This window comes from Cygnus olor, chromosome 4, assembly GCF_009769625.2.
Source record: "Cygnus olor isolate bCygOlo1 chromosome 4, bCygOlo1.pri.v2, whole genome shotgun sequence".
Lineage (NCBI taxonomy): Eukaryota > Metazoa > Chordata > Aves > Anseriformes > Anatidae > Cygnus > Cygnus olor.
In genome coordinates, this window is record NC_049172.1 from 63,896,528 (window position 1) to 64,040,706 (window position 144,179).

General features: G+C 37.8%; 1 protein-coding gene and 1 long non-coding RNA gene across 2 annotated transcripts in view; both read left to right on the forward strand.

Annotated features, from left to right (window-relative positions):
• Window positions 1-100, forward strand: part of LOC121069542 — a 16,550-nt gene extending 16,450 nt beyond the window's left edge. Inside the window, exon 4 of the long non-coding RNA XR_005819482.1 lies at window positions 1-100. This exon is cut by the window's left edge and continues 247 nt beyond it. This is a non-coding gene — a long non-coding RNA (uncharacterized LOC121069542).
• A 10,317-nt stretch (window positions 101-10,417) lies between these two features.
• Window positions 10,418-111,633, forward strand: SLC2A9 (solute carrier family 2 member 9). Its single transcript, XM_040556448.1, has 12 exons — window positions 10,418-10,556; window positions 13,847-13,945; window positions 22,200-22,360; window positions 29,266-29,390; window positions 30,672-30,817; window positions 46,907-47,039; window positions 55,202-55,389; window positions 61,106-61,216; window positions 71,336-71,437; window positions 73,664-73,739; window positions 93,771-93,898; window positions 110,528-111,633. The coding sequence occupies exons 1-12, from the start codon at window positions 10,476-10,478 to the stop codon at window positions 110,783-110,785; spliced, it is 1,608 nt and encodes a 535-aa protein (XP_040412382.1). The 5' UTR covers window positions 10,418-10,475; the 3' UTR covers window positions 110,786-111,633.
• The last annotated feature ends 32,546 nt before the right edge of the window (window positions 111,634-144,179 follow it).

The window sequence follows — 144,179 nt, forward strand, 5'->3', positions numbered from 1 at the left end:
TCGTCTGGAAGGGCCTTGTATTTGAGCATGATACGGTATCAGTTTGAGCAATCTTTCAAAACAGATCAGTGGTTCTCCTCTGAAGGCTTTGAGAGGAGTAGGAAACAATTCCTAAATGTAACCAGAATTGTTACATTAATTGTTGGAAAAACTGTTTCTCTAGAAATCATCTACTTGTTCTTGGTGCCTATAATGAGACCGTAATCAAAGATGTATAAAGACTTCATCTGTCTGGGCATACCTGCCTGTTGGAAGCAGCTGCTACTGCTATGGAGGGAGAGGAGGGAGGCTTATGCCTGTAGTAGTGTGGTGAGCAGAAGTTTCCTTGCTTACAGCATCAATAAAGACAATATAAACTGCTCAAGCATTTCAGTCTTGGGAATTCTGAAATTATTTTCTGAACATCAGAAAATAAATTCTTCAATCCTGAGCTCCAAATTTCCACCCTAGAAAGGCATTATTTTGGGGCAAAATCCTGCTTTCTAACAAAAGTTACTTTGAGGGTATTTCCTTTCCACCTGGAAAGAATGTACACCCAGGAGTAGCTCTGATCTTAACTCAGGGCATGACCTTACAATGTAAAAGCTTCCACTTGTCAATATTTAATTCAACATTTACTAAATGGCAGGTGGATGCCAGGCTGACCTCACTGGAAATAACCTGGCAAAGATTAAGCTAGCTTTAATTTACATGGAAGGTAATACTGGAAGTAACCCTAATGTAACAATAACATTAAACTCATGGTTCATAAGATTTTTCCTAAATGATGACATACCAAACTTGCATATGTAAATGAAAGAAAATGGTTAAAACAACACTAATGACCAACACAGTGAAAGGTGATTATTAACCACTTTTTCCTACAAAGAAGTGGAAAATATTCTGCTGTAGCTGACCCAAGGCAGTATTATCCAATAATTAGTAAAAACCTCTTTTAAAATATTTAATATTCCTATTCTGTTTTTCCCCTTGATCTGTTAGATCTTTTATAATGAATGCAGGAACATACTTGTATGTTATAAATGACTGAAAAAGCAAGCTCTTGCTTGTACTGAAGCCTATATACTGGGGACTTTGACACTTTTAAGCTGAAAAAGCTATTAAATAAAAATGATCAGTGTACTGGCTATTTTTTCAGACTTGTGGTTTTAGCAGCACAGGAAGAATTTGTTTCTATGAAGGACATGCAGCTATGAAAGATATGAAATCACAGTTTTGGGGTTTTGACTCAGTGAGAAGTGAGATGTTCTCTTTCACTAGTGAAGTATGTACATGCCTAATTGTCCTATGGAACTGGGTTTAAAACTAACCTATGTTCTACTGCTTTGTCAGAGTAGGAAGTTTTTGCAGAACTGAAATCTGAGCATAAGTTTGGTTTGCCAATTTGAGACTGAATTTGTGAACAGGGCTTGCTTGCATAGAAACCAACCACATCTTTAAGTGTGAACAAGCATTCACATATAGCTACAAACACTGTATGGTTATCTCATTTATTTATGGTTATTACAACTCTGGTTATCACATTTATTCTGGCATTTCTGTTTCTTACTTCGTAACAATGAAAAAATTCTTCTTGAACATGAAATTAAAATTTCACTGACTTTTCTCTGAATATTCACTTGGTGAGCTTTCAACTTAGGCTTGCTTGTAAATATTGTCTCTTTTTCTCTTCAGCTTATAACTTCAATTAAAAAAAATCTTTGATTCTTTCTTGTGTGGTATCTAACAAAGTAATTCTTGATTTGTTTGTCCTATTTCTTGGTCATGACTATGTAAATTGCCCTTGAGATTGTTTCTTTGTATTCTTGCTCAAGCTGATACAAACTTCATAAACGTCAATCTAAAACTACGGAAAGTTTGGATCAAAGAAGTTGTTTTGTTTAGTCTGAAAGGATTAGTTCTAGCACAGAGTGGGCTGCTCTTAATTATAAGATATTGGGTGCCAAGTTTAAGGATACTTTTAGATAAACATGCTAGAGAATGTTATACAGAACTTCTTTCCTGTCCCTCAAAAGCGATGTTTTCATAATAGTCTCCTTGTAACTGGAGAAGGATGCCCATGTTAAGCTGAAGCAAATTTGACGGTAATATCTTTTGAGGGCTCAATCCCTTTGTTTCCTTCATTGACATTTACGCAACAGTGTTAAAAATGATCCGTAGGAGCTGCCAGGTCATAACCTGAAAGACAAACCAAGCACGACATGCTCAATAATACCAATTTGAACAAAGTTACTTCAAATCTCATCTAGAATTTGGAATTTCAGCCAACTAACATCTGTACAGCTGCCTCTCTACCTAGTGCATCTTGGATAGCTTAGTACTTGCAAGAATATAGATAATCCAATTAAATTAGCTATCAATGTCCTTGAAGAAATGCTGATGAGCCTAACTTAACATGCAATGGATTTTCAGAGTAAGCAATATGCATACTAGCACGGAAAGGCAACATGGAGCACACCTTCTCATACCTAAGATTGTTCTTATCTGCACTTAGCTTTGTGATATGTGGAACTGACAGCACAAGTAATCAGAACTGTTACAGCCTTGTCCCGACCCACATTTTGTTTAGTAGTTAAACCAACATTGATATGAAGTTCCTCTCTATGACACAAAGCCATAACAAGAGACAGGTTAAATCTTTTATGAGCTACCGTGCTGTTACTGTACAGTATGTCTTGTCTCAATGTTTCAAAGCCTTGTAAAGGAGTGACTCCTAACCAGTACTATGCACTCTTACACGCATAAGTACTGGCCCAACACATCACTGTTAAAGGTCATTTATGCACATGGAATGCTGTGGGTGTTCCTGAATCAGGTCGTTTGTAAACAAGTAAGAGTACATGAATGCGGGTCCTAGCCTTAGGCGTTTGCATTTCAAATGTCTGTTGGTTCAAATGTGGGAAGTAAACCTTTTTCACACCATGCGGCAGTGGAAACAAAGTTCTCTTGTATAGTATTGCAGCCATACAAGGCAGTTCATTTTCTATTGGATAGAAAAGATTTATTGCATGAATTCCAGCCAAAGTGTCTTACTATCTTTTTGTTGTTGTTATTACTGTTAATTATTTATTAGTTCTGAAAAGGTATAAAAAAGTTAAAGCTGGCATTAAGCTTAGTTCAATAATTCAACTGTTCCTATTCCAGAGAAGAGAGCTGCTCTAGCAATCCAAAAATTGGTTCTGAACTGACTGAACTTCAGAAAGCACTGAGAGTGAAGAATACTTTGGAGAAGTGGTAAGTAATGCCTAGACATTGGAGTTGATATTTTGGAGCAAATTCTCAAATTTAGCAACATTCTGAAGGGTTTGACTCAGGGAGGGAGGGATAGTTTAAACCTGATACAAAACAATTTTTTGAAATTTGTCAACAAATAATTTCCTGTGTTTGTCAAATCCTCAGCTTTAAATTAAATTTTTCGTTTCTCAGTAGAGGAGATCAGATTGTAAATTCTGTGAAATACTGAAATCCAGATACAGAAATGCATCACCTTGTAAACACTCTAGCACTGACACTACAGATATTGAAAAAAAAAAAAAAAAAAAAACCAAATTATAATTTTGTAACACTATCAATTCATTACTTAAGAGAACAGGTATTTCTGGAAGCTGAGGTGTCTACAGTATCTGTGCTGGAGGTGAGCTCTAACTAAATAGTTCAGTACCATAGGAATGCTCTGTGATGTACTGAAGTCATACCACACCTGACTCCAGCAATGGCACGTTAATATTGGAACTATTTGACATTTTACACAAATAGTATGAGAAGCATTGACTTGCATGGTCTCATTTACACAGGAATAGATCTATTTTAACAATACTACTTGCAGGGTAAATAATCCCTTCTGTTATTAATGAAATTCCTTAACACCCATTTTAATCAGATAGTTGTCACTTGTAAAAATCTAATACATAAATTGTTCCTGATTTGGATAACAAAAAAATAATCTTTACATTTGATCTTCACATTGGATGTTGTAATTAATCAATCTTTTCAATAATCAGTGGTGGTTTTATTTTGTATTAGTATGTATGCACAATTTGTAGTATCAGAGGAACACACTTCATTGAAGTACATGCCATAGACTAGTGATGGAAGCACACAACTGGAAGAACAGGGAATTCCTCAGCTTAAGTCCATTACCTTGCAAGGATGACTCCTTTTTCTGAAAGGTGCAAGTGTTCAGCTGTAGAGAATTTTGGCTGTAAGTTGCGTGGAAAAATGTAGCAGCAGTAACTCTAAAGCACACAAGCTAGGGAAAGGAGTGAGATTCAAACTTTTCTCCTCAATCTTCTTTTACTAGAGTTTTAGGGTTGAATTAAAATAGTCTTCTGAATCACCCACCTATTTCCAATAAAATAGATAGGGAACCAAAGTACTCAAGGTGGACAGTTGAGCAATGATGAAGAAAATTAACTCTAACCCAGCTGAAACCGGAACAACAATTTTGCCTTCCCAAATAAGAGATGAGGAAAGGAGGAAAAAGGACACTCACTAAAAACAGATGTTTGCAAAGTGAGATCTAATAATTAGACATCAGTCTACCATGATACGATAGGACTTACTGAATCTATTTGGGTTATTTTTACACCAACGTGCTTTCCAAAGCTTTGCAATTCACACTGTATTTCAGTGCTGTCTCTCCAAGTGCTTCTTTTTCCCATTTGCAAAAGAAAATAAACTATTCTGTGCTACACCTGAAAGAGACCTACTCTGAGTGCAAATTTGTCCCTTTTGGTCCCTGAGAGGCTGTGATGGTTTATAATTACAGTAATTTTTTTCATCTCTAAGCTGCTCTTCTGATTTCCACATTTTCTCTGTGCATGTTACTGCAGTGTTGACACAGACATAATCTTTTAATAGAGGTAATATATTTTGTGCTTGGGAGACAGATGTGGAGGTGATGTATGCCCATCAAGAGGAATCTGTGTCACCAGGACCTTCTAAATTTCGGATGAACTGTTTGAAGCTTTGAAGCTTTCTTGTGTTGTGCCTGGTGCACTTGGATGGGGTGCTTGGTGTCTTGCTGTTAGTCCAGAGCCATCTGAACAAGATGGCAAACGGGCCCCAACTGGCCACCAGCCCAAACATACTCAGAAACTCTCAGAACTGAACAACAGTTGCTCTATTCATGGTCCTTTACTCTTCTTAGTTGGGAGGCAGGAGGGGATGTCTTAATATTTTTGGCTTAAACTCAGCTTTTCTGAGGTCGTCATCTCCTTAGCAATTTTGTCATGTAACGCATTAAACACAGCCCCTTCAACCAGAGTTTATCTGAGCTGCTTCCTTTACATATTTGCTCTTTGTGAACAGGACATCTTTCTGATAGCTTTTGTTTTTCCTGACTTGTAGTTAGTCAACAGAAGCTGAATGTTCAATTCAAACTCAAAATGAAACCTAGATTAGAGGGAGTTTATTCAGTTTATTCACACCTCTCAGAGTTCAGTTTGCTGTGCCAGTCATAATTGCTCCCTTTTTGTGAGCTGTTGAGCCATCCTTGCCAAGGCTAACAAATTATAGGAGTTGGTTGGATTAAATATCCTGCTAATGAACTCAATCTATACTTTGCTAAATAAACTGCTGGATACTTAGGTAAGCAAACTGTAGTTCTGTAATGCTGAAACGGAAGGTGTTTCAAGGCCTGACATAAATGAACTTTTCCTGATTTTTCAGTCACCTCCTGACTAACTGTATAAGTTGGGGGGCAGACAGATCTAATCTTCTATGACAGAGAATAAAAAATGAGTGAATATTTCTGGATCTACATGTTAAGTAACTTCTCTGGCACAAGCAATATGAACTGCAGGGAGACAGAATACACTTTTCACCCCATCTGTTAAAACGTTTCAGTGAATGGTCACTGACAACAGCAGGGCAAACCCCAGAGTTTTTATTTTCTCAAGCAAAATGTTGCTTAATTTCTTGCTTAATTTTCAATAGATTTTGTAAGACACTGAAGTCAGATCTTGTTTCTACTTGCTCTGATCCTGTGTCTCTTCCCTGCACCCAAGTCAATGAGATTGCAGAAGCAATATTGACAAATCCATGAAGGATTTCCATGATTTATACTCTCTCTCCAGTCTAGATTTCTTATTTTCTGTGTCACATTGAATGTCTGTCACAGATATGGTAACATTCCTTTTCTACAGTCAATTGGATCTGTTTAAAAAGTAGTGAAACTAGAGTTACCCAAAATACAGGAGGGACTGTTTGATCTGAACACTTACACAGATGGTGTACCATTGGCACTGTTGGCTTTCCAGACAAGCCAGAAGTATTATTAAAGTGTTTCAGAGACTGCCCAAAGAACAAGAAGATTCAGCCATCTAAAAAAATTTGGTGGTGAAAAGGAGACATAAGTTATCTGTCCTTGCTAGTGGCATAGCTGTGAGGTTGAGTTATTTCTCTTTAGATGCTTACCTGATAGTTTGTGACTGAGTTTGTGCTGTTTCTGTTTCAGGGCTATGCCCCATATACTCTTCATCCTGTAAGCTCTTAAATTCCAGTTTGACGATGCTCTGTTGGTGCTGTCAGAAGTGCATAACTTATATTTCATTAATTTAATTATCTTCTTTAAGTATGAAAAAAATGCATGGTGTATGGGTGCCGTAGTGAGGAATTCTGACAGATTATTTTTGGTATGCTTGTTAAATGTGGCATGGGACAGGTGAAATGTCTGATGGTGAGACTAAGTGTATCTCTTATAAAGTGAAAAGCATTTGCCTTGAAAGCTCTTTTTTGAAGGGTAATTTAGCAGGGGTTGATGAAGACCTTTTGCAGCGAAAGGAGTAAAGTTGTAAGAAGTTTTTCAGTGCTGACTGCTCTAGGAGGTGGAGAGGGAAGATTGTAATTTTCGTGGGTTTAATGATTATAAGATGCCATCACTTTTCTAGGTCCTCTTTGTTTAAGGCTCAGCCTGATTTCTTGGAACCATGTGAAATAATGGCCTCAGTACTGTCAATGGTATTTCTTCTATCAGACATGATCTCTTCTTAGAAAATATCTTGTATGTGTGAGGACCTGAGCACAATTTCCGCTCCATCCTGCTGTTTCACTAAATTGACTGTTAGTCCCTGTGTATCATAGCTCACTTTAGACAGGAGTCTAAAAGACACCTTGCATTCAAGACTAGATCTATCATTACCATTTATATTGTCATTTTACCTTAAGCAAAGCAAGGAAATATCTTGAAATGTGCTGTCCTCAAGATGTTGACACAGAAGAACCCAGTAATCCATATACCAGATGAAATGAACAGCTTGAAAAACTGCCCAAGATCATACAGTGAAGCACAGTATAAATGTTAATCCACCCTCCCTGAAACCCCAGAAACCAGTTTAGTTTCTGAAGAAGTGATAATTAAAATGTCTTTTAACACTATTAAAGTACACATCTTGACAATCAGGCAGGAATTTTCTTGGCAGAGCAGTAAATAAGTGGACCGTTCCTTTGCAAATGTGTTCATGCAATGGCCCAGCTAATGTAAGGGGGTGACATAACCATTAAAATCACAACAATTAATCCAAATGTCCTGGCTGCAACCCAGCCATAGTAATGTAGTTCCAGTTGCCTATCTAAATTCTAAATTGCAGTTGCAGTGGGTCTGTTGCTCACATGCTAACAGAGAGACGACATTCACTGAAGGGACTGATACTGTAGCTTTTTCCCCTTTACACTTTAGTTGCGTATGGAACTACTATGCCTGCTCCAAAGTGCATGTAGCCCTCTGAGTAAATGACTTAGGTATAGTTAACACGCAATTTTTGTTGTTTTTTTACTGCATTCAATTTGGTGCTGCTGTGCCTTCCTGAACAAGGGTTAGATTTTTGAATGGAGTAGCTAGACTTACAGGCTTTTTATAGTCCTTCATGGGTTAGATTAATGATGTTATTAAAAATAAATAAATAAATACATAAAAAATGATGTCAGCTGAATGCTGCCACAACTTTCTCTCTTTTGCTCCTCAGCTATTAACTAACAAGGTGACAGAATGGAGAACAAGCAACAAAGCAATGGTGAGATGAAAGAAAAAGTTCTGAAGAAAAAATTGGTAAGTGAATTCCTCAAATCTTCTGCCAATGTATGTGTTTGTCACTTGGGGACTGCAGACAGAAAATAACTATGTGGAACTTATGTGAATACTTGCAGGCACAGGCTCAGTTTCATATGCACAGGAATGTTGCTCTTTCCCTTCTCCCCTTGGTACCAGGACTGCTGATAGTCTCACTGAGCATCTGCACCGCAGGCCTCCATTTTTTTCCCATGCTTCTAATATGAATGTCTAGTTTTGAACTAGCCAATAAACTGTTCAGGCAAACCATTCTGGGATTAAGTGACTTTCGGATAGGTTGAAGCCTTCCTTTTCTGGGAGGGACTTGGTCATTGAGGCCAATTGTAACACTCCGGAACAGTTTGTGTGCCTTCACATGGAAATTCTGGGAGGATGTATTCTGTGGAAAAGAGCTTTGGTTTTGTCTCTGACACAAGAACCCTTTGTGGTGGTTTTACTCGAGTGGGCAGCTGAGCTCCACCACAACTGCTTTCTCACCCCCCCCCTCCTCAAAGAGGAAGGGGGAGAAAATACAACACAAAGAGCTCGAGGTTTGAGATGAGAATGATTTAATTAAAGGGAAAGGGAATGGAGAAAAAAAAAAAAAAAAAAAAAAGGCCGTGCAGAAGCACAGAGAGAAAAGAAAAAAAAGTTATTCTCTACTTCCCATCAACGAGCGATGTTCGGCCACGTCCTGGGAAGCAGGGCCTCAAAACGCCTAACGGTTTTTCAGGAGGACAGCTCCCTCCCCCACGAGAGCCCCCCTTTTTATTGCTAAGTGTGACATAAGGTGTTATGGAATATCCCTTTGGTTGGTTTAGGTCAGCTGCCCTGGCCATGTCCCCTCCCCATCATTTGCCCACCCCCAGCCTACTGGCTCTTGGGGGCTTGGAGGGAGTCCTGATGCTGTGCCAGCACTATGCAGCAATAGACACAACACTGGAGTGATACCAGTGCTGTTCCAGCTACGAGTGCAGAGCACAGCACTGTGTGGGCTGCTGCAGGGAAAGGTGACTCCATCTCAGACAGACCCAACACACCCTTGCATCTGTGTGTTCTTCCCCCTTTTCCCTCTCTGCTCTGACTTGTAAGAGGTGAGCAAACTGACACTTGTCTCCATGGGAATGTGGAGATTTGAAGAAAAGCTGCCAGGATTAAAATTTAAAGGGTGTAGAGAGTAGCACCTTTAGTTTCTGTAACTCTTATTAATGGTGATTGTAAAATGTCAAAAATCGTAAGCATGTTAAAGTGAGAAACTAAGTCTGTATTAAGCACATGCAGCCATATTATTTGTATTTGAGCATCAACTGCTGTGAACCACTTGCACTGTATTATTTTAAATGAAATTAAATAAAACACAGGTGTCTGATTCATCTCAAATGCACTCCGCATATTTTAGAGGCTTGATTCTCCTAACCTGACTCTTTAACTGCTTGTGACCATTCAAAAAGATTATAAACGATGTCTGGATCATCTATCTATGCTGACGTTTCTCAATCTGAACAGTAATTTTACATGTTAACGAGTAGCATCTGGCTTTCCATTCAGAGGCTGCTTAGCTTGATGTGTGCCAAGGACACTTCAAAGTTTCTGAATCATGAACCGCTTTCAAACCTGCAGTGCTTTATGGCATTACTTATGTGTCTTTGAGGACTCTAAGGTAGTGGTGAAGTATGCAGCATGTCAGAAGTGGAAGCAGCACAGATTTACACCAATATGAACTGCAGACATCTGGGAATAGTTCCCAGATGCACTTAGTACTCATCTGAGACACATCCATTGCCAACTGGAAGGTGCAGTTTAACTCTTAGCAGTTCAAAATCCTCAGGCTTTACAAATAGGCACCTTCAAAACTAATAGCTGGAAGCTTTTATGTTCCTCGGGCAACATGTCTAATCACCACCTGCTGCACCGCAGCAGTGCCGTGTGTCAGATCTGAACCTCCCAAGGCCGTGGGAACGTCCCTGTGCCGTGTGGTTAACGTCTTAATTAGTTACAAGGCTTGCGGTAGCTTCACTTTCCAGCTTCGGTGACGAAGAGAAGCTCTTCTCCTTCCTCCAGCGCCGTGTATACAGCAGGGCAGCCCAGATGGCACCGGGCAGGAACCCCCGGTGCTGCCATTCCCTCGTCCCGCTTTCACCGCTGGCTAAATCCCTGCCGAGCGGGCAGGCCAGCCTGCGAACCCCACGCCGGGCTTAATTTGCTTAAGTTACGGACGAGCCCGCTTATAAACGGGCTCGGGCAGCTCCAGCCCGTCAGCCGCGCACTCCGGGCAGAGCAGCTCTGACCCTCGGCGGTCCCCGGAGCTCGAGGCTCGGCCCCCCCGGGTCCCCCCCCCCAGGGTCCCTCCTCCGGCTCTGCGCGGCTGCGGCCGCGCCCCCGCTGCGCGCTGCCCGGCGGAGATGCGCGGCCGCTGCGCGCCTGCGGCATGGACCCAGCGGCGGCGCCCGAGGAGGACACGCTGGTGGCCCCGGCAGCGGGGAGGGGTCCCCGCCGGGCAGGGAAGGGCGTAAGTAGCGCGGAGGGTGCGCGCTTGTCCCGCAGCTTTGCAGGTGGAGCGGAGGAGAAAGCGGAGCCGGTGCGCGGCCGCTGGGAATCCGGCGTCACTCCGCGTTGCTTCCCCGAGAAGGGGGGAAGGGCTCAGGTTGCAGAGCCCGAGCCTTTTTTCCCGCTCGGAAAGTTGCGGCTGGTGCAGAGCAGAGGCCGGCGGGGTTGGGCTGAGCTAAAAATATATTGCGGCTGCCCCGGCCGGGACGCGGAGGACGGGAGGAGGGCAGCGGCTGGGGCCGCAGGGGGCACCCCACGGGCAAGGGGGACCCCACGGGTGGGCGAGTGGCAGGCGCTGGGGGCTGCTTTCCCACCAGCAAGGCGAGGACACGGGCTAAGCCCCCCTAGAATCAGCAAGTCCTAAGGGCAAGGAGAAAGGCGAGGAGGGAAGCCCGGGGGATTCCCCTTCCTCCCCGGCGGCGCAGGAGGGTATCGCAAGCCGAGGAGCGCGGTGCGGTGCCAGCACGCACCTGCCGGCAGCCACCCGGCTGGGCACGGCCACCCTCAGCCTCCAGGATCGCTCCGGTGCTCGGTGCTTCCCTAAAACTGCCTCTCGGGAAGCCTACGCGAAAGGTGTGCAGAAGTCCGGGTCCTAAATTCAGCAGACAGTCGGAGCAGTACCTGTTGAAGAATCCTAAAACTTTCTTCCGGACGTTTGTAGTTTCCAGCTTACAACCATGATTAGTCTATAGCCAACTAACCAAAATGCAATAGCCCAAATTGTGCTTTGAAAACTGAAATGCAAACCAGCATGCATTTAAAACAAAGGCAACATAAGGTGCACAGCACGCAAGTATTACACTGCATGCTGGACAAAAGAGGTGTGTTGGTAAAAGCATTTTGAAACCTCTCAGAGCACCGTGCCCTGGGTAAGAGCAACAAAAGGTGGACTTTCACAAGAAAGCAGCTCACAAGAGGCTGGAGGTCTTTGCTGGGATCTGACAGACAGCTTTCCTCACTGCACGTTTATTGCTCTGGTGACAGCAGCAACAGATGAGTGCACTCACAGTGTTAAAGGACCACCTCTGAGGAGGTGTGGTCGCAGTCTTGTTTCACAGTCTTTGTAAAACAGGTTGCTGAGTTTGTTGCTTTTTTTTTTTTTTTTAATGTTTCCACAGGGTTAATATTTTTCTGAGCAACCTTTTATTTTTTTTTCCTCCCCTTCTTGCTTCATTACGCTTTCGTCTCTTATCTGGCATTGCTGAAACTTGAGCAAATATTTAAAATAGCGTGTGAGGAGACAGGTCATGGAGAAGTTGAAGTGCATGTTCCAAGAATGGTAAAACTTTGGGGTAAATCTGAGGCTTTGTGTGATTTCTGCAGCAGACTACATACTTGAAAAATTCTTGGTACTGAAGTAGGCTCTAAACCCTGCTATTCACAACACTTGAAAATAAAGTGGATGTGGGGTGTTCTAATTTGGCAACACTTTTGTGATTTGTACTGTATTATTTTCCACTTAACTCTATGTACATATAATTTGCCTGCGCTGTAAGTTTCAAACATTCACTGGACTTTTTAATAAACACTAGGCTATATGATCCAAATCATCTTGTCTGCAGGGTTTTTCCCAGGGTTTTAATGTTGTTGAAGCTGATGCCCTTAGCAATATTGCATCAAGATTACCACACAGCACATGTGAACCTGCACTTATCATTTGTGACCCCTTTGGGAGCAATCTGGTAGACCTCCAGGAATATTCTCTTCAGTGCCATTAGTCCAGGGCAGTAGTGATTCCTATAAGCATAGGAATGGTTGTTCATAGTAGAGAAATAACAGGCACCTAATATGAGGTGTTATGAACACCTGAATAGAGCTTTATGTCAACATTTCTACTTTTTTCTTATCAAAGTAATGGTGCAAAGCTTTGTGTGTGTGTGGCAGGTTCATTTTAAGAAGCTGGCTAATAATAAGAAATTGTATTTGGCTTATTTAACAATCTCAATGGGATATATTCCTTACACGAGGCTTTCTTCCCCCCGTACACTTTCTCCTGACCTGACTGAAAATAGGGCAGTCAATGAACTGTGTAATCTCTTAAAAAGTTACCACATCATGTGGAAGAAGTTAAAAATGCTAAGCTGTCCCACAGGGCATGTTTTAAGCCCTTGGGGAGTGCAGCTGCGGAGCATGGCAGACTCCACGCACGCCAAGCTGCCAAGCTGGACGCGCAGTCTCTGCTCCTGACGTGTGGATATCTCATCACTTCTCCATGAACCAATGTGAGTTTGCAGTGACACGGTGGCAATGCAAGCTCCGTCACGTGCCAACTGCCAAGCTGCATTCACTTTCCCTACCATGCTTGTCCTGGGGCTGGTGGAACTCGTTCCTCTGCATCATCACCACTGTTATGCCATGTACTGCCTACACAAAGGTAGCTCATGCTTCAGATCTTCATTTTCCAAAGCAAACACGAGTCTTTGTGCAGCTGACAAAATGTATTGATTCATTAAGCTGTTGTGTCCGCTTGAAGGGATGTAGCGGAAGCCAAGTTTATTAAGCCTGCTTAATCAGGTGTTTCTCCTTTTGAAAAGATTCAGACTTCAGCAAGCAATCGGACTGGACATAAAACAATAGTCAATGGTACCTGAAATTATGGATTCTTAGTGGAGTTCTTAAAAAAAAAAAAAAAAAAAAAAAAAAAAGTTGGGATGGCATGGGTGGAAGGAGGAAAGTCCTAAAGGGAGAGGTTCTGGAGGAAGACAGCAGATGGCATCTCTGACAGCATTTTTGAGTAGCAGCAAATTACTGCTGGAAACTTACGTTTGGGTAACAAAATCTAGTTTGTAGGCATCATTTCAATTTTTTGGTCAAAGTTTCGCTAATCCTTATGCTCATAGGAGAAGGTGGACACTGTTCCTAAGTTGGGTCTACCCAAAGCCCTGTTGCATCAAATGTATGTTACTACATGCTTCATTGTTTTAATTGTATGTTGCCAAAGAGTTTCCGATGCTGAAAGTACGCTTCTGTAACATTTAGCTTTTTTGGTGTTGGGGGCTGATGGGATGCTTGAAGCAAAATCCGTGGGGAAGAAGTTTAAATGTTCACTTATGCCTTGGTAAATGTTAACTGAGATGCTGTCACTTCAAATTTACTGCTTCTAGGATTGCAGAAATGGAAAGTGTTTCAGGCCATTATTCTGTAGCAAGGAGATCTGCCTGCAGGAGCTGTGCAAGATAGCATGAGGAGTGTTTAAAACCTGAGCTATTTCATGTATACTAACAATGGCTACATTTTTTCATTGTTTTTCAGAATTGGTCTGGAAGTCTGATTGTAGCCTCTTTAATTGGTGCTTTTGGATCATCTTTTCTTTACGGTTACAATCTCTCCGTCGTGAATGCTCCTGCAGTGGTAAGTGACTGACAAAACTGGAATTTAGTTATCAGTAGAGGGCAGCCTTGTCCATCTAGTGTGTGCATTTCAACATCTTGCTTTTGTAATCCTGCCAGTGAGTTAGAAGAGGTAAAACTTTTCTTTGCTTGAAAAGTTTTCTGCTGTCTGTGGGGTTTCCAAGTAGGTTCAGTAGCTGTCAGGAAACTAAGTGCTCCTGTTGAGGTGAGTGGGTGCACAACGTTTCTTTTTCATTCTCCCAAAGCCAGAATAATGCTAAATCTTTTTTCACACTTTTGTGTTATAAGGTATTTTTAATAGCCTGTCTTTCTGACTAGTGACTATTTGGTAGTTATAGGTGCACATTCAACAAATTCTGTTCACATTATTCAGTTCTGGAGGTTGACATGGCATTTCATTCCACAGTACAGATAATATAAATAATGTCTCTGTCTGCCTCTTAAATAATGGGCCTCTTCTGCATTTTGTGGTGATGCCTTGTTTGTTTCTGATTTTGGATCTGCTGTGTTGACCATCTGTTGGCTGCAACATGTGGAATATGTCTGGTGAAAAGAGCATTGTAAAATCAGTGTACAGTATCTGAGGGATTTCATTAAAATATCAGCTATCACAAATGGAAATCTGAACGTTTTGGTTTTATATTGGTGGTCTACAGAGCCTTTTAATTCAATCAGACACAGAAATAACCAATTCAGTTGAAGTTGTGAGCAACACACACACACAAAAAATACGTAGTAAAAGTTTTCAGCTAGCTGTCAAAACTTTTTTTTTTTTTTTTTAGTTTGCAGTTTGTATTTGCATTGTCTTTGGTCTTTGATAAACTGATGACCCAAAGGATTAGAAACAGACTCACCTTGTCTTAATTGTCCCCTTGGTAGCTTCTGGAAATTTTCTAGAAGTTCCTGGTACCTTCTGTACTGATAACACAGGTTTAGACAGATTGGATGTTTATTCTAGCATGGCATGTCTGTGCATCACTTCAGCTTGCAATCTTCAGGAAATAAACATGACTTAACTGAATCAGTGGGGAGCTGAAATGCTGTGAACAATGGTATTGATTGTACTGACGATAGACATCTCTCCTGCACTGAGTCAGTACTGTCAAAGGAGCAGTGTGAATTATCTGACTTCAGAGCTTTTAAGTGCCCTTTACAAAATGGACCATCTTGGTAATCGGAGCTCTTCTATCACTTTCTGCAGGAGTAAAAGAAAGAAAAGGCGATCATAAATGCTGTCTGGCAACACTCAGATGGTTAGATTAGAACCATGTAATAGATTGTAGTGGTGACCAGACAAAAGTAGAGGTGGGAAGGTTGAAGTTGCAACCATACCATGAAGAATGCTAAATTCCAGGCATCATGACTAGTAGCACTGTCAGGTTTGTCTATTTTTGCTTGAAATCTTTACTGTGGCCTTTGGACAGAAAGACGGCACCATGTTGATGGCTCTTGTTGACAGGTATGATGTAGTGTTGACAGGTATGTATGAAGTCTGCCCTTTTCCAGTGTGGTATTGCTGTGTTCGGTTGAGAACATAGTGTCCTCCTTACTCATGCTAACCCATATATTATGTAGGTCTAAAGAGTAGTCCTAGTTATACACCCTACTGAAAAGAAATACATGGCTGTGTGGTTCAAGAGCAAAATACCAGTGTGGCAAAATACGAGAGGACCAGATGGTCCTCTCTCTAGCCCCAGGATCAAGCTCTGTCATCTATTTTCCTAGGGCAGGACACCTCCCTGTCTTTGTCACGCACTGTCCAGGTTGAAGTGGAGAGTCTGTGCTCTGTTTGTAGCCATGGTGAGGAGGAATGAGCTGTACCAATGCTGTGTTTCCTGCAGCACAAGAAAAGGAACCTTTGCCCTATCTGTTTTCCCCCTGTGTGGCCATGCATCACCAAATCAGTCTGCTACGGGGTGATACTTTAGGAACACTGATGTAAGCTAATTGAGGAAAATATAAGGGAAACAGCTTTTACCTGTAGATAAGCAGCACTCTTACAAGAGGCTATATTGGGGTGCAGTATCTCCTAAAAGTTGTAAGCTGAGTTTGATTTATAAACTTGATAGGTCAAATAACTTGTTCTGGTCATATGCAGCTTACAGCTTGCATTGTAGTGAGCATCGCTGTGTAGGATGTTGGATATCTTTTGCCTCTTTTTGCTTCAGTACAATTCCTTTCAATGACTAAAGTCCCTCAGCCTTAGAGAAGGCACTGTATGACGCTTCCAGAGGTTTTTAGAAAGTGCTTGATCATGACTGTTGACTAAAATATGGGATGTTTCCAGGAGACCGGATCTGAACACATCAGCATGATTGCTGAACTGTGTAGGGGAAGTTCATTTAAGGCTGAAGCTATGAACTGTATTTGTAAATCCTTGTGTACATTACCTTTCTGTGCTGAAGTTGTGCCAGCTCATCAAACCACAGGGGAATACCCCTGCAGTTCTCAGCTGGGAACTTTACCACAAGTCATCTTGTAAGGTATGCTTGGTCCAACTTCCTTTTTGTTGCAAGGGGGAGATGTAATGCACCAGATCTGCTCAGAGCAGAGTTGTCTGTACTGACTAGTGCAGAGATGGGAAAAGATCAGTTCCCACTCAGTCCCCCACCTTTCTATGGGAAAGTGCAATGGCCAGTCACAGGTGCGCTTTCCCCTGCACGTGGTGCTTGACCATGTGAGAAACCCAGCATTAGAAGTCTGCACTGACTTCAGTGAACACCTATCAGAATTTATTAAAACATGTGAAAACATTAAGCAGTAGGAAGACTAAGATTTTAATTGTCTAAATGTTGAAGCTGCCTTTTTCCAAGTGGCATTTTTAAAATGCATTCCATGGACCACTTGTGAGCAAGGTCTTCAGAACAATGATGTGCTTTGTGCTGTGAGCAGGACGTGAAATCTCTTGTGCTGGCAGCAATGCCTTTCTTGCCTTCTTCCTGCTGGAAGCTGTGTTTCTGCATTCCTTTTAGAGCTGATACTGAGAAAGTGAGACTATTGCAAAAATATATAGCTGACTGTGACAGCCAGTGGATAACTGTCACCAAGTGTGAGTGGCCTTTGTAACATAAAATCATTTTTAATCATTTAAAATCAGCAAAATCATTTTTAATTCTCTAAAGACTGTTTCTTCTCTTCCCTTGCTCTAAGCTAATTACAGTTAGAGAGACAAGAAAAATCACCATATATATACTGCCTCTCTCTCTCTTTCTCTCCCCTTGGCACCAGTGATGCCTCACCTTGAATACTGTGTGAAATTTTGGGCTGGTGAAGACTCTAGAGGGGAAAATGTATGAGGATTGGCTGAGGTCCTGTGGCTTGTTCAGCCCAGAGCAGAGCAGGCTGAGGGGAGGCCTCATGGCGGCCTGCAGTTCCCTCACAAGGGGAGTGGAGGGGCAGGCGCTGAGCTCTTAGAAACATAGAATATCCTGAGTTGGAAGGGACCCACAAGGATCACCGAGCCTAACTCATGGCCCCACACAGGATCACCCAAAATCAGACCATGTGTCTGAGAGAGTTGTCCAAACACTTCTTGAACTATGGCAGGCTTGGTGCCACAACCTCTTCCCATTTCTTCTCTCTGGTGACCAGCAACAGGACCCAAGGGAATGGCATGGAGCTGTGACAGGGGAGGGTCAGGCTGAGTGTTAGGAAAAGGGTCTTCACCCACTGAGAGGGCAGCTGGGCACTGGAACAGGCTCCCCAGGGCAGTGGTCATGGCATTGATTCTGCCGGAGTAGCTGATGTCAATCAGCTACCATTCCTTGCAGGCTTTGTTTAGGACCTAGAAAATTTATATACAGTTATGCTGTTAGCATTATTCAGACAACTGATTGAAATCCCAAAGGAGCCTTTCCACAGAACTCAGATTTGTTGGATCTAATTTGTTTTGTGCTTTAGGTTTTCATTTCCATGCGCAAAACCTCAAACTTGTATGTGTTAATAGCTTCCCATTTGTTGGCAGTGGAAATCTAGACAAAGGTGATGTACGTGTCAACACATTTGTCTGTTATACTTGAATGTTGTAGCTTGTGCTTTCTTTTCATGAATATTTGCAGTTATTTCATGTGTCGATATAAATAACAAAGCTGTGCTGAGAAAATTAGTTATAACACAAGGGGAAAATAATTTGCATACTATTTTTAGTCATTAGCATTAGCAAGAAATGCTAATAGTGTTCTAAAAATGTTTTATCTTAGTCTTCATTACTATCAAATACAAATTCCAAATAAACAAGAAGATATCTGAATCTAAATATAATCTGAGTACTGGTATTAGAGAGAGGATTTATTACTTGATTTAGGGACAGATTTATCTGGAATTTCACTGTGAAATTCTGTTCACTGTGAAATGGACCAAGAACCAGTTTGACTTTTTTTTTTTTATGTTTGTTTATGTCTGTTTGTATAGAGGCATATAAAATAAGATGGGAAATATAAAATATCCCTGTCCTCCTTTTAAAAGTCAGGACACAATAGTCCTACCAGAAACTTGATAGAAGGAATACATTAGGTGGTATAATATATGTCCACCTCTCTTGCATACTTAGCATGTGCAGAGGTAGTATTTCAAACTAAATGAAGCCCTCTAATTAAATAGCCCATGCATGCAAGGGTGGAATGCCTAAGACTTGAAGTGCCTTGCTTAAACAGGGAGAGCGTGGTGGTAGGCTCATCCTGTTGAGTGCTGCCCCAGGATAATTTAGTAACTATGACATGCCTGAGGAAATCTGAGAGGAAACTGGGCTAAGATGCCAAGATGAGACTTTGTGGTACTGTAGAGCTTGTTGGGGAGCAGTGATGCAGAATGGCTGAGAGTATTGCACAAGCATGCAGGGCCATTCTGTCTGAGTGACCACGGGGTACCACATCCTCACTGAAGTGCCAAACCCCCAGTGGTACTGGTCTTTGCTTGTTTTCTAAACGGGAGTGACATAAAAATGAAGAAGTTTGCCTAAAAAGAAACTAAATAGCCGACATCTTTGCAGACATTACAGAGACTATGTAAAAATGGGAATCTGAAGGCTACATTTTAGACAGATGAAGAAACTTAGGCATGATTGAACGCTAGGGTAAGGGAAGTTGTTAAAGCCATCTTTCAGAAAACTATAATTGTGCTCAAATGAGTAAAGCACTCATATATAATTATAAATAAAGTTTAATAACAATAAAACTTCTGGCATATTGATTACTAAAACTGTGAGCTGGTCTTGAGGTCTGGGTATTTTCAGAAGGGAAAAAAAGCTTCCAGAAAGAGGGCTTGAGAATGTAATGCTGACAGATCAAAACAAGAAAGGGTGTTTCAGAATATACAAGGACAGCAAAAGAAATCTGAATTAGTGTTTTGGATTGGAAAAGTCCGTGGAGGTCCCAGGTCAGAACCCTTCTTTACAAGGGATGTATTGAAGAAATTTAAATGTCAGTAAAGATATAGAATAAAATTAGTGATAATTTTCTATCCAATTGACAAAATATCTTAATATTTGTTTAAGACTGAAAAAACAAACAAACAAAAAAAAAGTGAAATACATGCTACATATCACAGTTTAGCTTCTTATAAGTAGAATCGTAGAATCATTAATGTTGGAAAAGACCTCCAAGATCACCTGGTCCAACCATCTCCCTACCACCAATATCACCCACTAAACCATGTTCCTAAGCACCACGTCCAACCTTTCCTCAGTAACAGAGAAATTGAATGGGATAATATGACTTGAAAGAGAAAAAAAAAAAAAAAAATAGTAGTTTTGAGGGGAAGATTTGGAAGAGACATCTAAGAATTAGATATTTGTACCTGACAAACTAGCAGAAACAATAATAGAAAGGAGAGAATTTGAGGAGGAGGAGCTGGCATGGCTTTTGTGAAGCAGCACTGTGCCTCTGGCATCTGTTGGAGCTCTCCAAAGATTCAAGAGATGCTTGGACTTTCAAAAACTATTCTGGAAGGACTCGTATTGAAGGCTTTTAAGAAAATTAAGTTGCCATGGGAGAAAACTGTCTGTCTTCTCTATTCCTACTTAGCTGAAGATAGGAGAGGCCAGATCTCAGGTTTTCATTTTTTTATGAGAACCCACTTGTCTGGCAGATAGATTTATATCTGGATCATAGGTGTCTAATTTCATGTTTGATACATCTTTCATTACTGAAAAGAAATTGCTTACCTTGTTCAGCAGCCTGTACTTCATTCAAAAAGCAGTTTATGTAAATGTGAAGGGGAGAAGCTACAACTTATTTATAGAAGTGATTTGTGATTCTTAACAGTGTCAAACAAAGCTAGTTTTTGATACTATGGGCTTTTTTTTTCCCCCATTAGTATCAAACCAACAGCTGTCAGCTCTTGCCTCCCTCTTCTAACAGTTATTTGTCTTGGCTGTGAATTCTTTGGGAGAAAAATGTTATTTTTTATTGCTTGACTTAATAGTTCCCTGATTTTGTATGGCTTCCAGGTGCTGCACTATCATAAGTAAGACATAAAAGTGGACACAGCCTCCCTTCTTATCTCAATCCATAAAACCCCATTTTTTTCAGTTCACTCTATTTTTTTTTTCCTAAACTTATGCAAAAGAATTTGCTATAGCATCACTCATTTTTACAATACTGCCCCTTGGAAAAAACAGACAAGTAAAATGCACTTCATTTTGAGCAGATCTGAATTCTGTCTTTTAGGACTGAACTACAAAATAGAGATGATAAATGTTGTTTCATGGTGAGCACAGTGCAGACTTTCACCAAAAGGATTCCTACTTATATAGCTTCTAAAGTATCGTTAAAAAATTTCCAGGGAGTTTCATAAGCTAAATATGAATCAGAACAGACCACCAAAGTAGTACAAATTCCAGGAGATAAATTGCTTCATAACTGGTCTCCATTCCTGGTTTTATTTTATAACTTAATTTTAATGTGACTTTCATGCAATATAACAGACAAATATCTTTTTGGTGTGAAGACAGAGAGCAGATTTCATGTGTTATACTCAGTGGGGATTTAGAATTTGTTGCGTAAGTCAGAAGGTTTGTTTTCCCAGCTGCTTATAAATACTGTATAGCTACCTACTCAGCTGAGCCAAATGTCTGTCTTATTATCTATATTTCTCTCCCTGTCACTGTAGTTCTGGGTTTGGAGTATGGCCTGGGACAAGGTCCTAATGCCAGAGGTGGAGATCTGCTGACTTTTGGCCATTTGGCAGCCCCAGGAGGATGGCTTTTGGGCAGACCATTCATCATGGGTAGTGAGCCTGAGGTGGGCACACTGGACCCACTGCTTCACTACCCAAAACTGTCTGATACCCTTAGAGATGTTACCTGTGAATGACTTAATCTTCTGTATGTTTGAACAAGCATACAACAGATTTTGAAATCCTCCATGAAAGACCGTGATTCTCTGTGGTAGCTTAACACCTAGAGTATTTTCCACGTATGTGTGCTTGCACAGATTTCTGAAAGAAGCACAATGGCAGCAAGGCAAAAAAAAAGGCTCAGTAAATGGGAAAACTACCTTCATTGTGGTACATGTGTAGAAATGCGTGGATAGTCTTAATTTAATTCGTCCTACTCCACATGCAAATCTGTCAAGATGTGGCTCTTTTCCTTCCTTCCTTCCTTCCTTCCTTCCTTCCTTGATTTCCCCCCTCCCCAATTACATGGATTACAGATCCATGAAAAAGCAGTACAATTACTTGTTGATTCACCAGCAGTAGTTAGCATTTAAGTAGTTAGCATTTAAGCATTTTTTTTTAAGTCATGATGTGTGCTAGAGTGCAGTTTTGTTTATCTTGTCCAAAAAATGTTATGCTAGGATGTGATGTGATACCTTGTTTGCCTGAGGTTAAGGGTATGTACATGAGCAGCCAGCAGAGCTCAGCTGATGTGCAACATCATGCTATGTGTGGGTAGTGTGATTATGCGCCCGAGCCCTTATCCCAGTAAGGCTAACACAAACTGTTGTTCATGTTGTACTGGCAACCTAAACTGTAACATCCTTTCTTTGAAGAAGTTTCTCTTTTATGAAGTTTCTTCTTTAATGTTCATGTCTACTGGTGTTTCCACCTTGTTTTAACTGGCTTGTCCTTGTATGCTTTGACTGGTTCAGTTAGTCTGTAGTACAGTTACATCTAGAGTCGAGTACCCTTTTTTTAGAGGAGGGAGGTAGAAATGCAAAGGTGGTCCTTGCAAACAAGCTACTGTTTATTCAATTTCTGTAAATAGGGTTCTTAAAGAGTAATTTTTACATGTATTATTGTTATGTATTTTCTTTCAGTACATCAAGAAGTTTTACAATGAAACTTGGGAAAGAAGATATGGCTTCTCAGTGGACAAAAGCACCCTGACTCTCCTCTGGTCTATAACTGTATCTATTTTTGCCATTGGTGGCCTTGTAGGTGCCATTATTGTTACCCCAATTGTGAAGTTCTTCGGAAGGTAAGTACATTGGAAACCTGGTTTCTAAAGAAGTTGCCAACCTAACTTCTATAGAAAACTTTACTTGTATTTTATTTTTTTATAACTCTTTTCGCCTTTACCAGAATGCAAATTAAAACATCTTCAAATTATGAAAGCTTATACCTGAGAATTGTGAATTTCAAAGAGTAAAATTAATACCCTTTCTCTGGCCTTACTGTGCATTATTTGAATCATAGAAACCATCTGCTCTGAACTGACCGGGGGTTCAGATGTCAAGGAAGTTGAATAGACAAGAGTGCAAAAGGAAAATACCATATAAAAGGAAGGATTTCGGAAAGGGTTGGCAGCTTCTTGTTCCGCAAGTTTGCTGGGTATCTTACCCTACACAAATAAAACTATCAATTTGCCTCATTTGCTTCTCAACCAGATTTGTTATCTTGCAGTAATAAAAATCTAGTCTTTTTTTTTTTTATCCTTATTGTCAACTTAAAATATGGTTTGAAGAAATAGACTAGGGTGAAGTTCATGTTTATTTTTCCACATGCTTGTTGTCACCTTCCCTGTTCTATGCAATGCAGTATTTGACCAAATCTTGACTATAACAAATACCAGTATTTTAGAAATGTTTTTACTGGTTTGTCCGCATTTTCACAGTAGGTAGCAACTAGATACTTCTGTCAAATTTCAGTTTCATACCTTCTTCCAAAGAGTTTTAAAAGTGATTTTTAATTTCCCTGTATTTGGAAGGGGCTGGATAAAAAGACACTATAAGATGCATATTAACTCTTCATTTGGCTTTTCCTTAATTATAAATTTTATATCATTTGATAATCTCTGCTTGATTAAATCACCAAAGAAGGTCATCATAGAGTCTCAAACATAAGCAGCCCTCTCCATTGTTTTCACTTTTTTGTATTCTACATTTGACTATTTCAATCATGTACTTTACATTGCGCTCTCCCAAGCCTGTTAGTCATCTCTCTCAACTCCTCTGCTTAGATTTTTTTTCTTAATTGTCACTATATTTTATCCCAACTCTTCCACATCCCATTTTACACCTCAAAAAATAGTTTCACATTCTTCCATTTTGCACTTACTGCAAGTCACTGCTCTCTACCTTGTAAATCTATTATCCAATTTTTATTAATTTATTCTATTCCATCAATTCACCATTTGATTTTTAATTCATAATGTTTTTCATAGTCAATTTTTTTTTTTTTAGGTTTGCAATTTCTTTTTTCTATTCATCAATTTGGCTTTTACATACTTATTGAATATATGAAACTCTCCCTGAGTCAGACTGTTTAATTCCTGGAATTGTCACTAAGTCTTCTCTTTTTTATTAAAAATGTAGTAAAAGAACAAGTTCATAGAAGACTGATTTTTGGTGGAGAGTAGAATGGTTTTGTGTGAAAGTTAAAGTGGTGGATGATGTCAGTTGTAAGAATACCACTTTGATGGGAACAGATTGTATTTCCAGGGCAGAGCTTTAAAGCTTGGAGGCTCTGTCCCTGTTTATTACGTTTATCCCTGTCAAACCATGAAAACAGCTTTCTCATAGATATGGTATAAGAGTACTTGATTAGAAATTGGAAGGAATTACATCTCTCAGAGACACTGGATAAAAGCTGCTCATAATATGTTGTTCTTGGTTTTGCTGTTCATGTTGCAGTGTGTTTGTCTGGTCTGGGAAACCAGACTGACATATCGCTACAGTAACTGAAGAGGACATTATGAAATGTTGACAGAACAATGAAATATGCTGTTAAATTTAACTGTAAGTTAGACAGCTGTGCATATGATGAAGCTGTGCTCCATTTATACTGACACAGAATAGTGTACTAATGGGGATCAAAAACATTAGTTGGAAATAATGTGTGACTTTAAAAAGAGCACTCTTGATTCATATTGCTGTAAGATTAATAACATAATTTTCAGATTACCAGATTGCTAGGCACTACTTATTTCAAGAGAGGTTCAGGGCAAAATTATCAAAGAGGTCCTTCATCCACGTAAGTAGAAGTCCCATGTTCAGATGTGGTTTTGACACTTTATAATTTAAATTCTTGTCTTCTAATGAAGAGTAGCTGCTGTTGCACATCCTAAACATCCTGAGAGATATACTCAGTGAATTGCTTAAGCCACTGCTGGGGAGGAATTTGCAAAAGATGTGTAAGGCCTTACCTCTAGCCCAGTGAATTGTTTTGAGTCTGAAGCAATTAAAGGAATTTATCTGGATTATCTTAGTAATGCTACCATTTCTTTTATTCTCAGGTTATCTGCTGTAGTTAAAATAGTGATCAGTATTTGTTCTGTTACTGGACTTGACAGTTCATTATTTAAACACCTAGCTTCCTTACTATACTTTTTGTATAAGGTATCATATTTGCTTCCTAAGGTGAGCTTCTAGAGTCTTTATTGTACTGAGTCTTTATTATATTTTGAGGCAATGATAATTTTTTGAGGAAACTTAAAAATTCTATCATTCTCCTAGTTGAGAGTTTTATACAAACAGATTATTAATTCAAATCCCTAATTAAAACTGAAATTATTGCAGCTGCGGAGGTCATGTAGTCGGTAGGATTCTGTTCTGGCCTTTGTGGAACTATCCATTATCATGAGAGCAAACGACAACTTTGAAATCGCAAGATAGATGTGATTTTGCAAAAAAAAATATAAATAAATAAAAATAGAACAGTTCCAAGGAGGAGATACTCAAGTGTTTTCAATACCAAAAATATCTGTAAAAAAAAAAAAGAAGAAAAAAAGAAAAAAATATTTATTTTTTAAAAAAATATCAATAAAAAGGGGAAAATTATTTAAAGCTTAGCTCTGTCTGTGTCAAGTTGATGCGTAAATTGTCCAGCTCAACTGGGATGCTTATAGAAACTGTGATTTCTACTGAGCAAATTGCTCATCTCTTACAACTATTTCCAACTGAGCATAGAAGTAGAAATTACAGTCCTGCATCAGAACAAATAGCCAACTTTAAGAGACAACCAATTTTTGGTAATAAGTTGCCGTGCTTATTGTTTGTCTTAGGATATAGCTGCTTGTGAAAAAATGCTCTGTGCTCAAACAATCAAAAGTTTTTTGATTGCATCTTCCTTTTGGAATGCATAAATGCTTTATTTCTCTGGGCTAGAGAAAATTCTGAATTTGAGCAGAAGAAGGAAAAAAGATCTTCTCATTTAAATGAACTCTAGTCTAGGATTTTTAGTTTAATAGCTGCAGCAGAGGCAGTTTGCCATGAACTATATGATTAATAGAAATATAATTAAGCCCCCCACCCCCAATCATATTTCCTTTTGCTCTCAACTGAGACAACACAGGGCTCTTAACACAAAACTGTGACTGTCTGCATGCCTGTAAGTGCAGTATGTGGGGGTGTGGACTCACACTTGAGTCCAGGTTCCCTTTCCTAGCTCTGACACTGTTTTGCAAGTTAGCATTAGGTTGAGTTGACTTCACTCTCGATTTGCCTGTTTACCTATTTACAAAAATAGGGTTACTGCTGTGCTCTATAACCTTCAGCAAGATTGAAATGAAATGTGCTATGTGAGAGCTAGGTAGGATATTTATGTTTCAGTGGGTTTCTTGTGCCATTTGACAATTGCTTGGTCAATCAATTTGTGAAAAATGATTAGACTGACCAATGCACCAGTATGTGACTTTTCTTCTGGTGGGTTAGTTTTGAAGTTTGTATGCTTACACTCTGTAAGTGTGGTAAGCAGTTATATGACGATATTGGTTGGAGTTTCCCAAGGGAAATTGTCTGCTACAATACCCTGTGAAGTGTGTTATCATTATATCGTTTGTATTGGAGTTATACAAGCAGTATATACAAGTTTTTTTTCTTTTCATTTTTCTTTTTCCTATGCCCTGTGTCTAGGGTAATACAGTTCTGGCCTATGTGACCAGGAAAGCATTGCTAATTTATGATTGTAGCAATTCTGAATACAACATGACCTGATTGGAAGTAAAGCAAGGCAGCATATGGAGTCTGGAGGGTTTTGCTGTGTTTTTTTGTTTTGTTTGTTTGTTTTGTTGTGTTTTTTTTTTTTTTTTTTTTTTCTTGAGAAGTGGTTATTTATGAGAAGTGGTTATTTCTGTTCATAGATGTGCTGGACTGGTCCCAGTTGACAGCTGAGCACCCCACCCAGCTGCTCATTACTCCCCATCCCACAAGCAGGACAGGGTGTCAGAGAGAAACAGGAGGAACAGGAGCGAGAAAACTCATGGGTCAAAAAAATAAGAAAGAGAAATCGCTTACAAATTACTGTCACAGTTGAAACAGACTCAACTTGGGGAATTTAACTTAAATTATTGCCAGTTAGCATAAACATTTAATTACTGATCAGGTATTAGGAAAGAAAGAAGGTGAATATTGAAACACTTTTCCTCCTACTCCAGACTCCTCTACTTACCCTTGCTCACCACAGGTTACACTGAGTCTCTTTGGTGAGGGGCCAGGTGGTGCAAGGGGTCAGAGTCAGTGCATAGCAGCTTCCCTCTGCCCATCCTTGCTTTTTTCCTATGCTCCAGCATGCTTCATAGAATAAGTGGTTTTTGGCCAACCTTTTCTAAAAGGAGGTTACATTTTTCAGGTTTCCTCTCCTCTCCTCTCCTCTCCTCTCCTCTCCTCTCCTCTCCTCTCCTCTCCTCTCCTCTCCTCTCCTCTCCTCTCCTCTCCTTTGTAACAACTCCAGATAAATGTATAACACTTGTTTGACATGACTTGTTTCCATTTTTTGGCATTATTTATTATCTTTAGCCCTCTTAAATTATATCCATTTGAAAAGCCTGTTTCAAATAGCAAAATCAGCACTCTTCTCTTGACAGCTATGTTATACAAACATGTACTTTAAATGTGCTGTATCTCTTTCCTTGTCTGGTCTCAAACAATCTCATTCAAACAGTGTTCAAGCAGTTTTTTAATTAAAAAAAAAAAAAAGGAAAGTTGGAAAAGTAATTAAAGCAAATATTTAATATACTTACTATTAAAAATATATTAATTTTTGTAACTAGTTGGATCATTTTTTCAATGGCTGGGATATTTCCATTTGGTGGCTATGTGTTGAACTCAAGAAGAATGTGGAACATGGACCACTGTGTTGGTTTGTTACTCATTTTGGAAAAAAAAAAAAAATGTAGACAGCCTTTCTGGTCATTCCTGTTATTTTACATGGAAGTGGCAACATAGAGAAGGTGAAAATCCATTGAAAATACTTAAAAATTTAATACCACTTCAGTTCTTTAATAAAATTTGTGTGTTGTCAGCCTACATAATTTACCGTCAAAGTTAATGGATTTCTCATAATTGACATCATCAGTGATGTTTTTCTCCAGGTACATTTTGTTATCAAATCAGTTGTTTCCTTCATGTGTTGTTTGAATGGAGCTTGACGCTTCAGTATTGAGTTGTAATTCAAAAGCAAAATCAAAACTGTTCTTAATTAAGTGACTGCAAAACCTGGTAAATACAAAGCTCTGTTGCTTTACCACATATAGCTGAGTGAGGTGACTCATAGATGGAAAATATAGGGTTAGATCATTTTCTTGCCACGTTATTGTGAAAACAATTGTGTTTTGTCCTCTGTTATATCACAAGCAACGCAAAGCAGCTATTTCATTGTGATGTAGTGTAGAGAGGCCAACACATCTTCATTAGTTATCGCAAGCCGTGGCTGTGATTCTGTCTGGGAATTACAAGAAGTTTTTCAGTCACTTGTAGGGCTGAACCTGAAGTTAATGGCTTCTCCAGCCGTTCACCTACAGGCTGTAATTTAGCAAAAAGCCACTTGTGGGGAGACAACAGGATGTGTATAAGGTAGCAGTGATTTTCTGAGCTTTGGGTGGGTTTTCTATTTAATCTTTCAATGGAAGACGCAGCAGAGCTATTGATCTTATATCTTTACACAGGCTACTCCCATCGGTTCAGAGAAAGAGAATGACTGTGCTTGAATCTGACTGGCAAAGGCCTGTGACATATTATTTCTTTTATAAAGTATTTCCTTCTGCAGAAGTTATGAGACTTATGAGTCACTGTTGAATTAATGAGTACTCAAATTTGAGCAGAAGTTTCTGTAAGATGAAAACTGTAAGATATACTGCTGTTGGCATAATGTGAATGAGAAATGGAGATGTTTTGAAATTTAAAAAATATATTTTCATGTCTTTTTTTTTTAACAAAGTAATCATTTTTCATAAAGAAGAGCTTTGAAAAAAATCAATTTGTTATACAAAGAAATAATTCAAAAATTGGAAAAAGTTGAAGATGTAAATCAATATTTTGGTTAATTTTAACACTTTTGGAAAGAGGTTGATTTTTATTGCTGTGTTCCCCCTTCCTCCTCCCCCAAGTGTGTTTTCTAAAAATTGCAAGCAGTAATTTTCTTCCATGTATGTATTTAATGTCATGGGCTTATGGATATTATGGATGGATTATAATGACATAAATAATGTCAGTGCTTGGAAGTTCTCAAAATGGCAAAAACAATATGTAGAATAAAAATGCCTATAGTTACGTCAGCTTATTGCTGTTTGAAGTACATTTGCTGGTTCCTACATACATTCATTTACTCAGAATATGTTTGTTTCTATTCATATAGAGTTTCAGGCACGGCTCTTGGGTTCTTAAGATGTGTAGGGTGGCTAATTGCCATGCCTTCAAAGTACAGCTCTTTTGTTGACTATGATATTTTTTATTTTAAAGCTGTGGTATAGATTTGGAACTGTATCCATTTAAGTGTAGCATTGTGTTATGCTTTGGAACTCTATACAACATGTACAAGGCACAATTTGTTAGTCACTTTTGGGGTTTATTTATGAATATTTAAGAGTAATAGCTTAGTGTGCTTGGAATATGACGAGATTTATCTGTTATGATGCTGGTACCTACATAAAGTATCTTCTCCTTTTAGGAAGTGTACACTGCTGCTCAATAATGTATTTGCAGTGACGGCTGCATTGCTGATGTCGCTCTCTTTGCTGGCGGGATCGTTTGAAATGCTCATACTGGGCCGCATTATAATGGGTGTCGATGCAGGTAAGCTATTATCACGCTGTATGTATCTGTAATGCATGCCTTACACATAACATTTCTCCTCTCCCCCAGCTGCTGGTGTCAATCCTAATTCTTTCCCCTTTGCTTTATCAGCTCCCATAGAATATGCAATGAAAATCATTTCATTGATTAGGAGGATGTAGTCTATTCATTAAAGCTTCTCGTTCCTGTGTGTTTGGAAGTTGTTGGATCCGATGTTAATAGTGGTAGGATTAAACAGGACGTTTGGAACATCATCATTCACTCCTAGCAATGTTGTCTTCCCAATTTAAAAGTAAATCATGGAAGGACCTGTGCACCAGAGTAGTCTTGCACCTGGCAGTGAAGTTCTCAGCAGCTTTACAGCTTTCTAAATGGTTAGAAGTACTAACCTGATATGGAGACAGACTTGATGAAATAAGATGGTATTATCCTCTCTGTGTAATTACATGAACTTAAGCAATGGAAAGTGTTTTGGCTTTTGCAACACTGAGCATTTCTGGCAAACTTTGGCTATCTTGTCTATAAGTACAAACTAAAAAACAAAACAAAACAAAACAAAAGTTCTTTGAAAGTAGATGTGTATTTCACTTGCAATATGCAGTTTATGGGGAATTTTGGTGCTAGCTGCCAATTTTTGTCTCAGACCACCAGCAGATGATCAAATGTTTGGAGCTTTGTCAGTATGGTCAGTCTGCTAACCAGGGTCATGCACTTGTTTTCTCCTGGTTTTGAGCAGCATTCTTGCCCTTATTTTATGTCTGCTGTCAAAAGTTCACTGCAGTTGTAAGCCTGTATTTGGAGGAACATCTGCTAATACTTTTTACAGTGAAAATGTTTCATTTGGCACTGTCTGATCTACGTGTCTGATATGTTGTTTTTTCTTCCTTACCTGAACCAGTGCAAACTTCATTTTGTTTCCTTTGGGGTGAACAAATTAAAAACAAAAAAAATCTATTCTCTTGGTGATTCTCATCTCTCAGTAACCTTTGCTGCTTCTCTTCAAATAGCAGCCAACACACATCACTGTAGATGTGTAACAGAGATAATCAATCCCATGGCTGCTAAATAGTGCAAAAATAATTAGGCATGCAGAAAAGATAATTCATATTATCCGTGAATGTAATTCTGTTATTTGCAAATTTTTATGCCTCTCTTATGAGCAGATTAGTACTCAGACTCCTTTCAATAGATGTTCATTTTGTACTTGGTGTACGGAAAAGGTGTTATGACTTAGTTTATGTTTTTGTTTGTTTGTTTGTTTTTTCCACCTTTCTTTTGTAGGCATTTCTCTGAGTGCCCTTCCCATGTATTTGAGTGAAATATCTCCTAAGGAAATCCGTGGTTCATTGGGTCAGGTCACAGCAATTTTCATCTGTGTTGGTGTTTTCACTGGGCAAGTTTTGGGGCTTCCAGAGATATTTGGGAAAGTAAGTATGCAACAGACATTTTCTGTGAAAGAACACAAGCATGTTTAAAGAGCTGTATTTTGGTATTTTGACAGAGTTCCTTATGAAAATGGGAAACAGAACCATTACCTTTTTGTTTTGAAACACTTAAAAATGGTTTCTTCCATATCATTTAAGTGTGTGTGAGTTTGGTAGATGTGGCAAGCAGTTTTGACAGCTTGAGCGGATTGTGTGTGCATATGCATGTTTTCCCGTCCCATCCCCTTTCTTTATATACATTTATTCATGCTGTTGTCCTGTTTCTTTGATTACCGTGGAAATGCTTAGGAGTTTTCATGTATTTTATTTATAATTTTTCAAAGTGAGATAGAACAGAAAAAGCCTTGTTTTGAATTTGAACAAGAAGCTGACTCTTGCCCAATAATTCTAGTGCTTCTTGTCATGCACTCATGAACTAGCAGGTGCAAGAGCAGAGTTAGTATATACCTTTATGTAAAGCCACTATCTGTTTTGATACAGGAGGCTATCTTGCTCCCATAGGCTGAGATTAACTTGGTGGCCACTGGATGTCGTCATTACTCTGAATAAATGAAGTCGAGGTTTATTCAGGCTAGCACTTGGAAGTACTTTTCAACCAGAGATGAGTCTTCAAGGCAGTGCAGAGGAAGTGTCTGCAGCAATCCTCTTGCAGTGAAACCTGAACTAGGAATCCCTTCTGACAGTCAGCAAAAGTAGTAAACAGCTGAAAAGTGAGGAGAGCTTGTCCTCCCATGTCCATCTAAATTCAACTCCATGTAAATACATGATAGCATCCTCCCTGACACTTTTATTTTTGTATGACCAGCTCTCCTATTCTATCTTTTTATCCTTGGGCTTACTTATCTAACATTCTATGATTCTATGATCTTGTTAAGCTCTGCTGAAGACAAATGGTTTGATTCAACTTACCCTTCGGTTGAAGAACAGATTACTTCCCTCCCTCCCCTTTAAAGGCAGCAGATCTTAGGTAAAAACTTAAAATGACTTTCAGTTCATTGCATGGCTTCTGCAATGTCCTTTCTCTTGCTTTGAAAGCTAGTGCACTACAAAAGAGTGTATTAAATGTCAAGGAGCTGATTCAACTGCTTAGAATATATGTCAGCTCTTAAGCAGTAGATTTTTTTTTTTTTTTTCTAAACATGCACATGCTTTTAAAGGTGAGGTGTCATGTGAAAATTCACATTTTCCTGCCAGGTCTCTGGGTTATTTTGAAAAGGATATACTTATTCCTTGGTTTCATATCACTCTTGCTCTTTTTGTTTCTGTTCTCCCCTTCCTGCTGTCTTAATTTTTGTCACTCCCAAATCATGCAGATTGCAATTCTGCTTCTACAAACTGCTTTAATATGTTGTTAGTTAGTTAATATTACACCATTAAAGTTAACCATTAGTTTATATAAGAAGAAATATACTTTATTTGTGGAATTATTCATTTTCAAGATGAGTAACATCAGTATGTAAAAGGAGCACAGTTTTGGCTGGTGTAAATTAGCATAGTTCCAATGAAATTATTGGAGTTGGCCTGATTTTTCCAGTTGGGTATGTGGGTGTATTTTCCTTCTAATGCATTAATAACATTTAGCACTGAGGGAAAAGCTCAGGCTGTTTGAAATGTTATTCCCTCGTGCAGTCTTAGCCCTTTTTGAAGGCTTTATCAAAATTTCTTTTGGTTTCGGTCAAGCCAGGATTTTTTTCCATAGCTTGGAAAGAACCAAACATGGTGTCCTCTTTCTGAGTTCTTTGGTTCTTGCAAGACTCTCCTCCTCCCCTTCCCAGCAAACATCTTGCTTAAATTTCTGTCACTGTGTTTGATCATGTTTGAAAGTACATTCAAGACATTTGCCAACTACCTTCTAGATGTCATCTTCTCACTGATTAATGTTGTGGCTTCTGTAATGATGTGAAAGCTTATCAAATTATTCCCGGAATACTTATTTTGTTCTCCTTTTTCTTCTGTTGGAGAAAGTTTTGATGCATTTGAAGTGAGGACGGTATTCCAGATCCACAGCCACCCTATTTCAGAGATAGCTTCACATTCACAGTATCTTCTCAATGATTTCACTTGTAACTGTAAAGCAAACACTTGCTTTCCTCAGAATTCTGGGGTGGTTTCCATTATAACTTAGGCCAAGGCTGTAATATGACATTCTGTGATATAATTCTACATTTGAATGGAAAACTCCAATCTGTGGGAGCTTGTCACCGGTGATCAGCATTCTGTGCCACTGCGTGCACTAGTATCTGTAAAAAACACCCTTGTTAAGTCTGTCTAGCAATGACCAAATTTTAATTATCATGGCTTAAAACCTCACAAGGAATATTTTTCATTGCTCTTTGGCTAGTTGCTTGTTTCTATCAGAGTTGGTTGTAGGTAATGGTAATGTGAATAATAGAAATGTTATAAATATTTGTCTTCTGTCATGGTTTCATAAAAAATTTCTCCTGAGGTCTGTCATGTATGTATGACTTGTAACTTAAACAAATTGAAAGGTTATTAATCATAGTATTTAAGCTGTGATGCTTTTGAAGAAAGGAGGAACAAAGACCTAGTTGGGTATCTTGCTGGAAGAGACTGTTTGGAACAGGAAGGGACATGGGGAGAGCTGCAAGCATGGCTTCTTATAAGAGGAGATGACAAGAACGTTGCTTGCTTGGCTGAGGAAATAGAGGGAAGGGAGAAGATTTGACTGCACCTTGTTAATGCAGAAGGAAGAATTAGAGAGGGAAGAGTTGCTTAATCTGAAGGACAGTATTGCTACAAGAAGAACTGTTTATAAATGCTCTGTGAATAATTGCATGCTGAAATTCAGCAGTGATGTTTGGAACAGACTTCTGGATGAAGTAGCTTGAGCATAAAATTTAACTTTTAAATTGGAGCTTGGTGCATTTATCTGGATTATATGAGGTTGTTGCCTTCAGTGGTTCTGTAGAAGTCTTTCTACAGAAAAGGAAAGCATTTACATAGACTTTGGGGCATAGCCTTACAAGCCTTTATTAACAACCTGTTTGGTAACTTCCTCAGTTATCGAATGCAACAGTGTTCCTTTAAATGTGGAAATGTGATAAAAATAGCTCTGAAGCTCTGAGTATTACTTGAGGCAATTCAGAACGTGCTTCTTTTTGTGTCAAATAGGTTAAGCAGCCCCAAAGTGATTTTTAGTAGTTTTTTATTTATAAAGCCTCACACAGGTGAAGCAGGAGGCATGATTTGGTGCTGGGGGGCAATGATCAGGTTTCAGTTCTTTGGCTATGTTACTGCACTGCATGAATGCAAACCTGACAGTTTCAGAGCTCATGCAGAAAATATGTGAAGCACTGAAGTGAGAGTAGGAGAGCAAGTGCTCCCCTGTATCACAGAGTCCAGTTCCATACTTCCTAGACTAATTATGTTATAATTTCTCCTTCAGAAAAATTGTCAATGTTTGTCTTAAAGGTGGTTGCTTATTTCCTATCACTACAGCCTTCCCAATCTTTCTACTGGAAATGTTGATGGTCGAGAATCTTATTTAATTCTTTTATCTTTTTATGGCCAATTCTGTCAATTTATTCTCATTGTTCTTTTTGTCTTTTGGTCACTCTTTTTCCCCACCTACTGAAGTGTGCTTACTTTATCCTCGTCACATTACTTGTGATTTTTGTGTTCATAGAATCATAGAATATCCTGAGTTGGAAGGGACCCACAAGGATCAACAAGTCCAGCTCCTGGCTCTGTGCAGGACCACCCCAAAATCAGACCATGTGTCTGACAGAGTTGTCCAAACACTTCTTGAGCTGCGGCAGGCTCAGTGCCATGACCACTGCCCTGGGGAGTCTGTCCCAGTACCCGACCACCCTCTGGGTGCAGAACCTTTCCTTAACACCCAGCCTGACCCTCCCCTGTCCCAGCTCCATGCTGTTCCCTCAGGTCCTGTCTCTGTCCCCAGAGAGCAGAGCTCAGCGCCTGCCCCTCCGCTCCCCTCGTGAGGGAGCTGCAGGCCGCCATGAGGCCTCTCCTCGGCCTGCTCTGGGCTGAACAAACCAAGGGACCTCAGCCACTCCTCATATGTCTTCCCCTCTGGACCCTTCACCGTCTTTGTAGCCCTCCTTTGCACACTCTCTAATAGTTTTATATCCTTAAGGTTTGTTTCAGGTTAGATCATATCTTCTAGTAAAACAGTCTCTGTAATCTCCTTCTTATCCTAGGTGCCTTCCTCTATACCAATTACCAATTCTGGTTTTAAATTTAAACCCAAGCAAACAGCTACAGAGATAACTCAGATGAGATGAAATTACACTTTTTTTTTTTTTTTTTTGAATCAAAATACTCCTTATTTCCTGATTCTTCTGGAAAAGTTTTGGTTGAAATATTCTAGAAATACATTTTTTTTCCACGTCATACCATATTGACAAGAACTTGCTAAACACTACTACATCCAATTTTTAAATTATAGTATAAAAGAACAGATGCAAGAAATATAATAATGATTCTAAACCTTGAATACAGGCATTCTTTTGGTTTCTGAATATATAGGCTTTTATTCTATTTGTCTCCAAAGGTACTAATTTTAGAGTACTGCGTCTGAAGAATGTGTTCCTTTAGTGTGCAATGTTTACTAAGAGTGATTATTCCAAAGGAGAAAAGCTGCAATCATGACACTGGTCCTCTGCTGCTGTGCTTTGATATTCTTTCCCCTATCTTAATTCCCTCTCATTCACCAAAATCCCAGCAACTCCTTTCATTAAAGGTTCTGATTCTGACACATTCTAACCTATGGGAATCCGTATCTACTATGTTTCTGTTGAGGCTCGGGAATTATGCTATGTTAAAGCTGGCTGGTGATCAGAATACAGAGCACAGCTACTTTATATGCTGGTGACCTGCTTCTTTTCACAATCCTGACTTCTGAGAATAGTATGTTTGTTTTCATTTGCTAGTATCTTGTTCTAGCCTTCTCTAGTCCACAGCCATTTATTCTTCAGGAAGCCCTGGCAACTGTAGATGACAACTTGGTTCTGTCCCTCAGGAACTGAATCATGTTATCTGCCATAAGGTGGGCACTGAATTACTGCTGCTCGCTACAAGATTATTTAATTTGGGGCATTTTAGGTTCTATAGCATGTGCAGCTTTCTGCATATTTGACTGAAGGAGAAAACAGATATTTATGATAAAGTATTTCAGACCTGTCACTTTTTAAAAACACTGCCCTTCGGGTGTTTCCACTTTCTCTTTCTTTATGTGATTCTGCGACTAAATAAGCCAGAGCATTTTTCTGATGGATTGTTCCCTACAGATCTTTTGCCAGTGCATTGTCAACTTCAGTTCTGAAAGTTCAAATTTACCGTTACGATCTCAGGGGAATATTCCATGGCCTTAATTCCGGTGTATTCTGGGTATTCTCAAATGGTATCTCTCTGTAACTCATCTGTTTCTTCCTGCATGTAAGCTTGTGTCCCACTCCAAAGGTTTTTCTTAGCGTGTTAACATATTTTAAATGTTGTAGACCACAAAGTTGATTTTTGTCTATTGCTTCAGCTTGTTTAATGAAGGTGGGCTTTAGTCTTTCCTTTAATGACAGAGGATATAGTTTATGAATATATTTGCTGTAGTTACTCAATTCATATTTTTTATGCATTGAACCTCAGTATCTTTTTTCAATTTTGTACAGATATGAGAAAGGGCAAAAATGTTTCAGTGTGTGTGTATTCAGGACAGGTCAAACTGGAACTGTTGCATGTTGCCATCTTTTCCTCAGACTTTGCCTTTCAGAGCCATATTTCCTGTAGTGTGTAATGTTTTCCTAAGGTATAGTTGTTTTTCCAGCAACTTCCCCTAGTGGCTGCCTGGCTGTGACTGCTGTTCAGACCAGAATATCTGTCTGCCATGGGTAGGCCAATGGAAAAATAGATTTTGTTTACTTCAGGAGTCCTATATTATATACTTCAAGTCTTTTTATGTCATACTAGTCTAGCTATATTGCACAGTTTCATGGTGAGTAGCATGTCATCCTGGAAGCCTTGCTGTGCTATCTCCAAAGGCCTATTAGGGCAACACTTCCTGAACAATACCTATCGCTCCTGTAGGTCTATCCAGGCAACAAAATAAAAATAAAGCAAATGGAAAAACTGCTGATAGTATGGTAAAATTCCTGATGTGTCCATCTCTTCAATGATACAGGTAGTTTTAGTCACCCCATTTTAACAAGAACAATACAAGGTACAGGTACAGGACAGAGCAGCAGTGATCAAAGGCAGGAAGGGTTTCCTGAAGAGAAAAGACTTGTTTACAATTTGATGGCTCTTATGGGTAACCCCACGTGGGGTAAACAGATTTAAAAGAATGAAAAAAAATACCTGAGAGAAGACCCAGAATTTCTCTTCTGAATACATCTTGAAGTGATACACTGCATTTTTCTAGATTTTCCTCTGCCCCTTCTAAATACATTCAGAATTTGCTATTGCTACAATTTACTAACTCTTTATTAGTTAGATGTTGTCTTTGTCATTGAACAACATGAATTACAGTTTATATTCCACTTTTTGAGGAATTTGAACAGCTTTAATGCATAGCTGTCTAGCAATTACCTGTTTATACAAAAGGAATTGGAAATAAGCCTGTAACATACAATGATACTAGGCAAAATCCTCCCACAGCTTGTTACTTTGTTCTAGCAGAAAAAAAAAATGTTGTTGATGTAAATATCAATTTGTATGGCAAAAAGAACTAAATTTGGTAAAGGACTAATGAACTTAATCTATACTGTAGTTGTACTTTATTCTAGTAAGGCTAGTAAGAAAAGATAACTGTGATGAGCCCCTTTCAAATTAGTTCTGGTATGATTCAAATGGTATCTGGTATCATTCAAATGGTATGGTGTTTTTTTTTTTTTTAATTAAACTCTAAGAACTTCTACAGATTCCTTGTCAAACTATAATTTTCTTTACAAAGACTCTTGAAAATGGCATATTTGAAGTGATAGATTTTTTTGTACTTAGGAAAGTTTATATAGTAATCTTTCGCAATGCTTTACTAAGTTCTTTCAAAAGTATTCCTTCACTTGCACTAAAATAGACAGTGATGAAATAGGCAGTTTTACAGACTGTTTAGTTGAAGTCTGTTCTGAAAACTAAGCTTTGACTTCACTTGTCAAAGCTTCATTTTTAGTGTTTTTTTTTTTTCTTGTTTTTCTTTTTCTTTTTAACTGATCCTTCATCTTAAAACTCTTGACTGACATTCAAGGACTCCTTAAAAACTGTCTGTATATTACAACTGAGAAAAAGCAACTCAGAATTGCTCTGGGGACCCAGAGCCTGTAGATGGACAACAATGACAAAATGGTCTGCCTGAGATGCTCTTCAAATTAATCTTACACACTAGCATTATAAGACAAAATAAAAATCAATCAGTCCTCCTCATATTTTTCTGTGACCTCTTTTGTTCCATACATTTATGGTTCAAGGGGAAAATGACAGTGACTATGGCTAAAGATATTTATCTTTTGCCCAGAAAAGCTGTGGATGCCCTATCCCTGTAGGTGTTCAAGGCCAGGTTGGATGGGGCTTTGAGCAACCTGGTCTAGTGGAAGGTGTCTGTGTCCATGGCCGGAGGGTTGGAACTAGACGATCTTTAAGGTCCCTTCGAACCCAAACCATTCTGTGATTCTAGAGGGAAAATAAACTAGGAACTAGGTTCATCAGTGCTGGTCCCCCAATTTTTTTGATTAGGAGTTGCCTAAGTTTGGAGTAAGCTTCATTAAATATTGAGGAGGAATTTTCAAGTTCCTCTGTAGATGCTATGCCATTGAGACAGACTTACAAAAGGTCAGTCCAGTCTACCCTGGTCCCTATCATTCCTCTGAACAGCCGAGCTTGCACAGAGTTTCTTAGAAGCAGAGAAGCAAAGCCTCTTCGTATTCTTCTAGCAAAATGCAAAACTCTGACCTAAAGGCTAGAGCATTCCCTAGAAGAGTATTTTAAAGTGTATCTTAAGGATACAGCAGACATATTGGTACTTGTAAATGGCTGCTCAATTCCATAAGAGTATGGTAGCTGCTAAGTGTAGCTCACGAAAGCAGCTGTACAAAGATACAAATTTCTAAATACAATCTTAAGGGAAGAAGAAAAAAAAAAAAGCCTTTCAGTGCTTATTTAGATAATCACAGATTTCAGCAGGTGCTTTTCTGAGCCTGGATTGATTTGTGTATCTTTAATGTAAATCTGTCTGCACTTCTGTAAACTGGTACCAGACAGGCCAATTAAGAGTTACTTGAGATAGTGATTTTTAAGATGACAATCCTTTTTAAAGTATTCTCTTGGTCTGTTCTTTTAAGAAATGGGAAATTTCTTTTATCTTTTCAGAGTAACACATAAGACACTGAGTTACCTATTGCTGAAGCACTTTCTATGTCATGTATCAAAATATTTGCACTTAACTGCAAGCTGTGAGTTGCTGAACAGGGGCTTGGAGGTCACCTTACCCAATAGTTGAAGGGAATTTGCTGTGCAGCCACCAGGCTAGAGATGCATGGCCTTGGTCACGCTGACAAGGATACAGAAATGCTGCCAGGGCCCTTTGGGCTATTGCATATTCACAGGACAATTTTCAATACAAGATCAATAATAACCATGGGATGAGAAGGTCTGTTCTGTTACACCAGCCCTGTTGGTACGATGTGGTGGGTATTGTTGGTATATTTATAATGGAGACATTAAGTGAGGTATTTTGCTTATATCTACTGTGGACCAGCTGAGATTATGTATTTACTAGGGATCATAAATCAACATTTTATTGGTTCCCCCAGACAGACACAAAGGTATTTATTTGTTCTTTTTCTGTACAGAACTCATTAAGTAATGCATGGGAAAACAGCTGTGAGTCCTTGTAAATGCAAATGAGTTTCATTCCATTAAAGTTGTGCTGTGAAGCTTAAATTCCTGCAGTTTTAGGAATAACACGTGGCTGATTGGCATTGTGTAATATCCAAAAGTTCCAATTTTGCATTGGAAAGGGGAACGTCCTGCAGGAGAGGATTTGTCTGAATGTGGGTCTAAGTGTGGTTATAGAAGAAAAAACTATAAATATATGTATTTATTTATTTTTAGACTTATTGCTGAACAGCAGACAATGCCAGCGCATCTAACATTTGGATGACAGTTTCTCATCTTTGAGGATTTTCTCATAGACAGTTGAAACAGTGCCCACCTAACACTTCAGATGATCAGGTTTATACGTAGATGTATTCTGTTTAACTAGATCAGATGAAAAAACAGTGGACAAGCCTTAATGGAAAGAAGGCCTTCAACAGGTCTGAAGTTAAGAAAGATTTCAAAATACAATGAAAGTTGAGAGCAGTTATTCATAGTTTGTCAGACAGCTTTCTCTTGATCCACAAAAACATAGTTAGCACGTTGAACTAAACACAGAGTAATTGTTTTCCACTTATATTTAAGGTTTGACTTTTTGCTTTTGTCAGACTTAGAACCAAAAAACAAACAAACAAACAACAAAAAAAAAACCAAAACACCAAACAAACAATAACCTTTTTCTACCTATTGTGGTTGACTTATTAAAAAGCAATATGTGTCCACGAACCTCATCTTATCTGGTATTAGTTGGACTCTACTTCATTAGTTTATGAGAAGGTGTAGACAAAGATTTAGATGATGTCTTCTTAGTGCCTGAATATCTGATAATATTTACAAATCTGTTATTAAGGAATAAATCTGAAATGATTTGACCTGTGGCTTCCTTCCCAGTGTGCTTCACGGTCTGGGAAGATAATGACCACTTAAACCTTTTTGAAGGTTCTGGATGATTAAAATTTCAGTTATAATTCCCATTGTCCTTTATAAAATCACCCATTACTGCAAATTCATGTCCTAATATGTAAATTTGTCCTTTACAAATTGGATATTAATACTGCGGTAAATTGGTCAAGCATCATAGGGTAGCATGCAGTCATTAGTGTTGTGTAGTATTTTGTAGACTTGCATTTCTTAGTTTGCTTTTGAAACCATTGACAACAAATAAAATCAGCAGATATATACTGGATCGGTATTGCACCTTTGAGTTGTTTTTTTTTTAATTTAAAGTAAATGTCAAATTAAAATGAGATTTTTTTTTTTAAATCTAAACCAGATTGTTGCCTTTAAAAATGTGTCAAGATGAAATGTTCAGCTGTTTCAATTGATCTTAAAACAGCAATTGCTGCTTGTTTGTTTGTTTGTTTTAAATTATTTAAATATTTTTCTTAACTTTGATATACCTTAGTCTAACATTTATAACTTTAGTTTGGCAAAATATGATCACACAAGCACACAAAGAATGACATATACTGTAATTTCTAGATGCCCTGAAGCATCTTGCCTCACCTCCTGCCACAGCCCCAGAATGATGTAGGTCTCTTGGTTTTGTGTGTCACATCTGCCAGTCCTATGCAGATATCTAAAGTATACTAGGGCATCAAAATAATACATACAGTATGTTCAAACAACTGAATGTTATCCTCTTCAATTACTTTAATTTACTATTTCATACTGTATTATTTATGAAAGTTAACCTGATCCCACATGCTTTTCTGCAATGAAGTCTGTCAGAAATTTTGTGTAGCTTCAACATATTTTTTATGTTTCTTTCTAAATATGCTCAAGTTATGCTCACTGCTGAAAATAATCCCATCTGAAAGCTTGCTATTTCCCATTGCTATTTTTCAGAAATGAATAAACAAAGTACGCAGCAATTATGCCATTTAAGTGTTAGGTAAAAAAAAATAGAAAAAAAGCTAGCTATTGTTGACTCCATTAAAAAGTTGGACCAATAAGCATTATGGTAACTCTTAACACTTTAATTCTCTGTCTCAATATGTATGTACAACATGGTCTAACAAGCAATTTAATGAACAGAAGGTCACAGAAATTGGACATCAACCACTTTCAAGGCTGATCCAAAGGTGATTCAATCTGTAACAAAGACCTCCCGCTGACTACTGTGAATTTTAGATTAGGATTGTACAGCCTTAAGTCTGGTAACTTTCTGTAGTGTATAATACCTGGGAAGATGCTGAGACTTGAGTAGTAGTATGGTCAGAGCTATATCTATAGTAGTGACATAAAAATAAACATCCACATGGGTGCAGAATTGAGGGGAAAGATATGTACTGTTTGGGCTACCTATGTTTTAAACAAGAAAGTAAGCAATTCATAACTCTGTCATTAAAACTTGTTATGACAGATGGGGGTTACGGGTTGTATCCAGCAGGGATGCAAGCGTTGATTGATGAGGTTAGCTACCTCTGCAGGCAGAGGAGGCTGTAGAGACAAGTTTGGAGCGGCACCAGGAAAGTAAGAGGAAGGCAGTTGTCTTGCAAATTACACAAGTAGCTGGTCTTAACTGCCTCATGTTCATCATACCCTTGACTTGCAGAAGAAAAGACAATTTTAATGCTAAGAAATTAGTTCCACCTTGATGCTTTTTCAGTCCTTGGCCCCAAGCCAGTAAGGTTGTCCTTTACCATCAGGAGTATTTTCTGTGGGACAATAATAGATGAACAAAGAAATGCAGGACTTGTGCAGGCTTTTCAGCTTTGCACATGCAAGTCTACTCAGCCTGTTCAGAGCAGGGATGTGATTTTTCTGTATGACAGAATATTTGTGGTATAATATGAAGTTTTCATACCAAGTCTCTATTAAAGAGGATAAGATTCAATTGCTTGAACATAAGCATACAGTATCATTTTGATGCCCTGCCATACTTTAGATGTCCACATGGGACTGGCAGATGTGACATACAAAACCCAAGAGACCTGCATCATTCTGAGGCTGCAGCAGGAGGTGAGGCAAGATGCTTCAGGGCATCTAGAAATTACAGTAGATGTAATTCTTTGTGTGTGTGATTATATTTTGCCAAAATAAAGTTATGAAAATGCTCCCACTTCTTTTAGGAACAAGAAAAAGCAGATGATTCCATCTTGTATTAGGTGCTGTTCCGCACATACAAAATGGGGAAAATGTGTCATTTTTCATAAGAAAAGTATTATGCAAAAAATCATTATTGTTGCTAGAGTGTTAACTGTTTTTGTAAACCCACCATAACCCATTTCCCACTCCCAAAGGAATTAATTCTTGAATAAATATTTAGAAGAGTTGCAGATAGTGACTGGTAAATGGACGTTGAATACCTGCTCATGGACCAATCATATTTATGCTGTGCATTGAGTGAGAAAAAGGGATAGTGTCTATTTATGCTTCTATTGTAAACATATTGCTTTAATTTAATCTGAAAGTTTCAAGCAGTAAGCTAAATGAGCCCCAAATATCTCTATGAGGTGGCATGGCTGTTATGCTTTTAAAGGTATGTTTTCAAAAAATTATATATATAAATATATATATATATATAAATATATGTATATATATATACACAAAGAGTAGAGCCTGTGGCAGTCATGTATTTCCTAACTCAGTCTTTTTGCTCTTATTGCACATCTTGTCTAGCAGACTTAATTGGCCTCATCATTTTTTTCCAAAAATGAGTATCCATGTGTACGGTACTTCTTCCCACCTCTGTTGTATGACTCTGACAACATCTTTTTTAATTTTTATATGTATATGTATATTCTTAGCCTTTCCTGTGTGGAAAATGTCTTCAAATTTTATCAATAAAATCTTTCTAATCAACAAAAATTTTAAATGTAACCAGAGCTTAAATAGGTCATTGAAGTCCATATAGTCCACTAGTCCACCTGTCAGCAGTAACCATCGATATTTTCCCCATGCCAGTTTCTTTTCCACTTTTAATTCTTACAATATGTTCAATTTTCTTCATTTTAATTAGTAATTTTCTGACAATAACATTTGCTTTACTGTATTCTGATATAAGTTAATCTTGTCTAATTGATAAACCTGTGTCATGTTTTATCTCTTTTTTTTCCCACCATGTGTTTCTACAGCTTTGCACTTTATTATATCAAACTTTGAATGAGTCTGTGGATGTCAAACTTGCTCTACTATTTAGCTGTCTTTTGTAAATAGATCAAAGCTGGGTTTTTCATGCTCCAGCAAATATTCACAATGTGACAGTTTAAAATTAAAATCTTACCATCTTGACAGGTTATTTGTACAAGTTCTAAGCAGGTGATGAGTCAAGACTCTGTAATTAAAATATTTGTTGCTTTTCTCAGTTTTTCCTGAGATAAAATGTGTTGTTTTCATTTCTCTCAGTAATGTCTGTGTTCTTCTCCTTACTGACAGCTGAGGCAAAGTGTTACAGTGTCTTCTAAGTGATGCCTAAAATGTCTTTTCTCTTCACCTTGTTACTGCTTCTGAGCATTGTCCCTGTTTGTATAGAACAGGTTCTATTAATCCTTAAAAAGGTTAGGGTACCCTACTTTTCCCTGCTTCCTGTAATTCTTTTTATACGGTCTAATTCTGCTTGATCTTCAGCAATGTGTATTTTATACTTTCAGACCAACAAATGTAGCTCTTTTATGGATCTTTTTAAACTCAGTTTAGTCCTGATATTTCTTTTCGGTATAGGGATGAAAAATCTGAATATGGATAATGTTAATTAAGAGAAAAGCAAGTAGAATCCATTCCAAATGGATGGAAACATTTCCACTAAACTCAGTGACTTACCAATGTTTGTTGTTGTTGTTTCTGTAATATGCACACTGTTAAAAATGAAATAAATTTCTTCTTTCCTATTGAAATGAAATGTTTGCCCCTTATCTAAAGAGCAAAACACCAGTTTTATCACAAATGTATGAATTTGATTCAATTACAAGTTCAGAAATGCTCAAATATCCTTGTAGAAAACATAGAAGTGTAGAAGTATATTTATGATTGATTTACCTTAATTTTTTTCAATAGCACAATAAAAAGTAAATATAAAATCTTTCATAGAGGAAATAAAGGAAGCTCAGTGTCTTATGTAGTGAAAATAAATGTCTTGTTATTATTCTGTCAGGGTCTTATTTATTGTGAAGGGTAAGTTCAGAAGTTTAGTCTCATTCATAGCTTTCTAAAAATAACACTTTCTGAAGAGTTAGTTGAGAGAAAACTGAACTGAGAAAACATGCACTATGGGAGACTTTAAAAAGGTTGAAAGATTAATCCAAGTTAAGTCCCAAAAAGATGACAGAATGTTAATCATAGCGATATACAGTAGAAGGTGTTTTTTTTTTTAACTTAAAGAATCCTTGGCATTGTGGAAAAAAAACTACTCTCAATCAGCACATTATATTTCCTGTTTTTTTTTTTTTTTTTTTCCAGAAGTACTGTAAAAGCCTTATAAACTTTATTAAGCCTTGTGAACTTTTTATATGATATGTAGAAAGAGTATTTATATTATAGGAAGTAATCATAAGAGATTACATAAAACAATGGATTTTCTTTTACAACTTTGTATAAAATAAGTGCTTCCAGGCAGATACAGAATACAACTGATCAGACTGCCTGTTTTCTTAAGTTTCTTTACAAACAGGTGCCTGTTTTGTATATGCAATTTATTAGTTATTTTTAAAGTCTTAACCTAAGTTTAAATTTCAATTTTTTAAAATAAGACTGGTGATTGTTCATTTATAAACAGACTATTAACCAGTCTTGATGCTCCTATATTAGGTAAATTTCTTCAATCACCTGTATTAAAAAAAAAAAAAAATCAGCGTGAAGGAAGAGGTTCTTTAAGTCCTCACGTCCTCATGGTAACAGGCTCTGAGGAACACTGATAACATTGAGATTTGAATTTTTTGAAAAATCCCCTTCTCAAGTTGTTTTGCTATCTCTGGAATTTTTCATTCTTTCCTTTTCTTCTTTTTTTGTACGTTTTGTTTTTCTTAAAAACAACAAAGAAACAAACAAAACAAAACAAAACACAAAAAACTCTCCTCTTATTCTGCCTGGGAGTTATTAAATTAACTCATGTTCCAGTTCAGGATCTGAGCATGGTTTACATCCTCTAGCGTGCAGTGCGTTCTGTTTTGAAGTGTGAGAACGTAAAATAAAAACTGTCAACAGTTTGGGGGCCTTTTGAACTTTGATATGACTGTGGAAAATTATGTTGAAATAAAATTTATCGAGTTCTGTATAGGGGAATGTGGGCTCTGGATGGATAGATTCATTCTGAGGGAGAAACTGGATCCAAACCTCCAGTGCCTTTCAGAGTTCAATCAGACAGGATGCAATGCAATCTGCTTTTGATCTAGCCAAGTTTTTGAAAATGTGCTAGACATTATGACTGAGCAGTGGGCCCACTGAAGTCTCACCAGGCTTTTCAATTAAGAACCAAGTCTCAATTTAGAAATAATTGAATTAAATAGATAAATGATGACCTTTAATGAGAAAACTACTAAAGAAAATGAGTCTTGGCATTAGACAATTGAAACAAAAGGTATCTTAAGAACATGGACAGATAAAGGGCCATATTGTTGAGAAAATAATACTACAGGTACCTTTCTTCTCCAGCTACTTGTTAGTATTTTCTTTTCAGAGTAAACCCAGAGAGCTAAATAAGCTCTCTTTATAGCCTTTCCCAGCCTTTTACTGAAATAGTTTTCCTCAGGTGGCCCTCTAAAGCTAGTTTTAAATAATGAGTACATTTGGGGTTGCTAACAACTTTGTTTTAGTTGATTTCAAAGCGAATAATGCCACTTCTTTTTTTTGAACAAACAGACTAGAGTAAGAGACAGCTATATGTAACTATATGAAGATACTGCTGTACTGTTTATTAAAGAAAATTTGAGATATTATTGTGAATGGGGATGACTTGTAGAATACATATTTGAGTATATATCAAGATTTTTGTCTGTATGGTTGTTGATGCTGAAGGAAAGGAAAAGTATGTTATGTTTTCCAGCTCCCCTTTCTCTTTTTCTCTTTCTATAAGTTGAGGATTTAAATTCTGACTTCCTCAGCCCTCGAGTAAGGGGATCTGAGGGAAAAGTGTTCAGACTGCTTACTGATCTCAGGAAGAAGACATTACTCTGCTCATTGGCACGCTATGTCAAAGGATGAAAAGTTACAACACTTCCATTGTAGCTATTTGTGTTCCTAGTGTCAATATAGGAGAGTATTAATGACTACCATCTTTGCCCCTGTTCACAGGAATCTCGGTGGCCTTACTTATTTGGAGTGATCATCGTTCCTTCATTGGTACAAGTTGTGATTCTGCCTTTTCTTCCTGAAAGTCCTCGTTACCTCCTACTTGAAAAACATAATACCACCAAGGCAGAAAAAGGTATGAACTATTACTTGGTTTCTTGTAAGAAAGCACTTTTATCATAGGGATGCAGGCTGGAAAGAAATTTTGATATCACAGCGAAAGCAGAATATTTTAACCAGAAATACTCTCTTGACGATTATTTTTCCCTTGCTTTCTCCATTTGTCTTTATATGTCTGTAAAAATAACTGTTGCTTTGATTTTTTTTTTTTTTTAAATGAATTTCTCCAGCAAGCTGACTTTGTATTATTATGCATGGTGATACAAACTTACCTAAGTCATCCCGCTGCTGTGCATCAGCCACTACATGCAGTGTTCACTAGGGAGTGTAGAGGTGATTTCAGTCTTCATGAGTGTCTATTTATATAGAGTCTTTGCTCTTTGGCTAACAAAAACACTGATTCTGTTTCTGGGTTTTGTTCCATAGTCACTGTGTTTACCATGTGTTCTGTAACTCCATAACCTTTGTAGATCTAATAAAGACCTCACACACCTATTTAACTGAAAATATGCAGTGCTCCCATATTGCTTGCTTCAGTTTCACAGAAACAGACCAGAATATTTTGCTCTTACTTATCCATGCATAAAACAAAATAAAAAATTACTTTTGTGATCAGAGCTGTTGTATACTCTGCCCCAGTAAAATTACTATGGTCAGTTATAGCTTCCAATGCATCATGATGCTATCGTTGAGAGAATGTTGTAAGTCTGTTTTTACTTTTTATAGCAATACTTTTAAAAGACGAGTGAACAAAGAAGAAAGGAAGCTGATTGTAATACCAAAATGTTTGCAGAACATTACTGTGTATTAAAAATTATTCCTGAAAACTTAAATATAACCTTTAGCATTTTCAGTCCCTAACTAGCTGTTTAGAAAATTACTTGCAAAGTGTGAAATAACCTCTGAAACTTTAATTTCATGCTACAAGATTATTACATTTATGTAACTCACTCTGTCCTGTTTCTTCTACTGTAAAATGAAAAAATGACCATTTTGTTTTGATCAGCACTCTGAAATGAAAATGACACACTAATGAAAGTCTCCCATGTTGTCTCAGTTTGGTGTTGAAGAATTTTGTAATGGAGCCTCAAACATTTAAAGATACCACTCCATGTTTTTTTGTTTTGTTTTGTTTGTTTAAAAAAAAAAAAAAAAGAAAAAAGAAAAAGCAACAGGGATTTGCAGGGACAGCAGAGTTTTGATGAGGCAGAAAACAGGTTTTCCAGGCGCTGTGAAGGAAAGAGTTTGCTTGCCAACCATGGTCAGACCATCCATCAGGGAAACCATGGCAGGGAGTTTGGGGCAAACTGTCTGGGCTTGGAAGAAATGCCTTTGGGTGCCAAATTTAAACTGGCTCGGTTCTACCTGATAAAATTGTAGATGTATTTCCAGAGCTATGTCTGGCAATAAGCCTGCATATGCAAAGATATTGCATAATGTCAGACTTGCTTTAGGGATCTATTCAGAGTACTGTCACAGTGCTTGGAAACCTCACCACTGAAAGTGAATCTGGACCTCTTGTAGGTAGAGCTTAAAAAGTGTAAAAAATTGTCATGAAAATAACTCCACCTGCTTGGAAATTCACACCACTAACTGTCGCTTGTAATGGGCCAACTGCAGTCTGCTGTGTTTTCAGCATACGTGTTCTGAGAATGATTTAAAAACTGCTCTAGAAGCATTGGAAATAGATTCTTGGAGTAGAAAACATCAGGACAGCTACGTTACCCATACCTTATTGCCAGTGATTTGGTAGTTGAAATGAAATGTTTTCCCCACCCCAGGACATGCAGAGAACTCCAGATTAGGCATAAACTGAGCCTGAGCTGAGTATCTGGAGTAATGCAGTAGAATAATGAAAGCAAGAGGGGGGGGCTCTGTGATGAATAACTGTGAATTGACAGTCAAGAAAAATCATTTGCATGTTACCATTATCTCTGGAAATGGGGGAGGAAAAGCCTGAGTATTAAGGAGACCAGAGGAGTTTGTGGATTATTAAAAAACCTACTGCTTGTAAGCCATTAATGACCATGCAGTGTTGTCCATTATAATGATGACAACAGTAATGCTCTTGAATTATTTGCCTCTTAGGTTAGATCTGCATATTAATATGAGAAATGTGCAAGTCTTTCTTCTAAATCCTTTTTATTTTCCGCAATGGATCAAGGCTACTCATGCAAATATCATACATTTCACTCTGGATTATATCTTGTTGGAGAAATATAAAACTATTATTTGTAAAAGGTCTACCGTATTTAAGGCTGATGACTACATTAGTCTTTTTATAAAATACTCTATCAAAAGTTAAAAAAAAAAAAAGCTTCTAAAATGGAGATGACAATATTAATCTTCCTAATTATTTTAGAGTAATAAAAATCCAATGGGATAATATAGGTCATTGAGTTTCCACTGAGTTCTGTGCCTGCTTTTGTCCCTTCCTTGTTTTCTGCCCTCAGGAGATAACCAGACTATAGCTACCAAAACACAAGTGACTTCATTATCTTTTTTGGCAGCAGTGTAAAAGAGCACAATGCCTTTAAGTGGCAAATAAGAGCCTGAAAGAGGGAGAAGGACCAAAGTGATGAAAAAGAGGAGATGGGGGTTAGAGCAGGCTGGTGCCATGTGTGAACATAGACCACACCAGCATGAGACAAGCTATTCCATGAGCTCAGGAGTAAGGAGGCTCCAGATGAGTGATACCTCCTGAGCAATATCAGCTAGGTACCCAGTTCCCTACTTTCTCCTTTCTAACCATGCAAACGCTCTGGGTAGCTGAACTGAAGTCTTGCCTGGCTGATTAGCCATATGGACACTGTGGCAGACTTGCAGTTGTTTGCTGCTGAAAGCAATGCTAACAGCCAAGCAATGCTTGTCTTCCTGGAGTCACCATCCTATGATGGCTTCCTGAGACCAACACAAGCTGAGCTATATCCCATATTTGTGATTGACTGCTGAATGTGGGAGAACTGATTTATCTATGTGAGACAGAATGACTGAATAGACCCACAGCACAATCTATACACCTGCTTTGCTCAATAAATTAAAAGTCTGGTAATGGAGAGTGGGAAGAGCCATTCCATCTACCCTCCCAGCTCCGCTCTCTTGGGAAGAAAAAAATAAAAAAATAAAAAAGGAGAAACATGCCTGACATTTAACTTGTGTGATCCTTCTTCATAATGCTCACCAGGCAGTGGAAGAGAAATGGATACTCAGATAAGGAGAAGGAATCTGGAAGGAAATTGTCATTAAATTGCTAGGGAGCAGCAGGAGTAAAGGGTAACAGGTCAGAAATAGGAAGAAAAAGAAATCTGTGGCTGCAATTACATCAGGCAGTTTACCATCCAAACTCTAGGAGAGTGAGACAGGAATTTGATATTAGTTGATTATTTGTTGCCCGCCAAATGGATACCTGGTCTGTGTCTGTGGCTACTGGGTATGATGCAATACAAATAAAACCACTAGTAGTATTGCAATAAAATGGAACAGCTTTCTGACTAACAGCATTATTTATAGGCAGCTTCATTTGGACACCTGATGTATTTCTTTTGAAGAGTACTACTGCAAAAAGGAAGTCTGTATTTTCAATACAGCTACAGTAACGTGTCATGTAAACCAATAATGGAAATCAGTTGGCATCCTAGCTTGCCAGAGCACCATAACAATGTTATGTCTTAAGGATCAAATAACTTAGACATAATGTCACAGTAACATCTGTTGATGACGTACAAAATCTGTTAATTTGGTATGTTCAGTCACACATTTAAACTCCCATAGTTATGAAAGAAACATTGCACCAGGTATAACACAAAGTGTGGTTTTAAAATTCTTAGAGAGATGGATTAGAGTTGCTACCTTTTGATGCAACAGAAGAACAAATCTGTTTCAGATTTATAAAAGCAATTAGTTAATTTTTTTACAAAGACCTTCACAGGGCCCACATGTATAGGAGCCATACAGAAACCAAAGTTACTACAGGAACAAATTGCTGTAAATGCAGTCTTTTAAGTGAAGTTGTTATTACTGACATAAAGTTCACGTATTTCATTTATTTCACATAAACATTTCTGTTTATGTGTGCTTTTTATATGTCTCTAAGCATTATAAGCTATGCTTATTGGAAGGGAAGAGACAACCATGACTTCTAAACTTGCTGGCTTATGGCAGAGGCTCCACCTCAAATGGTTGCTGACTGCCAAAAGCTGGAGTGATCACAATGTGTCTGCCTTGTTTGTAAGCTTTTCCTAAACCTCCTGTCTTTCAGAAAAGTTGCTTGGTTTACTGGACCTATGGTACAACTCAGTTTACCAATTCCTGTGTTATTTGTGGGTAGCATGTGGTTATTTGGTTTTATCTATACATCTTGGCTAGTTTCAAGTGGACCTGAATAGGCCTATGATAGTCCGTGAAACCAGGTGTACGAACAGGTAAAGATGTAACGCCAAACAGGATGCTAACACACAGAAGATCTCTGAGTTTTTTTACTTACAAGAATGAAGTGGCACATGGGAAAAGCCTAAAACCATTTGCTTGCAGTTATATTTACTTAATTGGAATAGCAAAATAGAGATTTATTCTTAAACTTGTCTATGTTACATGTTAGTAGTTAATTAATATTTTGCTACATTTAAATATCTGTTTAAATCTCTTCTAGCAAGGTACATCCAAATTATTCTTCTGGCTATACAGTACTGTAATAAAATCAGTGGTATGTGAAAACACTATTTTTTCATTTTGCCAAATATTTTTATGATGTAAAGTTACTACCAGCAAATTACTACTTATCTGATTCAGAAGTATTGAAGTTATCTTTCTGCGAATGCTGAGGCAGACAGTGAGGCTCCCTGTATGTACTCCACCACTCAGAGGAGAATTTTAAAGACACTGGGTTTATTGTACTTCATAATCAGTGAAGTGAACATGAATGGGAAACAGATGACAATAATATTCATACAGTATTTGTGTTTTTTTTTTTTTTAAAAAAAAAACACTTTTTTTTTAACAGCATGAATTATTACCCTAGCTACTACCTGTGACCACTCCTCTTTGCTTCTGCTTCATTATAGATGGGGTTGGCTCTATTCTGTAAACCACAAAATAGAATTTTGATTCTTTTAAATGTCTTCTTAAAGTTTGCATACTAATTCTAACAACTGCTTCCTTTGCACAGTCATGGAAGTACTACAGTGGGAAAAAAAATTAGTAATTCCATGTGTGGCAGAGTTCTTCAATACCCAGCTTCAGTTAATTTAAAGGCCTGGTTGGTTTTAAAGATGGTACAGATTGATTTTGTCCAGACCTTTGAACCACCTCCAAATGTTTCATCTTAGCTGAGATGAATAAAAACTAGGGATGTAAATGGAAAGGTTTCCTATCTCTTTTCCCCTTGACTGGAACCATCCACTTCTTCTTCTATTTATAAAGGCAGTGTACCAGCCTTTGACAGCTGAGTATCTAGGACCTTCTGGTCCGAGAGAATTAAAAAGAAATCTGGAAAAGTTTCTAAAATTGCTAGAACTATGACTCCTTAGATGGTTGTATGCATGAGGAGGATACAGACATGATAACAAGGCATCCTTAAAGAAGGAAGCAGACAATAATGGAGGGAAATGAGTTACTGCAGTGGGGATAGGAACAGCTGCTGTGATTCTCAGTGCCAATAATGCATTGGTTTAAAACGTGAAATAAATAGAATTGAACTTCACAAATTAAAAGACCTTCGAGTTTTCCCACCTCCCTGCTAGTGCAGAATTCATTTCCATATTAATTATGTATAAAAGTGTGATTCTTACTATACTGAAAAAGCGTTAATGAAAGAAACTTGAATGTAGTGCGTAGCTGGAAAACATGTTTCCAAGTTTTAGTGTTGTCTACTGAAAACTACGCATGAATAGCATAACATTTTCTTAGCATTTCTTGACTTGTTAATTTTAAGTATCTGTCAAAGTTTCCTATTGGCATTTACATTTCTGGTCCTAACACCAGGTGGGATGAAAAGAAAGCAGGTGTCTATATATTTCCTGCCTTTCACTCGGTAATTTTTGGTAATTGTTTTTGTTTGTTTGTTTGTTTTTAACTTCCTGGTCCCTCTAGAAATACAGCAGGCTCCCTTGTGCAGAAAAGACAGATTGCTTCCTTTTTACTTGACTGCACCTATATTTTTGACTTGTGTGCCCTACAGGAATGCAGAGGATTCTAAGGACAGGAAAAATAAAGAAAATTGTGCACTGACCTAATTTACACTGATAAAACAGATGCTTAAAAATCTATGAGAATAATTTCAAAGAAGAGTACTGTGGTGTATGCCTTGTTATTTTCATCTTTATCTGATTTTTTTATCAGTGCTCTAATAATACTGAAAAAAGTGTAATTTAAGCATAAAGCATTAGCTGTAACATACTAGAGGCATGCATTGTTCTAATTTTACATTTCCTGTCATAGCCTTTAAATACATAACACTCATTTTAACAAGTGCTTTGTATGTCATTTAATAAGTAGGCAGTGACACAAGGACAAAACTCAGAAGCTTAAATTCTTGGTTCAGAGGTCTGAATTTGTTACCTCATTTCTGATTATAAGGCCTAGGTGAAAAGGTGGCTCTCATGCTGTCTCAGGGGTTTTTAAAAATTCTGACCTCTCCTTTCCCAAGAGAGAAACGAATATCAGAATAAATGAATGTTATGAAATGACTCAGCACCCAGAGGTGGTGAATGTTCATCCCTTAAAAAAGGATGCCTCTTGTTAACCAGAGTCACATAGGGCCTATTAAAATGCAGTAGAAATGTTAACCACATATGAAACTCTAGGCCCAGAGTTTGAGTTCCCCTTACAGCCCAAGTGGAAGCCAGGCAGAGCGTGCAGTATGGTGCATTCACCAAAGGGATGGAGCAAGCTGCTCTGGGTTGACCATCAGCTCATTATGTGGCCTATCCCTCACAACATCAAAACAACACTACTTGGCCTTTTTGCCTGCTGGGTGAAAAACACAAAAAAACCTTCAAAGTCTGAATCCAGGTGTTTTAGTCTTGACTAATCAGTGTATTTGGCTTCCTTGGCTATCGATATCCTTTCTGTGATCCAAAAGAATGGAAACTTAATGAAAAATATGAAGATTATTTATTTATGTGAAATACTGTGCAAAGCAGTGGATAAGACAGAAATGGATTTGGCTCTTATGATAAATAAGTCAATTTATTCACTTAATGAAAATAACTCATTATTTCCTTTAGAAGAAACATCTTTAAATGACCTGCTGTGTAAAGGATTGTTTTTTGTTAGCGTCCTACTGGGTCACAAAGGCTTGTTGCAAGGGTTTGTTTAATGTAATTGTTTCTCTGCAGTCATTCCAAGATGATGAGCATTTTAAATATCACTTAAAAAGCCAACCCCTGAGGTATGTTCATAAAATTGTGATGAAAATATCGTTGATTTATACCTTATCAGTAAAACAGGATTGATGGAGAAACACCACCTCCATTAGGAGGTATTCAGGTGCAGCACCTTTTGGAGGAGGTGTGAGATGGAAAGACAGGGTTGTTTAGTTACGCTTACCAGGTAAATTCACTCCCATGTCTCCATTGTTGACAAATAGAAAGTCTTGAACTGCTTTGGATAATTCTTTCTAGTACTAAATATATTGAAGAAGTTAATTCTTGTCTATGTGCTATTGAAAATGAGATAATATGAAGACTTGTAGCTATTCCTTTCAAATGCTTTCCTTTTTTTTTGTTGTTTTTTTTTTGTTTGTTTGTTTTAACCGATTTGCCAGATTCTTACATGTTATTACTACTCTATCCTGTCTATCTTTAGCAATAAAATCTGGTATATTTTTTGGTTTGCAAAAGAAGCCATGTCAAATAATGTTAAGAATTGCTTTGCTATTAAACCTTTTTTTCCAGTTTACACAAGGCTTTGACTCTGCGCTGGACCCTACACTGCATCATATATAAGATAATATAAGGAGAGGTCTGATAGGGTGTCAAAAAATGTATATTATTGCAGCTTCAGAGACCAATTGCAGGGATGAACCAAATCATACCCAAAATGGAATCATATTTTTGGCAGAAGAATGATTAGGTTGGATCCCATGTATGTCTCCTGTTTGTCTCATGCGCTTCAACTTCTTTGAAACAATTCTGTTATAAGCACCAAGTGTCTGGCCTAAAGTACATTCTCTGTTTGTAGCATTTCAGACCTTTCTTGGGAAAGATGACGTGTCTCATGAAGTAGAAGAAGTTTTGGCAGAGAGTCGAGTCCAAAGAAACACCAAATTAGTGTCGGTACTACAGCTCCTGAAAACCCGCTCTGTGCGATGGCAGGTCATTACTGTGGTTGTCACCATGGGCTGCTACCAGCTCTGTGGGCTAAATGCAGTAAGTGTCCTTCTTCAGGCCACATGGCATCTTCTGGGGTGTTCCTTTTTTCTTTTTAATACAAGGATTATATTATACCATACAGCAACCTCTATATCTTTCCATTTTTAGTTGTTCCTTATTAGTAATGGTTTTGTTACAGCAGCATGTGGGAAGGCCTGCAGAATGATGTATCAGGTTTTTTTGTTTGTTTGTTTAATTAAGAAAGGCACTGTTGCATTAAAGTTGATGAAAAAGATAGCGTGGATTAGAAAAAAAGGGTATGCAGCTTCTGTTTCTGATATTTGGATCCTCTGTTTCTGGCCAGTAAATATCTGGTCTGGTATGCTTTGTGTTTGTTCATGTTAGGGAAACTTTGTCCTTTCAGTAGATATTTCTGCTAGGGATAATTCAGTTCTGAACTTACAGAAGTCAGAAAAAGTGCCTGTTAACAGTTTCAAGAAGTCGAGCTGGATGGTTGTTGTTGTTGTTGTTGAATAAGCTGCATTTCAATCCCTTTCTTAGAAAGGAGCAAAAGAGGAGAACAGAATAGTCAATAGAGATAAATCCAATTGACTGTTAATGTGGCTGAGGCTAATGGATATCAAGGTCTTATTTTCAGATTTTTGAGCCTATAGCATCAGCTAGGACAGAGCCATAGACTAATTTAGATTGAATGGGATCTTTGGAGCCCATCTGGTCCAACCCCCTACCCAAAGCAGGACTAACTTCAGATGTAGCTCAGGCTATCAAGGGCTTTGTACAGTTGAGGTTTTATGGATCTACAAAGGTAAAGAGTCCAAAACCTCCCTGGGCAACCTGCTCTAGGTGTTTTCACCATTTCCACTCCCACTGTGAAAAGTATTGAGGCAGAATTTGTCTTGGTGCAACATATGACATCTGAGTTAAATGCTTTACATTGTATGATGTGAATGTTCTCATAAAGTACCTTGAAGTGAAGAGGGTTTTCATCATAGTTGAAGGGTATTAATTGCTTATACATGGAAGGCAATCTTATCACTGCTGAAAGGAACTCTGCAAATGTAACTCCGCACTGTGGTTTTGTGCATTACAGCGTGCTTCAGCTAGCATATTTATTTATTTATTTATTTATTTATTTTTCCCACAGGGCTAATCAGTGATAATAAGTGTAAATGCCTCTGATCTCTAAGTTAACTAGTTCAGAATTATCTCAGGTATCTGTATAGCTTTAAAAATCTTAATACAAAATATTTTGTTCAAGACCGTTGGAAGGATTAGAATGATTAGAATGATTAGAAGTCCGGTATCAAAAAGATATTTTAAAAGGTACTAGGAAGAAGTAAGAAGATTTTCCACACTGTGGGGTGAACTGTAAAAACACGTATATAGATTTTTTTTTTTTAACCATGGATTTCAGTGCTAATGACAAGCTATTTTATTGCTCATTGTGGATACTTTCAGAGAAGAGAATTGTAATTATCTGTCATCCAGTCTTTCTAAGGTTTATCAGCGTATAAGTGAAATGAACTGACACTTATAGTAAGAAACAAACTGTTCAAACAATGAAGCACATTTCCTAAAAAAAAAAAAAAAAAAAAAAAAAAAAAAAAAGGCAACAGCCAAATCTTAAGGGGAAAGAGAAGAGTTTTGTGGCTTTGAGAATATTTAATAAATGACAGAAATTGTCCAGTATTCTTTGGTAGAGCAGAACCACACTCTCATAGCTAGAGTGTGTGTGTGTCAGGGGGTGAGACGTATAGACCAAAATGAATGCAGAAGTTGTTTTAAAGTATCATTAGGGGTTTGCTCTCTGAGATCATACCTCAGAAAAACTGCTTTTGTCAGGAAACCTGGGTGTCAAGTTGGTTATTTCAAGCCTTATCTTTTTATTGTTATTATTTTTACTTTGTTTCTCCAACTGTATGATGCCACTAAACATGAAAAAAAAATTCACACACAATTTACATTCTGAAATGGATTGTTTAACTTGTTCATCCAGAAAAAAAAAAGAAAAAAAAAAGGCAAATGATGAATGCGATCAAAGAGAAGTAGTTGCGCCACTCAGTTAAGAGCTCAGGTTTCAGTTCCTTGTCTCTTCTGCTTGGCTGTTGAGACTGACCTTGATAAGTCACCTGAGGCTCAGAAGTTAAAGGACAGGTACAGATGTGACAGTTAACTGCTGAACCCAGTTCTCAGTTTGTCTGGCTGTGTCTAAGTCTCCTGCTGGGTGTGAGTCACTGTCAGCAAGGATTAACTGGCTGCGGAAGCATCTAAGTCATAGCTCTCATCCTTCTCTTTGTCTATAGTACCCTGTTAGTCAGTCTGGTCTTTTCAACAACTGCCATCTGGGTAGGGCATATGGGAAAGTTGGACCTCTTTCAGGGGAGAGTCTCAGGTCACTCTCAGGGGAAATTACCAAATGGCAGACTTCTGTAATCATCCTGCTGGTATCTGAGAATACTTACTTCATTTTAAGGTTTTAGTTTATAATGAAAAAAATTGTTTTGTTTAAAAACAGTAAATTCATCAGTTTCTACATGGAACAGAAATAATGGTGAAGTCCTGATCATATTAATCTATTCAATTATAATGGAATACCAGACAGTCTGACCTAAATTGAAAAAAGTAAATGAATCCGTATCAGTCTATTTTCATCTGATAAAGTTTATTTGTGGTACGTAGCTACTTTAGCCAAGGTTCTGTGTTTCCAATGGCAAGAAATCATGCTGTGGATGGGGGTTCATGCAGAAATGTATGTTTTCGTATGAAAAAAAAAAACACAAAAACAAAAAAAAAAAATGTAGTGTGCTATTCAAGCTTGCTTTAGAGAAGACCTGGCATCAAGTTGTAGGAAGGGATCAGTATGCATACAGCATGCAACATCATATGCATGTGTTGTTGCCCATCTTTTTTTCAGTGATTTATTTTCCCTTTTTGAAGGGAAGAATTGAAGTCTTCAGGAAGGAATGTATGTAGGGAGCTGGATGAGAGAGAAAGACTGCAAAATGGAGTGAGTGCTAGAGAGGTCCCTGGTGTGAAGAAGTTTGGTAACACCACTGATGGTGGTATAACACATGACACTTTAAGCTAAGAGCTTATAGGAGTGAAAGCTTATGGTAAGCAAAGATAACTTAACTTTCATGCAGCTACTTGTATGCTACAGACAGGAATGCTGAAATGGCTCCAAACTCATAGAATTCAGACTGCAGAGATGTAGCTGTTTTCTTATGGCAAACATTTAGCTGGCTGCTATGGTGAAGTGTTGCTTCAGTCTGTGAAGAAACAGAAACCCACCATAAGAAGTCAGATGTTCCTGTATTGATTTGAACTAGACAGCAGTTGTTTCTGGGTTTTGGTACCTTCTGCCCCATTTTCCACATCTGTTTCATTGCAAAATGTTTAGCCCAAACCATTCATTAACAAAAGCCATGTTAAAAAATAACTTAAGTGAAAGTAAAGTAGTCATCATTAGTCTAGTAAATTTGTCTCAGTTATATCCTAGAATAATGTATTTCCTTGTTTAATGATACGCAGGCTGAAAAACATTCACTTTTTTTGTTTTTAAATGCGTACATCTTGTTAATTTTTACCCTGATTTGTTTTTTGTGCTGTTACAGATGCTAGTGAATGCAACTCAGAACATCATCCTGTCTTCACTGGGACAATTTTTTAATCTAGCTGTTTTACTACTACTCTTAGGATCAATGATCGGTCATTTTTCTCTGTAAAGCCATTTGTGAAACTTTCTGAGTTATAGTTGTTGTTTTTTGGCAAATGAATTCTGGAGTTTTCTGCTTAAGAGACTCTTTAGCATCTTTTTTTTTTCTTTGTTCTTTTTCAAGATCTGTATACCTGCAATATTGCCATCATTTTCTAGAAGTTCTACCTGCTATGCAAGACTGATAACGAGAACCAAATGTCTTACATAGTTTCTAATTTATTTTTTTTTTAACAAACTTGTTAACTTGTAGTATGTGGAAAAATGACATTTTTGTGCTCCATTGTTTTCCTTGTAATCACTGGATAGGCAGATGAGGAGAGGTGTGTAGGATGTCAGAGTAACAGATCCCAAAATTTTTGTTAGGGGTGACAAACTCTTCAGAGGGAATTGGAGCTGATACTTTGTTGTTTCAGTCTGCGCTTTGTTTCAGCAAGCCAAAGAAATGTGTAATTAACTCCAGCACACGTGACACGAAGGCAGACTACTTCATATAGCAAAACTTGCTGCTATCACTTACTGTCCCTGCATCTGTTTTGGTGCCAGCTGATGTAGCAGTAGTGGGCATAACATTCTTAAGTCAGCTTCCCCTTTTCTGTAAGGTGGTATAGGTGAGTTTTCAGTCCTTGGTATTTTATTTTGCTTTTGTTTTATGTAAGATAATATGGATTTTCTCCTTTGGTCCAGGACAAGCAGCTTTGCTGTAGGGTTAGTTGGGAATTTAGAATTACTGTTTTTTAACAAAGCTACCAAGTTAGCACTTTGATGAACAGATGTAGCGTGTGCATAATATGCTGGCAGACAGCAGTATTTTCCTCTTGTGATAAAAACACTTTCATTCATCAGAAAAGCCTTTTCTTTAGCAGTGCTTACCCTGTTAAGGCTTGTCACATGGACAGTATATGGAAAAAATATCACTGCTGTTTTTATGTTTAGTGTCATCACTATCTCTGCCACACGTTATCTCTGGCTTTCAATTTTGTTATCACAGGTAATCAGCTATGTGTTACAAATTCAAGGCTTTTTTCTGATAATCAATTGTTTCAATTGTTCTTCATCCCCTCCAGTGAATCTGTTATCTTTTCTCTCTCCAAGTCAGTCTCTCCTTGCTTGCATGGATTTGGCAGCCAAATTTTTTGGCTAGTTCTTCGTTGTAACCCCAAGCCCAGCATAAATATTATATGGTTTTCATACTTTGTGATGTGAATGGGTCTGTGATACTTACCAGACTTTTTATTTTGAAGTATTACCACTATATATTCTCTCTCTGGATATTGTCACTGGATATGGTTTTATTGACCAAACATGAATGTCCTCCTCTAAGTTGGCATGCTTGTGTTTCTGTCTGTTAATGGCAGGTCCTTCTAGCCTGTGGTTCATTTCATCCTAAAAACTGTTATTTACTGTTCACCAAATGACTGTCAGTCTAACGGTATCTTTCCTCTCTGTTGATAATAAAGAAAGATTACGGTGATTACTTAACTGCAGATGTCCATGTTGCAGTGAAGTGAAAGATAAATCTCACACCTTCTGTCCAGAAAGCAGCAGTTTACATGGTGCCTCTCACTCTCTCTCTCTCTCTCTCTCTCTCTCTCTCTCTCTCTCTCTCTCTCTTTTTTTTTTTCTTTTTTCTGTTCTGGCCTCTGTTGCTACATGCCAATAAAGAGTTCTGTAACGCCACCCAAATTTGGTTTTTAGGTGGTGTGGCTCAGCCACATGAAACCTTTTTGTATCCTATTGTTCAAAGTGAGTTAAAGTGAGTTTGATTTACTCCTGAAGTGAATTAAGGCAAATTGAGTTAAAGCTACTTGTAATTCTGTCTGAGTCTCCAAGCAGAAGTGTAACAGTGTTGTGACTAATCCACCTGAAATTTGCACTTTCCCTTCATTTGCCATCCTGGCCAGCCCTCAATCATTCAGTAGTGCTCTGTATTTTAACAAGTCTGATCTCCGGCAGAAGAGATGCTTGAACTGAATGCTAATAGCTTATAGTTCAAGCCACAATGATTAATATCTCTTTTTCTTCTCTCTGGTATAGATATGGTACTACACAAACAACATCTTCAGTGAAGCTGGGATCAATCCTGAAACAATTCCATATGTTACTCTAAGCACCGGTGCTGTTGAGACTTTGGCTGCTGTTTTTTCTGTAAGTGCAGTTATAGAAGTCCATTAATGTGCTTAATATTTAAATGACTGATTTTATCTCCTTATACAGGTTGAAAATAAACAAAGTGGTATTTTGAAGATTTAGTGTAGTAACTTAAAATATATATTATTTCTCGGTTTAACCCTAAACCCGGTTGTGCTTTGTATGAGTAAGGAAGAGGAAGGCTGTAAGAGCAAGGCCCAAAGAACCATAGGTAATAACTCATAAATTACCTGCTAGAGTGGCTATTGTAGCAGTTTATCTTAGAGTCTTCCCATGTACTTGCTGGAAAGGAGGCAGTGTTGCTGGTGAAGGTTTGGACATAGTACAGGAGGGGGCATTGAGTGTGGACTGCAAAAAAAGAAGTATGTCTGTTCAACATGTTCTGACACTTATTCTATAGCAACTTATGAACAGTGCAGGAAATTCTTCAGCCATTTAAAATATGGGAGTAAATGTTTGTCACCTGGCTCACTGGAAAAGCGAGCACACTACAACAAAATTGTCCCTTGTTGTGTTACATTCTGCTGTCTCACTCACTGAGGGCAAGCAGGCATCCTTTCGTAATCCATGAGCTCCTCAGTAGGTAATGTACCTTTACTATGTGCTGAACATAGAAGAGGATGTTACAAAGGGTACAAAAAGTTATCCATTCACATTCTTTTTTTTTTCTTTTTTTTTTCTTTCCCACTTCAAAATGGAGAAATTGATTAGGAAAAAGTATGGGTTAAACAAACAATTTAAAACTGCAAGTTTCAGTAGGTGACTACACCACTGATTGCTAAAGGAAATTCATTTCTGTTTGCACTGCAATATATAAGAAACAAAGAACAGGTCTTTGGAACAGAAAGTTTCAAACAAGCAAATACTCTTTTCATTCCTTGCTAGAACTTTTTTCGTATCTTCATATATTCTATACCAAGTGAATTTGCAAAATACAGGACACAGCAGACAAGCATTTTTAAATGTCAGAAGAATGGCTTCAGCAAAAATACTTTCCAGTGGCAGAGCAACTGCTTATGACCTATAAAATGTTAAACTAAGTCCAGCTATCAAATTTATTTTGTTATAGTCTAGGACATAAGGAATCTAAAAGGTCACAAATATATTTTTATTCTGATCTTTGTAAATTTCCACCAGTCTGTTTTTGGATAAACCATCTACTTTTCACTTTTTTTTTTTTCTTTTTAATTTGGGGAAATAGTTAAAAATGGAAATCCCTACCTCTTACAATTTCTTCTTTGCATACTCCAGAAACGCTTCTTTCTTACAGTAATTTAAGTGAAGAATACACCTCCTTTGTGGAAACAGATGAAAATTACATGGACATGATTCCATGATATTAAAGCCATTCTATAAATAGGGTCTGTCATCTTCAGTTGCTTCTGTGCTATCAGTTTGTGGAGCTTATTCAGAGCACTCTGTTCATATATAATGAGGTGGTTGTGTCTACCTTGGTTCCTGGTATGTGTGGTAACCTTTTTATGCATGAGAAGAGTATATTTAATATTTTTTCTGTTCAGTCTACTTTCTGTGCCTCTGGAAATGCTGATGTATTAATATCCCCACCCCCTTCAAATTTGCTCTTTCAGTTCAAGAGAAAAGCCTTAATTTTATTTCAGTAATCTTCATAGATGTTTCATTGCTGCTGTTTAAAGGAACAATATCATGAATTCATTTTTTCAATGGAAAGTTTTACAGCTTCATATTTCTATGAATAAGTTCCTCTAAACTTCCTTCATGCCTAGAACTAAGGATGGGAAATTGCCTTCCACTTCCAACTTCTCAGCTGCAATTTTTGCTGTTTAAAAAAAAATATATATATATATATGTATACATTTAACAGTGTTAAATATGGAGTCAGGTGTGTATGTCTTATCGACATTGCTCAGAGGGAAAAATGGGAGAAGCAGGAGAAAGTGAGGAGACAAATTAATATTCCTTGTATATTTTTATTGTGCTTGCCAGCAGAGACTAGACTCTTACTAAAAAATTCCAGGGTTTCAGTAAATACTCCTTCTATCAGTAATGGTAGAATCATAATCAGTAAAAAATATATATATATATATTCTTTTTTTGGTAAATAGAATAGCTTTTGGAGAGATCCACAATGGAATCATGTACTGTTTCTGATCATTATATGTATGTTAGATAGTCATGTGCAAAGACTCTGAACTGTAGTGGAATAATTGGGGTTCATCCATTGATGAGCCCTGAATAAAAGCTAAAGAAATAGATGGAATGAAATATTGAATAGACTTCCAACTGGGAGACATGTCACAGAGGGAAGACATCTAGCTTGACACCATGCTTTGAAGCAGGATACAATATAACTAAAACATTCCCTGGTAAATACTTGTTTATTAGAAGTCTGTTTTTCAAATTCCACAAACTTAGTTAAACTTTGGTAAGAGTGGTTACTGTGCCTTTTTTGTATTTGTCAGTAATTGAGGTTAGTTTAATTTTGTTGTCCTATTCTTAATGGACAGAAATAACAATTTGCCAGTCTTTCTTCAGTGTGGTAATAGGCTGATAGATAGAGACAGAAGGAAATTTGTGAGAAGATTCCCTAAACCACCATAAAATAAAAGGAATCTTACTCAGATTAAGCATCCTGTTTCCATTTTTGCCATCTGTGGCACCACATTTGGTCTTTATGTAATGCTTACGGAAGGAGACTAGCTATGACTACGTAGAGAAGATTATGCCTTAAGCATTTCCCATAAGGTGTTGCATAAGTTTTTACCAATGTGCCTTCCAAAGCCTCTGACAGAGACAAGCCGTGCAAAGTTTTTTTGCGCGTGCAAGCCGTGGAATGAGTTAAAATATAATTCAGTAGTAGAACACAGAAGAACATAGGAAATCCTTTGCCATATCACGGAGAAGTCAAGACAACTAGCTTTCTTAAGCATGAATTGAGGGAGATAATGTTATTCTACTCTGGGATGTCATGAGAAAGGGGCATTCAACTTTTTCTCTGTTTCCTTTAATGTTAATAGATTTTAACATACAAGAAGGAATTTCTTGCTCAGAAAATAACACATCTTAAGACAAGGGTATCCCAGACACATCAGTAAGCGTCCTCATCCCCAACCCATTTCCTCCATTGTATACAAAGGGTAATGCAATTTGTCTCCATTGAAACTCAGTGGCTACACTGGTGTCAGTACAGGAAGAAATACCTTCCAATAACAGCCAGTTTGTGGTAAGTGAAAAAAAATGGGTGGGGAATAGTTTCATCTTGAGGGTTCTTAGGAAGCCTTGTTGTAACATGATTTTTAGTGAGAATTGTAATGCAGTCCTGTGTGACATTGTTGTATTAGATCAGAATAAGCCTTCATCTACCCATAATCCCCAATAGTGTGTAAGTAGAGGACAATGCAAGAATGGGGCAAACTTGGCATTTCCCCCCTTTGCTCCCCTGGCTTCTCCTGACCCTGACAATCTCCTGCACAAGGAGTACAAGAATTAGAAGGTAATATCTCAGTCTTTAATAACCTTGATGGACTTTTTTCTTTGTATTTGTCTAGTTACTTTTCAACTTTTTAGAACCCACGGCATTCTAAGACAGTGAATTTCCCAGTGTAACAACATATTTTATGAAAAAGTCCCTCGTGTTGAGATTAGAGAATATCAGATACAGTAGGTGTGGGCTGTATGAAATCATAGCAGTGTGGATACTCAGTTAACTGCGAAACTATCCTTAGAGAGGTAGCTATCAACACTTCACTGTCATACAAAGAAATATCTAGTGAGATCTGTCCTAGGTCAGTTAGTCCTAAAACTCATTAGTAACATGGGTGAGGTAATAAACAGCCTTTTATAATCACCTGCTTCATCCAAGCTCACCAAGGTTGAAAAACTCAAAAATGTTTGCAATAACTATAGAAGATTTAAAAAAACAGGGCTTGTGGCCTGAAATTGGTGAGATGAAATTCAGCAATGAAAGGTACACAGTGCTGTATGTTGGGAAAGAAAAAAATAATATGCACAAAAACAAAATGTCATGTGGAACTGCGTCAAAAGGCTTGCTGAAGTCAAAATCTATCATGTTTTTCATTTTCTTTTCATCCACTCAGCTTTCTCCCTGACAGTGAAAGAAGTCACACTGATCTGCACTGAACAAATCTGTTTTGACTGTTCTGACCACCTTAGTATCTTCTAGCTGCTGTCAGATTATTTGATTGGTTAATAATTTATCCTAGTACTTGGGAGAAGGCAAGAGTCAGGCTCTGTCTTTCTTCTCCCCATGTAATAGAAGGTAGGTGCTCTGTCTGCCCAGATCCAGTGCTCTTAGACGCTGCCATTGACTCACAAGATTTCTGGGATTTTCACTAATCAAAGTTATGAAAGCCTCATTTTTACTAATAAATTTTGTGGTAGAAAAGGATGATTTGGTGGGAAAAGTGACCTGGCACTGAAGACTGTTAATTTCATCCAAGAGAAATATTTATGCAGCTCATCATCTATAATTTTACGAAACTGCAAATAGTTGCCTCCATGAACAAACAGTTGGCTTCCAAAATTGCCTATCACACTAATCTGTTTTGCCTATGTAATATTTAAATTTTGTGAAATTTTAGATGATTTACTTTACTCAGACCCACAAAAGCATTAGTGAGCATGTCTAAAAAGTAACATGAAAAAAACAAAAACTCAATGATTCATTTAGAATATAAAATACTGAATTATTTTATATGCAGGGAGTCACTAATTACTCCCTAGTTGCAAATTCATCCTCATTTCACAGCTTCAAATGTAAATGTGTGGAATCTTTATGGAGCAAATTTGTGAGTGGAAAAATGCTTGGATTTATGCCATTATATTGGAGAAAAGGAACCATAAAGAATTAGTAGAAAAGAGATACTGACCAAGAAACTTCCCAGACCATGGTATTTGCCGACAGCTGGAGTGTAGGCAGACGCATATTCACTGCAGGGTGAATCGCAGATTGTGATCCTGTTAATGCATACAAGCTTAATCCAGAAATGGTCAACACAATAATTTTTAGATGAAGAAATTAGTGTTCTTAATGATTTTATTACAGCTGTGTACTTCTGGATAGGCAAAATTACAGGTGAGGAAGGAATGGTGTAATGCCTTCCAGGAAAAAAAAAAAAAAAAGCCTCCTTGTGGAAGTCTACCTTACAATAACACTCCTAAATCCTGAGGGATGGTGGGTTAGAGACTGCATTTCTTTGGTACAAATCTTTCTGCAGGACATATTCAGAAATTGAAAATTCTAAAGACATCTGCTTTCAAGCACTGAAATGTTTTTTGATTTTTTTTTTCAGTCTGTTCAGACTGATCTACATCAGGGCATTCAAATACCATCATTAGAAAATAAAGCACCAGCTATGGTAATCTATCATGGACCTAGTCTATCTTTTAGAAATGTGTACTTCGCACAAGACAAAACCTGGCATTTTTAACAAATAAATCATAAACAGAAGGACCTTTGCTTCAAGAATACCTGCATTTTGTTGAAGGGACACAACAGGCATTAGTGTGTTTTTTTGTGTGCTGCCTAAGAGCTGTTCCCAGGCACTACTGAGGCAAAGGCAGCAGGCCAGAGCAAATGCCTACATGGGCTGTGTCTTGGTCGTGATGGTTCAACAGGAGTTGCATATGGAGACCCTGTGCTCTGTGAATGGAAAAATCCACTACCAGGTCAAGATGATTAAGGATACTTTACTGCAAAATAGAAAGTTATAAAGTTCTAAGAAAAACTTAGAAAATCCTTTGCTTAATAGTGATCCTTATAATGGTACCTACAGAAGGTGTGAGGTATCCCATTGTGGCATTAACATAGATACAGGTAGTGATATGAGAGGCAAGGAAGGCACAGACTGATTTAAGGTTTGCGGTGAAATGCAGTGCTAGGCCACCACAGTCCAATCTAGGGGCTTAAATAAAGCACCCTGTTTCTTTGTTTTGCAATTGTATGATTCATACAGCAAAAAGATATACAGAACAATAGGAATCAAACCCCATTTGTAACCCCCAGTCTTTTGTTACTCTCCTTCTCCTGGATGCAAGATACTATGCACCATGTCATAAATAGACATGACAGCAATGTAAATGTGATTATTCATTTCAGCACAGCTATTTAAAATGAAAATAACACAGAGTTGGCTTGTTGCATTGTCTGAATCTAGACATAGTCTTGCTTAGATCTATACCCAAAATACATGAGAAAGAAAGTATGGCTACTCTTTATGTTAACATATAGATCCGATTTCTGTATAGAGGTGAGAAATGAAGAAAATCTAATAGGGTTTTCTTAGTATGATTTGTGGCCAGGAAATATATAAGTAATAGATCTCCCTTTGGGCTGTAGAACTCGCTTACGTATTCATTTTTTCCCCAGCTTGTCTGATCTTTTCTAATGCACTCTGCTTTCATTATGTCAGCCCCAGTATCAGCAGCTGACTCAAGTGAAAAGATTGATGTTTGCTTTTTAAACTTTATTCACAAGTGGTTCCTGCCAGACAAAAGAAAGTTATGTTAACTGTTAACTTAGTTTGCATATTGGTTGCCTTATTATCAGCAAATGTTTGTGTTGAGAGATTTTGATTGCAATATTTTTTTACACATTTTCAATAATTTCAGCTGTGTTAATTACCATGACTCTGGGTATAGGTTTCTACAAATGCATGTTTATGATCACACTTACATAAGTATCAGCATACACAATTTGGCAAATAATTCAGTGCGCTATCACAGAAAACAGTTGTAAGATTCTTTTTATGGCTATACTTGAGCATATGCTGAATTTCTTGTTATTTCATTTACTCTACCACATAGTATATTTTGACTTGTTGCAGGTCTTCAATAGGTAAGTGATGCCAGTGCTTACCAGTGGAGCATTCAGAACTATAAATACTTGAAAACTGGTGAATCATTTTCTACTTCCTATGAGTCATAAGCATCTTAGTGGGTTTTGCAAGATAACAAGATTTGGATTTGTATAATTAAAACCAAAAATGAACTTGTCGTCTGTTTACAACCTTATGTACTTTTTTTTTTTTTAACCAGGGAATCTTCAGGGTTTATTTGAGCATTTGTTTCCATCAAGAAAATGGGAACAGAAATTTGAAATACTGATGCATTGTCATAGGTTTTCTTAAGAAATCCTCAAAAATAAATTAATTTGGGAACTAAATTTTAGTTAGAAATACTGTTAACCTAAACAACTTCATGGAATGGCTGCTGAAGCATCTGTGTACTTAAATCAAAAAATCCTTTTAGCCCTGATGAAAGATGGGGCCTTCTGAGAGGCTTTTCTGGTGTGGACTGGCTCCCGTTTGAACAGCTTTGACCTGTTCATGCTCCCTGGATGCTTCTGCTTTGCCTCCTGACTGCCTGCATCCCTGCTCAGGCCAGTAGCAAAGGCACAGAGCCATGGCTTTCCAAATGCTAGTGTAGCTTTTCACTGTAGCACAGCCTTGTAATTCATGGCCAGGCAGGGAGCAGGGGTTTGGTTGTTGCACTTGCCTTATCCTGAGCTTGACTCAGTGCAGAATCCCATTTCAGCAGAGACTCATTTGAATCTGTGCCATAGGCAGATGTCTGGGTGTTTTGTTTGGTTTGAATTGGTGATGCAAGAGGTGGGCCATGCATTTGAACAAATTAGAGGTTTCCTTAGCTTTAAACTGGAAATAGGTTGTTTCTCCCTATAACTGGGAAAGTTAATCATGTCTAATGGAGAAGCCTTCTTAGTCAGTATTCTGTAGATTTTGTAGAGTTGTTAGTGTGATTTATTTAGGATTAACTTTGAAAATGATTATACAATTTCCAGCAATTTCGGTACATCATAGTATCTGTGTGAATAAGTACAAAATTGCTGTTTACTTTCTCCAGTGAACAAAGTTGGTCCATTCTATAAATCACAAGAAATGCCACCAGGAATTATAGTTGCAAATTCTTTAGGGCAGAAACTGCAGGAAGAACCCATAAGTTGAAGCATTCAAGTTCCTCAGTGCTGCTGTATTAAATAAATAACAATGACTCTGTAGGACGATGAAAGATTGGGAAACCTGGCATTAGCTCACGGAAAAGAACTGTTTCATGTGGATTTGTTCTGTTGTCTTCCCCACTCATCTCTGGATAAGATAGAATTTATATATATTAGCAAGTATTATTCTCTTCTGTAAAAAGCATATGGAGCTTGCAGATCTGCTGTAACTGTGCCTGGGCTTTGCTGCTCTCAATTAAAACTGGGAGTTCCTCACCAACCCACCTAGATTTCCAGATATATCCAGACTACTTATTCTCAATGTATGTAGGCACAAGAGTTTGTATGTATTTCCTTGGAGTCCTCTCTTATTGGGGTTTGCTTTACCTTGAGGTTGAGAGCCAGAAACTGTTTAGCACTTTTTTCCACATTTTGCTCTGTATATGAACCATTTTTCCTCTGAGACAAACATTCATCCTTCATGCCTTTTTAATACAAAACCCACCAGCTGGTGTAACACTAAGATTGTTTAATTACAACCACCAGTCTGTAATTGAAAAAGTAAGGGAAAGTCACTGGTATGACAAATTACATGTGCAGCATCCATTGCTGAACACACTGCAGAAGTCTCCATCTTCTAATGGACCCATTGGATAAATTTACATCCTTCATAGTTATAAAAAATGTCTCTTGGTTAAGTTTATGTGTGGCCACATGTATTTGCGAGATGGATTCATTAATCAACATTCAAAATATTTGGCATCTTGTAGGGTTTTGACAGCACAGCAGCTGCAGTTTTAGAACATTTGGACTCCATGAGTACAATGTGAAACCTTAATAACATCAGAGCGGGTCTATTTTAAACACTGCTCTGAAATAAATTATGTTATGGAATCTGTGGTAACTGTCAAAATGAGTATATTTCCTCATTTAAAGAAATAAGGAATGCTAAAGCTAGCTGCAGAGCTGCTAGCTGTGTTCTGCCATGTCATGGTACTCTCTGGTGTGGAAGTCCACCTCTTCAGGGTAATGAGGATGGCATGTTTTGAAGCCTTTTCTAAAAACTACTGGTAAAACTGACATTGTGGGAGAAGTGCTTACACACGAGGCATTTCCTCCTTGAACAACTGTGTGCTTTCCTGTAACACATTTCTTCTAGATGCTCACAGTGGAAGTGTATGTTGTCTCCAAAAATTAAGGGTATTGCTCCAGATTTCATTTTATTTGCTCATTTAATCTTTTGCTCGAGGGATGTCTGAAAGAGGGATTTCAGTCTCTAGCAAATAACAGTGTGACAAACAGTCACAGGATTCTGACTTTAAGTTATTCAAAATGATACATTTTGGGCTTCATAAATTGTTTTATCCTTCTCATAACAATGCCAATTGTAACTGATAATTATGGTAGTTGTCAACAAGAATAGTGTATTAGGAAATATTATGATCTAAAATAGGTATTAGCCTATTTTAATGAGTCTGACTAGCAAAGAAAATTCAGTTTCATGTTGCAGCTTTTCAGGAATCTTTTCACTGTGTTCTTTTCTAACAGAAAAGTATTCAGATTTTCTGACTGTTAACAATGTTGTATTATCTTAAGGTGTTAAATATAAATCCAAATTGTGCATGAATGCACAGGTATCTGTTCTATAATCCCTTGTCCTAGTGAGGTTTTCTGATGGATGGATTTCATTTATATGGCTATTCAAGTGAAATCTAGATGATGACTAGATGTTTTTTTTTTTTTTTTTTTTTTTTTTCTGAATTCAGGTGAACCAGAAATTAAAAACAAATTTTAGATTAATAAAAATTACTTAATCTAAGCTAAAAAGTTTTTTTGCTTAAACCTTTCAAGTTTATGTTGAAAGAGATGTTGAATGAGCTGTTGAAATTAAGAAATAGTTGAAATGCAAAAGCAAGGAATTAATTTCTTTCAAAATATGACATTTAAAAATTGTATATTTTAAGAATATTATTATAGGAATTTGGTGCAAATTTGTAAGCAGTTAAATCAATGTAGAATTGTGTAAACATAATTGTGAGGAGAATTATGAACATAGCATAGCTGATATGTAGTACAAAATCAATTCAGTTAGTTTTAGTTTTGGTCTTCATACTTACCAAAAGAGCATATTACATTGTCTGATGCCAATTTTTGTTTTCCAGGGCTTAGTTATTGAGCGACTGGGACGCAGGCCTCTTCTCATCGGAGGTTTTGGGTTGATGATTGTCTTCTTTGCAATTCTTACCGTGTCTCTGACTTTACAGGTAACAGTACAGTCATTAGATATTTTCGTTCTCTCTTTTGTCTATTTTAAACACCAGGTACTTGATACTTGTTTGCCCCAGTGTTCCTCTATAAGCCAATCCTTTTAATTGGTTTGATGTAAGGATTCAAAGGTCTGTCTTTTGCTTGTTTATAAATCTGGTGTTTTCAAAGCACTGTAGTTAGCTGTAGCAGGTTTTGCATTAAGAAACCATAGGGGCTTTGGAACATTCATCTCTCATCAAATGAAAGACTCAGGCATATCATGAACTATCATGAAGACAGTTTTACCCATAGTTGGGAAATGTTATATTCTGTGTTTTTATCCTTGCTTGTAAAGCAGTCTTCTTTCATATTATTTCATCATTATACTTAGGCTTGGATAAGTATCCATGTTTACTCTTCTATCAAGTCACATATTTTTATTAAAAATATAAAGACTTGGCCTTTGCAGAACATCTGCTCTTAAGTTTTCAGATGTTATTAGCAGTTAGTTCTCCAGCTCTTTCAAATGGTCAAAGGATAACCATTAAAACAATCTAAATACTGAGCCTAAATCATTTTTCCTTGTTTAGCTTCCATTTTCATAGTCATGCAGTTTCCTTCAATTTTTGAGGGCCTTAAGATGTAAAACTGACAGTTTGGAACAACATGGTTTTGGGTGATCTTTCAGCAAGCTGTTTTTTCTGCTGTTGTTGATTTCCATGTTTTTCCATTAATATGACTTTCAAATCATACTTCTTGGCTGAAGAGAGTCTGTTTTGATGAGCAGGTGCATGCAAGACCATTGCAAAGTTTTATTTGACTTACCTGTGTGTGTAACACAATAAATCTTTACTTCACATACCTCTCATGACAGCTATAAGACAGCTCTTCAGAAGAGAGCTATTAATGCAAGTTTTGTAAGCTGAGTAAAAGGTGTTCTTCCAAAACTTGTAAAACATAGTTTTATACATGAGGACGTTCAGCTATTGGAAATCTCTGAAGTTTGAGTGCCTTTCTGTTTTACTTCTTTTCAGAAGTGTCTCAATATCTTCAATACTAGAGGGTACAAATAGACTTGATCTCAGGGCAGTTTGTATCTACTCTGTATTTGCACATTCCCTCTCTCAGTGCCTTTAGAGTCTTTGGATGTGAGTTCACTACAAGTCCCACTACAGATGGGAACTCCAGAATATGTAATTTCAGTAGGTTTACGAATCACTTGCTTTCTGTTAATGCCTAGGAGACCACTAGCATGTTTTCTGCATAATAGACAGACTATAAGAAAATGGGGGTCATTATTTAGTATTGAAATAAATAAATACTTATTTTACAGTGCCACTTAGGGTGATATTACAGTTATATGTACCTTGATCAAATTTGCAAAAATTGTAAAATTCTAATAAAAGCAGTATTTAAACTTTGCTGATGAAAAAAAAAAAAAAGAGAGAGAAAGAAAAGGGAATCCCTGAGTTTTTCCTTACTTAATAGTGTTCTTATTAAGCATTCATGTAGATAGTTAAGAAAGAGAGTCCTGAAAACTCAGTAGAAATCATGCAGAGTATTTCATGTTCCTATCATTTAGAGGTATGAATTGAGAGAAATCTACTTTGAAGTAAAATAAAAAGATTGCCTTGTGAGGAAAATAGGTGATTCCATTTACAAGTCCACTAAAGAACCATTTATATCTTGTTCGATTTTCCCAGTAGCTGTTACTTGCACACATGACCTTCCTTGTCTGCAAAATAAGGTTATGGCTAAAAATGCCTAGACTGTGGCTTTCATGTGCTATGTGAAGTTTCAGATACAGCTGTCCTACCCAAAGGCAGCCTTCCATATCTGGACTTCTGCCCAGCCTTTAACTGGAGAACTTAGAAGCTCTGTGGATCATCATAGCTGCTCTTTAAACATGCTTGAAATATCTGAGGAGGACAGAGATGCAGAATCTGTGCAACAGAAAGAAAAAACTCTTTTCCAGATCTGCTTGAACTTTAGCACAAGAAGTTGTAGACCTTTAGAGTTGCGACTTCTGTGGTGCAGGAGGTTAGCTAGTATTTCTCTTACAGAGAGCAAGACCTTCTATCCAAATAATCTAATAAAATTCTACAGAAATGTTGTGATTTTCTAAAGTAGTCCTAGACTAAATTCTGAAATAGAGAATGAATTGTGGAAAAAACTATTTCTGATTTTTTAATACTGGAGATAAGTACAATACACTTAACATTAATGTCTTTTTTTCTACCCAGAATAATGTGCATTGGCTTCCTTACCTCAGTATATTTTGCATTCTTGCAATCATTGCATCGTTCTGCATTGGACCAGGTATGTCTATTTTTCATGTTTCTTTGTACATCAAAGCCCAGCTATTCTTGCACTGGCAGTAATGTTTACAAATTGCTTGTTAGTAATATCACTTAATCCTTGTCTGAAGACCTCAGGGGGTGTAAGACAAGGAAAGGTAATAGCAGCACACAGTGATAGCCACATACATAATAAAAACCCAAGTACACACGCATTCCTAATTAGGTGTCAGAACTAGTGCCTAAACTGCAATCAGTACCAAATTATAATGTTGGCAATTATTGTAGGATTGCTTCTGTTTTTTTAAATATATATAGAGTCTAGTAGCTAGGTGTTCATTTATCAATGCTTATGTTAACAGGTTAATGCCAGTAGTACACTGGGAGACAAGTGGAGAGAGGAGTGGAGCAATTGAATCTTGCAATCCCCTTGTCCTTCTGTAGGTTCAGCTAAGTCTCTAGTATTACTGGTATATGTTTTTTATAGACTGAAGTAGTTTAGACTGAAATAGAGCTGCTCTTGCTATTTCAATACCTAATGAAAGTTAAATGTTGACTTGAAAGTTCTGAAGAACTTCCCTTCAATTGTTTTAAGTAGCTTAAATAATTTAAGTGCAGCTACTTATAGCATTTCTTTGTTTCTTCCATAAAAATCTTTTGAAGTGAGTTCTAATTTGTTGCATATTGCAAACACGTTCCACCAATTTTTAGAATCTGCAGATCAATATGTTCTTGTGTGTTGTATTTTCAGCATCTTAAAATTAATTCTCTACATTTCTCCTTTACCTCAATATTCATCATAATAGATTCCATTTTTCTTCACTTAGCTTCACATAGACCCTTGCTGAGACTATTCAGAATTTCCTGTTTTACTTTCCACTGCCTTTGGAGCAAAGTGTCTGTAGATATATGCAAGATCGACAGGTTTTTTTTTTAATATTACTTGTTTTCTCCAGAATTTTTTTAAAAACATATCTCCTTCTCTGTTTTTCACCATGCTTATTGTTTTCAAAGCCAAAGAACATTGTAATGTAAGAGCAGCTACCTAGTTGGCTTCTCCACCTCTTCTTTATACCCAACAGTAGTAGGAATATCTTGATAGTATTGAACATTGCTTTGCTTTTTATGAAAAAATTGGTAATTGACACTGCAGTGGCTGAGAAGAAATTACCAAGAATCATATCTTGGCTCCTCTGCAATTCAACAGCAGATTTTTAGTTGACTTTTAATGGGGCCAGATTTATCTTCAGTGAAACTTCTCTGAGAGGGGTTATCTCTGTTTTGTTTAGTGGGGCTTAGGAGCTCTGAACTACTTTCCTACCTCTCAGCTGGGAGCATTTCTCTTTCAGAATATGAAAGCAATTTCAATTATTGGCCATGTTTTAAGATGGATGAATGAGTCTCTTGATGCTGTTTAATCATACAAGAATCTATCAGTGCAGAAGAAAAGAAGGCCGAGTAGGGCAGCTGCACTTCTTTTTGTGCAAGCAATGATATTTAGGTTCCAAAACTGGAACCAAACTATTGTACTGGTCTGCCTAGGTAGGTTGGGCCAACCCCAAGTTCCAGAATTTCTGAAGCAGAGAGCACCTGAGAGAAACTGTGCCAATTTAGTAGTAGTGGCTACAAGAGGACTTGGACCTTAGGATATCTTCATGGAAGATTGAAGTTACTTGGCAAATCTCAGAATTTGCTGGGTTTCTTAGTGTGCAATATTACTTTGTATTGCTATTCTATGATCTAAAATTTAGTTGAATAACTAATCAAACTATTGTAAAACTTGCTAATTTAAAAAAAAAAAAAAAGACAAAAATGCTGCTGCAGATGTAAGATTGCAACTGTGTGTGAGGAATAAGAGATGAATTCTGTGGAATTACGTATCCTTATGTTTCCTTAAATAAATGAAATGCAATACACTGAACATTTCAAGATAGATCAGAATTATTCCCTAACTGAAAAAAATTTCAGTGTTTCCTTCAAGCAAGTCAAGTATGGCACTACAGTTAAAACAGTAATATTTTGAGTAAAATAAATACAAGAATGAAAAGATTATTCTGAGATTCCAACATAAGAAAATTTGGAGTCCAATGGATTTCCACATTTTTTTTGCAGTTTCAAGGATGTCACTCTGCAGCTGGTCCTGAAGCTGCATTATCATCATTATCATTATACCTTCTCCCGTTGTAGCCTACACAGGTAGTACTTACTGATCAGTGACCAGCTGCATGTATTTATTTCTGTCCCAGTGTGCAAGACATTGTAACATTTTTCGGTTATTAGTTAACTCACATACAGTTACATAACACATTTCATTTGTTCATTTTGCATAAAAGGAAGGGCATAATTAATAAAAGGGCATAATTAATTCACAGTAGAACTAAGAAAGTAATGAATTGCATGGGTTAAATCTTCTCTTTCTGAAAGACCTATGTTAGATGGGTAGAGGTGGGCTTATAGAAAGAAGAAGATCATTACCCACAATCCATATACTAATTAATTGATCTGGAAAGACAGAGGAATGAACCTCATCATGCTTTTGTGTAACAAAGATAAGATCCAGTTCAGCCAGGTTTCAGAAACTTGAGCATTAGGGACAATCTGTAATGCTGCTTTGAAACATTTTGACAGCATGCCTAATGAGTTCTCTGGAACTCTTCCTGTGATCTTAGTTTCAAACTTTGTAAAATTTAAGTAAGGGTTGAATCATGCATCTCTTATTTATGGAATAAAACTATTAGTGTTGGCTTCTGTGGAACAAATTCTGTCTGAACAAAAATGACTCATGAGTAACGATTCTGAGTCCTAAATTACTACAGAAAGATCAAAACTGAATAGTGTGTACTTCTGTTCTTTTATTCCAGAGCTCTGCAGTCCAATGGGAAATCTGTATTTCTGGATCTTCCTAGATAGGGCAAATAACGCTCACTAGCTATTTTCAGATGACTTAAAATCTTGACTTTGTTTTTTTCAAAAATATATTGTGACAGTTATTAAACTAAGGTACCCTATATATGGCAGAAATGATGTTCATATGATACACGTACTAAGGAAAAAAGTTATTTCTCAGGGAAGTGTGCAATACCATTGGAGTGTCATGGTAAACAAAAATATCATTTATTATAATGGGAAAGTCACTAATGAAAATTAACCTTAATTTTCATTTCCTTCTACTGTTGGGGTTTTAGTAAGAGCAAATAAGTAAACAAGAACCCATTTCTGAACAGATCTCCAATGCAGTGGCTGTTAGAGAATGTCTAAAGAAAAGTATGAACAAGGCAAGCACGTAAGACGCTTTTCCAGAAGGAGTGCAAAATTTTTCAGCTTAGTATGTTCCTGAGAATAGTTTCTAAGATTTTCATAGTCTTGCATGAATTTGTTCATTCTCTGTCTGAAACTGTGCAAAATTTTAACGTCTGCAGCATCATTTGGCAAAGAAATCTGCATGTCTACCACCTGCCATGTGTATAACTACATCCTTTGGCTTTGTGATGCCTTCTATGTCTTCCATTGGAAGAAATGGAATAGTTGATCCTCTTCCTCCCTCTTCAGGTTTCTTGTGATCCTGTAGACTTTTACCTTATCACCTTTTCTAGACCGAATGGCTATTTCTTATTGCTTCCTTCTCAAGAGATATTTTATGACACCCCTTTAGTAGGAAAGTTTCACACTTAAATATCTGATATTTTTTAACACTCTGGTAGTTTAATGAGACAAGACTGAGGCTTAGAAATAAATTTCCCATCTTTCTGGTCAGTAAAAAGTTTTTTCCACCAGAAAATTAATGTATTTTTTTATTATTATCAAGTTGCAACTTTTAAATATTTTTAGCCTTTCTGTAGAAGGCTGAGCATCATTTGTTTATATTGTTTAACCAAGTGCTATTGTCATGGTCAGTAAGCTCATGCTTACTGTCTTATGAAATTCTTCTGTAGAAGAACCTTGCTCTTTATGCTCTTATTTAGAGCATTTCAGCATTCTTTGGAGTAAATCCCACATGGTTTGTAATGATTCTGCAGATACAGATCTTCATCTAGGATGAATTCACTTTACCTTCATTGATCTATTGGTACTTGGAAGAATTATCCTATCTGAGAATAGTAAATAATGTGGACAATTGAGCTCATAAAATACTCCTAGAACTTTCTAGATAATAAATACAGTATTTGCTCTCTTGCTAGAACATCTGATACTTGCTTGATAGCTTATATATTGTGTGGCCTCCCACTTTCAGAATAGCATATGGATGAGTACCATCTGCTCTTTACAGCTAGAATCAGCTGTTACTATATATTTTTTTTCTATTCGTTTCATTTTTCTGAACTCAGATTTTCAGCTTGCAGATGTTTTTCAGGCATATGGCTAAGCACTGAAACAATAACGTTAACAACAGGTATGTTCATGCATGTGAGTGATTTGGTACTTCGTTTTTATCAAAGGACAAAAGAGCAGAAAGAAATCTTTCATATACTTACCAAAAAAAATAAAGTGGCCCTTATGTTCAGAATAGACAATCTGTGATGTGAGAGAGAAAAATACCCTTCAAAAATTACTCAGTTCTATAAGTTAGGGAATCATGCTATTCCAGACATTTGGTTCACTGTGCTTACTTGGTTAATTATACTCAAGTAAAGGTATTTGGTTGCAAAGAAACATACTGCTTTCCAGTGTTATTTTGGTTATGTGAACAAGTTAGTAAATATTTTTACAGTTTTCACCTCAAAATGTGAAAGCTGCATGGAAATGTTTTTCATGGTCACACATTTGACCTGAAATAAATATATAGTATGCTTCAACTGAGGAAGTGTCATCCAATATAGAGTAAACAGAAAGGACTGATGAGTTTGTTTCTCGTTCCTAAGGAGACAACAAGGAAAAAAAAAAAGGAGAGAGAGAGAAATACAGAAAACAAATCAAAGAAAAAATTTAATTAGAGAACAGTTTCAATACCTCCACAAAGCATTTGTGCTGACTTTCAGCTTCAGAGCAAATGTATTGATTTGGAATGCCTTGACTGAGTGAGCAAATACTGTGCAACTTGTTGGAAATTTAGTTAATGATAGATGGGCTTAGGTATATGCAAAACATCTTCCTGCTTTGACCTTGTCTTAAGTGATATTTTTTAAAGAAAAAAAGCTAAAACCATCTATAGTTATTCCCACTTTCTCAATTAAATCCATATAGCTGCTTCTTCATGGACACAGAATAATACTACCATGTTGAACTATGCCTGCAGAATCAATGTCTAATTCAGGAAAACCACAATAAAATCGGACTTAAACAGGAAAAGTGTAGCTTATTTCTATCTGTTTACTTGAATTCCCTGTCTACCCATTGTGTCTTTGCAGCAGTTGCTGTGCAAGCAAATGATTTTTTATTTTGCTGGGTGAATTGAAAAATATCTATATGTATGTATGTGTATTGGGGAATTTGAGGTAGTTTTACAAAGCTGCTGGAAATTGAGTCCTTTAATCTACTAGACAGTTAAAAAAAAAAAAAACTACAAAAAAACAACAAATAAACAAACAACAATAAACCAGCTTACACAAGATATGTCCAATCCATCCAGAGACAGTTTTCTGCAGAGGTGTAATACCACCTGTCAGGGAGGCTGTATTATATGCTGGGATAAGGGGTTTTCACTCTGTTTTTGAAGCTGTTCCAATTTCTTTAAAACACTTAAATATTCATCCTCTGAACCAGAAAATGACGCTTCTGCCATGTGTCAAGAGATTCACCCAAGATGGTGGTACATGTGGGGAAAAAGAAAACCAACTGTAATTGGGGATTACAGCAATGTTGGCATGGACTTACAGATAACTTTCCCAATGGAAATAAGCATGACAAAAAATACAGCAAGACCTTGATTCTTTGGGAACTTGGCATGAAGCAATTCAATATGTTGTCTTTGTATGAAGAGATTTATTCATCTTTCTTCTTTAGAAGACCATTGTGTTTACATGTTTACATCCTTCTATCCAGTTTTGATAAATGGAGGAGGTGGTACTGCAGGTGGGGAGGTTATTTATGAGGTCTGTCTTTAAAACAACTAAATGAAGGGTAGGATGTGGACTGTTTTAAGAATATTCCTGACTTTAATGTAGTCCTTCGTTTATCACCTTCTTTCAGAAACTGAAAAAATATTATATCTTTCAAATCAAGCCTTTGCAAATTCAGTGATGCTGAAAACAGTAAACTTGAGCACTGGACATATTTTACCATTGGCAATAAGTACAAATATCCCAAGACCTTATTGTTGTAGCAAGAGGTGTAAAACATGTCTGCGTTGCCCTTCCTTTGACCCCTCTAGCTCGGAGGGAGGTTAGCCATGTGTGCACAGGCAGGTTTGTGGTAACATTCCTTCCTCCATGGGACATTGCCCAAGTGTTACCTGGAGCACTCTGAAAGGAAAAAGCAAAAAACAAAACAACAAAAAAACCACCTTTTATTATCACAAGCAGTAACCGTAGGGAAAGTTTCAGAAATCTGAGAAGTTGCTTTTTTATCTATTGCCTGATAAGTCAAGCCGCCTTTGTGTGGGGAACTTGTGTTATTTTGGTAGCACTTGAAGTCTGAGATTAGTGATATGGCTGAAGACTCACTTTATCATTCTCATTTCTTGTAATAGGTGATGCGTATGTTCAGGCAGCTGGAGCGTAAAAGAGACTTAGAAAATAAGGAGCAGAGTGAGGATTTAAGGATGTCTGAAAATGTTAGTTAAGGGAGAATATAAGAATGATATCTATAAGTATCACATGGAAAACTTCACTATAGCTATTTCCATTTTATCTATAATTCATTTAAAAGACAGTTTTATGCTACCACACTATATGCACATTCTTTTACATCTTTTCTTAGAGTCCTAACATATTGCCATGTATCATCTCTCTGTATTCTAATGTGAAAAATATGCATTATACTGTCATGTGCCACATCATCATTTGTGTGATGAAGACTTAAAGTTGATTGTTAGAGCAAAGAAGTGCTCATGGAGCAGTTTGCACAGGAAGGCTGCAAAGAAAGGCTTCTGTGAAGGTGAAGTTTTATATGAAAAGATACTGAATAACTTCATAACGTTTAACAAAACAGAAGATTGAGAGTACATTTTCTGTTTCTAAATACGTGAGCAAAAGGGAGAACAACACTGAGAAGGGAGAATAAGCTGAAGGCAAATGTTACTGCGGAAAATAACAACAAATCCCGAATCTAGGTGCTAGCTAGCCATGAAAAAAATTCAGGTAGAAATTGGAAGAAAACTCCTAACCGCTGCAGGAGCTGAGTTCTGTTTCAGCTGCGCAGTGGAAACAGCAAAAGGGGAAACTAAATAGCAAAAGGAGAAACTAAACAAACAAGCTTTATAAATTTATAAAACAACTGTATGAAATACTCCCTGAAACAGCTGAGTATGGGATTTGACCCAGATTAATCTGATCCTGTGTTCCCTTATCTCCAAGTCCTGTGTTCTTACTCTACCTCCAAGTAGATCCTCTGTATAAAATCTGTCTTTGCTTCCATTTGTCAAAAAAGCCATTGTGCCTGCAAAGATAAAGATGTTCTTAGAGAGGATTTTCTAGCTGGTCATTATGTCGAGCATGTAGCCCATGACTTACATCAGTGCCTGTTTGTTTTTTGTTTGTTTGTTTTTAATTCAGTGGAGCTTCAGTGAGAAGAGAGCAGGAGTATGTATTTAGTCCTTACACGGTATTTTCAGGGCATCTGACTTTACTGTCTTATGTTGTGTAACATCTTCAAAATGGTTATTCTGGCCCAAAATCCCATAGGTATTTCTGTGGGTGAGTAACACTCCCCTTCAGAAGAAATACTGATGTTAGTGGTGTTTGTGTGAGGTTGAATTCAGTGTGAATAGTATCAGAAGTGAATCATTGTGATTTTCCTTCAATTTCTTCTTATAAAATAAGTTCCTGTTCAGTATGCATCAGGACGGCAAAATCAGATGAGTAGTAGGTTTCCAGAGAAACATGGTGAGAGACACACTCTCATCACAGAAAAGTGAAATCACTAAAATTCAGTCTTTGATGGAATTTGAAAAAAATAGTAATTTTATGCTTGAGGAATCTTCTTTTTCCAACTCTTGCTTTTAGTACTGATTGCACTTTCATGCACAGCTAAGAAACATTAACAGACCAGACCATTTCAGAAAAATATTTCACTTAGCTTTTGTCTCTGTTTTGAGAGTTTTGTCTTGTGACTGAGTTTTATGATACATGCTTGTCATGGTTTATTGAACATGAGTGAAGTTTTTCCTAGTACAGCTCAATATAGACACAGTGGAAACATGATAATGGTATATTCAGCATGCGTTAAATTGACATTATAAAGTAAACAAAAGTAAACTCAGAGGAAATCATTTCTGCGCCCTGAGGTGTATCAAAGATATTTTGGTATTTAAAGTTTAAATCAGTCTGTGCTCTTATTCTGAATGCCAGTGTACAGCTGTATTGACAGCAGAGCGACTGTGATAAAAGGGTCACTTTGAAAGTCATGAGGTTTGTTCAATCTGAAATGTCATCAGAGAAGAAAAAAAAATTATCTTGGATGTGAAACACAAACAAAGGTGTGATAGCACACGTGTAGACATAAAAGTACTGAAATGAAAGGCAGTGTCAGTATTATCACCTGAAATAGGCATTTACAGAAGATTTGTGTGATGATTTAACTTCTCCACTTAGAGGGGGGATGTAAGAATTTCTAATGCTTATGGCTTCCCACTGAGCCATTCTTTTAGTACAGTTTGAGAAAGTGTTTGGAGCTTGCTTGTGTGGAAAAAAAATTCTCTTTATACTAGAAAAATATTTCGTGTTAAAAAGAAACCAATAAACCCGTGTTGCTGTATATATAATTTAATAAGTTGTAGATTTCAAAGTTTAGGTTAATTTTCAAAGGATCTTTTATTCTATAAACTAGAAACCTTTACAGTCATTCCAGCAGGTAAGCATCTTTTGATAATGCCAAATAGTTCCTGCATCAGAGAAGAAGGGTATTTGCACAGAAATAACCTTTAGTTTTCCTTGGTATGTAATAAAAGACTTGGTTTAACAGCTGTAAGGCTTTGGGGGAACAAGAGTAGATTTAAATCCGCTGCCCTAAGAGTGGCTAAATATTCCAAACGTGAGTTACAGTTCTGATCAGGGATAGCTCATACAAACCTGGAGATATGTATGTATTATGTAATACGTAGCATAAATTTGTCTCAGTTGAAGATTTTCTGAGGGATCTCTGCCCCATCCTCTGCCCTGTTGTGCCGCTCCATTTCTGCAGAAAACCATCCATCCAACACAAGTAGCCCTACGGGTAGCATCTCAGCCTCCCAGCTGCCGGCAATCAGAGCCTGCCATATTAATGCGGAGTGCCGTTTCTTTAATTTATGTGGGCTGTGAACCAAGCAGCAGGAGTTCTGATTTACTATTCCTTTTCTATTTAGTGATGGAACAAGCTACTGCCTACACTTGGGACAGGAGTATTTTCAACTACTGCTACTAAATCAAGGAGATTAAAGAATGGACTTCACATGAGAATTTATATATAAGAGTTTAAGGACTTCACATGAGAATTTCTCCTTTAGTTGCCTTTCATTGACCAAACTGAATTTTGGGGCTGTTAAGGAAAAAAAAAAAAAAAAAAACCTTTCTATCTGGCTGCACTTTCACTGAATTTTGTGCAGGGTAAGATAACATGTCCCTTGATTATATTAAAGACAGTGTAATTCAACACATATTTGGGATTAATACATGCTTTATGTTTTGTTCAAATGCTTCTCTCTTTAAAGAGCAGTATAGAATAAGTATAGCTTTTAACAGTTCTGTTAGAGAAGTGATTTTAATTCTTTATAATTAGTAGAAGTTCGAAAGAAAAATGATCCTCTAGTATTCTTAAGGTAACTGTAGTTGTTGGATAAAGGAACTGCTGGAGATGACATTTGGAGTTCTTAGCAGCAGGAAAACTTAACGAACTTCCTCCCTTTAACAATAGATTTTACAAATTTTCTTAATTGAAGCTTTCAAAAAGTGAACACTTTGACACTTGAGAGCACTCCTCTTACCTGAACTAGTGTGTTTTCCTGAGTGATAGTTAATTACTTGCTGATGGCTCACAACTCAAAGACTTAGACTTAAGAAATTTGCTGCTGAAAAAATTGCATCCATGTGGTTTAGAGCTCCATTAAAAGACTGATTTATTCAAATGTGTAAATGATGTAGGTACATTATTCAGATTAATGGGGAGTAGATACAGAATGCCTAGTAAAAAATATTGAAAGTTTTGAAATTCACAATTTACAAGTAGTGTTTGTATATTATCAAAAAGACTTTTTCTTCAGTGAATTAGCATCAAAAATTTATATTTACAAAAGTGCAAACTAATAAATATGTAGAACAGTAGCTGTAGAACTAATGAATGTAGAACTAATAAATGTAAGATAATAAAAAATAATGTATTTTCCTTGTGACCAGGCATAATTCACACAAAAATAATGTTGTAAGTTCAGTTCATCTACTTTTGGCTAAGCTCCATGACCAGCATTTAAATGCAAATGTTCACTAGCTTTATGTGACAACAAGAAGTTGCTCTAGCAACTAGGCAGTGTTTCTTGATAGCCACCACACAATATAGAAGGCTGAATAAACGGCACTAGGAAACTTTCAGGGGAAAGTAAAAATAGGTCAGAAGGACAAATCTATAAACAAGGACTACATCGAAAGTAGTTTGGTGGTTTGTGTTTGACAGAGTTAGCAGCTGTTTCTTTTGGATCTCCAGATGTTATTTGTCCTACTCTAGAAAATTCACTTTCTTGAGAAACATTCAGTTTTGCTGAAAACAGTCGGCTTTTGTGACTGGGAGGTGTTTCCTGTCCAGTCATCAAAGTAGCTGCTAAGTATTTTTCAAAGTTACTATTAAATGATACTGCATTACTCATCCGCTTGCATCCCCTGTAATGTCTACCTAAGGAAGGCTTTAATGAGCGGAAGCTTTTCGTTCTCCTGTGCCATTGATGTTCTTCCACTCAGTTGAAAAAATAAATCATAACTCTAATGCAGTTAAACTTTTGGGGACACAAAAACACATAAACTGCTATAAAGTGTTAGACTACAACTTTATCTGGATTGCTGTCATGCAGTGCTAGTAGCGGATGTTTTGAGGGAAACCTGTGAACAGGTCATGTCTTTCTCCAGAGTACATCCATGCAGTTTCTGTCATGTCATTCTGCTGGTTAGGGAATTCTTGAGACAGAGGTTGAATGTGGACCACCATATTTAGGTGCCAGCAATTGACTGTTACTGTCTTCTGTCAAGTTGTTACTTGTAGTGAAAGGTCATCTTCAGGCTATTTGTTTTCCTTTCTGTTTGGTAACAATCAGGTACCACTATTTGCTATATCTATTTTGGCTATTCAGCACAGTATCTGTGATTGTACTACTCTGCATTCCGGAGCTGCAGCCAAATTCTTTAACCACTGTCATTTGAGACCCAGTGTCCTAAAAACTTCAATAGTTTCCAGAAATCATAAACAGTGAAGACTTAGTCTGTTGCCCATCTTAAACAAGGGGAGAAGAACAGAGAGAGACTCTTCTGTCCCAGCTTCTCTGAAAATTTGGTCCACTATTCCAACCTATATCCAACCTATAGTGGACCTTTGGTCCACTATATCCAACCTTCAAGATGAATGCAGCTATACAATGACATAATTGTGCATAGCTACTGTGATTAATTTGTTTGTTAAAAGATTTCATGAGGAAAGCCTGACATGCCACACTGAGTTTTCAAGACTGTTTTGCATAGTTTCACAACCAGCAGCATTTTGTGCTAATGGGTTGTCATCTTGAATTCATGACAGGGAAATCATGCCTGGTGTCTCTGTATTTTTTTAAGTAGATTATTATAGAAGTAATCAGCCTCAACTAGATAGGGATCTTTTTTCTGTTTTTAGTCCTTTCATAGTGCTGTGAATGTATGAACATTTCACTTACCTAAGGCTGATCACTTGCGAGTCTTTATTTCAGGTATTTCCATGATATTGCTATATGTATAGTGGATGAAAATGTAAGGGGCATTTCTCTGCTTTTATTAAAGTAGGAACTCCCTTTTTAAAGATCATTGTTTTTAATAAGTTGATATTAACAGAAGTAATTTTTAATCACCATCTGATTACTATAATGATAAAGAGAATTATAAAATGAATTATATCATAAAGTCTCTTAGTCATATCTAAATAAATTTTTTCTTCACGTTCAAACAGAATAGAAAGCCAGGCTATAATTAAGGTTCTGATATGATAAAGTGAGTCTGGAAATATAACAGATGTTTAAAAGACTATTCACATGTAGTTAAAGGTTGAGTGTATTTTTGAATCGTATTTTGTTCTTTAGTAGCTACACAGAATAATAATGGTGAAGCAAAAAGAAATATTGCTAGTGCTACAGTAGAAACGTAATATTGATGTTCAGTTTTCATATGTTTCATGATAACTACTGCACCTAGCTCTGGTCTGGGCTATACATCACAAAAAGAGGAAAAAAAAAATGAAAGAAAAAGAAAGAAAAACACACACACAAATCACCCAAATAACTCCACCAAACTGAAAGTGTTACCAAAACACCAAAAAGATTATGTACTAATTGTATTTGTAAATCAGTTAGCAGAATGGCCTGTTTCTGGGCTGCTGATTCTATTACAGTTAAAAATCAAATATTGGTTCTACAAAAAAAAAAAAACTACTGCTTAATAAAAATTAAGACTAAGAAGACAATTTGATCATCTAGCCTGCTTTCATGTGTATTAACAGCCACTACATTTCATTCAGTCTCTAAAAACTCTAGAAATGTGTACTGTAGAACAGGAAAATCAATTTGATAGAAATGTTCAAGACCCAATTAGCAGCAACTAATTGATAAAAAAGAGATGTCTTCAGTTAATACTAAAACATAAACCCACAGAAGGAGAGAGAGAGAAGGAAAAACTAAAAATAAAAATGGTGACGATACTCTGCTCAAATGCTGAAAATGAGGTTGATTTGGCCCAATACAAACTAGTTAGGATCTCATTACTGATGAAGAAATATTGATATATTTTACAGTCCTTGTCACCATGGTGCAATAACATTCATATTTGGGGATGTTGCAGTGAAGTGTACCTCGTATTGAGCATATTTAGGTAGCTTTCTATTGGGAAGGTATGACTCTAATAGACTGTAACACCAGAGAAGTAGTCCAGTTGATTCATTTTGGTAACTGCCCCTAGCATGACAAAACCCTTGGTTTTGGTATTTGCTTGGTCTTGTACAGTTCCAGACTACATTACTTACAGATTGCTTTGCTTTAATTTTCACCAGATCCTTTTATTGAGTGGTATTTCAAGATGCGCATCACTTATACATACAGTTTGGTACCACCTTTGCAGACTTGAGACTTCATTTTGGAACTTAGGACTGAACGATTAGCAGAAACGATGTGGATAAGAGACGAATATAAAATGGTATAGATGAGGATGAGCAGGACTGCAAAAGAATTTTAATGCAAGATGGAGAAAATTTTAGATGCTGTTAGACTTTGATGCTGTGGAGTTGGTGGAATGAACTAAAAAGAGATGATAAAATTGAGTAACCGACAAGGAATATGATCAAAGAAGTGGTATTTGAACTCATGAAGTAGAATGTAGTGGTAAAGCACACTGGATAGAAGGACATAAGGATAATTTAACCAGGGTGTGATAATAATTTGCATATAGTTAAAACATTTATGGATGATCTAACAGCTAGTGGATATTTTGTGCTGGAAGACCTAGCACAATTCAGAGGTGAATGCAGAGCATAAATGATGCAGAGATTAGGGTGAAAACTGTATTCTACTCTTGGCTTTCAGGTCTAGGTTGCAGTGAAAAAGATTATGCTGTCAAAGCTGACTGAATTCAGGGGATGTGTGCAGGATTTGGGGTAAGGGGAAAAGGAAAAATTATGAAAAATTGGAAATATTACTCTGAAGAAAACAGCTGTATTTAAAATGAATTATCATAACTCCTGTCAAGGATGATATCTTGACAGTATTGAACTTACTGGGGTACTTCAATTATGTAATAAGTATTTTGCCTTCATTAAACAATTTTGCAGAGAAAAGCGGTTCAGTCAGTAAATGAGTGCTCATAAAATTGTGCTTGAGAATACTGCTTTATGGAACCAAAAATTATAAGAAAATGCATTAATTATTGCTCAAGAGGAGGAGAATTTCACTGAATAAGAAATGATCAGATGGTTTAGATAAGGGTATTCTTATGTCTTTTACATTACAAAATTATGTGGAATATCTACTTTTAATGTAATTACCAAGGCAACTGTAGAAGGAATATTCTGTAGTTTCTTTATTAGCTGATAGCCTTGCTATGTCAACCATTTTAATGTGAATTACTGAGAAATGAGAATTAACATATTAACTAATGATGTTACTGCAGAGGATATGAATATGTACTTCTGTTGTACACCATTGTTTGGTTAATTTATTTACTCTAAAGTGATGTTGGCTAAACCAAATGCCACTTATTAAATGCAAAAGCCTTTTCCACACAATATTGTATTAAAAACTAGAATGTTAATACCTATAATGTATTAGTTACTATATTACTAGGTTTTGCCAGGTTCTGTATTTTTTGTTTTCTAATTTGGTTCTATGATGTACACTTCCTGTTTGCCATAGACTGACTTAGCTTTAAATGTCCTACGTTCAAGTGGCCCTTAATCTAAGGCAGAACAGACCCAGCTCTTCAGATGGTACAAATTAATGTGGTTAACTAACTATATTGTTTTATACAAGCCAAGTGCCTGTTTTGCTTAATTCAGTAGTACATGAGATCAACAGTTCTGCGGAAAGCTGCAGACAGATAAGAGAATCTGCAGCACAAAGCTATGACTCAGTACACACATATCACACATTCTGCTCCCAATTCGCTTAACAGGATTAGCTAGGCAATACAGTCATCCCATCTGAATACATAACACTGTTATTTTGTGGGGTATTATTCCACCACATAGAATGTACAAGGTTACACAGCATCTCTTTAAAGATCAATATAAATATTTTAGAAAATTCTTGTTCTATCTGTTGACCTATAGATATGGAAAACATTCACAGTTTGTACTGGGTGCCTCACTAGCAGTTCTCCTACAGTATGTACTTTACAGCATTTTCATTTGTTTGTTTGGGTTTTTGTGTTTTGGTAGCTAAGGCCTGAATACAAACAGACTTTTGAGGTCTCAGTGAAGAATATTAGGTTGCTTTGCCAGGTTGCTTTCTTGCAGGAGAACTTTCATTCCTCCCCACCATAGCTGTCCTCTAGAGTTGTCTTCTTGCACTTGAATTGCACATACTGAAGCCTTTCATTGAGACAGTACTCTATTTCCCAACCCTATTAGGATGTATCAGTCTTCTCCACCTACATACCTTGCCTTGCAGTCGACTGCTGTTTCACTTGATCTTGTCTAGAGCTGCAGACATTTTTTAGCAAAACAGAACATTGTTGCGAAGTACTTGCGTGATCTGTCAAAGCATTTCATTTTGAAGATTCCTTCTTTCAGAGAACAGGGCAGAAAAGTCTGGGAGCTCTTACCATAGTGTGAGTTTTTAGGATTTCCAGGACCTCCTGTTGGAAAGGCACTTGGCTGCATTTCCAGCTGCAGGACTACAAAGCCCAGGTCTCACCAGATGCCAAATGCTGCCTGAATACATGGAGTTTTGTCCTGAGCCTGTGCTGAAAGATGAGCAGGGGGCTCAGGGTGTACCTTTCTCTTCATTAATTCTTAGGATGCAAAGTTTCTATTGCCTTTAGGGGCAGTTTACCAGTGTAATAAATCTCCCTGATTTGTATGAGGCATTTATTTTGTTAAGTTTCATTGCATAAATCATCTACGACTTTAACTCCCGGATAGGTAATGTATAGAAACAGAATGAGGATCTCAGCATTTACCTTCCTTTTTCATGTTTTCTGTATTCAGATTTTTGTAATGAACCAAGTAACTTCTGCTAAGCGGTATTTGTAACTGCTCACTGATCAAAACAGTAACTATACGCACTTATTTTTTCATAGAAAAATATGCTACTTGCGCAAATCTAAATATATATTTGAAAAAGAAAGAATAGAATAGCATAGAATGTATGGCAAGAATACTATTTCTGTTCTATCATTCCAATTTCATGCATAAAAGACTATTGAGTTCAGATTCTGGATGTTTACCAGCAAGTGACATTGACTCTAAGTGTAACTGGACAAATTATGGAAGGAAATTAAAAAAAAATACAGAGATATAGAAGTTTTGTTGCATGTCAAATTGTGTTGTGTAGGCTTAGTCTAGTTTAATTAAACAGACCGTTGATATGCAAGGCCTGTAATAAGAGATTTGCAATTTTCAGTGGAGGTAGCATTCTAACAGATATAACACTCTTTCTTTAGTGGCACTGCAGTGTGTTGAGAGCTTCTTCCATTATGTTCACTGCAATGCTGAAAATAACAAAGTATTAGAAATGAATCACTATAAGCATTGCAGTCAATGCATTACCTGTTTAAATTAATGTTCAGAAGCTTCCTTACTGAAAAACTCCTACAGGAAATCCTAATATACATTTTATTTTATGATTAGAGCTAAAATAAAGCTGTTTCACTGAAAAATGTGTGGAAAGTATTCCAGTGGAAATACTAATGCCAGGTTCATTCCCCATGAGAAAGAATATCAGTTAGCTTTTTGGTGAAACCATTTCAACCATGTTCAAACACGTATTATGGTTGCAAAACTCATGACAAAATTTTTAAATACTGTTTCAAAAAACACAGTGGATTGATTGGATTGGTTTTAGCTGTGGTTTCCAAGCATCCATTGAACAGACACACATAGCCAATTAATTCATAGGAGACCTTGCAATGAGACTGACTGGAAGGAATGTTTGGTGAGATGCCATATTGTTGTGATGACTCAACTACTCAAAAAGCAAGGTGGAAAATCTTGAGATTTTGTAGTCAGTGAGGGAGGATCAAGCCTGTAGCTGCGGACAGTAGTGGCATACTCTACAACCTGGGTTGACCTACTCAAAGCATATTGCATCTTCCTTCAATCCCACACACCCAGATTTCTTTCTCAAAGAAACCAAGTTAAGAAGGGATCCTTGAGCACACCTCTGCACCTTGAAATGACTGGGGATGGGAGGATTCCTGGGGCTATGAGTTTAGCTGATTTCAGGTGCCTTCGCAGTTTGTGTCTTAAGGATTTGCATTTTTCCTTCAACTTGCCCTAAGTTCTATTTCATTTCATTCAGCTAAGGAATGTGTTCTTCTCAGTGACGTGGCTCTTGGCAGGCATTTGCATCCCCTGCTCCGAGTCTTAATACGATCAAGTCTCTGCTCTTCCAGGCATATAGCAGTATACAGCAATGACCTGGCTTCATTCAGTTTTTATTTGTTTATAGGCCTGGTCTGTGTTTCAGCTAAACTGCCAATTACTTTTCAGGCTCCTTGGTTCTTCCATACAATTTCTCTTAAGTCATCCCTCTACAGAGATTGACTTTCTCTGTTTCGCAATGCTATGGAGATTCTTGTCTACGCCATAAGAAAATCTGGAGGTCTGTCTGAGCCACCTTTCCCAATTCCTGTTTTACAAAACATTTTAGAGCTCAGAGGAGGTGCTAATTTCTTTTTTCTTTTTAGACTTCACAAAATACTATTTTACTTTACTATTTTTTTAATTGATTATTTTTCCAATTAGATTGAAGAGCTTTTGTGATAAGCATGACTAATAAGTTTTAGTGATGATTAATATGTATCTAGAATTTACATCTGAACTTCAAAGAACTTCTTTTTTAAAATAGCGCCCATGCATTTTTGCTTCCATAACATTTATGCTTTCTGATATGTTTCTGTCCTTTTTTTTTCCTGTACTTTTTTTATTATTATTTCTTTTGTTTGCCTCTGGCTTTTTTCCTCTCTTGTACAATGTGTATTGTTCTAAATGGATCTAGAACAGCATTTTTTATTATACTGACAAGAACAGCAACACCTCTGTAGATTGTCCTACAGCAAAGGCATGACAGAATAAATGATCATAAATAAATCATCTTACATGGTTTCTATGTTTCTAGTCCTTCACTTCTTCTCTCTAAGGGGCAAGTGCTCTGGCAAACCACTGCCTTGCATGGCACTTGAGACCTAAAACAGATATTGACAGAACAGATGTGATTGTTGTTTTGCCTGCCATAGTTTAGGATTTGAACCCAAATCCCAAGTGTATAACAAAATAGGTACTGGAAGCCACCAAGGATTGATAGACCATATGTTGCTAGAATTTCAATAGTTATACCTCTTCATCTGTTCATTCTGCATGGTCAAAGTGCTATTGGCAGAGGTCACATTTGTTGGTCAAGAATTCAGGTACTACATATGGCTTGCAGAAAGACATTAAACAGGGGCATAGATGGCCTCGATTCTCCATGTTTCTGTTTTCTATCTATGAAATAGGAGGAAATATGTATTTGCTGTATACTTTTTAATGTGTAATTTATACTGACAGTCTTTAGGAAAGAAAGTTGAGTTTGTTACAGTTGTAGATATATTCTCAGAAGAAGTCATATTAGTTGATAAAGGAGAGTGATGCCTACTAATGTGTAATCTAGCCTTTTGCTGCATCACATTGCCTTTCTTCTACACTCGTATTCACAGTCCCTGCATTTGAAAGACCTGAAACAGAGGAATATCTGACACTGTGTGTCATTTGCATGTCCTGTTACATGTTTGCAAGTTACTATCTCATATTGCTGATAGAACAGCTTCTAGTGCATGTGTTTAAGTGCAATGCCACTGAGCACAAGGAGCTCCATGAAGACCCAATGGATGGGCAAGTCTTCAGTGGTGTTTTTATCTTAATTTATGTGTATTTTGGAAGCAGGATTGTTACAGAGACTTTTGAGAGAAGGTGTATCTATTTACATGCTTTTGATTATTAAAGTGCCTAAACCAGAGAAAGGACTGAGATAATAGATGTGTACATCGATCTTGCCTACAAAGCTAAGTGGTAATGCAGAAAATAAGGCATAATAACAAAGGCAGACATTAAGTTCTTGAGGTAGAAATTGGTAGTACCAGAATATTGAAAACCTGACTAAGGTCATGAGGTTTATATTTTTCCAAACTGCTGTGAAAAAAATCTGCAAGCATATATGTGTCTGATTTGCAATATTAACTAAAATAAGTATACAATCAGCAAATGCAATTCATGCTTTATTCTATGGAAACGGAAATATTTCTGTAGAAATATCCTATTAAAAGGAAGGAAGGAAGCCAAAAATAAATTGAGACTTTCAGATACTAGACAGCTACTCCCTGGGGGTTATTGTGAGGCCAGCAATATGCCAGTGTTGTACAAAATAGTCCACTGTTTAAGTGGAAGGAAACATGAGTGACAAATGTAGTATTCAGCTGAGCTTGTTATTATGAAGGTCAGAGTCCTTGGCTGATGGGAGAAATAGACCTTGCCAAAAGTGTCAACTAGTAAGGGAATTTGTTAAATAAACACCAATGAAAAGTATGCCTATAGAGAGACAAATGTTTTGCCTTCTTATTGTTAAAATAAAGTGGGCAATAGCTATTAAAAATATTGTTTAATCTCTTTGGACCTGTCTTTCCAATTGTTAATGTCTAAAAGTATTTTGGAATATTTCTCAGTTTTCAGAATTTCGCACTTTTTAGTAGAAACAGTAATTTTTATTTTTAATAAACAGCTTCTCATGTGGTATTCTCGAAGTTGTATGAATTCTCCATACTCTTACCTGGTTGCTGTCACTGAAAGGATGCATAACAGTGGTGTGAAAGAGCAAAATGTCACATTCCTCTAAAGTACAGTTTTGACTAATCACATTTTACTGGCTCAGAAGCCCCTGTGTGCACTTGAAAAGAGAGCTGTAGAGCAGTGCTAGTCACTGAGTTGTGTAACACAGAGCATGTTCATCTCTATTATTGAAGCAGCTGTTGGCAGAGGAAGTTTACTAAAATCACCGCCTTCTTGGACCCTGTTTCAGGTGGGATTCCATTTGTCCTCACGGGAGAGTTTTTCCAGCAGTCTCAGAGGCCAGCTGCTTTCATGATAGCTGGGACAGTCAACTGGCTCTCCAACTTCGCAGTCGGATTGCTCTTCCCTTTCATTCAGGTACTCAGCATTCTTGATCTCTGATATGCTGTGATATAGTTGATATACTGTGGCATATGATGTTTGAATAGTAATTTTCAGGTAATAATAAATGTATTTTCATTGAAGTGGATGAAATTCCCACCATCTTTGTGATGCATTTCAATTGTACTACCCACGTATTTCATTGTTTGAATGTCTTGGAGGAATCTGTCCTGAAAAAAAATAAAATAAAATAAAATGAATCTCTATATTGTAGCAGTGGACAACCCTATATGGCAAATTCCTCGTGGGAGTGCTGTAGCAATATAGTCTGATGGCTGTGTCCGGAAGTCACAGTCAGTGATGATGATTATCCCTGCCTTCTTCTTCAGCCTTTAGACCACCCATCTTCTGGCTTATCCTATGCTTTGAGAATTCTCGTTAGTTCATTGGGGTATAAATGCTCTCTGCTCCTCGCTCTGTCTGAGCTTGTCTTCATGGCTCTCTTCTTTTCAGTCTCTGCTGACGGGCTTCTTTAGCTGGTTCCTTCTAGCTGCAGCCTAGTTTCTGCATGGATGAATTTGCTCCTGTCCCGCCTTCACCAGGCTCCCATAAGCTTCACTTTTAGTGGAGTGCTTGTTTATTTCCTCGGCTGAACAAGTGGAGGATTGAGGACAGTTTCCTTGAGACCTGTCTGACAACTAGTGTTTGTATTTTAACAGCATAAGTTTATTGTCTAAAAATTAAAAATGAATAAAATAAAATTCAAAGCTTTACATAGAACAGCATTTCCCCCCTCTGATTCCTATAAATACCTCATATTGGTTGATAAGCAATTGGCAAAGCAGGCATCTAGCAGCTTCTCATTCAAAACCACACTGAGGGCCTTTTCCTGACCATGCACTTCTCCTGGGCTAACGTGGGAGCAGCTTTTCTGTTTCAGGAGCTGAAAGGCAGGTGATCAGTCCCATGAAAAACTGTTTAAACTTTTTAAAGAGCCATCCAGCTTCACTGTTAACATTTGAGTGAGAAGCTCAAAACTACAGGACAAAGTACAGAATTCCTAACTGGTTGCTTAAAATGCACAAGGAAAATAGAAGAGGCAGAAGAAGGGCATAGAAAGGAAGGAGTCCTCCAGACTCTCTCCAGAGAGATTTTGGAACATTACACTTCAGATCATTTATGAGTAATGAGATTTGAAAAACAGGCAGGGAGGTGATCCTGCTGTTTGTGCCTTCTTAAAACTGAAAATTGTATGATACATTATCATATGCAATACTGTACAACATGTCTTACTCTAAGCCTTTATATATTAATTTTCACTTGAGAGTGGAAATGCTTTTAGTAGTGTTTGAAAGTAGCATCTGTTAGAGATGATATAGGGCAGAACTTGAAGGCATTATAAAGTCTGACCCTTGATCTAAGTTTGACACAATTTAAAATTTCTTTTAAAAGGAAAATGTCTCCAGTCATTGTGATTACTTGGATCGCCTTCAAAAGTTAACATGATTATAAAGGCTGTCATCCTTCCAAACTCCGTAGTAGTACTAACATTAACTTCAATTAGACTGCTCAGAGCTATGAGAGTTAAGGGTTTGTTTTAATGCTTAGTGAAATCAGCTGTTTTTTCACCAGTTTTATAGCTCAGAGTAAGGACTTGCAAGCTCAGACTTAAAAGTCTGATTTTCAAAAGGTGAGATTTCCAAAAGCAGGTAGAGTTGACATAATTCTTTTCCCACTGAGGTCATTAGATCCAAATTCAGCAGAAAAACGATTAGACAAATCCTCTGCCTTTTTGAAAACCTGACCTTAGTCATCAGCATCAGCCTGCTCATCCAGCATGCGGATGCTTCTGTGTAGTTTATTAGCTTTTTCTCCAAAAAGACAGGGACTGACCATTGAAGCAGCATTGGAGAATGCCTCCTGCTCCGGCTAGCTGGGTACCAATGGTCCCTATGTTTGCCTCCATGGTGGCCGGGATGCCAGCAGGGAATGAAGTCCCAGATCTGGGGCAGTATAATCAGAATACATTAATTGTGTATTTTTTAATAATATAGAAACAATGAATAATTATGTTTCTCCAAAATTGCAGTTTCTACCTCCTGCACAAAACCAAGGAGTTACCTGAGCTCCAGCTGTCAGCTGGATCTGAATTTACACAATTCAGGACTCTTCCATTAGTGCAACCTTCTCTCTTGTTCTGCTAATCCCCCCTGGTAGGTCACCTATTGGGAACTGTTTAAAAAAGGCTCTCAGTAAATTCAAGTAAAAAGGCAAACTACATTTTCTGTTTCTTTCACATGCATATTAAAGCTTTTTGAGTGTTTTAGTATTCATGAATATGAAGTTTGCTGTTGCCTTGGGAAATTTATCATTTTGTGTCATAAAAATTTCTCTTTGAGTGCTTACAAGATTACCAGTTTAGTTTTAATGAAGGAAATTATATTTCCATATTACAAGGGTTTGGGTTTTCTCTCCTTTAAAAAATAATAAAGAAAGAAAGCTTACAGTTTGCACCTGAAGATGAAAGCAGTGTTACTTGAACTGATTTTTTAAAGCTTTTTCACGAGATCAATCTATAATGTCTCCACATTCCCTAGCTTGCCCTTTTTTCCTATTTCATTCAACCTTATTCTCAAAATTCAGTTTGTGTTTCTTTACAGAATGGCAGTTGCCTCTCCTTAGCTTATTTTTGTAATTCTAAAACAGAAAAAAAAATCTTTAAAATGATTTTTTTTACAATTTTTTTTCTACAAAAAATACACAGAATGAGTGAATAATCCCTTCTGTGTATTTAAATACTAATCTGATTGCTTGAGAGACAGCAACCACTTTTTTGATCATTGGTATGCTTCTATAAAATTATCCCAAACTTCTGGGAAAAAATATATTAACATTAGAGTTATTCAAAAAATCAAGCAGTGGGTTAGTTCTCCAAATGTCACCAATTAATTAGTGTGAATGTCTAGATTTTCTCCCCTCAACCATCTGTAGAAATATGTAATAGAACAAAACACTGGCTTATGTAATTTAAATTCTCTATTAAAATCTGTGGATGAGATTGAAAATGCAGCATACAAATCAATTTTGAAATTAGAACTAATTTAAAATGTTGTTATATTCCAGACCTCATCACTGCCTATTTGAGACATTTGTTTGTGCAAGGAATCATAACTGAGGTTAAAATGACAACAGATACTGTAATGAATTTACAACTACATTTGATATTGTGTGATTACTAGAAGGTGTTTGATAATAGTTCTCAAAATCATGCACTTCCTTGCCTTTTTTTTTTTTTAGTATAAAGTAAAATGATTTCAGAACCACTATTGCATAGGATTTTAGAACAAAAGAAATTGTAAAAGGTCTGGTTTTAAGTCCAGAGGCATTTTAGACTTGCGTTCAACATAGATCTTGATCTTGAGAAATGTCAAAAGTCACCTTGAGTGGTACTCAACACTATCTCTCTCCCATTGCCTTCACTTGAGAATGAATCATAGGATCATAGAATCATTTAGTTTGGAAAGATTTAAGATCATTAAGGGATCTTAGGTCCAACCATCAACCTAACACTACAACTCCACTGTTAAACCATGTCCACCATCTCTCTTAAATACCTCCAGGGACGGTGAATCCACCACTTCCCTTGGCAGCCTGTTCCAATGCTTACCCACCCTTTCCATGAAAAAATTCTTCCTGATATCCAATCTAAACCTCCCTGGTGCAACTTGAGGCCATATCCTCATGTGCTGTGTGTTGTCCCTATATATAAAATTCACTTCAGCATTTTGAAATAGTGTTGGTGAAAATGGGGTTCTAGCTTCTTTATGATGTTGACATGACCCAGGGTAACTCAGTACAACAAATATTTGAATGCAACATGTCAAACTCAGAGCAGTAATTTTCTTCTCCTTGTGTTCCTAGTATAATTTCTGTTTCCAAATATTTTAGCTTCTGGGAATATAAAACAGATTCTCATTGTGGTTTCTTTCTAAGTAAATGCTAAGCTAACTGTAACACCTGGAGCAAATGTAATATCATAAAACAGACTTCAAGTATTTGCTCATATTTGAAGAGAGTTTATGCTCAGTATGCAAACCTGTGAGTAATCAGCTTAGCTTTATTTTTTCGTGTGCAGAAAGCATATTGAAAATGAGCGCCTCTAGTCATCCACAACGTATCATTCCATCATTTATTCATATCATCTGTTGGGAATGGGTATAATAATCTGTGCCTCAAGTGAGCAGGCATAACAAACCAACAAAGATGTGAGCAATTGTGGATATAATTATAGAATTGTCCCAGCTGGAAGGGAGCCCAGGAAGTCTTTGGTCGAACCTCTTGCTCAGAGATGGCCAGCTGTGAGATCAAACCAAATTCCTTAAGTCCTTGTCCAGTTGTGTCTTGAAAATCTCCAAGAATGGGTACATCTCTGTTAGTTTTAAAATTTGGAGGACTTGGTAATCAAAACTGGCAATAGATAAAATGTAACCAGGGTTTGGCCATTTCTGAGAATAGATTTAATCTCAGTTTTAAAAATTCAATATTATTCACTATCAATCCTGAGTTGGAATAAAACATTAAAAATTTGAAAAAGAAGTGGGTAATTCATAGTACTCATCCATATGTTCTATTGGGTAAATTATGAGAATCACCTTGTCTTAGTAAATGAATATTTGCTGGGTGTCAAAAGGTGCATGTGTTCTACTTTCCTTCTGTAAAATTTAGAAAATTAATCAGGAATAGACCATGGGACAGAAGGTATTTGTTTATCTTGAGAAAAAGGGAGATTGTACTGTTAGATATATAGCATCAAAAGGAAATACAAATAGGACCATTTTATGTTCCTGTACAATGTGAATTTTGTGAACTTTGCACACATGAGATACACTGAAAAATATTTGTAAAAGTGAAGTATAGAAGTTTGCCTTCAAGCTCCCCCATGTTTCAGGACAAGAAAGAAGCAGCCAAATGTTGCTTCCTGATGCACAGGTCTGTGGTTTCCGGGGTATTTCTTGCTTTACACTTTGTGGATCAGTGATATTAATGGTCTGCAGAAGTCAATGTGAGGCAACCAATTTCTCCTCCAGAAAATGACAAAGGCTGCTTTGATGAGAACACATGAGTATCAATGATGATACTATTATTTCTTGTAGGAGCAAGCCACTGTGAAGGTCTTTTCATGCTAAGGGTAAAACTTTCACTGTCCTGTACTAAGAGAGCAGGAAGCCCACCATCACTGAGATGTACTCGTGTGTAGAGATCTCCCTCATCACAAGGGCCTCAGTTCCATCTCTGTTCTAATCTCATTAGTGTTGATATACAACTAAATCACAGCTCAAGATAATATACCTCCATATGTCAGATTTTCAGTTTAAATACACTGACTGGAATAAGTAGCACTAGCAGAATAATTAGTACTTAGCTCCATGATTTCTTTTAGCCACTGGAACTGCTAAGGGGAAGAACAAATATATTCTTAATGTATTGGGTTGGTTTTGGTGAGTGCATAAGTTTTAGTGAGTAAGTCCAGGTATTTCCATATTTGTGTATGTTCATCTGGGTGGTTGGGCTGAAACATTCTTTTCAATAATGGCAGGGGGATTGGAACAAAGTGATACATAAAGATCCCTCCAACTCAACCCAATCTATAATTCTACGGTTGTAGGTATTTTATAAATCCTCCATGTTGCTAAAAAGTTTAGTATATGGCATCAATTAATATTTGACTAGAATACACAAAGAGGATTAACAAAAAGAAGTGAGGCTGACACACAGGGAGCAAAAGTGTACCTGTCTGTAGCCAGCATAAAGAAGAATTTTGAAGGTCTGTTCTTTGTGTTGTGTGTACTTTCTTTCTAGCAATGTGCTTTTTAAATATAGACTTGTAGTTGCAAGCCTTTTAGAAATAGAGTAATTACAGCAGTGGTTATGCAGCTTCTCTTTTTTTTTTTTCCCAAGATAGTAGATTGTGTGGCTTAAGTTTGCTGACTGTTGTTTAACATGTAGAGCCTGCTAGATATCTTATCTTTCATTCCTAGAGCGTGACTCCACACTGGGATTGTGTGGATGTTTGTATAGCAGATATTGGAATAAATATTCTTTAAGCTCAAAGTCAGTTAAGAGCATCCCCAATACTTGTGGGAAGGGTGTTAACCTGGAAAAGATACAAAGCTATTTTCATGCACAGAGCTATTTTAATACTAAATATGGTTAGATTAGGAACAACGTTAGTGCCTGTAGTTCTCTTTCTATACTAGCACTGTACGCTCTCCAGTACAGATGCTGTATTTCTGCCCACTTCTCCCCAACCCAAATCAGCCTTGGGTTGCATTTGCACCTGAACTTCTCAAAGCTTCTCAAAAGAGAATCCTGAAATGTGAGAAACTGGGATTTGCATCCCTTCTCATTTAGAAGCAGTGTACTTAACTTTCAGCAGTGCTCTTGGACCCAGCTATACAGGTGGTAGTGTTTACTGCTGCAGGAAGATGTCCTTAGGAATCTTTTTAATGTCATCAAGGGCAGAGCTGATAGATTCTGATATCATTTAATCTGCAAGACTGAGCATAAAGTACTCAATGGTAGATAAGAACACACATTCCAAAAGCCAGGTGATGGCAGTGGTAGTGGGATACTCTTTCTATGCAACTGACGAAAATTTAGAGCTCTCCTCTTCTGTACAAGTGAGTGATGTTGAGTGAATTGGAGCCTCTAAATGTGCAGCATCTTAATCTGAAAAAGGAGTGTTTAGTTCTGGTTATGCAGAAAGAATAAAGAACTTGAAAGATTCTAGTACGTACTTTCAAAAGAGGATGCTATTTTCTTGCTGCCTACACCATATACAGCAGCCTGCCTGTCTGGTCAGAGCTGAAACCTAATAGCAGTGAGAAGACCCAACCCCTCAGCTGCATGTGGTCCCATCCCAGGTGGCTTCTGCTGCCTCTGTCAGATCTGAACTGAGCCTTGTTTTCCTGGCTTCTGAAACACTCATGAAGAATAATAAAGCCTTTTAATCAAATTCCATTGGAATGGAATGGATTGTTTTATTGATTGCTACAGTGAATGAGAAGCTCACATTTAATGAGGTACAGCACAAAGTCCTCTTCATCAGCTAAGCATTACAAAGGGGTTAGTTCAGCCAACAGCTTGAGCAGGGAGGTGCTTTGTTACCCAATTTAGTTTATGTTTCCAGACATACCAGACCCACTTCCAGTTGCTTATCCATCCTCCGTTTACCTGGGTCCAGATCCGTTCTGGTCACTGGTGCCACTAGCAAGTAAGGTGATGAAGCAGAGATAATGCACATTACATTTTAAGGCACCTGCATCAAGAAGGATGTTACACAAAGCTTTTAATCATGAGAATAGTGTAACTGTAATGCTGTGTGTAGCTTGCCCATCACTGGAGATCTATAAAAGACAGTCACAGAGATGTCCATCAGGAACTGAGACTGCTTTACTAATGGGAATGGACTGGCTGGCATCTGTGTTGGTGGTTTCCCGTAATTTTATTGACATTTTGAAGCCTTCAGAACAGGAAGTGTCTCATTAAGTGTACACACAGCATGCAGCTCACTAGGCTTCTTTAAGGTTTTTTTTTTTTTTTTTTTTTGGTCACTGTGGTACATCAGTAATGCTGCAGGTTGTGGTGGCAGAATCCCAAATCCAAAACAGTGAGCTGACAACTGCAATCACTCCTTCCTTGGAAATCATGAGGGCATAGTAGGAATAATGTAATGATGCTTTGAGCTAAATAATCTTGAAAAAAAATGCTGAGCAATTATACGAGAAAGCAAAAATGGCAACGGAGTGAAAAAAAGCAAAGCTAAATATATTCCATCTGCGGAAAAAAAAAAGTGAGATAGGGAAGGCTAACTGAACAACTGAAGACAGAGAAAAGTTCACTCATTTTCTTCAGTTCAAAAGGATCAGAATGTTAAACTTCTCTGGCACATCAGAGAAACCCTTGTGAATTTCAGAACAACTTGAGCAAGAATCAAGAATCCAAGGAAATGTGAGGAATTTCTAACCTGAAGGCCTTCAAGTTTATATTAGTCATCCTTCTGTGAGCTTATTTCTGCTTAATATATTCTCTTTTTTATGGATAACAAGAGGAAACAGATCATTTTCCCTTTGGCAGTAGTGATTCATTGACCAAAAAGGAGGAAAAAAAGAAAAAAGAAACTGACCAAAGGAATCCATAAATTCTTGAATTCTTGTCAATTTTAAAGTAAAGGCCACATCAAATAGGACTGACTGACATCAGCATCTCTATTTGCTAATTTCACTAGAGTGTGTTTCACTTTTACAACACTAAACTAGTACTGAAGGTTTGCAGTAGCTTTCATATTTCTCAATAAAGTATTCAGTGATGAATTAAAAATTGCATCTATTTCTGTATTAAATTTAATTGACTTCTGCCTTCACCCATCAGTTACTTTATTTGTTGCAAATTGTTGTTTGTTTAATATCCTGTTGAACAAAACAGAGTGGAGGTTTTGATACATTTTTAATTATTGGCTGAAGAGCTCAGGTGACTATATTTCAAGCAGTGGCATTCCTGTAAGTCACTCACAAACCATAAGGATTTCATCATTCTACATGACATTTATTCCAGCTAAAGAACATATAAAGCATACGAATGGCTAAAGAACATATAAAACAAACTTGTCTGCTTGTCTATAAGCCTCCTGCTTTCTCTTTCTCACAGGCACATCTATAAAAAGAAACTATTTCCCAAACATTCAGATGAACAAATCTGGTAAATGAATACGTACAAAAGGGGATACAGGCATACCCTTATTAATTTAGCCAGACAAAATTATTACTTGTGGATCTATTTAACGTTGCTGGAAAGAAAATCTGGGGCTTTGCCTGACTTTTCTGGAGCTTGTGGTTCAAGAATCTGTTTTAAAGAGTGAGTGATAGGAATGGTTATGCTCAGTAGTGAGTGGTAGGAATGGTTATGCTCAGGAGGTGCTGGATTGTGGAGGGCAGGGACGTAGTACATGAGAAATTCAAGTATTAATATATGTGTGAATAGGTGCAATGAGCTGAAGCAAAAAGATGGGACAACAAACTACAGTAGCAGAAAAATGCTTGAAAACCCCTGGTACAATAGTGTTCAGCAAATGTTCAGCTGTTACTCTTCAATAAAACTTGCAGGACAGACTTCTTTAACCAGATGGGGGAGCAGAACCTTAAATTCCATGTTATCTGGGGACAGGTGCTGTTTATTTTTGTAATACGTTGTACAAATACAAAGAATTACTAAGCATTAATAATTAGCAATTAATTTCAGGACATGACAAGTGAATATGTTATTTTTGCTACATGCTGATGCATTCTTATTTCTTATTTCAGTTTGTTTTATTAGACAGTTCTGGGGCACTTAAAGACTACATGGTAAAGTAGTAGCGTGCTGCAGGACACCATAGCAGATTCTTCCAGAAGTTTTTTGTCATAATAATTTTTCTTTCTAAAAGACTGTGCAGAGCCTGCTTTTTAGGTGTTAAGGCCATGGAGTATGTTCATGCCATCCTCATGCAAGCTTTCAGTCTTCTGAGCCTGCTTGAGCTGGGGGAATACCTCTGTCCAGCGGCTCCATCTCAGCAACCAAAACTGGCTCCAGGAGCCCTCCTTTTCCACCTCCCTGCCCTGCAGACCAGCTGCTGCTCTGGATTTCTCTCTATCCCAGAACTCATCTTCAGGCTTTCCTTCTAATACAAATGTTTCCAGGGATGACAGAGCAAACCCAGCTATGATTACAGGCTTGCTAAGTGGAAAACTGATTCTACTAGGTGGAGTTTGACTTTTAAGTGTGGCACTGTGGGGCTGCATGCCAACAGCAAGGAAAGAAAGAGTTTGAATTCAATAGAAGTGTTGGCAAAGCAATTGGTGGAGGTCTTCAAATCTCTCCACATGGATGTACTAAAAAATGATGTAGATCCCTGTCTAAATGACAAAGAAGAACTTAATTGTTGCTGCCATTTCCTAGGAAAAAGAAAGAGGACTTTAATGGGGCACATTTAGAAATGGGTTTTCCATCTTCCGGGCTTACATACAGTCCTTGAGGACTGCAGTGATTTTTCCCTTCTTTTACATCTGCCACAGAAGTTTATGTTATCCCAAAACAGGAGACAGGCATCATTCTCTTGCAGCATTTTTGCAGCAAGGCTGAGGCTACAATAGTAATAAAATGCATGATGCTTTGCAGCTCTGGCAGAGCAATAGCACAGAATATCTCATTTTTGCAGGGACTAATAAACATCACTGTGTAGTTTGAATGGTTTGTCTGGTTATAAAAAAAACATTGATTTTATGAAGTCGTAATAGTTACATGTATCTGCTGTCATCTACTTTTCTGTGCTGCTTCCCTGTAAACGGAAACTGTGTCATGTTCAAAAAGTAGGTATATATTGTGCTATAGATCCCAGAGATGAACTCTCAGAATTTATATTAAGGACCTGCATAAAATGCTTAAGTTATAGATAGGTGCCTGGCTCTTCAGGCTGGGGAACCAAGCAACTGACAGGAATGACCTCTGTAATTCCTTTCTGGTTCAGAAAGGCAATGGAAAACAATGTGCTTTTTACTATGGATAGATTTGGTGCAGGCTTCAATAATACCTGACAAACTGATGGGATGTTTGGGGCTGTCCTATTCCACCCCATCAGTGCCCCATAGAAAACATTAGAAAAAGCTTTAAAATAAGCAACAAATCCTTTTAATGCCTTTGCTGTCAGAAAAGTAAAGCAATGAACAGTATAAGAGCATGAACAAAGAAGGTTATTAAGGAGATTGCATAATAAATAGAGAATGTGTAACAAAAGGATCATTTTAAATATTTATTATGAAGAGCTGCCTCTGTCCTCTGTAGTTGTGGCTGGGAAACACCTTTTCAGTGAAGAAATCCTTGGCATTGAGTGCTGCTGCTTGCCTAACCTTTCTGCAAAAGGGCAACAAAATGAGGGCATGGCTGTAGGTGTGCAGCGTACTGCAGCCTGTCACAGTCAGATGTGCCCAGTCTCTGAGCTGGTGGGTGGAGATCTAATTCTGGTGCCCTGGCGTAGGAGGTCAGGGTTGGCACTCTGGTTGCCAAATGCTGATGCTGAGAGGCAGAGGCAGCTACTGAGATGACAGGAGAGTAAAACAAATAGCTGGGTGGAAGGTCATGTCCCCCAAGTAGTGAGTGTTTTTACTAGCTGGCTTTTTCAGTGAAGAATTCAAAGACAATACTCTTTGAATCTTTTTAGAAACTTTCTATTTGCATTAGAGTAAAAGGCACCTGAAAGAAGTAGAATACGAATCATCACTAGCTACAAATTGAGTAAGCATTGATTTTCTTTTATTTTTAAACTGAATTAGGTGTTTTGAAAAAATAACCTTCTTGGATCTGTGATCCAGATGGAGCTCAGTATAACATGGGATACAGGTGCCACACGGCTTGTAGCCTTAGTTCAAATTGCTTACTAGTGTAATGGAAAGACCTACATGTGTGTTAATTTTGACCTTTTCAGAAACTAATTTATTTTCCCCTGTGAGGTAGTACTTCTGAGTTGCTATACATTTTACTGGAGGCTCTCTTGCACTTCTGCTCTTTTTCTTCCTTATTTTTACACTCGAGATTTTTCCTCTCATACATTGAAATTCGTTTACCCAGCATGATTTTCTTTGGGTTTTCCTTATTTCATTAATGTGTGATACTACTTGATGACTTTTTCTATTATGCAAAAATTTCAATAGCAAAGGTATGCACAGAAGTCTATATGTGGATTCCCTCAATCAAGCTAATTTAAATTTTTGCATGTACATCTGATATTTAAAGTAACTGATTTTTAAAGTGTATCTGTACTTAGGGAAGTGGCTGAAGTTCCCTCAAAGATGAAATGAAATGAAACGTAGGCTATCAAGAGGTTAAACTAAAAAAAAAAAAAAAGTCTCATAATTAATTGTGTTAACTTTTTGAGGAGGTAATAAAAGTGTGAGGGTTAGGGTTGAAGTTGTAGTTCATGCCTTTGAAAATTGCTCTATTTTTTACTTAAGAAATCCATTTAATGTACTATATTTTAGTGCTCTGTCCTTGTTCCTTGTCCTGCACCTTCAGTAGAACCTTAAATTATGTCTGAATCTGAAGAAGGACAAAGGACACATATTCTCTCATCCATTTGTTTCAGTGGGTTACACAAATTTGAAGCAAAGCAAATAAAGTCAAATGTCTACATGAATAACTGTTCTCCTGCTGATCTTTTTAGTAAGACATCTAACCCTCATTATTTGACATCATCACTTCAAAAAATCCAATTTGACCCACATCTAGTGACTCTAAACTTCATGGTAACCTCCAAATGCAGGCATCCATTGCCAGTGCCAAAGGGGCTGTGACACTGCAAGTGGAAAATGTAGAGGCGGAGAAGGTAAAGGGATTCATCTGTCATCTGCTTAAAGCTGTACTGCAGGAATCTCTCCCTTTTTTTTTTTTTTTCCCTTCCCATGGAACTTTTAGAGAAGAAATACAAAATGATTATGTCATTGACTTCCTTATTGTGAACTACAAAAGGAAATAAGAAAACAAATGTAACAGCAGCAAGTCCTAGTGTAAGACTCTAGGGAAGCCTAGAATATCTATTTTCCCATTTTCATTATCTGATTTGGGAGAATTACCTAAGTGTTTTGACTTTGATTCCTTTTTGTGGTAATCAAATGCATGTGTTAAGTGAATTGTTTCCTGGTTTTCCACTTTTCAGCAAATTCAGAGCCTTGACCAGCTGCAGAAATTCAGAGAGGATAAAAATGAGTAATTCAAGGCAGCACATTTATAGAAATGTTTTAAACACCCTTCTTAGAAAGCTGATACAAAAATAGAAGGTGATGAGTTTAAAAGTTTGTGGTTAACTTTCAAATATCCCATGTGTCAGTTGCCCTCACTGGACTTTAAAAACCCAGTGTAAATCCTGCCTTGGAGAGGATTTAGTAGCCTGCTGACTAACTAGAAAGAAGCTGCATGTAACAGGTGCTTTCCTGGAGAGACTGCAGCAATAAGCATATTTGCTGTCATCAAACCCTCTGCCAGGAGCCTGGGAGGGCAGGTAACCTTCAGTAACCTGCAGACAGCCTGGTCCTTCAAGGACTATTGTTGTGGTTTGTTTTTTTTCCATCTAACCTTTTGGTTTCCAACCTTGTATGTAAAAGCCTGACCAGGTATTGCTAAAGAAATATTTTGGTAAGTCTGCCTGGTGTTGGAAGATGAGGAACACAACACCTCTGTAACGGAGTACATGGTGTTGCAGTGTGTCTGTGCTTTGCATGGCCACCAAACATTTTAACTGAAGTTGTTCCTCAGTTTTTTACTCTCACATCATCCCATTAGACCCCTCTTTCAGACTGAGGAAAATCTGGGGCTTTTAGTCCTATGGTGGTAGCTGCAGTCTCTGTAGATGTCTTGTCTAGTTGGAAAGAATAAAACAGAAAAGACAGACTGGACTGGGAGATTACAGATGTCAAGAAATACACTGGAGATACAAGTTTCATCAGAATAATATGAATAGTACATAATATACATAATACAATTAAGAGAAAGTTCAGAAGTTTCATGGAACAAAAACATAGATCCATTTTCCAGTCAGATCTATCCATCAGTACCTTTTTTGTAGTACCCATCATTCAGTAACTCACCCTTTTCCCAGCACATAATCCTGCCTTCAGCAGCACTTGATAGACACATCAGATATGCTGTGGCCAATCCATTCATTGATCCCCCCCACTCTGGCACCAATCAATTCAGAATATGTCAGAAACAGATAAAAGAGAATTAAAAATCTAGTCTGAGCTTTATCCCACCCATGTCCCATTAAGGGTTTCTTTTGAGTTAGGAGGCAGGATTTGACATTTTCCTTCTGCTTTATCTTGTACTTCTGTTCTACATCCTTTATCAGTGTGCAGTACAGATAGAAGATTTCATGCTTATAATGAGTAATTCAATTCACATTCTTCTGTGCTGAATACAGGTTCAGGTGATATTAGCTGAATTCTGAATGAGGTACAAAAGGCTTATGAATATAAGTGTTTCTCTTTTCTGGGTGTGTAAAATGATAACCAGCTTTAAAGAAATATTATGACTGAAGACTAGCTGGTGAGAAAAAGGCATTTTGTGATTGCCCTGTGGTGTTCCTGTCCAGGAATTAGGGCTCCATTGTGCTAATCCTGCTGAATACAAGGACTACAAAGTCTTGGTCTCTTCCTGCAAAGCTCATTTGTCGAATTTATAAGAAAAGATAATTTTTAGCTTATTCTCTGTGGAACTTCATCTGGAGGCCCTTGGAGGGCTATATCTAAAGGGATCTGCAGAAATTAAAGACATCAAGTTTATTACCAATAAATGTTAATACACAATGTAAATGTAAAGTACCGATACATGTAAATACATGATGTAAAATAACTGAAAATAAGCTATAAACTCAGTTCAATTATGAAAAGTTTAAGGAAACAGATCAAAGAAGATAAACACTAATTCAGATAATGGACAGCAAAGAAATAAACAGGAGTGAGAAAGGAGGGACAAAGCTTGTGGCTGTACCACCAAGATACACAGGTGGCAAGGCTTAGTCAAACAAGGCTTTAATGGTTCATTTTCATCAAGGAGAAAGTTCAATAAAGATTTTAGAAAAGGAAAAATGTGATTACTGATTGGAGCCCTACCATTCCACTGAACAATTTCACATGCAGAAAACCCCAATGCAAAATTTGTATTCTTAACATGACAGAATGATTTATGAGGCACTGTGAAGTTGTTTTCTCCTGTCTACTAAATCCATTTGATTCTGCCTCTGTATAAACTTGAAAGTTATATCAGTTCCCTTCCCAGATTATTTTTCCCCCTCATCACCCATGCTCATTGGTTTGTGATTGTCAGGTTGTTCAGGAATTCGTGCTTCTAGGATTTAACAAAAAAAGTGTTGATTTCAAGAGTCCATAGGCAGTATTTCGGAAGATGCGCTTTCCAGCTTTTGCTATTACAGTCAGGAATTGCAGGTCTGAACAAGGTAATGAATTATCCACAGAAAACATTGTGGCCAGGCAGGCTGGGTATCAGCCATAATATTAAAAAGCCATGGCAGAAAAGTTTTTTGTTTGTGTTTTTTTTTTTTTTCTTTCATGTTCTTCTTCTATGCCAGATATGATGCATATATTTCTATGTTTCACTTGCATATATTGAGCAAGTGACACATAAAAGTAGTCCTAGGAATTTTATAAACCCTTAGCCCCCAAGCAGGGACCTTACCCAGCCTACAGTATAGAGCTGAGATAACTGACAATGATGGGAGTATGTTAGAAAAATTGTGGAAAATTGGTGTTATGTCATTTTCTAGCCCTGTTTGGATTGTTTCAGACGTACACATTTAAAGGCAACTGTAAATATGTATGTATAGAAAGCTGTGTCTCCAAGGAACTCACAGCCAAAGGAAGCTTTAAAAAATGTTGAATAGGAGCTGTGGTTTCCCATGGTGATTTTGGGTTTGCTTCAGCTCCACATGGAGGATGGAGGAGCAAGATTCACAAGGTGGGGCAGCGGCTGGTGCTTGTGGCAAGGGACTCGGCTCCGTGTGGAAGTGTCTGGAGAAGTAGCTCACTTATTCTTATTTCCAGTGCCCTGGTACTCCTCACCAGTCTTCTGTTTCCTCCATCATGGGTGATATTCCTAGGGTAGCCCCTGCCTTGAAAAACCTCATTTTACATCTGAGACATCCATTTCTCCTTGTATTCATGACCTCATGCATGGCACCACAGAAAGATTGTCTTATTTGTGGAGATAGAGGTGCCACTTTTTGCTAACTTTAGCCTTGTTAATAAAAGCAAGTCAAAAATGTTCACTGGTTTTAAGGACACATAGTGAAGTAGATCAATAGAGGAAGGCAGAAGGTCAAAAAATCTTACGGGGATCCTGGACCCTTTGACTTTCCTCAAAAGTTGGGGAAAGTAATTCTTACACTAGTCTCTAGCATGAAGGAAATATATTTTGTGGTGTTTTTTTCTTTGTTTGTTTCTTTTTCCTGCTATAAGTTCCTGGAACCTTCGAAAGTACACTAATGTCTGCCATTTGTTTTTTTCCCCTCATTTATTTTGCAAATCTCAAAGCTTGTAACAACTGTGATACAGATGCTTCTGGCTACGACAGGTTTCTCATGTGTCATGTACAGGCACATGATATTGCAAAAGCATGCCTCCTTTTTTGTACCTAGAAATGGAGAGGCGGTATTCAGAATAACCTGGTGGAAAACCTGCCTCATCTCCAGCAATACCGCACGCATGCAAGGCTTGGTTAAGCTGTGCAGGCAGAAGCAGTCCTGCTTCCACCTGCTTCCTTCGTGCCTGGACCCCGTCTGGTGTCTCCCAGCGCCACCCAGATTGCAGATCCACACCCATCTGCCAGGAGCCTGCTTTTCTGTCTATGGGCCACTGGCAGTGTTGGAAGAGCTGAAGATTCATGCATTTTTATGAACTTCTAAGGCACTGTGACTTGCAATGAATGCCAGCAGTCACTGTACTTGCTTAAAAAATTGTGCCATGCCACCCGCTTTTTCCTTCAAGTCATTCCAAATGTTGCTTTTCTTCTGAGTTTTGTCCCCTTAGTGTATGCAATGACCGTATCTCCTTTGTTTTCTGTTCACAGAGTGGTTTACAGACCTACTGCTTCCTAGTGTTTGCTGCCATCTGCTTCGCAGGAGCCACCTACCTGTTTTTTGTCCTGCCTGAAACAAAAAACAAGACACTCAATGAGATCAGCCAAGCATTTGCGAAAAGGAATAAGGTCTCTTTAGAAATGCAAGAAGTGAACCACTACTCAGGAGAGAGGAAATCAAGTGCAGAGCAAGAATCAAACTTCACTTCTTCGGTGGACAATGGGGAAACCAAAAAAGGAATCGTGTAAAAACAAGGATGTTCTTTCGGGAGGACTGGGGGAAAACGTTCTTTTCATTCAGTATGTTTATAGCAGTGCACAACTTGTATTTTTAATGTGACAGCATGAACTGCTTCCTCCTTGAATACATTTTAAGTGAGTACTGGTGAATTCATTAGCAGCTAGGGTGAGTGTAGAGGAAGTGGGAGGCAGGAGTAGCAGCAGCTGTTTAAATAAATAAGAGACTAAGTTTTCTTGGGCACCTGCAAAATAGGTGGTATGGCGACAGGGGTGGGCAATATAGACTTGGAGAAGCAAATTGGCCTTGCGGAGCAGAATTTGGCCGAGCACAGCTGTGTGGTAATGGTGGGGTGTGTGTGCACTTGGCAGGAGATGAAAGGGAAGCGATCCCTGCAGTGTTCAGGCTGCTGGGAATCAATGCAAGCAAACCTGAAATGGGACCAGCTTGCATTTCTCCACGTTTTCCAATGTGTCGTTAAAGTTGTACATGAGATTGAGTGCTTCAGAGAAGACCGGTGACACTCCCCTGACCTCTGAGTCCATTTCCAGCTATTTTGGCTTTCCATTGCTTCATCCAAAAACCTCCCAACTTTACATAAATGGAGAGCTGAAGGTCCCGATCAGTTTCCTCATGTCTCTCACAAATCCTGATCAACTAGTAATAGAATTGCCTGTAGTTTCTGGATTTGCTGGCACTGCATTTCTGTGGAAATTATTTATATATATATAAAAGAATAGCTGTAGAATCTTTAATATGAAAGAAAAGCTAAACCTCATGGTCAAGTGAAAGAACTCTGATGTATAGCGTGTAGCAGTAAAAAAAAAAAAAAAAAAAAAAAAAAATCAAACTATGTTTCCAAGGGTGTTTTTTCTTTTCTTTTCTTTTTTCTTTTTTCTTTTCTTTTCTTTTCTTTTCTTTTCTTTTCTTTTCTTTTCTTTTCTTTTCTTTTCTTTTCTTTTCTTTTCTTTTCTTTTCTTTTCTTTTCTTTTCTTTTCTTTTGCTTTCCTTTCCTTTCGTTTCCTTTCTTTTCTCTTTCCTTTTTCCTTTCCTTTCCTTTCCTTTCCTTTCCTTTCCTGTCCTTTCCTTTCCTTTCCTTTCCTTTCCTTTCCTTTCCTTTCCTTTCCTTCCTTTCCTTTCCTTTCCTTTCCTTTCCTTTCCTTTCCTTTCCTTTCCTTTCCTTTTTAATTTGGCTTTTCTTTTCAAGCTCATTTTAAAACAACTCCTAGGAGCCAAAATTTCCATAAATGTAGTTTCTTAACACTCAGATTTCCAAAGGAACTTGCATACCTATTTCTTATTTGAACACTAATTTTCATTTGGGCATTAGATTCTGAAACTCTGGACCTTGTTCATGTGTATAAGTTTCTAAGCTATTTAATGCATTGTAAAACTGTCCTCAAGGTCTGCTTAATTTCATGATAGCAAGACTCAGCAGGCTGCCTGGTATTAGGGGATCCATTCCCTTATATCTGGGATATTTTTAATGAACATCATCTTTCCAGTTTGCAATTATGATAATGGTTTTTCTTGACTCTTCTAGGTACCTGGATGCTGAGGGGGGTAATAAGCACTTTTAAATTCAATAGATAACTGTTGTTTTGTATGAAAAGTCAGTAAGTCTTACAGCTGCCGTCAGTAAGGAGTAAGGCAAAGAAGCAAGTGCTGCATTTAGGTGGAATGAGCTGCCTCCAGAAGTAATATTTAGTAATGCAGAAATTTGTGATTTTTTAAATATATATATATATTCACATATATACTCATATATATTCAAAATATAAATGTATATATGACTATACATATATTCACATATATAAAAATGGAAAATTACTTTCCAGTACTTGTTTTGTTCAGATTTCCCCAACTGACAAGCTGCTTAATGTTTTGTTTTATACTGTAAATTAAAATCAGAGGTCCTGATGTTCAGCTATTACTACTAAATGTTGTATAGGTTATACTGTGATTTATTTATTTGTGGCTTATTTACTACACACACTGTAAGCTGACAACACAGATTATATAATAGGGCAATTTCACTACCAGGTAATAGAAGAAAAAATGATCTGAGACTTTATGCCTGGATTTCTGCTATTTTACTGTGACAGAGGTACATAAATAAGTAAGTTTAAAAAAAAAAAAAAGATACATACAAGGAAAAGAATTAAGAATGAAGATTCAGATTTATGATATTGGTGCTATTCTTAAGAAACAGTAAATCAGGACGATAGCAATTGATAATCAGATATAGAAACTAATCAAATACTATGGAAGAAAACTGAAGAAAGTTGTCTTCAATAACCACTTCTAAAATTGTATATGTAGCAAATGGACATGTCACCTTTCAGTGGCTTTAGTTGCTTAGTCCATGTGTTACATGAGCTTGTTAAGTGGGTGGCTATGTAAAAAAAGAGCTTGAATACCACCCCTCCAGACCATTTCAAGAATAAATTCTTCCTCTTCTGCCTGTAGGGCAAGACTGGCAAGTTCAGACTCTCTCATTCAGACTGAAAATTACTTTGCAACTAGGGCTACTAACATAATATATTGTGATCTGATTGAGTCAAGGTGGCAGGATTGGAATCCGTTATTATAATTAGGAGAATTTAGCACTTAGTGATGTTCATTGATGTACATTACAGGCATTACTTGTTGATAATGTTGATATCAAGTAACTTTGATAAAATATCTTGGCCTGATACAGTATTTCAATTGGACTTCCACAACAAGATAAAATCATCTTACAATTGCTTCCAGTTGCATTAGGAGCCCAGCTCTAAATGTGTTGGTAAAGGGGTGGTTCTGTAGAATTTCCTATTGCTGCTCAGGGGCTTGTACAGTATTAACAGCAGGGGACTGTGCCCCATTTGCCCATCTCTTGCCATACCAGAGACAGGCACACTCCAGATACGCACTTTCTGTGCAGCTGCAAACCGAGAGCGCCACGGACTGCGGCTGCACATCTCTTCTGCCATTTGCTCCAGCCCATAGTTCAGGTTAAAAACAACTCCAGTCTCCAAATGTGTATTTGTGCAGATGCTTTGCTCACTGGTTAGGGAAAGTGGCTGCAGTCTCCTCTGCCTTGGGTTGTGGAAGTTTCTGAGGAAGCTGCAGATGTGCAGGTACTGCATAACTTCTCACCTGTGACCCTAATGAGAGTTTTGTATTGCTCTTGAAGTTGTCCAGTAATTTTTTTTTCCTTTTTTTCTTTTTCTTTTTTTTCCCACCATTGTTATGCTGCTATGGCTTCTCCAGCAATGAGAGGGCAAAATGGACAATATCACTAATGTATCATTTGGTTTTCTTGTTGAATGTGTCAAATTGTCTGCAGCCCATGTATTTGTCAGTGAGTGCTGTGTGGTGCCATGTTCTGTTCTCCTGTTTGACATTTGAATGAGATACTGCTAGATGGTGTTTCTTTGTACGAGTACTGTGAGTGAGTTGTGTGTGTTTGATCAATTACGTTCACTCACAACAACTGCAAAATAAACCTTTGGAATTAAACAAGTGATAGAGGTTTTCTTCTGGGTAAATCTGAATCCCTACAACTGTCCATGTTTCACTGTACAGCTCCCTGGGCTTTCTATATGTCCCAGTACAAGGCTTCGTTCGGATGACCCAACTAATTTTGGACTCTTCTATTGGCTAGTTGGGAGTTACGGGGAAGAAAATCAGCCCTGAAACTGTATATTTGGTGAAGTATTATTTATATTTTGCTTCTCAAATCAGATTCCATGCTTCATTCTTCCATGTTTATAATAGGCTGTGGAAATAAAAATTAAGACATCAGTGAGAATTAAATGACTAAAACTGGCTAGAGGTAGTAATAACTGTATAAGAATTGTTGGATCCAGTGGGCCTTTTTTACAGAAAGTTGCCATTTGCTATGGGTGACTTTGAGTTGCTAAAGCTCTACTTTCTGATGTGAAATTCAGTCAAATGAGAATTTCTGCTACAAAGATATGCAAAACTCAAGATCTGAAATATGTATAAAAATTGAATTTCATACTTCAGGTTCTTAAGCCAATTTTCACTCCACAAGGATCTGCTTTCTAGTGGGGGAAGATGTGAGTATCTCAGCCATATGGGACAATTTTCATCTTCAAAGTGAAAAAAAAAAAGAGACAGAAAAAAAAAAACTTTGAAATTTAATTTCTTTCTTTTGACTGTTTTTATGTGCTTTTCCTTACAGAGATCACCATATAATAGTAATATGTAATAATAGTTTTATTACAGTTCCCATCACCTCTCACAGCCAGAAGAACAAATCAGAGTAAAAGCATGCTTAGGAGACGCCTGCCGTGTTTTTCTTTCAGTCTGACTCCAGAAAATGCAGTTTAGATGCAATCTAAAAACCTTAACTATATAGACCTAAAAGGTGAAGCAGGTTTGCAAATGAAAATATTCCAGCTGTTAACAAGTCCAGTTCTGCACCCTCTGCGAGTGATATTTCAGAGTGAACCCTGTGAAGACGTGAATTTCATGGCAAAGGCTTGGTGCTTGTGCTTGTAATCGAGTTATCATAGTTCACTAAGCAGTCATGCATAACCTGAGTCACTACAACCCTCTTCCTTATAAGCTAAACTGCATTAACCTCATATTTGCTGTAGCCTAAGAGAAATACAGGGAGTCGATGATCAAGCTCCTTATTGACATGTTTCTACTAAAACAGCGCTTCAGTTAAATGCTTTTAAACCATGGATTTTTTAAACCATATTTTTTAAAGGCATAGAAGAAAAGCTTCCAAGAGGCTTTTATACAGTGATTAATGAAGTCTACAGAAGTCTCTTTAAGTGGCTTCAACTGTACAAATGCATCAAAGCAAGCCATGATGTACAAAAAAGATAAGCTTAGGAAACCTTACAGATTTTTGTTTTCTTTAGATGGTAAACTGATGGCTTGCTTTTTCAATCTAGGAAAAAATACCATAATTACTCAAACACTGTAAAAACATCAATCTGATGCTTTTCTGAGTTTGTGTGGTGGTGGTGGTGGTGTTTTTTTGTGTGTGTTTTTTCTTTTAAGTGGGAGCTTGAGTAGTCTAGTTAGTACAGTAAAGAACAGTGCAAAGCATGAGGTTGCTGGAGTTTGTTGTTGTCTTAAGGTAATTCTCAAAAGTTTATATACACACACACACACACACACACACACACACATATATACATAACACCATCAGGCCCCCTGAAACACAGTACATTATAAGAGCATGACCTTGTAAGAGTAAGAGATAATTTGTCTGCTGTTTTGTAAGCTGCCATACAGAGACATTGATTTTTGTGTTATATTCTCCTGATTTTCTCAGTTAAAGAATCAGTCAAGCTAAATGCAATGCTCACCTCTTTAAATTTGTTCCACCTTTTGTTTCTGATTTTTTCCACTCAATTATATAAATATTTTTACAGTTCATATTTGAAAACAAGAAAGCAATAGTTTCTTAGGAAAAACAAGCATGACAAAGATTATAAAAATTATAAATACAACTTTCCTTAGAGGCTGACACTTGCAGAGATGAGTTCAGAGTTTGATGCGCAAATAATTGCTAACATGTAGTGAGAGAACCATTTTTTTGTCAAATATGCTTCAAGATTAATTTATGAATAGAAAAGTTATCCTTAGTAGTAAGTACTGAGTTTTCTTTTAAGGTATCACAGGAAAACATTAAAATTCTTTTTATGCAACTGCAGAATGGATTTGTATCCAAGTCTCTCAAGCACCAAGATGTATTCACATGTGCATAGCCTGGGCTAAGCCAAATATACTCTTCACAGTATCTAGTGAATTTATATAAAACATACAGAAAGGAGTCTCAGGTATCACTCTGATCTGATGTTGAAACTGCTGCTCAGTTTGCACTAGTAATCAAAGAAAACAAAGGGACAAAGGAATAGCAATAAGAAATCACACACACAAAAAAGTAATATTACAAGTCTGGTCCCCTTCTCCTAAAAGGGGCATTGGACGAGGCAAGTGATAATTATTGGATGTTTTCTAATGGAAAATGAAAGTTAAAAGGGTTAAGAAGATGAAATGTCTGAGGGAAACAATGCAAGACAGATTGCTTGTTTTTACAGTACATGGTTTAGGACCTATTCAGTGAGCAATTAAAAATAAATTGGAAACTAATGGAAAGTTTTTAAAAAGCATAACTAAAACTGTAGAATTCATTTGCACAAATTAGAATTAATTAATGTTTTAGGATTAGATATTTAAATTTATGGTAACATTCCAATTTAAATTAAGCAAGAGAAATAAAAAAAAGCAAAAGGCTACAGCTAATAGGAGATATAAAATTACTCTAAGAAGCTAGGTAGTCTATAATTGGCCATTACATCATTATTTCACCTTCTTTTGTGATATACAGATAACTTACATAGTCAAGACAATGCTCTATGTGGATCATTGCTCAGTCATGCTATCATAATTTTAGAGGTTGCAGTGAGAACTATGAACTGACCTAAAATACAGTAGAATTGGGGAAATCCCAACACTACTAGGAAAAAAAAAAAAAAAAAAAAGAAATCAGACTCACAGTCCCCCAGAAAAATACCAAAACCCCTAAGTTTTCTCCATACAAGGGAGCTTTTCAGATGTAAATTGGAATGTTATGCCTAACGATGATCATTGGGAAATTGTGTGCTGAACTTTCTTTGCTCTTTTTAGAAGCTTTACTGAATTTTATTAACTCAGTTTTGCAAAGCTGTTATATGGTACAAGTTTCAGCCTCTTTTGATTGTTCACATTGGCTAATAAGGTTTAGAAATGGGTGTTAGTAAGACAGAATAAAAATAGAACAATAGAGCAATAGGAGGAAGAGAATCAGCATGTCTGGCAAGTTTGTGTATTTTCTGTGACAGCTGGGTTGGATTATTTAAAATTTTAAAAAGCTAATAAGTCATCTTTTAGATGTTCTCAAACTATATTGCTAAAAGGGGTGAGCTTTGTGGTACAAACTAATGGGCTGAGGAAATGAAGTCCAAATGAAGTGGGTGATGTTGGCACGTGGGATGTAGGAGGTGATGAAGAGACGATCACTCTGGAAAGCAAAATTGTTCACAGTTCTAAGACATTTTTTTTTTTCAAATTTGGAAGTGACAGAAAATTGTAACACATCATACATGCTTTCACTGTCATTAAGTTACTCGGAATTACTTTAAAAATATGATTTGAAGGCAAAGACAATTCTTTTTCTTCTTTATTTTCTTTTTTCCCTTTTTTATTTTTTTTATTTTTTCTTTTTTTTTTTTTTTTCAAATGAAAGATCACAGAATCATAGAATCATAAAATATACTGAGTTGGAAGGGACCCATTAGGACCATCAAGTCCAACTCCTGGTTCCACACAGGACCACCCAAAAATCAGACCCTTATGTCTGAGAGCATTGTCCAAATGCTTCTTGAACTGCAGCAGGCTCAGTGCCATGACCACTGCCCTGCAGAGCCTGTTCCAGTGCCTGACCACCCTCTGGGTGCAGAACCTTTCCCTAACACCCAGCCTGACCCTCCCCTGTCCCAGCTCCATGCTGTTCCCTCAGGTCCTGTTGCTGTCCCCAGAGAGCAGAGCTCAGCGCCTGCCTCTCCACTCCCTTCGTGAGGGAGCTGCAGGCCGCCATGAGGCCTCCCTTCAGCCTGCTCTGCTCTGGGCTGAACAAACCAAGGGACCTCAGCTGCTCCTCATAGGTCTTTCCCTCTCGACCCTTCACCATGTTTTTAGCCTTCCTTTGGATGATCTCGAATCATAGAATCATTAAGGTTGGAAAAGACCTCCAAGATCATCTGGTCCAGCCATCCACCTACCACCAATGTCACCCACTAAACCATGTCCCTAAGCACCACATCCAACCTTTCCTTAAACACCCCCAGGGACGGTGGACTCCACCACCTCCCTGGGCAATCTGTTCCAATGCCCTGACTGCTCTTTCTGAGAAGAAATGTCTCCTAATTTCCAACCTAAACCTCTCCTGGCACAACTTGAGGCCATTCCCTCTAGCATTATCACTAGTTATCTGTGAGAAGAGGACAACCCCCAGCTCCCCACAACCTCCTTGGTAGTTGTAAAGAGCAATAAGGTTTTATGTCTTTTTTATGTTGTGGTGCCCAAAACTGCACACGGTAGATGTTGACAATTGCTTTCTTCTGTACTGATCCAATACTAGATCACAGACTCCTATTTGATGGCCACTTCTGCTCAATTTTACCATGAACAGCTTCCATCAGACCTACACTTTTTTTTTTCTTTTCCAGCCCCACATTTAAAATGACGTGACTTTTAGCTTCCTCCTGCTTCATGATCGAAACAAATGACAAAATAGACAAGTATAAAACCAATACAGCTCTGGAGCTGCGGACTATAGGTCCTGGAGAGGTTTTACCTTTAAATATTTTAGATGGGTTCTGAAATACATACTGGGGGAAAACTGGACATTTTCCTAAACAATGTCAATTGACATTTTACCCTTTGTTTCCATTGCACGTCAGGATTTCACTCAAAACCTTTATGCAGAACCAAATAAATGCTCACAGAGGTGTACAAGAGATTGATTACCAACATTAATGAGGGCTAGTCAGAAGGTAAAAAATTTGCAGGACCGGCTTCTTGTCCAGCCAACAGCAGATACTGCAGATGTTGCCATTCTCTCCACCCTGTGGCCCTGTGGTTTATTTGCAGCTAATCACTCCTTCAGAAGAGTGAAATTAAAACCAGCTCTGCAATTTGCTTCATGATTTGTGAAACTGCTCTGCAGGAATTAGTGCAATGAGTGTATTTGCCCCCGGGCATCTGTCTGTAATATTTGTCTGACCTACATATCCAACTCAAACAATGTGCCCTCCTTGCAACAGGTTGGGTCAGACTGAGTGACATATTGTCACTGCCAGCAGCAGAGTCACTCCTCTGTTTAGTATATCCTTAAAGGCTAAAACTTTACAACTTACTAAAATGATACAGGATAAATGCTTAATCTATACTATGGCCGGTTCTGTTTTGTATTTAAGATCAGATTCTCTTGCATTACAAAACTAAGAAATAGCCTTGCATTATATTTATCTAATTCCTCCTCATATAGCATCCTCACAAACCCTGTCACAGTCTACATTTTTGTCAGCTGAATTTACCTATAAGAGAACAAGGATGAAGCAGCATAGGAGCAAAAGTTCTAAAAGGCCAACAAAGTGATAAGGCTGGAAGAGTCCCTCTTCTCTGCACTGGAATGAGCCAGCCACACCTGTACCACAGCTTTGAGGCTGTGGAGATCCTATCAGGAGAAGAAGCAGCACCACTCCACATCACTGCATTTTTTGCATATGTTTCCAACAGTTTCCCAGACAAAAGACAAACTGTGAAGGGAATGTGAGAAACAGAAATAACAAGCAAATGCCAAGCAGTGACCAGGCAGGCTCTGCCAGCTGACCCTCTGACCTGAGGTGCATCCTCAGCACATTCAACTTAACACATAGCAAAAGCTCCCACAAACATTTCTACCTTGAGGAAAAAATCACATCTTGAAAAAAGACTGATATGTAATGGTCAAAAGTTTGTTGATCTTCAGGTGTGATAGTCCACTGGCAATGACAGTGCCGTTATACACCAGTTTGTTTCAACATTACTTTTATTTGGTGGATCAAATACAGTTCTGTCACTGTGGTGACTAATGGCTCTGCATCAGAAGATATATTCCACCAAAAAAAAAAAAAAAGAAAAAAAAAAAGAGGGCAAAACAGATGAGACAGGTAGTTATCAGGCAGTTATTCCTTGTATGCATTCAGTATAGTATGCAAAATGCTCATCAATTTTAAAAGCCTTTTGTAGTTACGATGATAATCGGAGAGTAAGGTTTGGGATTTTTTTTAGTAGTTATTTTAGGATAATTGGTACTTTCAGATGTTTCTTCTACAATATATTCAAATAATATGCACAGAGAAATGTGCATCTCAGACTCAAGAAAAGTCTTGCTTTAGGGTTAATATTGCAGCAATGTGATTAATTTGCAAAATAATTTACAAGTTTGGAGATATTTTTATTCGAAACAGAGAATATGTACAAAATGGCCTGTCATGGTAATAACTTCATTCAGTTACCAGAGCCATTCCTAGAAACATGGAAATCGTATGCGCACCAGGAAAATAACTATATATATACTTTCATATGCAGAATTTTGTAATACATATATATTTATTATATATATTTATATGGAGAGAGAGAGAGAAAATGAACTTATGTGCCCTAAAAGACTTCAAACAGAAGAAATTCAATATTCTAATAGCAGTAACCCATAAAATCCAATAAACTCTATCTCCTTACACATCTTGTATTAAGTATGACTTTATTAAATTGCACAAACTTAAGTACTTCTCTTGACCAGTTCACAGATATTTAAACTGAATTATTTATGTAGCTGTGTAGAGTTCAATTATTTGCTTTCTTTAGTTAGAAAGGAGAAGTTATATAAATCATCACTGGGATAGCGCTGTCCTTTAAAATATAAATGCAGCTGTACACAACTAGCAAAGAAGGATTGTGGTTCCCTGCCAATTTGGATTTTCTACATTCATTCCCAGTTACTGATGCAAAGGTTGTAAACACTATCAGCATACTTCCATGCAAGCTGTCTGTGTAAATCTAGGCCAAATAGCAACAGGCTTCAAATCTTAGTTGCTGAACTTAGAGAAGCTTAAAATACCACTGAAAATAAGTTTTCATGAGTTATTTTTGGTTTGGTCCTATATAAAGCATATTCAGAAATTCTCACACAGCTTAACTAGTAACTTTGAATGTCTCATGACTTTTTATGATCTTGTTTATACTGAAATAGTGAAGTTATTTATGCATTGCTCAGTTTATATTGGCAGTAGTATGGAGAGTTATATTAATCTATTGATGCCTACGTCTTTTTATATACTCTATCACAATATGTATAAAAGGTATGTGTGTTTAAATAGGTTCAGACTCTTTGGGGTTTGACTGTTAAACCCTAGGTTTACACATGACTTAATGGCTTAGGTACCATAAAACCATTTGTAATTTAGTCTTCCAAAGTAAAACCCATTTCTTTGCACACTGCAACTATTTTCCATGTTGTACTGGACCAATACCTTTACAGCTCAGTGGGTGCTCACAGCCTGCAAGCACGGGTCAACATCCTTGTTCCTGATGGATGTTCTGGGGGAACCATTCAGGATATTGAGCTAAAAATCACATTATTCAGCCTACCTGTTGACTCCATTTCAAAACAATACCAAAATGGTGAAAACATCCCTTTCCTGGGTTTCAGCACCTTCTTTTATAGACAATTCCTGTGGTGCCTTCACTGTTCATGCAGTTTCAGCCCTCTCCTCATACTGTCTATCTATTACATTATTTTCTGTTATCTGTCAGCTTATGCATCATTGACACTGGCAGTATTTCTTTTCAGTACTGTTGTCCTGAAGAAGTCTGATGAAAGAAAGAATACTGAGAACAACACACTGGGAAAACCCTTATATGTAAAAGGCTGTGGCACAAAGGAAGGAAATAAACTTGCTGGGTAGAATAAGAACTAGTGGGGTTCAACTGCAATTTGATTTCTTTTTTTAGCAAGGTAGATGGCTCTGGGAGGTGGGAAGGGTTTCTTCCTGGGTTATTCTAAGGAGTAAATTGTACAGAGGTGGTTTGGATACAATTAATCTTTCTCCGATGAGGCACTAGGTGGCTGCTGTTGATCTCCCATGGCTTTGCACAATACTCTTCTGGGGCTCACAGGTTTGAACTTCTGGAATAAATCATTGGCACAAGGCAGGATAAAGCCAACAGAATCACAATGCAACTATGAACAGCCAGCAGCTGCATGGCAGGTAGGAACATAACAATTTCTCCAACTCCTCTGAAGTGCCCCCGAATCCCTATGGCCCCGCCTGGGAGAGAGCTGCAAACAGGGAACTCTGAAGCCACAGATCAGACACAGCTGTTTCCTTCTCCATGTGGAATAACTTGCATTTCAGTGCCTTTAATCTTTCATCCTTTTCTCCTTTTCCACACGGTAATAAAAGCTTTTCAGTGCAATTTTCTTAACTGACAGGATACAAGAGATAATTGTTGAATTTTTGGGTGACTTCACCCAGAAAAACCTCTCTTCTGTTAATCTATGTGTTTTTGGCTCTAACAGGAGGAAGCTGAAGCTGTCGACCAGTTTTTACATGTTCAGAACTGATTTTACCCTGAAATTCTTTTACAGTGCATCAGAAGAGACAGCCATAGCTGTGCCTTTTGTATTGTTTCCAGCTACCACTCTTTCAAATGTGGCAAACTGCTCTCAGCTATACTTTTCCCACAGACAGTATACGACAGTGTTCCTCTTGACTGTGACGGAAAAAGGAAAAAAAAAAAAAAAAAAAAAGGAAATCAATGGGAACAGAAAAAATGTTTTAATTAGTATCTAGAATTTACAGTGCTGAACATATTGATCTGGAAAGTCTCCTAGTAATTACACACGAAACCTACAACATATAAATGACACAGTACTGAGCTACACTGCCCTTTAATGTCATGTGGCAAAAATAAATAAATAAAAATAATAATTACTGCTGAATAATTTTATTCTCTTGGCTTGACTTTAGTGGCAGCAGCAATTTGGTTTATATTCTGGAGTGAGAGACTCCAATTTGTATCATTGGGACTGGACCATGGGGTACTGTAAATGAGTGCCTTATTAGGATATAAGGGAGGGAACTCGACCATTAACCATGCAGAACTTTCAAAGCACCTTGCTGTGTGCTAGGAATTTGGTAGGCACATGTTTAGTCTTCCCAAATGAGTCACGATAGTATAGACTTCAGCAACAAATACCATGCTGAAAATAAACAGAAAACTGAGTATCTTTGATACATATTCCAAATCCCAACATCTGCTCCACAATAAACATATGCCACACCGTTGCAAAACATTAGTACTTTCATAACAAAGGTAATCAACTACTTGGACTAGCTCTCCATTTCCAGTAGTTATATAGCACTTTACCTTAAATATGTGTATTTTGAAAGAGACACACGCTGTAAAGTATGGTTTAAGGATCAGCATGCTTATATCAACTTAGTGTTTCTAGTGTATACACTGGGAGCAATCTATGGCATCTATGACCTGCGTGGATTTCTCTCAGCATCTCAGGTGTCACCACAGCTCTGGCTAACACCACATGACAAGTGGTAGAGTTGTGCTGGTGTGAGAGCTGTTGTGATGGGAAACGGTACAACGTTGGTAAAACTCTAGGACCCATCTGCAGGCACTGCTCATCCTCGTCTGAGAACAGAGCAGCGGGACTCCTGAGGAGCTACTCTCCTCTCATCTCTGCTTGTCTTCTCAAAGACCTTTTCTCCCCTTGGAGTCAGCATTTGGAGTCAAAGTGGAGACCTGATGACTCTTTCCCTGACAAAGATTGTCGTACAAGGCTGCTTGGAATCAGGAAAGCTGGCCATCCTTATCGGAGCTAAAGCAAATCACCATGCTTCTGAGCAGCAATATAAAACCAAATCCAACAGAATCTGCTCTGTGCTACCCATAGATGCCAGTGGCTTGAGGAAAGAAGGATAATGCATGTTTTTTAACCTCAGTCTAAGCTGGGAATGCAGCACCTCACAGGGCACATGAACAGGGAGGGGGTTAGACCCTTAAACTACCTAGCTTAATTTGCCAAGTAAATCCCAACACAATTTGCCCTCAGGACCTGGAAAATGCTGATGAAGGTATATTACTATGTGCCCTACATACTTAACTGCTAATGCTGTTCGAAGCTGGAACCCACTTCATTACCAGTTACCCAGGTGGTAACTCCAGAACCCAGTTACCCTGGTGGAAGGGGCCTTCTCTACTGTCATTTCTGTCATTTCTTTTCATTTTTACTGTTATAAAAGGCATTCTGCAGTGTGGATGTGACCAATCCACACTTTATTGGCCCAAATAGTACAAAAAGTCCTCATGTTGATAAATACAGTGAATAATTGGTGAATATTAAGAATTATCTTCACTCACCAGTGGCATTTTGTCAGCTGCTGAAATATCCGAATGACCAAAGGACTTAGGAAAATAAAAAATAAAAAAAATAAATAAAATTAAAAAAAAAAAAAAAGACAGCACTTTCACAGAATCATAGATAGTTTGGGTTGGAAGGGACCTTAAAGATTATCTTGTTCCAACCCCCCTGCCATGGGTAGGGACACCTCCCACCAGACCAGGTTGCTCAAAGCCCCATCCAGCCTGGCCTTAAACACCTCCAGGGATGGGGCATCCACAGCTTCTCTGGGCAACCCATGCCAGTGCTTCACCACCCTCTGAGTGAAGAATTTCCCCCTAACATCTAATGTAAATCTCTCCTCTTTGAGTTTTAAACCATTCCCCCTTGTCCTATCTGCCCCCGTAAAAAGTTGTTCTCTATCTTTTTTATAAGCCCCCTTTAAGTAGTGAAAGGCCACAACGAGGTCTCCCCTGAGCCTTCTCTTCTCCAGGCTGAACAACCCCAATTCTTTCAGCCTTTCTTCATAGGAGAGATGCTCCAGCCCTCTGATCATCTTCGTGGCCCTCCTCTGGACCCGCTCTAACAGCTCCAAATCCATCTTTTGTTGGGGACCTCAGACCTGGATTTAGGACTCTGTCCCAGAACTGGACTCAGGACTTTGCATACACTAAGAGGGTAGGTTTAAATTAGATATAAGGAGGAAATTCTTTCCTATGAGGGTGGTGAGGCACTGGAGCTGGTCTTTAAGGACCATAAATGAAGTGCCATTTTTTTGCAACAAGGTGCACACAGAGATCAAATCTGCCTCAGTCAAATTCATTTGCAACTGCTCAGTACTCTAATGATCACCTTCCTATTTTACATGTTACAGAAATTAATTTTAAATAGAAAGATATGACATACAGAGAGAGAAATGAACCTAAGAATTACCTAAATTATTCTTTCACTGTCTATCTTGACATTGCCTATTTGTCAGATATATCAGGGTTGCTGGAGTCACACTTATAATCACTCTGCACTAGGAATAACAGGCTGCTCAGCTGAGAAATGTGGGCATTTTGCATGAAGACTGAGAGAAATAAGTAATATCTGGATACCATGGTGATAAGCGAATGATAGCATTACATTACTTCCCACCAAAGGTACTGCCCCAGCTATAACAAGGCCTAGATTCAAGTCTTTGTTTCCAAGGTTGCATAATTAAATTTTAGATCAAGCTGAAAAAAAAAAAAATAGTATTTTCCTAAAGTAAAAATCATCCTCCAAATTCTGTTGAGATTCTGGCTGTTGTTGTGCCTGTGTAACTTTGCATACATTAGTCCTGGGTTTATGTCACTATAATGGTGGTAAAACCCTAGTCCTTTACACTTCCAAGAAGAAATGTAAAGTTTATGCTAAGCTGAGATGTGAAATATCGAAACTGTCCTGGCAATAAAGAATGCTCATAGGAGGAAAAGTCTAATGGGCTTGCCAAGGCACTGAGAAACATCTTGCATAAGTCACAGACATTGCCATGCTTGAATGGGTGCTGTTGGAGCTCTTGCACCACCCCATCCCATGCCCTTCCAGTTTCCCCTGTGTCCTGCAAATCCTGCCTGGCTGAGGTGAGGGGACACCCGGCTCCAGCCTCTCTGGAGCCCCAAGCAGGCGCAAGCAGGGGGTGGAGGTGAAGGCAGAGGAGCTGGGATGGAGAAAGCACAGCACACATTTTACCTGTCACAAGTTTTCAGCACTGCAGGTTATCAGAAATGCATTTTCTTAAATATTTCTGTAGTTTCGTATTACATACACAAAGAATCAAGGTGTTGTACTTTCAGTGCATTGACTGAGCCTACTTCGTGGTCAGCTAACCAGTCTTATTTTCAAGCACAGATAATGGTGTGAAAGACTATGTTGAAGGAAAAAAGGCCTTTACTCTATTTTTCCCCTTCACAATTTACTTAAATTAATATTAGTTTCATGGCTGGAGATGCTGCGTAAATGTTATTACTGCTATTCATAGCATACGATCAATCTGCTTATATGGTTTCTTCTGATGGTAATGTGCAAATAGCATGTCTCGTGTTTTGAAAATCACTTGATTTAATTTGTACAATGCTTTCAGACCCTTCCAGTTAGAAAAGATGGTATAAATACAAGCTATTGTTTCCATGCGTTACTTTCTTCAAGTGAGAATAGACTATCTAGACTCCAATCTTCCTGAATCTCTCTGTTGATTCTTAATACAAAGGCAGACACTAAAATATGATGTTAATTATTTCCATTACAAACAAAGATAAGACTATTCAGTGCACAAGTTTTTCCTTAAAAATAAAAAAATAAATCACTCTTTCTAGTTATGGATTTATCTAAATTAAAAATATTTAGCAATAGAATAATTAGTACTGTTCTCACAGTTAGCAAAACTCATTGTCTAGATTTTTATAAATTGCTAGATTTTTAGTGAGCACTAATTAGTAAGAATAAAATATGTAAAATACATGAGAGTAGTAGGCTAGAACATGTGGACATGACTAGCAAAGAGTTGAAATTTATGGGATCAGTCCCTAAAACCCTGTGTTTGGACAAATGAGTGTTCATAATCCATTTTCCTTGTATCTCCACGGAAAATTGCTCTTTTTTTTTTTTCTTTTTTTTTTTTTTTTTTTTTCCCTGCTAATCTCTTAAAAGTTAAGAATTCAAATATCTTTCATTTTAGGGTTTTGTTTTTTTTTTTTAAATAATATCTTTATCTTTATTTTAAGATAATGAGACCATAACAACAAATAGCATTTTGTTGCAGAATATTAATTCAGCCATTGCAGAACTTTTGTATTTGCTAACGCTTTCGGCCATTGACCATGTTTCAAGTTCCATAGAGCAATGGATGCACAATTTTCAAATAGTTTATCTGGGAGGACAGGGATGACAGAACCTATTTGTTTTACCAATATTCCTGAGTAAATCAACCTAAAATCTGACTCTTATTACATCCACACAGCACTGTACCAAACTCCAGAACCCTGGTCCCACTTTCCTCTAAAAAAAGCCAGTGCTCAAGTGTATCAGAGCTAGAAACTTTTCAAGAGTTAAAGTATGGTTTGTACTCAAGACCCATTAAGTACACACAGGCTCTTGCATTTTGATACACCATCAGTCTCCCAAAAAGTTCCCAGGCAGAGTCCAGGAGCTGGGACAAGCCAAGGACCATTCCTGATAAGCAATTTCTCATTTCTCTGTCACAGCTTACTGTTGAGCACTGTGATGAGTTAGGGCATCTGGATAGTAGGACATATTTCCCCACTTTTTGGAGACACTTGTGCACAGCATCGCTGTGCCTCAGTAAATGTTATGCAAAACTTTCTGGTTATGTTATGGTTACGGAGCTGAAAAGGACATAAAAGCTTCCAGTTTCACACTTGTCACTGTTCTCCAGTTTGCTAGCCTCTAAGAAGTTTCTATTAGATACACAGACTCCTATATGAGGCAGAACAGGATGAAAAAAAATTTACTTTTCCTAGATACTTCCATGTATCTTCTGAAGTACCATACAACGCCCCAGCAACCAGATACAGGCCAAAGCCCATTATACCAACCATAGTGCTGCACTTTCAGGCTGAGGAGAGCCATCCTTTGGTTTGCCATGTTTTTCATACTGAACTCCCTAAAAGAGATGCCTAAAAGAAAAGGGCTTTCTTAATACTTTGTCATTGTCAAGTGTCAGGGTAGCAGGATGTTACTCATTTTGAACCAGAAGAAAAAAACGAGAGAGAAAGTAAATGCTAAAGTTCCCAAGTTCAGCACTCCAAAAATGACTTTCAATTTGACAAGCATGAGTGGAAAAAGCTCTTCACCAGACTATGAACTGCAGCTCTGCTTAGCTCAGAAGCTGCAAAGCACAGGTCAGGTCAGTGAGATATGCAATGGAGAGCAAAACAGAGAATACTGACGAGTCATTTACCTCAAAAGAAGAAAAAGAGAGGAATCATTCTGACATGAATCTTAAAAGCCTGATGAGCATTTTGTTCTTAACTGGACTAAAAGAGGAGTGGATATAATTATAAAAAAGGGCGTAGAGCCCCAGGAGGAATCTAGAAGACTCTTAGAGAACCTGTACATGAAAAACATGAAACACTAAAACAACTAAAGTATTATTGAAGAAGTTCCCTGGGGATCTCTCAAATACACAATTCAAGCCATTCCCTATGAATAAAGCTGTTGCCATTCTCCATGGAATCTCCAGTGGGGCATAAATCAAAAGCCTGAAAGCAAAAGAAGATTATTCATTTCTTAAATGGGCACCATCTTTGCCTAGAACAACACAGAATAACCTGTTAACCCCCTGAACAAGGTGATCAAAGGAAGCAGTGATTTCTAAGTAACCTATTGGCAGATAAAGACACTGTCTTGCGACACTGATAGTTTTTATGGGTTGCAAGTTGCAGTATATGTTCAAGCTCTTAATCAAATTAATATATATTTCTAACGTGAATTCACAAATGACATGAATTCTTGTCGCAATTCTCAGCACATTTGTCACTTTAATTTCAAAGCCTTTGTAAAGAAAAATCAGCTTTTCTATAAGGGAAAGCCAGTTTGCACTGTTGGGGGGGGGGGCCGGGGTCAGGAGTACTGATGGGTTGTGGTAAAAAGAGTACCTATATTTTGGGCAGAAGCAACTGCAGCTTTAGAACAGAAATGAAGCACAATAGTATTCAGTTTAGCTGCATACAATAGTTACGGAAAACAGCAAGGATTGGTCACTTTCTGAATTTAGGGTGGTATCCATAATATCTTAAATGGAGCTAACAGCATGCAGGTAAATATTGTAACCAAACCTATAAATCAAATACACCTTACTTGTCCTCTGGGCATTTTCATCTTCACACACCAATCTACCTTCCAGTTAGATTACTAACATTTCAAATATGTCAGCAGCTTTCAAGGAACCATTGTGCCTTTTAAAGTAAGTAGCTTCAAAAAAATTATTCTCCAAAGGTCATTAGTAATATAGTAGTTCATTCTTCATGTTGGTGACGTGGAGACTTTTTGAACTAGCACATGTTTATTTTATTTTAAACTAGAGGAACCGTCTGAGGAAGGGTCACTGCAAATTAAGGATGGCTGTCCAGGCTATCAAAGTGGAGCTGGGGGATTTCCCTACCTACTACAACTGTAGCAATGAATAAGAGACCATGGCCAGAGGATTTACAAAGAGCTTCATTAAAGCTACTGAAAGTTTTCCATGAATTAGAACAACTCTAGAGCAAATGACTTAATAGTATGATGAAAAGTAGGTAAGTAGATATATTTTTCCCAAGCACAATTGAACCTCTGTGACATAAGGTAGACCAGCAAAACATGCACAAGCAGGAATCTTCATGATAACTCCTTTTAGCTTCCACCACAGGCCCGAGATATGAATTTGCACAATCATACCCAGCCAAGTAGTGTTTTGGCAAACAGGATGGAAAAGGAAGGCCTATTAACCTCCTAGAGTATATGGGGCACGTATTTACATCTGACTGTCTACTATGGAACTGGTAACATAATTTACAGGCCTGTGTCTTCCTCAGCCTTGGTAGGCTCCCTAAATGCATTTCCACCGAAGAGATTGTCCAAGTGGCCAGCAGCTGAGTATAAAATACCCAGGCTAGACTAGAAAGAAGTGGGCACCGAAGCAGGAGAGATGTATCTGAGCTGCTGTGGGCTAAGGCTGCCAAAAATCTGCATTGCCCACAGGCAATGGGACACAGCCTAGCCTCTTGGCTGGAGCCCAAAGGCACAGGAAGCTGTACAACTTCCACATTGTGTGAGGAATACTCAAAGGGATTGCCTAAAAATCCCTCAGTTCACTGCAAGGAGATATCTAGAGCTAGTGTGAAACACTAGGTCTCTGAGTGGAGCTCAGGCCTCAGCCGTGTTTTCGGATGGATAGATGAGTTTTCATCCCTTGGGGTCCAGAGGCTGAGATCCGCTTGGAAGATCTACACAGAGCTCCTCTGAGCTCCTCATCCCTTTTTTTAAATTATTTATTTATTTGTATTTATTTATTGCTCAGCTAACACAGAGTAATCTGGCAGTTAAAGCACAACAAGTAGCAGGCCTGGTTTTGTTACTTTTTTTTTTGGTCTGGGATGGGATGTTCAAACTCCACCTTCTCAGAACAAATTTGGACAAAGCAGCTACGTGTTTCTACAACATCGCTTAGGCTTCTGGAGACATGCCCCAGATGCCTTTGTGACCTTTACCTCTTTAAATTAAAGGAAAAATTGTCTGTCTTTCTAGGCCTAACTAGGAGTTGCTGTGTTGCCAGCTCTACTGTTCAGATCATGACTCAAACCTGAAAATCATGAGACAGAAAAATTGCCTTCTACTCTAGGGGGAGGCAGGAGGGGAAAATAATCAAATTTCATTACTAGTCTTTGTGGCTTTCTAACTCACCTCCCTTTCTGAAGGAGCTGCGGTCACTGTTGTTTAACATATTTTCTTGCTAATTTCTCAGAGGAAGAGTCTATGTTATTCTCTTCAGACAATGGAATATAATGCTCATTTTCAATTACTCGATTGATTTCTTTCTTAGTTTCTTATTTCCGGTGTGTAAAATTTCTTTCCAGATTTCCCCCTCACCTCCATACTTTCCCTTGTCTACAAACGAGCCCACTCTCACAAGACAAGCCATCAGAGTTCTTCACTTTCTGCTCCTCTTCCACTCCCCTCTCCTGCCTTGGATCCTCTTTCATCTATCCTCACTGACTATGAGTACATCTGTAATTTACACTGAAGATACATTAGTGAAAAAGAATCATACTGATCCTCCAAGCAGCAGACAGTCCTCTGCAGTCCCAAACAGCCCCTGTGCCTGCAGCCCCAGGACCTGAGGTCAATACAGTGGCATTTCTGTAAACTGACTGGTGTTTTAGAGTGTCTGCAAACCTCAAATTTAGGGTGACATCTTGCAATCACTTCCATTTCTTTAGAAGTTCCTGGCATGGAACATGACTGTTTTTTTCTGTAGAATCCTGAAGAAGTTGACATGAATGAAAAATGAATGAGTGTTTTGATCTTGGCTGCTGCTTTTTGCTGCTATATCTAGAAGTGGGGATGATGGTGTGTATAGACCACCCCCTGTTTGCTCTTTGCTGTGAAGCAGTGTGATTGCACAGGATGTCGATCCTACTCACACTAGCTCACCTCTGCCCCAGCACTACACTGAAATGCACGTGCTTTACATCATCTGCTGTTCTGTAAAAGCACCCGCAGTGATGGCTGCAGAGTGACCAACAGCCAGGGGAAAAAAAGGGTATCATCAGGGATTAGTAGACGTGGAAAGACGAACAGTATCTGGAAATTTATCCACTTTTGTCAGCCTGTCATTTTTTACCTGAATTGGAAAGAAAATTGCTAAATGAACTTTTGGCTTGGATTGAAAAAGGATACCTGAAAAATAGCTTCTAAATAAGAACAAATGGAGCTTAATAGAGTTGTGAGTCAAGTTGTTGGAAGAGAAAGAGAAAAGATTTCTTTTTATAACAGTAATGATAATTCCACTAGCATAAGTATCTCTTGATGCTTGATTGAAGGTAGTACTCAAACAGACAAATGTCTGCATCATTAGAGACATAATAATCACCCATAAATTTGGGATATATTCAAAAAATTGAATTTCATCAGATCAGCCATGCAAACAGAAAATTCTTCAAATCAGTCTGCCTTCATCTTGCTCTGTACCCACGTATGAAGGCAATAGGCAGCCATCAACTCTTCAACTTCTCTTTATTTTTCTCTTTTTAAGGCAATTTTTCAGATGTGTCAGGCCACTGCACTACCATTATGTATGCTGTGGTATAAGTGGGAAAGTGGTGGTGGACATTACTGGCCGCAAAGAACCAGAAGGAACAAGTCCCAGCAACTTATGGTAAGAGCCCATATGCCCTGCCTGCCACCCTATCCAGTCACTTGTGACTGGGGTTCGGGGTGCAGGGTTCAGCAAGCCCCACTGATATCACAGAGCTCCCAGCACACAGGACCACCTGCAATTACAGCTCCAACTGGCTTTTCTTTCACTTTTTCCTTCGATTTACAACAGAGAAAGGATAGCAGGGAAGACTATGCCTGTAAGCAAAGGTATACTGTAATTCTTTTCTGTTGTTACTGCTTTTTTTTGTAACTTTTTCTCAGTTTCGCAATCTTAATCTTTGCTTTGCTAGTATAATTCTTCCTTTTTATTTAAAAGTGTATACATTATAAACTCCGTCCAGCACAGCGAAATAGCAAGGTCTATGAGCATGGTGGTGCTGACAGTCTTTGGGTCTCCAGGTGACCTTACAGTGAAATGGATGAGGCAGTGGGCTGATTTTATACCAACAGGTCACACAGTGATCTAGAAGCACACACAAAACACATCTGAAATTATTGCTGAGCAGAAATGGAGAGAAACAAGAAACAGGGATCAAAATGGCAATAATAGCCTGAAAAGAGTTTTCCTGAAGAAAAAATGTGAATCTGTGAGAAAGAGATTTGCAGCACATTTTACATTTTGCAAAACATTTTACAATCATCATCAAGAAAACAAAACCAAGAAAGCCAACAAAAGGAAGGAGGAAATAAAATACTCAATTATTCTTTTCTGTTCAAAGTAGTAAGTAATTGACAGAGCAATGAGAGGATCAGATACCTTTGCAGTTATGGTTTTGTGCCACCCATTATGTCTCCTTCATGAAATGCAACAAAATTGGCTGTAAAGCCCACCCAAATTTCTTGGGAAATTGGATAGTACGTCAAAGAAGACCTTCCCTTTCTCTAACCCACACATTCCACGAAATGTTTAAAGTCTTCAGGAAATGAGCAGGGAATTTAAAAAAAACAACAACTGAGTAACATTTTTCAGTTAAAAGTTAACGCATTCAGTGAAGTTGCAGCTGTCTGTTAATTCAGAGTCCTCCTCTGCCCTCCTTTCTCATATCTGGGGTAGGGGAAGGCCCGCTTAAGGCCAGCCATGGTATGGTGCATCCTCATAGCCTTAGATGACCTGAGTGCTATTAAAACCTCATTTTGATCCTCCCCACCTTCACCCCCATGGTGATGGCCAAACTCAAACCCTCTCCTTGGTCCTTGCCTGAGCTATGCTTCATGTATGTCAGTACCCTCATGTACCTTAATGACCTTGACCTGCTGACTTGACTTCCCAGCTTTAACTTGGACTTCCTCATCCTAATGGACTAACTGATGGCAACTGGTCTCTCAGCTGAATGTGATTAAAGTCACCAGACCTGCCCTGCTCTCCTTGTTAAGGTGCAGTAGGACATTACCCTTGTTGACTGCCACCCTTGGTTTCTGGCTTATCATTCCATGCAGAGCACCCCACGTTTGCAGCTCCCCAGTGAAGCAGTTCCACCCCATACAATACCGTATCAGCCACAAAATGACTCACTTTGGGGTCAGTTTGCTGAATTTATTTATTTATTGACCTTTTCTAGTCCAGCCTCCCACTCAAAGCAGGGCTAACTTCAATACTACATAAGGTTGTTCAGGGCATCATTCAATTGAATTTTGAGTATCTCCAAAGAGGGAGATTCCACAACCTCTCTGGGCAACCCTACCCAGAGCTTAACAATCCTCATAATGATATTTTTTTCTTTATGTCTAGACAGAATTTCCCTGATTGCAGCTTCTGACTGTTGCTTTTTGTCCTTTCTCTGTGGACACTTCCAGAAGAGTCTGCTTCCATCTTCTTTATAACCCTTTTCCCAGCTAGTCCCACTTCATGGTATCGTAAACTGATTCATCTTAATTTAAGTGTCAGCATGAGTTGGCTGCAGATGTGTTACTTTTCTGCTGATCTCAGAGCAGAAGAACGCTATAGCTTCTCTTCTGTACAGGTCCCCTGCACATCATGGGCATTTCAGGAGGATCTCAGAATACATCAAACACTTCTTCGTTACAAAAGAGATCCTATTATAAGAGATTTTTTTTCCCTTCTGCCACGAGATTTCAAACTTTATCTTCTGATAGTGTTAGGAGAGCTACTAAATAGGGCTATTCATACTTTGGATGTACAGCAGAGACGTGAAAACAGCTAAAATTTCTCTTTTCCTTTGACACAGAAAGCGGAAACAACAGGTTTGCACTCAAATATATAATCACAATGCCTAAAGATCCTAGTGACTACTGGAAAAGTGGAGACAAAAATTGTTTACCCTGGAAATTACAGTAATGTGCACCATACTCCACATTTTCATTATCTCTTTCTTTGGTTAAGAAAGTCAGCGTTACAGGACTGCATTACACAGTTTTTATTATAAACAGCATTTCTTATGAACACTGTATCAAGTTTGATGTCAGAGTTATTTATATAGCATAAACTGGTAAGTTGGAGAGTTTTCACATGAATGTGGGTTTGTTTGCTTGTTTGCTTTCTACAGAAAAATACTTCCCTTCAATTGCACCTAGCAGCCTCAGCCTTGTCTTTACCTTTTTTTTTTCTTTTTTTTTTTTTCTTTTTTTCTTTTTTTTTGGTGAGGGATGAAAAGAGCTAGGGGAAATAAATAGAATTTCCAGACAATTTAGCAATCAACTGGGGAAACACAAATTACTTTAAATGCACCTGAGTGAAGTATTTTGACTTGAATCCACACGTTTCAACTTGTTATTGGTAGTCTGAGTTATTACGTTTTAGGTTGGGAAGGGGGAGAATCAACCTTAGCAAACTTCTAGGCTATCAGATCTTGTACTGTCAGCTGCACCTTGAAAGCATGTATCTGATGCATGACAAGTCTGCTTTCATTATATGTCATTAGATTTGGAATCAGATTTGGACTGAGGAAGATATAAAAATGACAAACTCACTCAGCAACAAACCTACTCAGTTACTCCTACTAGTACAGAATATTGTAGTTATCATTCCTTTGTAGTTCCCTCCAAATTTTAATACCAAAATAAATATGCTTCCTCATTTTAATTGTGGGAAGAAAAACAACAGTTGGTCTCTGCATGCAGACCGACTCCTTCATTCTTGCCATGCACATATGGCTCCCGCCATCACTGTCACCCACATACCCACTAATGCAGGACTGGGGCTCCTATGCAGCACTGTCTACAACATGTTCTGTCACTTAAAAGCATTTGATTTGCTTCCTCAGCCTAATATGTATATATATTTTTTTTTTCTACTAAACCCTGTGTATGAAAGTAGCTGTAATCTTCCAGGAAATGAAAGAACACTGACTGAAGAGGATTTTTTAATGTCATGTTATCTGCACAGCACTGACTCAAACAGTTAATGATGTATGGGAATGTTAAGTAAAACTTGACTCATTTGCTTTTATCCACCTGCCACTTCTTAGATGTGTAATTTGAAGAATACCTTCAACATTTTCACAGATTTGCACAGGGAAAGACAGTCTCAAAACTTTTCTGTAAGAGACTGAATACACATTGGATCATTCTTTGTCCAATGTCTCTTTGAGTTGCAGCAATGAGTTAAACTCTTTGGAACCATGCTCCTTGCTTGTATTGGTGTTTTTTTGGTGTGTTTTGTTTGTTTGTTTTTCTGTTTGGTTGGCTGGTTGGTTTTTGGCTTTTCTTCCTGCTGCTTTGTTATCAAATAATGATTCCTACTGCTCTATTCCAGTTTTGTACCCCTACACAGTTACTGAGACAATTATTAAGCAATGTATTAAGGCAAGGTAAAACTGTCATAATTCGGTTCTGGTTAAAGCCAACAGTGATTACAGGATACTTCAAATTAACTAGGCAGAATTGTAGTAGGCAGAGGTTTAGCACAAGAACTATAAAGGACATTACACAACTCCCCTGTAAAGTGCAATTGAAAAGTTTGGACCCATTTACCATAAAGCATATAATCTCACAGATAAACTAGACTGGGAGTTATTGTTCTCTTTGCCATGAGACACAAGAACTAATGAGCCATCAGATGAAACAGAGAGAGGCAGCAAGTCAAGAGCTGTTCACAGGAACCAATTTTTCAAACCTTGTTTGATATCCTCAGATTTTAAAGTAAAACTGTAGTGAATTTCTAAGAGCAAGTTGAATATTTACACAATCTTCAGAAATATCTAAAGGTTAAAATTGTACAGGAATGTCAGCTTGTCAAGGCTAGAACAGCACAGTTTGTAGCAGAGGGTAATATCTTATTATCCGTATGGTAAACAAGCAGACTTTCAGGCACACACACTTTGCTTCATAAGACATAGAGGCTAACTACTTCAGAACTAAGAAGAGCTTTTTTCCCAAAAGTTTGACCATTTATTTATATTGATTAAATACAAGATATTATAGTTTTCTTAGGATTTGTAATAGTCAATTACAACAACAACAAAAGGAAGGAATGTAAAATATCATACCTCAGACACTGGTATTTGAAGAATAATCTAACATGAAACAGCTACAGAAAAGGAAATGCCTTCATTTTGAGTTGCAATTTCAGAAAGACAAATTGTGCAAACATCTTATCATGCATGACGGTTCCTTTCTTCTGGGATTTCAGAGCAAGATCTTCCTGAAGACCTCAGCGACCTCCCTCCCCATTCCAGGAATGAGCTATTGGTTCATTTTGAAATAACTTCAATACTAGAATGGGAAATAGGACAAGTTTTCTTAACAGTGGAAGAAGTTAAATTTAACACTTTGTTATACCCACACTACGGCTTATTAAAGGTTTGACAAGAGCAATTTAAGACTGTTTTCAGTGCTTTTCCTCTACTTCTTCCCACAGGGGAGGCGCCGTTGCTTGGGCTGTGGGAATACAAGTTATCCTACATAGGTCAGTCAATGGACTTCATTGATCCTATACTTACTAACAAGGTCTGAATTCCAGCCAGAGACATAACTTCATATAACTCATCTTCTAAGTGTCTTCTCCTATATCATGTATTTGTTAAGAGGCAGAAGTGGGAGGAAGCCAGTGAGGCTGAAATGAAGTCAGAAAGCAACCCAATTACTGCTTCCTGACCACAGACAGTGTTTTGTTGGTTTTGTTAAAGGGAGAAAGTCTGGCTCTTATACTGGAGCAAAACTAAAGTCAGTCTACTGCCCTGATGGACCTTGTATGCACAGGAAGAATGCACAGAGCCACAGAGGTATTTTCGCATGAGCTGAAAGCCACTGAGTTTAACACAGAACAAGTCATGCAGAAACAAGTTTCCTCTGAATCTGGAGATCAGAGGGAAAAGAAAAGGGACGTTGTAGAGGACAGTTTCTAGCACAGATTCTTTTCTAGTTTTGCTTTAGGTGAAAAGAGAAAGCAAGAAAGCAAGCAAGAAAGAAAGCTTAAATTAGGGATTTAACAGGCTGCAAATAACTACTGGGAAGGAGCTAGGGCTGATGTCTGAAATCACACTTTTGAACTCTAAAGCAGAAGTCTGCCACCTTCTAGCTGCAAACAGCACAGGTGTGTAAATTTTGCTAAAACCTGGCCTGAACAAAAGCAGTGCATCCTGAACCCTCCAGTTAATAAAGAGATGTGAGCATCACCACTTATGAGGCTGATCACACAATGTGCTTCTGGACATAGCCTGTACTGTGCACTGCAGAAAAACAGGGCTCCCAAAAAGAAGTTGCCATCTTGTAAAGAAGGGAGCCCGGAGAGAAGAAAGTGAAGATCTTTGTTAGACAAAAGATCTGGAAAGTAGGTCTCCCTCTGCTACTGGTTAGCAGCTCCCTAAGGAGACTATAAGACACTTTCAGGAAAATTTATTGTATTTAATCAGTTTGAAAATAACTTTTCTTCCTGCACCAAATAATTTTCTCTCGTGCTCCAACTAATATGCTCAGAAATGAAGAAGGAGAGGAAAGACAAGAAGAAAGGCAATTTTAGATTGGCAAGTCATCTCTTTACATTGTCTTCACCAGTGAATGAACTGTCCTAGTAGATTAAAGTTACAGAGTTTGTACTGCTGCCATCACTGAATTCATCACATTTGCTTGTATATACAAAGCACTGAAGCATACCATCTTTTTAAACAGCAGTAGAAGGTGGGCTGTGCCTCTTTGAGCCACAAAATAAAGCTCTCAACCCAGGGAGGTGAAGTTAGAGACAAATTTAAGCCACCCTAGGGCTGCCTGAACCTGCAAACAGGCAGAGATGTAGCACAAGCCCTACTCCAGCTAGCCCAAGCTGTGTGGGGGGGCACATCGTATAGGATTGTCCTGATTTTATACCAGTTAGTCCCAGTGCTGCAAAAACCTCGCTTCAGGGGGTGATAACGTCCCCTGTGCATGAATGGACACAGCAGCACGTACTGCCAGTGCTTTGCTTCAGCTCTCAGTGAGGGAAGGGATAACACAGCCATGGCACTGAAGGGTTGCTCCCCTAATGGGTGGCACACAGCAGACGCAGAAAAAGGCGATGCTCAAATGTGAGCACACAAAAAGTAACACATCTGCAGCCTCCTCAAGTGAGGAGGGGTGCAAGTTTGTACTCCTGGTTAATCTACACATGCAAAATCATCCAGTTTACACAGCTTTGTGTTGCATTTCAAAGCCTGTCCAGATGGGATCCAGTTTCATTTGCAACATGTACAGGGTGTACTTGAGTAAGCACATCTATAACCTAGAAGGTACTGAAATTCTTGAATGTCCATTTACGTGGAACTTGGTGCCTAAGTCAGGACAGTAGTCTTGAAACAATCCCACTTGCACAGCCAGATGATTTTTAAGGCAATATTGTGTCCACATGCCTAAAGCTGTTCCATCACATACACCCAATTGGTCCTAATTTTTGCCAAGACACCTTCCCACCCACTATGGAGAGGTGGCACCTGAAGACTAGGTACTCCTGCATTGCTGGCATTTGTTTGATTTACCAAGCACACTCAGAGCCTGCTGTTTAGCTGGACTCAGAAACGTAGCCAGTATGGACAGTACTTGCAATGCATATCATATGCTGGTAGTGAGAGGCCCTGCTGACAACTGAGAGATTTGGCTTCTGCAACCTTCATGGATTTGAACCAATGTTTCTCTCCAAAGAGAGCTGTGGAGCTGCAGTGTGGGCAGGGGCACCACCTCCCCTTCTCAAACATGGGGCATTGGATCCAGAGTGAGTGCAGGTAAGAGATGTTCTGCTTTACCTGGTGCAGGACTTTGTGCAAATATGGTGAATATGGTCAAGCAGAGGTATTGTCAATTCTTATCCAAACAGTACTTTATCAAAACACCCAAATTTCACAGTCTACTCTACAGATCTCTGGAGGCTGTTACCATCACCTGGGTATTCTGACAGAGGTGACCACAACGTTAAAAAAAAAAAATGAAGAAGAAGCATTCTGCAAAGATGTAAACCAGCATGAGCCTTGTATCGTATAGAACAGAGTATTTGTCTAATAAATGTTACACAACAGACTTCTATTTTTTTATGAAGTTAAACCTTCTGTTTCTTAAGGCCATTTCCAACAATCCCATCACTGACTGTACAAAATTATCCATAATCATTAGGCAAAATAATAGTAGAAGTTGCAACTTCTATATTTGAGGAAAAACAAAACAAAACAAAACAAAACAAAAACTTCTGCCTTTATTTCTATGAAAAGCCAAATTAAACCTTTTGTAGGAAAAACACTGTTTATCTCTATGCCTAATACCTATCCATTCTTATTTTCTATAATCACAAAATATCCCTAAGAACTTTTTAGAAAGTCTATTTACGCTTGTCCTCTAAATTATATTTCTTGTGAATAATCTTGTGTTGAAGAAGGAAATGTTGCTAGAGAAAAAAAAAATCTAAAAGATTTCCTTTGGTCTGGAGACATAATGTAATCTAAGTGTAGCTTGAGGTTGTTCCAGCTGTGGTGGCAATGAGGGAGGTACCCAAGCAGCTAACCACGCCAGGAGCTTCTGTTTACTGAAGTAGACTAATTATAGGAAGTTAACAGAGAAAGCAAAAGGTCAAGGCCAAAGGCTAAAACTGTAGATTTTTAATTCTACTAAAAACCTTTCCAACTGGAAAAATGAGGTCAAAGGGCAAAAGAGAGCACTTCCTGAACTTCCTTGTTAATGTTTGCTTATGAGACATTTTCAAAGCCACAGCAGGTGAGCTGCAGCCAAGAAATCTCCGATGTCTGTGGTAGGAACTGTGCTCTGGCTGTGGCTGAGTCTCATCTCGGCTGTAAAACTACCAGGCTTTGCTTTGCATTGCTCCCCATGGGAAGTTGTATGAACTTAGGATTTTTTCTGCTCGATATTGGACCTGTAAACTAGGACATGCAGTTCATGATATCTACACCCCAAGCAGCTGCTGTAGCCACATCAGCTCAAGCACTAGGCAGGCAGCTGGTAAACCTTGCAGGCTGCTCTCTCCCATGAAGGCCTCCATTGGGTGGATGTTCTCCAAATAGGTTTAAACCACACTATTTGCAACCGCTTACTTCAGAGCGTAACTTTGAATAAGAAAACAATAACAATAAGGTGAACAACAGTCAGAGCAGATGTTAAAAGTTCACATTTCCTGAGGGTTTTACACAGATTTTGAGCATCCACCTCAGGATCCAGGGGCCTGCAGCACAGCCAGGGCCTATGGAGTTTGCGTTTATGGTCGAGGACTTGTGTGTCACAGGGAATGGCTCACTGAGGTGCCACCACCTGCTGGGGCTGGCTTACACTTCTCTGTTTTAACACAGACTGAAAGTATCTGTACATGTTGCTGTCCGTTTCTTTATATTTCAGACCTTCCTCCTAATGTGAATCAGCAGGTTACTAGTAGCACGTCCAGAGCATTCCAGCCTGGTCTGGTAATGACAGTTCAGTACAAGACACAAATATTTGTTGTTAATGGTGGGGAATAATTCTAAAGAAGAAATTTCTTTCATGGACTGGAAAATTTTAATGATTTTTTTTTCTGATTGCTGCATTGCATTTTGCTAGCCTCACACACCATGATGGTTATGATACAAATGATTAAGCCAATAAAAATGCTTATCCTCTTTAAACAGCTATCTTTCCACTATAAATATTGTAGAACACTATCTCCAGTCACAACTGAGAAAGGATTTAGACATATAATAAGATTAAATAATCTTGTAAATTTTCTCTTAAACTAAACTATCCTTGGAGAGCCAGCAGCCTTCCCAAAATCAGCAATCCATCATCTGCTTCAGATGATAATATTATTTGTAATTCCACTCTTTACTCCCCTAAAAATATTATTGCTCACTGCAATCTTTTCACTGGTACAATAAAAAAAAAAAAAAGGAGAAAGAAAGAGTCACATTCTTGGTGTTCCATTAATAATGGAAAAGGTCCTCATTTATAGTTATTTTTGTGCACATCAGTGCTTTTAGACCAAAAGTATACCTTCATCTTTACAAACATTGACTTATGCCTTACAGAGGCATAATTCTGTTCAAAACAGGCATAATGCACTATGTAGTTACCAAGGCACTAAAAATGGACCCAGTTGTTGCTGATCTGAGACATGATCAAAGAGAAGAAGTTCTGTGTTGACTTTGTGCAGCTTCTGGAAAGTTTGAAAAGTCTTCAAAAGTTTGAAAACAAATAAGCAAATATGAATAAGAGAACTATTTCCACATACAATCTGGCAAGAATACTTTGTTCAGCATGCCAATTTTAACATGCCATCACCTGCTAGCAGGGAATACTAGCAGTACTATTTGTAAGAAGCCAAGACAATTAATTTCATTGCTCTGTGACCCAAGCCCACATCCATCACTGAGGTCTTCTACTGATTTAAATAGGCATTGAATCACTCTAAAGATCTGATGAATCTAATTAAACAGTAGCAAAGATGGCCTCAGAGGAAAAGAAAAATCTCTGCATTATTATTAACACCAACATAGGTATATATACCCTGGCTACTGTATGACAGTGTGACAGTGACTCAAATGCCCTTTGAGTGGCAATTTTGGCACATAAAAACAGCCAAAGGACACATGACCTCTCATACCTGCAGCCTGATGCATGTTCCAAATACTGCCTCCAGTCTTGTCAGTCTCTCGAATGCCGAGCTTATATGATTGACTTCTGAATGGTATAAGATTGTACTTAATTTTATTTCTATCAGAAGCCCTCCTAATTTTGAAGGCTTTTTTGTTATGTGTTACAAAAATGCAAGAGCTCTCAGTAGGGAACCTCCCTGCAGAAACACAGATTTCACAGATTTAGCAGGCAAAAGTAAACAACACAATGAAAGCAAAAGGATAAACTACTGAACATTAAAAAAAAAAGGTATTTTTTTCTCCCTTTGAAAAGTGTTTTGTTTGTGTTCACCTCTGAGAAAGTCATCTACATTTCTTTAGCTTGCAGGAAACAAACAAACAAACAAACAAACACACCACAAAGCACAAAACAACCCCAAATGTAAAAGCCAGTGCTAGTAGAAGTTCTCTGGACATTTGAATAGTGAGTCTTTACAGTGGTTTTCAGCATTTCAAATAAAACACTGTACTTCCATGTATTTCATGTTCCGGCTTCTTAAAAATGAACTAAGATACCATCATACATAGATTATTTTTTTCATTAAAATAAACTCTTCTGCCATTAGTTAATCAGAAAACATACAGAATACTGATAGGCTGACCTTCCTTTGGTATGGAGTTTTCCAAGGCTAACAGAATATACCGTATCAGAAGACTGGGCTGACTCGGAGGTAATTTAACAGTGATGTGTATTGTAACGTAAGATTTATAAAAAACAACACAAAATAGAAACTGAAAATAATCAGGGATTTGAAGATCAGCCACCACTCAGAGCTAGACTAAGTGATGATAACTCAAAGCCAAACTGCACTGTACTTTCAAAGCCTTAAAGGCCAAAGGACAAAAAGGAAAAATCCCCCCAAACTGAGCTGCCAATGCATGATCATGCTTAATTAGGGAGTAAAATGCGTAACAGAAACAAAGTGACTTTCATGGGAAAAAAAAACGTGTTGATGGAAGGTACAAACAGATCAGTTCCAGAGTGACACCACAAGGATATGATTATAAAAACATACTTACAATTCCAATGAACTCTGCTCTATGGATAGGCAATGCATTAGTCTTTAAGAGGGAAACCATTAAAAAAGTAGGGCAGCACTTTCATCTGAAAGAAACCAGTTTAAAAAAATCCTTCTGGGGGATGTTCTCATCAGAAAAGTCTTATACTTCAAGGCAAGATACATATTTCTTTAAAAATTTCATCTTTCTAACTCCGAATACTCTAGCTTTGTCAGTGATAAGAAATTAAGACATATTAAAAAACAACAAAAGCAACTCCATGTTACAAGTCAAGAACAAGGTTTTCTTTCAGATCCTTAAGGTCAATCTGTGCTTCTAGCAAAAAAAAAAAAAAAAAAGTACCTTCTCTCTGCCTTCCGAAGCAGAAATGTTCCCTTTATGATGCTCCTGGGCTCCCAGGGATGAAGCCAGTGACATGCACATATTCCAAGGAGAGAGAACACCTTGTAGAGCGCCCATCAGAAATCATTTACCAGCTGAAGT

Coding starts and splice junctions, on each gene's coding strand:
- SLC2A9 (XM_040556448.1), top strand. CDS start 10,476: ATGGACCCAGCGGCGGCGCCCGAGGAGGACACGCTGGTGGCCCCGGCA. Junction 22,361..29,265: donor ATTGTGAAGTTCTTCGGAAG/GTAAGTACATTG, acceptor TTCTCCTTTTAG/GAAGTGTACACTGCTGCTCA. Junction 29,391..30,671: donor TATAATGGGTGTCGATGCAG/GTAAGCTATTAT, acceptor TTTCTTTTGTAG/GCATTTCTCTGAGTGCCCTT.